The 144,179-nt window shown below is 40.9% G+C and overlaps 6 protein-coding genes across 9 annotated transcripts; 2 read left to right on the top strand and 4 right to left on the bottom strand.

Annotated features, from left to right (window-relative positions):
- Positions 1-8,029: 8,029 nt before the first annotated feature.
- fscn2a (fascin actin-bundling protein 2a, retinal) lies at positions 8,030-15,047 on the top strand. The gene is made up of 5 exons (XM_010738597.3): positions 8,030-9,078; positions 11,666-11,822; positions 11,914-12,035; positions 12,154-12,321; positions 12,427-15,047. Exons 1-5 carry the CDS (start codon positions 8,256-8,258, stop codon positions 12,630-12,632), a joined length of 1,476 nt encoding a protein of 491 aa, XP_010736899.1. The 5' UTR covers positions 8,030-8,255; the 3' UTR covers positions 12,633-15,047.
- Positions 15,048-22,210: 7,163 nt separating this feature from the next.
- On the top strand, positions 22,211-32,363 carry LOC104925064 (transmembrane protein 235). The gene is made up of 4 exons (XM_010738598.3): positions 22,211-22,735; positions 25,109-25,186; positions 25,667-25,804; positions 30,315-32,363. Exons 1-4 carry the CDS (start codon positions 22,561-22,563, stop codon positions 30,557-30,559), a joined length of 636 nt encoding a protein of 211 aa, XP_010736900.2. The 5' UTR covers positions 22,211-22,560; the 3' UTR covers positions 30,560-32,363.
- Positions 32,364-63,918: 31,555 nt separating this feature from the next.
- socs3a (suppressor of cytokine signaling 3a) lies at positions 63,919-66,499 on the bottom strand. The gene is made up of 2 exons (XM_010738599.3): positions 66,299-66,499; positions 63,919-65,740 (listed from the first exon to the last, which is right to left on the bottom strand). Exon 2 carries the CDS (start codon positions 65,609-65,611, stop codon positions 64,994-64,996), a length of 618 nt encoding a protein of 205 aa, XP_010736901.1. The 5' UTR covers positions 65,612-65,740; positions 66,299-66,499; the 3' UTR covers positions 63,919-64,993.
- An 11,893-nt stretch (positions 66,500-78,392) lies between these two features.
- On the bottom strand, positions 78,393-117,669 carry cyth1a (cytohesin 1a). 4 transcript variants are annotated; one of them, XM_010738603.3, is made up of 13 exons: positions 117,357-117,669; positions 91,236-91,318; positions 89,236-89,300; positions 88,086-88,152; positions 87,884-88,002; positions 86,473-86,553; positions 86,168-86,280; positions 85,343-85,491; positions 85,143-85,255; positions 81,620-81,698; positions 81,470-81,538; positions 81,048-81,202; positions 78,393-80,486 (listed from the first exon to the last, which is right to left on the bottom strand). In XM_010738603.3, the coding sequence occupies exons 1-13, from the start codon at positions 117,373-117,375 to the stop codon at positions 80,408-80,410; spliced, it is 1,191 nt and encodes a 396-aa protein (XP_010736905.1). In that variant the 5' UTR covers positions 117,376-117,669; the 3' UTR covers positions 78,393-80,407. The 4 variants fall into 4 exon arrangements, with proteins under 4 accessions (XP_010736905.1, XP_010736903.1, XP_010736904.1 ...); XM_010738601.3 differs by lacking the exon at positions 117,357-117,669 and adding an exon at positions 111,691-112,071 and having other exon boundaries at positions 81,620-81,696; positions 85,144-85,255; XM_010738602.3 differs by lacking the exon at positions 117,357-117,669 and adding an exon at positions 102,755-103,026.
- Positions 117,670-118,559: 890 nt separating this feature from the next.
- usp36 (ubiquitin specific peptidase 36) lies at positions 118,560-134,877 on the bottom strand. The gene is made up of 20 exons (XM_010738604.3): positions 134,749-134,877; positions 131,269-131,534; positions 130,943-131,164; positions 130,005-130,115; positions 127,866-127,968; positions 127,704-127,771; positions 126,408-126,478; positions 126,230-126,312; positions 126,017-126,128; positions 125,778-125,918; positions 125,240-125,340; positions 125,019-125,157; positions 124,563-124,925; positions 124,127-124,351; positions 123,564-123,688; positions 122,789-123,472; positions 121,596-121,813; positions 121,156-121,344; positions 120,952-121,067; positions 118,560-120,859 (listed from the first exon to the last, which is right to left on the bottom strand). The coding sequence occupies exons 2-20, from the start codon at positions 131,519-131,521 to the stop codon at positions 120,728-120,730; spliced, it is 3,456 nt and encodes a 1,151-aa protein (XP_010736906.2). The 5' UTR covers positions 131,522-131,534; positions 134,749-134,877; the 3' UTR covers positions 118,560-120,727.
- Positions 134,878-135,662: 785 nt separating this feature from the next.
- LOC104925068 (metalloproteinase inhibitor 2) lies at positions 135,663-143,307 on the bottom strand. Its single transcript, XM_010738605.3, has 5 exons — positions 142,944-143,307; positions 137,673-137,773; positions 137,475-137,580; positions 137,248-137,372; positions 135,663-137,130 (listed from the first exon to the last, which is right to left on the bottom strand). The coding sequence occupies exons 1-5, from the start codon at positions 143,071-143,073 to the stop codon at positions 136,933-136,935; spliced, it is 660 nt and encodes a 219-aa protein (XP_010736907.1). The 5' UTR covers positions 143,074-143,307; the 3' UTR covers positions 135,663-136,932.
- Between the last annotated feature and the right edge of the window lie 872 nt (positions 143,308-144,179).

The following is a 144,179-nucleotide window of genomic DNA, read 5'->3' as shown; positions in this document are numbered from 1 at the left end:
TCTGACATCACAGCTGGACAAATAACATGGGCACACCTGACAAAACAGTCGTGAGATGGATTAAATATCCGATGACTTATAGCTTTGTCAAAACAAGAGTACGAGTTTACAGCCACAGATTTGTCAGGCTGTACGTACACACAGCGGCGTTTTGAACTAAGCACCAGCATGCTTACATGATTACAGTGACACTGCTTACACGCAGGCATAATGTTATGCAGGTATAACTAAGACTTCATCACCACTTCAGGTCCGACGTCAGTGACCCACTTTAACTTACATTTACTATACATTGATCGTAAACTAGGGGCAGCACAGTGAAGGTTGTGAAGGTTGCTGGTTGGATCCATAGCTGGGGGCCTTTCTTCCCACAGTCCAACATATGCACTTAATAGGTGAATTGGTGACTCTAAATTGTCCGTAGACGTGAATGTGAGTGTGTATGGTTGTTTGTCTCGATGTGCCCTGTGATGAGTTGGTGACTTGTCCAGGGTGTACCCCACCTCTCGCCCAAAGTCGGCTGGGATAGGCTCCAGCCCCACAGTGACCCTGATGAGGATAAGCGGTTACAGAATGGTGGATGGATGGATGGATGGATGATCGTAAGCTAGCAGAACTAAACAGTCTTAGTTGATACCACTGTATCAATGTAAAATAATAGGGTGGGAACAAAGCACAAAACAAAGAACTGAGTGACTTAAGTAATACCAGTAATAACAAGAGAGCTAGAAACACAATCTTGTTTCCCTATAACACACATACATCCACACACTAATAAAACAGATATCCGCATATGAAAGCAGAACCTGTGGGCAAGAGATTAGTAACTTGGCACTGGAAGCATTGTTATAGCATAGCTAATCAAACTGCAAAGGATATTTTACAGATGACACCAGAAACCCTGAAACATTGGCCATTTCCCCCAAAGAAGACTCGTCAAGGAAATGATTAAATGATTAAATGATTAAATGTATGCAAACTTTAGCATACAACCTCATTCCTCTCAAATATACATTTAGAAAACAAGTTATGATATTTAAGACCTCAAAAACTGGCATTTAATCACCTTAACTGTCACTAAATTGATTCTTTTAATAACCTTTAATACCTAAGTCCCAGCGGACACCCTGTAGCGCACAGTACATGTGATTAGTTTTGTTAAAAAACCTGATGATGGCATTATAGAAGAAGTCAGAGGATCACTAAAAGTATTACAATTCATTCCGATGTGTCAATTTTCAGGGCAAATTCATCTAGTGTCACTAGAAAACCACAAATGCCAGCCTGTAGGCACTAGCAAGGGCTTGCATGTTCACACACATGGAAGGGAAATACTGTACCACACAAACATTTGTTTGCAGTAATCATTTCTGTAACAACTGAAAATCTCAGCCAACCTACTGTTTTGAACCCTAACATAAACCTCCAGCCTGGGCCCCATTAACCCATCTAGGAATGATAGCTAAATTGTCCGCTTGCTCTCAGAGGCCAGCCAGGATGTAATCAAAAACAGACGGAATAATCAACAAAAATGCTCTCTATTCCGGTAAGGATGTCTCCCAAAAGCACATGAATTACATTGAAGCAGGCACTGGGACTGTGAATGATGTTGGGCTACCGGCATCAGCCAAGTCACTGTCTCCCAATGCCAAGTGAGAGGATGCCAGGCACTTCCTGCTGTAAACAATCTACCCACAGACGGAGAAAGAGGGGAGGAAACCTCTGAATGAGAAACAACAGGAGACGTAGAGAAAACCCAGTTGCTCAATGAAAATTTCTCCAGTGAACAAATGTGCTCAATTTGTCAAACAAGCTACCGTAGTCTGTTTGAGGGGAATGTGCATGTGTTTGTGTGTGTGTGTGTGTGCTAGGACAAATGGCATCTCTCTGTGTAGATGAACACATAGCAAGTGCTCAGGGCTTATGGAGACAGACGTTGGATATACAGCTTGGCTGAGTTCGCGCTACATAATAAGGGCTCCCTCTCCTTTCTTCATCATTGTCTCTCCTCCCACACATTGTCCCCTCTAGTCCAACTGATGGTTCCAAACTGCTGTCTTTCTAGCCAGTTTCATTACCTAACAGCGCCAATATTGACCTTACGTGATGAGTAGCAATCATAGCACTGACTTTGATTCCTATTTGTCATTTTCTGACGTGATGAACAGGTGATAATTTTGTTTTATTTATTTTTTTAAATAAGGTTTTGCACTCTTTTTGGATCATTCTTTTCTTACCACCTGGCTACTATACAGATTTTGATTGTACACTAAACAAACATGCTCCTCTGACCCTCTTAAAGGAACCTGGGACTAACCCAGAGCTTTCAAATCAGCACGGGAGGGGTATAGTGTATAGACTGTATCACCAGCACACAGCATTTATGCACTTGTGTGTAAATCACTCTCTTTTACAGTCTCTGCGTGTGGGAATGCAGTAAAAAGTGAGGGAGGAGAAATGCAGTGCGACGTATGTCTGGCCCTTTCAGAGTGGCAGAGCTTGTATATAAACCTCTGAGTGAGCAGACCAACATGTGGAGACGCTGAAACACATGTGTTTGCACATAAATTACCACATATGCATGCATATGCACGCACAGGCAGAAACAAAAAACACACACACACACAAGGACAGTGAGTATTAGCTACGCATGCAAGCTCACATTCACCTAGACATTAGCTCACACACACACAAACAAGCACATTTTGTACAGACAGACGCACATACCTGTCACTGTAATTCACATGATCATTCTCTTTATATGAAAGAGACAGGGAATTGTCAGGATGGCAGAAGCTGAGGCCTCATATTAGCCTTGCTGTCAGAGCCAGTGAGCAAAGGATGACATTAACATGAGCACTCCTGTCCCTTAAAGCTCACCCCGTCTGCATCAAAACAAGAGCCCAGACTGAGCACGGATGTGTCCACCAGCCTGCAGTTTAATCAATGAGAAACTGCTTTTATTGCTTACCTATTTACAGGCTGCTTTCCTTGAGAGTTGAAGTATCTTTGTCAATAATGTATTGCACTGACAGCGATGTAACCTCCAATGAAGTTATACTACCTTCTCTCTCTGCATGACCAGTTCTCTGTCTTCACTGCATGGAAAATGAGGAGAGGGGGTGGTTTAACAAGTTTGGCTCACTCTAAAAACAAATGACAGCCTACAAAACAAATGTGGCATTACAACTGCGTATTAAAAGGCTTGACATTTACCAAGGCTCATTTATATGGCTGCCCATACTTAGCTCATTGGCAGCCACCATTACACTGGGTAGAGCAGGAGTGAGAAGGCCGGGGCTGGGATGGGTTGGGGCTGGGCAAACACAGTGGGGTGAGCCGTTAACGGCCTGTGGGAGGATCATCCTGTAGATGAATGAACACCTGGATTAATGGGGTCAGTGAGCACCAAGCTGCTGAGAAAGGAGAATCCCAGCCAAGGCAGCCATTTTACATTTTACTTTTACTGCACGTCTCATGGACTGTTTTCCTCTGCTGGTTTTAGAGGGGGCAGCAGGAGGGTCCCACGGGGGCACAAGAGAGCAAAGAAAGGACATTTGTTGGACCTGTGTACTGTATATAGGACATGAGCAGTGGGGGTGCTAGTTATACAGTTATAATTTTATGAGCTATTTCAAGGACGCGACACCATAAGAGAAACTGTAAAAGGTTTATGCTGATGAACAATGTTTTAATGTTAAAGGAAATGTTAACGTATTCGTCAGGAACTGAGCTCACCTAAATGTGTAATTGTTTTTTGATTATAATTCATTGTAAAGAGTTGTACCGTCTTTACATCCATACATTTTTTTGGGGGGGGGTAACTACAGTGCCATTTTCTGATTACTTAAAACATTCGCATTTGTTGTCGGTTGGGCTTAATTTACTATTGACAACCTTGACTCTTCCCTGAAAGTACTTTACATTGCACGCTAACAAATGGGGAGGGTGCTGGCCCTTTAAATGGAGCTCTGAGTGCTTGGCAGGCTAATAGATGCAGTCTAAAGGTGCTAGCGGATGGCAACCTGAAAAATGGTCTTATCTGAAAAGGTCCAGGACAGTTATAAATGAAATAATCGCGCTCTGCACATTAATCCATGTTCATGCCCTAGGGGGAGACCTCAGCTCACCATTTGATCTGTGTGTGAGTGCATGTATACTGTATGCACACGTGCGTGTACGTGCATGTCTCTGTGTGTATTTGCAAGTAACCAATCCCTTTCACTCACCACTCGCCCCGTCAATCATCTTCTTTTAGAGCTAACAGCAAAGGTTTTTATTATTCTTTCTGATTTGCTTTTTAACCAGGAACTCCAGCAGGAGATATGGCACAGGGAAACAGAGGGAGGAGTGGGGAATAGCGGAAAAAGGGGGGAAAAAATACAAAGACAGAAAGACAACTAAGACAGGCAGAGAGGGAATTAAAGACATTTAAGTCACAATATCCAATTTGGCATGACTGCTGGACCACCACAGTTTAAATGACGTACAGTTATTGCTCATAGGGTTCCTGGAGTGCCACGCAACCCAGACTTGCAAGGGAGTCGGGGCATCTCAAGGACAGAAGAAAGACTGTGTCCTCATTTGTTTAATATTATTTCCACCCTCAGAGACTTGTGGCCTATCAGTACATCCTCTCAACACTTTTGTTTTGTCTTTGCAAGACGAAGCAGGAATGGGCAGCTGATTAAAGAGCTTAACAGCTATTCATTGCTTCACACCTGCAACATATAAAAATGTTTATATTTTTCTATTCATTCATGTAACACTTTCCATCCGTATCATTCTATTTGTGACAGCTGAACAACTGACACAAATGTTTTTCGCAGTGCCACAAGTCATCGTTGTCTTTTATCTCAAATATTGACAATATGACACAAAGAATAATGTGTAAAAAGTTCCAATAGTATTCATATTTTTCACAGATCTAATAGTCTATCATTTCTTAATAAGCAAAACTGCTCAGGTGACTTTACCGTGTAAAACTACATGGATTGGTTGACTGAGACCAGGAATCCAGGAATAGAAGAAGAATTTCTTCTTCTATTCCTGCATTCCTGTTTTGTTTATTAAATAATGATAGACTATTAGAACTGTGAAAAATATGAATAGTATTCTCTCCTATACAGCTCCAGAAATCAATTTGCTGCACAGTGTGATAAACGTATTCATCTTTTGCTTTGTGTTCAACCAGCCAAGCAACTCCTTTCTATTAGAAAGATTGAGAAAATGAGTGACACGCTTCTCATGAAATATTTCTCATCTCACAACATAACCCAGCGACAACACAGGAATCCAAATCTGTGAGAGAGACAAAACAGAGTTACAATTTATAGTCAGCATTGCCATCTACTGGACATGAATCAATGGTACCAACCTTTGGACGCACAGAATAGCAAAGTTAACTGAGTGCAGGGCCGTGTCCCAAAATAAATAATTTGGTGTTACATTTGGTATCCAAAAACAAATATCATTCACATACCGACTTATAATGTGTCGGTACTACTTAATTACAGTATTGATTGTGATCTCACTAGAGCCTTGTATGTTTCAATCTTCTCTGCTAAACAAAATTCTCATGAGTCGCTTTGTCAAATTAGCACTGCACTCACATGAAGGTAGGGGACTTAGACTACAATACAGTACAATCAATACAATACACTGAAACTTTTATGTGTCTTTACAAAGACTGTATTCTAAAAACTTCCATTATACAACTCAAATAGTGTCATTTATTAGACTCTGTCATCATGGCCATATCCATCCTTCCAAATTCCGGCAAACTGCCATGTTGTCATATGTTTTAAAGTTACACAATTATCAATACCTTGATGCTCATATGTCACTATTGGAATGAACAAAGTTTTATACATAGGTACATAAATGGGTGAATTTACGATCCGCACAACTGAACTACTCTGAAATTGCATTGCAAATCTCTTTCACTTAGACTTCTATAGTATAGTAATACTTCATCTACGTGTAATGGTAAACCACTATTGTGCAGTGGTACAAGGCAATGCTGCCACCCAGTGAGCACAGAGTGAAAACACATGAGTAAAAAATAAAGATAATGTATACTGAAGGTTTTTGTTTTGGCTTTTTAATCATACAATTCAACACAAATAAGAGCAGACCAATAAATGTTTTATAAAGTTTGAAGAATGAGATTCTGATCAGATTCTTGGTGCAGAACAAAATTACTGTTACTGATGACTTACTGTTAGTTAGGTTTTTGTTTGAACAGTTATTTTAAAATAACAATTGAGAGTCAACTGATTTTCAGTTGAATAAGAGTCCTAGAAAACAGATTATAAGTGCAGTATGAGGGCCCTTTATAGTCAGCATTATAATTACACCAACTTTGCAATGAAGTTTATGCAGTAATGGGGAGTGTAACTATCTACACTATCTACATCTTCTGTGTCAGCGTGCACCCAATAATGCTTCCACTGAAGGTTTGTTGAAAGGTCCAGGTTACTTACGCCCAACATTTTTTGTAACTTTCCTAAACAGAAAATCCTGAATCAATACCTGAACCCATTCGACCATCTGACAAACAGTCCTGATGACACACACTGACAGCTTAAAACACCTAGACTGGCTGTCAACAGAAGGAGCCAATGTATTCAAGGCTCCTTCCAAATATCGGAGCTCCAAACCCTGTACGATGGTGAAATCTAACCCAAAAATGATACTGCACTTTAGTTACTATTCACACAGCAATGTCCTACATATGGTTGTGCTCCACAAACAGCTTCTTTTTGGCTTTGGGCTAATACCAACCTTTGTCCTTAGCTTACCATTAGAGCGTTAACCCCCTTTGGTGGTCTGGGATCACTATGCTAATCACTCTTAACTGTCAAGGCTAATAGATGGAAGAACTTGCCTTTAAAGATTATCAAGTAGGGAATAATACCCTGAGGATTTTGCTTCGTGCTATAGTTCGACACACTTTTGTGGTTTTTGGTATTTGCAATATGTTCTTCTTGGCAATACCTTCAATATCCCCAGGAAACTTTGTGAACAAGGGTGGTAATGCTCTTACAAAGGTTGATCCTAGCATGCACTGTGACAAAGGTCATGTGACATGGAGTCACGTCATCTATTTACAATTGACTGACAGAACAATAAAGGTGTGTCTGGAAGGATTAGAAAGAATAAGGTTAAAAATCAACAAAGGCGAAAGTGAAGGAAAGGCAAATGGACAATGCTTGCACATTCAAATGTGCGACATTCAAATTCCTTTTTGCTTAAGCTCACAGAAGTCAAAAATTTAAATATGCCTGAAGACTTGAAGCACACGGCATGCTGCTATACAGCTCCTCTGGATCTGCATGTGGCAAACTGGGGTAATAACTTTCAGAAAGAAACCTGTTTGTTACCTTGGGACTAAAGACTATGCTTCTAAATCAGTTAACCATATACATTAATCCTGGTCCAAAGCAATGTGAAAGGGGCTCTTTGTGAGTACATTTTGAATTTTTACATCAAGCAGAATGGTTATTCATGGATAGGAAATCTTATTCAAAATCTGTTTATATTTACACAAAGTGAACCAACTAATCTTAGACAAAATCTGATTCAAAAAGGAAGTCAAAAGAGAAGGAGAAGCAGTGGGGAGCAAACCAAAAGCACCTTTACTCTCTGGACAGTTTCCAATTAGGCTGTGGCTCACCAGGAGATCAAAGCTGGGATAATCCAAGGGCTGCACGGTGTGGCTACTAGTATATGGACCTAAATATGAGCCTAACAACCAAAAGGAAGTCAGGTTGACAAATGAGTGTGTCAGTGTGAGTTACAGGGAAGGAAGACAAGGCTGTAGAACAAAAGGAAGAGATAAGAGTAAAGGGAAGATATGGAAGAGATAGAGAATGAATCTGCACTGAGTGTGCTCCTAGTGAAGGAGAGGGAGGAGGGGAGGTTTGTGGTTGGTGCACTGTTAAGTGACGTCAGCGGCTTGTTGGATTGAGGTGCTGTGTCCTGCTGATTTTAATCCTAACTCATTAAGGAACAGAGAGCAAGTGCCTGTGCTAACCCTCTGGGGAAAGAGAGAAAGTGACAGGAGAAGGAAGCAAAACTACACAATCTATCAAGGGAGATCAGTGGAGCTAATTCACGGCTTGAGAGAAAGAAGAGGGGAGAAATCATTTTATTTTTGCTTTTCAGTCTCATGCCTGCTTTCCCTCATTACCCTTTCCCTTGTTTGTCCTAAACCTCTTTACTTGCAATCTTTACGTGTTGCCTGTTCAAGCATGCCCCCAAACGGAATTAGTAGGGCCCTGAAGCTGCAGTTTGGCCTCATAAACTATGAGAACCGCTACCTGACGGCTGAGGCATTCGGTTTCAAGGTGAACGCTTCAGGCATCAGCATGAAGAAGAAACAAATCTGGACCTTAGAGCATGACGAGCAAGATGGCCAGGTAGTGTTTCTTCGCAGCCACCTGGGACGCTACCTGGCCTCCGACAAAGATGGGAAGATTACATGTGGGGCAGAGAAGCCTGACCCTGAATGCCGTTTCCTTATTGTGCCGCAATCTGATGGTCGCTGGGCACTGCAATCGGAGCCTTACCTGCGTTACTTTGGAGGCTCGGCTGACTACCTGTCCTGTTTTGCCCAAGCCATTGGGGAACAGGAACTGTGGGCCGTCCATTTGGCTTTGCACCCACAGGCCAGCCTGCTCAGTGTGGCACGTAAGCGCTATGCTCATCTGTCTGCTTCAGATGGAGAGATCTCAGTGGACAGCAACATTCCTTGGGGAGTGGACTCCCTGGTCACCTTGGTATACCTGGACGGCAAGTACAGCCTGAAGACCTGTGACAGCCGTTTCCTTAGCAATGATGGCAAACTGGTGAAGGAGAACAGCAATGCTACTAGCTTTACATTGGAGCTGAAATCTGGCAAGCTGGCTTTTAAAGACTGTGATGGGAAATATCTGACCCCAATGGGTCCCACAGGGACACTGAAATCTGGCCGATGCTCCAAGCCTGGCAAAGATGAGCTGTTTGATCTTGAGGAGAGTCATCCACAAGTAGTTTTTCAAGCTGCCAATAAAAGATTTGTCTCGGTCAAGCAAGGTAATCAGTCTGTGATGCAGTCTTGACAAAAAAAGCATATTTTTTGTGTAATCACATCTCTTTCTTCTGTAATGGTAAACAAGCGAGGATTTGATATTTACAAAACTGAATAGTTACATACAGAAAAAGTTGCACAATCTAGTATTAAGCATTGAGGAACTTTGAAATGAAAATGACTTTTATTATGAAAAGTTATAGAAGCTTGAATCTATTCAAACTGAGGCAAAAGATATGTACAATAATGTAATATAATAAGAGTACTAGAGTACTAGAGTGAGCTAGAACTACTCTCCATGCTGTGTTCACTCTTACAGAACGAAGAAATTATGAATATATATATATATTATTTTTAATGTATCACTTTTGATAAAATGACAGCAGTTCTCTCCACTATGATTTTGCAATCATTATAGAGCTGCTCTAAGTCTTTGTGCTCTTTACCACAGCTAGCATGTGAGAACATTTTCAGAACCTTTAATAGGCAGTGCACTTTATTTTTTAGAAACAGAGTCTACAACCGTTTTCAAATGACTCTTTGCTAACTTTGCAGTAAGATAAATGTGTTTTTTACTTACTAGGTTTAGGTACTGAGGTTTGCTAAGAGCATGGGCCTGTGCAAAATATCTAACAGAGCACAGTACAGTACATAGTGTGCCTTTTGACAAAAAAGCTGATGTGTATAATTTATCAGCTAAGAGAAAGCACTGCCTTTCCTGTCTACATGCTGGATCCAGAATGGTTGACAGCCATACTGTGGTGGTAATTGTGGTAATGGGCTTTGTCACCTCCAATGTGTGTCCATTGAAGATTAAGCAGCGTGCAAATGACTCTTGGGCAGATCTGTGCCCCAAGGGTGTCAATTACCATCAATGGACTTTAAGCCCTGCAGCTACTCACTCTTTACTGACATCCATCGAGTTACGTCTTCCAAATTATGTGGATCTATAGTTGGCCAATGTGGCAATGAGTTGTCAGCAAAAAAGAGCTATAGACAGACCTTGCAAGACAGATCAGTTACAAGGTCTCTTGTCAGCCTGTGTGATGCGATCTGATCAGCCCATATAATTATTATAAGTCAACCATGTGAGAGGACAGGGGAGCAAATTGTGTTCTTTTGCAGCTTTTAAATCTTTACAACTGAATTAAAACAACTCCTTGCTCCCCTTTATGTAGGACATCTCTGATATGGTTGTAAACTAGCGGTACAATACACAGGCAATATAGCATATAGCATAGCATATTTTAGGAATCAGGTTCTCAAACTTTAAACTGCAGTCATTATTTTGCCTATGCATGAATAAAATGCTGCGGTAAAAGGTCACCATTAGGACAACATTTCAACAACCAGGTACTCTGTGCTCGTAATGTAGGGCAAATAATTTTTAACTGTAGTGTATGGCCTTGTGGCAGTTCCACGTTTTTTAAGGAACAAGGCACTGAAAGCTGCTTAGTGGGCCCTGCAGCGCAGATTTGCATTTCACCACTCAGGGAATTAAAGCAAGCGAATGAACATGAAGGGTGGAGGGGTGACTCTGGGGGATTAGGGTTGTAACAGGCTTAAGAGAAAGGTTGAAGGATATTTCCGTGGCATCTAATTTGAAGTACAGCACACATACTTAAGTTGTGTGTCTGTGTATTCTCCACCACCTTACACACCAGACAGTTAATACATGTGGATTAAGTAACACTAGAATGGCTAAAAAAAAAGTTTTAGAGAACTGGACACTGATTAACTAGAAAGATTTTAGTGTGGATTTTATTCTGTGTAGGTTTCACCTTAAGTTACACAATTGTTTTTGCATGCAAAACAGATTACACGAGTTGATTACATAAAATTTGTTTAAAGTCACGTAGTGTAGGATGTACTTTCTGGCCTCATGCTCCCTTCCAAGCATGGAGCAAAACATACGACACAGGTTCTAATAATGACATGTTTTCATGGTGGGAAAAAGGGCAAAAGATCCAATCCTGTGGTATAGTTCACTTGTCCAATCCAACCTGACCAAAACTTCTGGGGTGAGTGGTTTATAATAAATAAAGTTCAAATAGAGTAATCAAAGGCACAATTATACAGTTAAAACTAGTTATTAGTGATTCATTGTATCATTCTTTTTACTCACAGTTATCATTTGTCTACGTTAATCACTTTTTAATTAAATACTGAATCGTGAAGCACTGTTTCAATATTATCCATCCAATTAGCAGCATGAGTGGTATAAATAGGTACAGTTGTGCTTAATGACAGCTGTTCTATTGCTTTTTAAGAACCTTGCCAATGCGACATAATCTGTGAAAAAAGAATGCATTTGCATAGTGTGTCTTTGTGCGTACAGTTTTTTTTTTTTTTTTTTTTTTATCCGGCCCTTGCCCCCTTTATGAGGAGACAAAAACCTTGGATGAGTCATTGTATTATGTGGTGCACAGAGAAGGCATTGATGTAATTAAATGTTGGATTGCTATTATGCATAGAAGTCTCCTTGACAATGCCTGGGAGAGCAAATGGCATTCAAGAGGATGTAACATTGTAATCCATAATTTCTATTGCACAACAGCACAAATATCAAAGCTATTCTTCCCTTGTAACCAGGAGTCAGTATTTCAGCCAATCAGGATGTGGAGACAGACATGGAGACATTTCAGATGGAGATTGATAAGGAGAGCAAAAAGTCTATGTTCAGGACCAATGGCGGATCCTACTGGACTCTAGTGACACATGGAGAGATCCAATCCACTGCCACAGAAGTGTAAGTAGCTCTTCTTGAATTTCATTGATGTGTTCGCATACCTCTTACTCGAGCCTCTCTGCCCGTCTACGTCTTTTTTATCTTTTCCCAGAGAGGTCAATACAATGTTTGACATTGAGTGGCGAGGACAGAGGGTGGCACTCAAAGCAAGTAATGGAAAGTATGTGTGCACAAAGAAGAATGGGCAGCTCTCAGCAGTCAGCGATACAGTGGGTAAGTGCTTTCAGGCAAGCCACTTAAGATTCAGTGATTGTTTGAAAATGCCACCACAGGTTCAGCTGTTTCTTTGCCCTATGCATAACAGATAAACTGCATTTGTCCTTCATTGCAGGTGATGATGAATTATTCCTGATGAAACTCATCAACCGCCCTATGCTGATTCTTAGTGGAGAGAATGGATTTGTGTGTCACCATAAAAACTCCAACACTCTTAATGCAAATCGATCTGTCTATGACATTTTCTCATTGATCTTCAACGATGGCGCCTACAATGTGAAAAGTCAGTGTTTTCATGCGTGTACAACATGCTAAATATCTGAATAACAATTAATATATCTGCAGCCTGTGAATGGCTAAAACATAATCCACTGATATCTTTCTGTAGGCGTGAATGGAAAGTTCTGGTACGTCTCGAGCAGTGGCCTAGTGTGCTCAGATGGAGAGAAGCCAGAGGACTTTTTCCTTGAGTTCCCGGAACATGGACGCATCGCCATCAAGTGCTCCAGTGGCAAGTACCTTCGTGGTGACCAGGGAGGTACGCTTATGGGTGATGGTACAACTGTTGATGCATCTGCTCTTTGGGAGTACTGATCCCTTTTAATCAGGGCCCTCAAAGAGGGAACAAGAAGGTGGGGTGCAGCACCTGTTTCTATCAGCTCAAATGATGCGGACTGCCCGGGTAACATTTATCCTGCCTGTTTTTATACTAGCTGCAAGGTGCCCGATGTTTTATTTTGTTTTTTCTAATTGGGAAGAAGTGAACGCTTGAGGACGATACGCGTGGGTTTTCTTGTAAATGTTAAATGTTTTGTCTTTTAAATGACAATGCCAACAGCAAACAACACATACTGGTTGAAAATGTGTAATTTCACAAATACAGATTAAGACACTGGATGTCCCAATTCTTTCAGACACACTTTGTTCAATATAGCTACAGTACCATATATGTTTGAGTGCCACCACATTGATCAGTCACTGAACAGAGAAACAAATAAAGGCAGTATTCAGACCAAATCAGGCGATGTGTGTGGGGTGGACTGCTAGGGGTGTGTTTATTTGTGCTGAATGTAATGATTATGAAAAAATCAGGGAAAAAATCAGCACTCCCTCATTCTTCTTCTTCACGTCTTCCTTCTGTCACTATTTTGCAGCATGAGGCAGACTCAGAAGTAGAAGCTGGGTACATGAAATAAACTAAGAACACAACAGGAACTATATCATAGTTTAGACAATGCCATCACATTCATATTAGTGATATCTCAGGTTGCTGTCGCTGTTTTCTTTTTAACACCCCGTGCAGCCTACACCAATACAGCCAAAACACAATACCGCCGTTCAAATGAATGGAAAAACCTGTGTTTTCATTGCAGTGCTGGTTTGGTCTGAATTGGGACTGTGAAAGGGTGTTGCTGCCTTTGACACATTTGTCTGTTTGGCCTATTTAGAAAGCATGGCAACAAATGAACACTTACTTCTTCTGTTGCTGCTAAATTCCACTACCTCTGATAAGATGTCTGCCAATTTATCTCACTGGCAAAACTGATACGAATCTGGCAGTGAAAGACACATTAGTCACGAACAACAATCACACTGCAAATCAATCAATCACTGCATCCTTTGGTTTACTTAACATCTGTTACTTCTGTCAACAACCCCCACCACATTTGTTTACAGCTTTTAAATGATTTCAATACTTGGACATGTTCTAAGAGAACAATTTGATCACTCTAAGCACCAACACAATGCACCATTGTCTTCAAAGACATGATTTGCTGGTGCCAATGGTGTTTTCATTTATCTTAATGGACCATTTACGGCTTCCATAAAAGCACAATATGAAGCAAATGAAGTGGACTGGAGTAAATAGACTGTACTGTCTGAGGAGCCTCTGCAATGCTGAGCAATACACATCTAGAGAGTACCTAATTCAGCATAAGTGCATACATCTCTTACTATAGTTGTGTAACACATATACAATTACAGAGATCTGTCATATTCAGGAACAACACATCAGTAGAAATGTCATATATCCATATCAGGGACAAGCAAGAAACCAAAGGGGCACCACATTTGAAGCATTTATACATAAATGTTTTGCCTAGGGGCCTTAAACCATACTGCACTCTATATCCTGTTGTACCCATTTCTCATATTCAGAGTTGGGTGGTAAAATTATAAGAAAGCTCAATAGGCTATTACAACCATGTTGTCCTATAAAAATGTGAATTCAAATCTTAATATGATGCTGGTTTCTTGTACATTTGCCAACAGTCGGATGAGAGGATGCCACAAATTTTATTTGTGAAATGAATGCTATGTGCCCAGCTGTTGTTAGTCAAACCCAGCTACAATGTGTCAGCAAACTTCTCCTTTAGACAGCTTTGGAGTTGTTGGAAAACATGTTACAGCGCTGGGTTATCTGCCTTCTCTCTGCTGCCAGAACATCCCACTGTAACTAAATCTTCTCATCTAACTTTGGATGTTGGATGTGATAGCAAACAACTGTATTTCCCAAAATGCTGGAGTTTTCCTCTAGGTAACTCACCCAACACTGCTTTGTAAAATGTGAACAGTAGCTTCTAGTATACCCTTAGGCAGCACACCTCTTTTAAAGGGGAACTTTGTATTGACGACAGACTCTTGACACCCATCAAATCGCTAAGGGCACAAGCTGCCCAGAATTTATTGGTCCAAATGTTGGTGTGCAGCACAGAGGACAACCTGAACCTGTATACAATGTATCCTGTAGATTTTTGAAAGTTATTTCCCAGAATGAAATAAAATCTGCAGTAGTTCAAGTATGATGTCTAAACCAATGGTTTTGTGATGTGTGCAATTCACAATAAATAGAAACATGTTAGAAAACAAGGTCTAAAAGGCTTGGTCACCTATGCATCCTGTATCCGCTCTATAGAGAGCCTCCAGGAATATTTTAGTATGTATTCTAATCTAAATATAGATGTTTCACTATCTTTGTTTTCTTTTTTTGAAAATGTTGATAACAATAAAAACCTGACAATGTCTTTGTTGACTTTTGGACTTGAGAATTCTTATTATTATTTATTATTATGTGTGTACGGTACAGGGGGTTGGCCAATGATTGTTAGTATCCACGAGCAAGATACTGGAAAGTATACTTAATTCGTATCATGTATTATTTGTTATCAGTGACTGTCAGAAGACAGCAAGCACCCATGACTCAAAAGTCCACTTATATAGCAGACATTTTGAAAAAGACGTATGCAATCAACACTGACTTCATTCAGCTGTACAAGTAAGCCATAATACAAAAAACAACAACATGTTTTTATGCACGATAAACAAAAACATAAACCTAATGAAATGGAACAAAGTAGAATGAAGATAGATGTAATCTGCAAGTGATCATGAAGGATGTGATTATTAATCAGATCTGTATTTATCTACGAGGGCACTGCAAATAAATCTAAAATCTATATATTTTGATCAAGTTTTCTACATGGTTTCCCACTAGTTGAGCTTTGGCTGATGCTCTCTTAATTAAGTCATCACACATTATTTCACATACCTAACTTTACGAAAGTGTGACAGTACGGCAGCACCCTAAAACTGAAGCATCAACAACATTCATGGCATTCAAGGCGGCAGTAGCTCAGTCCATAGGGTCCTCAGTCCACTTGGCTTGGGAACCAGAGGGTGGCCGGTTCAAGTCCCACATGGACCAAAATATGGAAGGTGGACTGGTAGCTGGAGAGGTGCCAGTTCACCTCCTGGGCACTGCCGAGGTGCCCTTGAGCAAGGCAGTGACACCCCCCCCCCCAACTGCTCGCTGGCCGCTGGTCTGGCTGGCTGCCCATCACTCCACCATCTCTCTCCACGTTTGCTTGTCTATGCCGTTGTACTGCATGTGTGTGTGTCCGGGTTAAAATGCATGTAAAATGAAAAAATAATTTCCCCATTGAGGGATTAATAAAGTATATCTTCTTCTTCATGTTACCACCTGTGTTTTTCCAACTGTGTGTGAAAGGGGTCTATAATAATATAGATAGGGACTAGCTGTACTGTATGGCAGCAGATGACATATTTAAAATATAAGCCTTTTTCCCATGGTGCAAATGTTGACATTGTAAGAAAAGCTGTGTAATTAATAACTGATGCTAGCATTAGGGTCCTGATATACTGCAAGCTGGCTCACTAGGGGACATAAATGAAACCAAGGTAGAGTAGTTACACTTCTACACTTGCCAATGGTTGAAACCAAAATGCTCAAATGTGCATTTCTCAGCTATTTGGTTGGAACACAGTCCAACCACATCAGCATTCACCCATAAATAAAAGGCAGAGAGGAGTCTCTGATCTCTGTGGTATTATTAAGATGAATTTCCCATTCATCACACTGGGTGGCAGTGTGTACCTCTCTTAGTTTATTCTCTGCTACAGTAATAGTCAGTGACAAGGGCTGTGAAAGGAGTGAATCCAGCTGTAATCACGACAAGCACAAACACCTGTTAGCAATCCACCACAACGAAATCAATTTCCCCGACATGTGTTAACGCTTTCGGCATCTTTAAGTTTTCAACTCGAGCTGGCATCAGCTGTCACTTGCAGAACACAATACTTATGTGTACTTAAAAAAATCAAGACATGATTTCACAGCGTCAGTCTTTCAGTTTCCTTTAGAGTTTCATAGTGTTTCAAAGTATTTATCCACAACAAAGTGTAGCATTTCAGTTGTGTCTCCCACACACATTCACATACACACAGTAAACTTTTCTCAAGCCCAACGCCTGCTCTTATTTAATTATAGAAATATACAGACAAAATTTACTTTGAGAATCACAGCCCATAAATGCTCCTCCACTAATCCTGATAATTGCACAGTACTCACTGAAGTGGAGAAGTAATGGATTAACTTGCCTCCAATTGTAACTTCTCAAGAGAATGAGAACGCCAAAGATTTTACCATTTGCAAACGAGGTCTAAAATATCTCTGAAACTAAATGAAATGTTTTCATTTCAAGTAACCAAGTAACAAACTTTTCAAGTAACAAACTTTTCTAACCCAAGTTTCGTCCTCTCTCTGTTTGTGTTTGAACCAGAAAACTAGAACACTGGTGAGGATAGATGGCTAGAAGTCAATATCCATTACTTGCCCTGTTTTCCTCCTTTGTGTGCTGAACTGCAACACTGACTACTGTTGCCTGCAGCCAGTGTTGTTCTGGACAAACAATGCTAAAATAAGTTATTCTTTCTAGGCTGTCAGAGGCATAACTGAGAATTTTTGATTAGATCCTGCGAGGAGGTTATCTCAACATCGAGAAAGAAATCCATAAATTCTGATTCATTTTGGATTAAAGGCAAGGGAGCAAGGGTTTGTTTTAAACAGATGGGCGAGACACTCTAAGCTTTTATGCAAATTATGTTGGCATGATTTAAGTTCAGCCAACTCTTTGGATCCAGTTAAACACACAGAACAAAGAAATGTGCACATTTCACAGACTTGTTTAATGTACAGACAGGAACTGGACAGATTTTCATGTTCAAAGAAAGAGTGAAAGAGTAGTAACAACAATTAAGGTCAGCAGCCTTCTTGTTAAAACAATGTAGATTTGACTTAATCTTAACAGTGCTCCGCCAATTTAGAATTGCATCAAATTCATGATAGGCAGTTTAAACATTTTCAAAAAAGGGTGATTTTTATTCCATGCATTCCTTGTCAAAACCTGCCGTCTACATAACCAACAATGCAACTCAACCGCCATCAGCTCAGTTTGATATTCAGGTGTGTTGTAGTCTTCAAACAACACTTTCAATGAATGTGCTTGTATTTAACTGCAGTATTTCTATTTTCTGCTACTTTATACCTCTACTCCACTACATTTCAGAGGCAAATATTATATTAATAAAATATAATCAATAAATTAAATGGGCTATTCTACATAATGAAGTGAAGACTGACTGTTTTTTCATACCTACTCTTAATGACTTCCACCCCCAAAATCAACTCCTTATAGGGGCTTTTAATTACATTTTGAATGCTTGACTTTTAATTAAGAGTATTTCTACTCTGAGTAAGGGGTACACCACTGGAGATTACCATATCAATCTGTAAATTTGTAAATAGATTTGACCCAATAACAAGATAGTCTGTAGCAACCTTCTGCAAAACAACCTTTATAAAATCATGTCATCAAATGTCAGATTGGTTTTAAACCAAATTATTAAACAACAAACCACACCTTCACCCTTCAGATATCCCTGGTCTCCATCTGTTAGATATTGCTGGCCAAATATAAAGAAGTAATACAACAACAGCTGTATTTTACTACCATAACTGGGCTTGGCACTGGATCTAAAAAAGGATCAAGGTCATGATTTTCCAGATATCTCAGTGAAATACAAATAGGGTTCAAATAGCTCTGTTGAGATTGAACAAACACATCGCATAACTTGAGCTGTGATCATAACCACACGACCACACGATGTGACGCCTACCGTTGGGTTCAAATCCATAATAAAACCAATTTCACAATATGGTAGTTTTGTGTTGGGACACTGACAAAACAAAACAAGGCTATTTAAAATGGGATTAACACCCAAACTGAAATTGGTAAGAACACACAGTACTCAGAGTCCACTGAAACACAACACACATCCAACGCAGTCCTGAAATAGACCAATTTTTACTTTTAATTAGAATCCAAGAAAGAGCAATAAAATTAAATGAACACCTTAAACCCAATGAGCCCAGCTCCTACCATTACACAGTTACGCAAAGAGGAAAACAAAGACAAGTCCTCTCAGTGGGCTGCTCACGAGGATCAACTCATTGATGCACGGCCTCAACAGAGACCTCACCAACCAAATTAAAAAAAGTTAAAGCTAACCCTGAGGTGTATTTTCTGGGCATTGTGAGCAAAGACATGAATGACCGCAACCTAGCGATTGAGACTGGTGGACAAAGATAAACCCCGTAACCCAGGATTCGTTCTTCCAACGAGAAAAGAAACAGACAGCGACTCGGTGACAGAGTGACAGATGGTTTCCTGTGTAAGCAGAGGTAGCTGAACGAGAGAAAGAGCTAGTTCTGTTATCAGAACTGAGGAAAGGTTAACTTGTGACTTCCCCTTTTCCTACCTTGTGATGCTCAGTTGGTTCATCATGCTGCTCAAACATCTTTATGCAATCTTCCACAGTTTGGATACAATGAGGCTGAGGCAATTCCTTCTTTGTTCTTCTAATAAATCTGCAAAAACAGAACAGATTTAGTTATCTACAAAATGATTCAGAACAGGAATCTAATGTGTCATGTTAACAATGCTTCACTGATCCAATGTTAGCTGTCGGAAAAGGGCACATAATATAGATAGATATATATGTCTGTGTCTATATAGCTATCTATATATATATGAGCTGACATTATAAGCTGCCATGCCTCCAATCTGTATGTCACAGGGAGGTCTCCTTTATAAAGACATCATTTGTTTGTCTTTATGAAGACATAGTTAATTTGTTTATGTGCTCTGCACTAAACACATAATTGTCACCGGTTCTATTTTAATGCACTTATTTATTGAGACCTACTCGATAATACCAGCAAAAAACCTCATGCATGCATGCATATGCTATAGCATGTAGTATATGTGCATTTGCAACTGCTGCTGTGACTGAGCACTATCACTAACTGACTTATTTTACACTTGAAAACAAAAATAAAGTTATCTTTCTTATATTTCATGTCGGCCATATTCTGTAAATAGAAGCCACCTAAATCTTACATACCAGATCTTTAACAAACCTGCATGCGTTTGCATCAACTGGTGAAAATACTCGGTAGACTGTAACTGAGCCATAGCAACTGTGAAACCTCAGACCATGTCATCGCTGTTTTCCATCTAATATGAAAGAATTTGCATATTAACACAGGATTACAGGTCCAGGCTACTTTTGTACAAATGTTTAATTGAATTATTCATGCTTATTCTTGAATGCAAGATATAATCTGAGCAGTAGACTCTGTAATATGTAACAGATGCTGAGGATCAAATATAATCAGTTTGATCATTAATTACTTCGGCTGTTAAACTGAGCTAAAATCAAAGTCATCTGTTCTCCTACAAATAAAAACATGTCATTCTTGAAATTGTGCAAAAGCCTGGGATAATGAATACTGCAATATTTCAATTAAACATATGTTGATTGTAAAATAGAAATAACTGTGAGACATCTCTGTCAGTTAAATGATAATCAGGAGCAATTATGTTACATGGATATTGTTTCAATGAAAATAAAGTGTTTTTATTTCTCAACAGATGTCTATATATATATATAACCATTAAGAGCTGACATTATTCTGATAAAAGGTGGTCCACTCAATAACCATGAAGGACGCTTCCAAAGATTGCATCTCCGTGCCACAGGGAGGTCACCCTTATGAAGACATGATTAATTTGTCTATGTGCTCTGCACTCAACACATGAATGTAACTGAGTCTATGTCAATGCACATGTCTGTTTACTGGGTACTGATGTACCCCTGTCATACATGTCGCAGTGAATGCATTTGAGCCGACAGAACTGGAAAGCAATTCAACTACAAGGAAATCCTATACTTGGCAAATCCATCTTTCCTTCCTCTTGACGTCTTATGAGAATGTATAAAATGAGGCTTTTTATGAAAACAGCCTCAATCATGCCATGGCAGAAGACATTCTACATCTGCGCACCTATTTCTGTTGGATAAAATAAACTGCATGGAAAAAGAGTTTGGTTATACTCTGGGATGGCTGTCAAGGCTTTAACGTTGTCGTTCCCATGTGAGCTGTCTACAACAGCTTACTTTATTTTTGATGCAGAGTACACAAAATTAAGAATTTGAAGAGATTTTGTCAAAGCATAGATGTGCTTTTGAGCAATGGGTCTGTGAATCTGGTTGTGAATTTTAAAAAGACAGCCAGCATGTACTCTTCCAGCAGTAACACAGCTGCCCTTTTCAAACACAGCAAGTAGGCTACGTTTTGTCCCTGACTGTGCAGAGCGAATATTTTCAGGAATAATCCTGCAATGTCCAGTTGTCAGCTGGACAACTTTATATCTGAGCTTTAATATTTCATATCCATTCTTCTTTCCAGTTTTTAAAGAAACTTTTTGACTTTCCATGTCAGTACTAATCAGAGGGTGGTGGAATTTCAAAAACAGCTTGTCTTTTTTAATCTTACACACGTGAAAATGAATTACTCCCACAAGGGTGACGCACTGACCTTGAATTTCAAAAGGGCAATATATGTTGAAATCCTCCTCCTGTCTGAACACTGATAATGCAGAAAGCATGGTGAAAGCCTGCTGCAGCCTGCAAGAGAAACTTGATATATTGTATAACCATAAAGCTACACTGCAATGGCTTCAAAATGTCCTGGACTACTGGGCAAGTAGTCAAAGTCGAGACCTCAGTGACAGGAATTGAAAATTGCTTTTCACTCATGGCCCCCATGGCAGAAATAATAATGGGGAGAAAAATGTATTGTCAAAATGTGGATTCAAAGCCAGACAGTCTCCAGACTGTAACAGTAGCCACAGGTGCTTCTATTACATACTGTTTTTAAAGAGGTGAATGCTTAAGCTATGTTGTTCTAGAATTGTACTATTTGTGGAGATTCAATTACATTTTTAAGACTCAAACTGACCAAAAAACAAAAACAAAACACCTACCTCAGAGACTGATGCTAAAATTATCTTGCTAACTACTTATGGCTCCTCATGTATCAGCAAAGTGCAAAGTTAGCCTTAAATCTTGATTTTTATAAAGGCAGTCTGGTTATTTCACCACATTTTGACGGCATTACTGGTATATTGGTAGATATTGTCAATATTGGTAATATTGGTAGATGGTAATTGGTAATATTATATTATATAATATTGGCAATTGGTAATATTGGTAATATTGGTAGATGGGTGGGGTACACTTTAAAATACACCATAAATGTGGTCACAGTTGCTGTTGAAAATAGGCTACAGTTTGGATAGATATGGGCTTTTCTGCATAATAATAATAATATTAATATTAATAATAATAATAAATAGCACGCACCTTCTCATCTTATGTCCTCTTTGGGTTTTATTTTGGAATTCGGCAGCGGAAGTGTGGCAATTTATTGCCCCCAACTTGACTGTGGATCACTCCAGGAGCGCCGCTGCCCCTGAAAGCCACAGTTACCGTACGTGACGGTGTGCTACAAGCAGCGGCTGCTGAGAAAGACGCACCTCTCTTCTCTTCTTATCTTTATTTTGTTCCTTTTAAAGTAAACTGGAAACAATTACTGGATTTTTCAGGGGGTTTTTTTTCTCAGTTTCTATCTTAAATTACATTTTAGGACCGTGGTAGCCATGGAGAAGCATGACTTTACAAGGATGGATCCAGCTGGAGAGATTTTACGCACCGCGCCTTTTGGAGCGTCGATGCAAATTACAGTGTAGAAAAACATTTTTAAAAAAAACTTCACAGAATATTATTGTAAGTGCGCTCTGCGTGTGCACTGTACATAATGATGAGGTACGGAGTGGTGGTCCTTACTGCTGGGTTTACAGGTTTGCTCAGTTTTAGCCTCCTCGCTGTGGCTATTGGGACTGATTACTGGTACATCATCGATGTGAATAAATCCAACCACACTGGTTCAGAGGACCTGAGTTCACATTCTGGACTGTGGAGAATTAATGAAGGTATGTCAGTTCTACTTAAGTCTGCACATTGTAGTGTGTAGTTTGCATGAGATTATATTCGGAGGGTCTTTATGACTAAGTATGGTGTGTGTGAGAGAGGGAGAAGGAGAGAGAGAGAGAGAGAGAGAGAGAGAGAGAGAGAGAGAGAGAGAGAGATGTAATCAAATCGCACGCAGCCTTTATTTTTTCCATAACAACTTTTGCGCTGCTTTTCACCGTCGGGTAATTTTAAGAAGCATATGTCACCTGTGCGTAAAATGCATTAAAGGTCCAATCCTAAGCCTTATTATTATTTTTAAATGAACTTATCTTTGTAATTCTGGAATCAGGCATGTTTCTGACCCATGCAAACACTAGGACTGCTCGTAATGTTGCCCAGAAGGAGAAAAAAAAGCAAAATTTCAGCTGTGAGTGTGATGCTGCGAAGATTTGTCTTCATGGATCATGTCTGATGTTGCTGCGTTACCGTGTTTATTACCAGCAGTGGTTATTGTCAGGAGCTATATTTGCCTTGATTTACTACTGGAGTAAGACAGCTTGCAGTAAATCAGTTTTGTGACACTAGGGTGACATGTCAGTGCTTTTATCTCAGAAATAAATGAGGCCATATGATGAATTATTTATTCCCCAATAAGATTTTACTTTTCATTAAATAAGTAATAAACTACACAGGGATAACATCTATATTAGATTAGATATATCACCTTTTTTCCCGCTTTCTTTTAAGTAATAACTGCAGCAAATGTAACCCCCTCACATTTGTATCAGCCGCCTCCAGTACACCAGGAGACCAGAAAGGTGCTTAAGGATATTTTTCGACACAGCTGCAATATCCGTTTGATTGCTGCACAGCTTGGAGGTCACAGAGGTGTCCAATTTGTTCCTGTTGGTGCATGTATAGTTTACGCAGTAAATGCTAAAAAATGAAATAACATGTTGTTGTGAAGCTCTTCCTGCAGTTTTCACCTGTGATGTGGATCATGCACTGACACAAAGTCTTGGTGCAAGCCTGCCATACAAGCTCTACAGTCTGAGTTCATTATTTTTATTTACAGAAAAGGAGTCAAACCCTAAGAAAAACAAGAGCCTTTATGCTGATGAAGCAGTCATATGTTATGTCATATGTATGTTGTCAGTGCTTCAGTTTTGAAATGAATCCTGGTCTTGTAGCTTCTGCTTCCTTTATTTTCCATTTGAAATGTGACAAACTGTGTTAACCCTGCGTCTTATCTATTTGATACCTTTCTCTTCTCCCCCTCTCCAGTGGCTCTTTTCTTGTCTCATTTGTCTGCCGCACTCTTCATTCTCATCTGTTCTCTTCTCCTCCTCTCCTGTCCTGGTCGTAATAAGGAAGCACTCAGCAATATGCCCACCAAAATCTACATCTTATTGATGTTATAAAGACCATTAACACATGTTATTTATCAATTCATTTTATTTGAGAACCACTGACCTAGACTAGTTAGGAGCTTGTAGGTTAGGCAGTGGTTCTCAAACTGGGGGGGGGGCAGGACCCCATTTGGAGCTATGAAGCCACTGCAGAAGGGATGTGCATGACCAGGGGGAAAATATGGAGTGAAGCTAAGTCACCATTGACCAAATGTGCTTCACTGAACACTTTTTTTTTGTTTGAAAAAGCTTCTTATATCCATGTCCTTCAAATTTTGCCTTAGTGAATTAACTGGCTATGTACAACCAGAAACCAACAATGGCAAGCTCTGCAACCATCGTGTGCTCTCTTTCTCTCTTTTGCTTTGTGCCAAGTAATGTGAAGCAGATCCAAATTGTCCAGAGGTACTCGAGTTCAGAGGTTCACTGTAATGATGTGAGTCTATCAAAGCGTGCCGGTACACTGGTGAACTTGTGGACACCGAGCGGATCTGAGTCAGTGAGCTCAGCCAGAGCAGATGAAATTAAGCTTTTGTCTACAGCAAAACAGACAGCATGTGAATAGGTAGTGATCAAAGGGTACGTTTCTGAAAGGTAGGTACTGCATTGTCATCAGACGGGATGCAATTACAAACGGGAAAAAAAAGCAGAAAGGAGGGGGGCATTCGCAGACCTAAAGGAGACCTAAAAAGTGAAATTAGCAATGGATCATGATTAAGAGGCCAAAAGAGGGTTAGAATCAGTCTGCTGCTTAAATGAGGACCCAAAGTATACCTGATCAGAATGACAGATGAATAGACCATGGACTATTTTTTATTTTATTTTTATTTTTGGTTTGGTATTTTAGAAATCGAACACATCTTACCAGCATATCACATCAGCATATAAACTGACACTGTTTGGTATCCAGTGACAATTTTGCACAGTCCCACAGCTCTGTCCACACGTCCTGTCATGTGTGACCTTTTCCTTTGACATTTTCAGGAGCAAACAGAAGCTCAGTCATCCCATCTTTCACAGCAAATATGTCCAGCCTGTCAGAAGCAGAACGACATCTTCTCGGTGAGTGCTGGTTTTGTTTTGTATCAGCTGACACAGGAGGTGATAATGACGTGAATTTAAACTAGTAAGTCAGCTGCGGAAGAAATTACATTCACAAGCAACAGTTTGTTCTCAGGAAATCTATGATCCAGGAGACATACAAATAATAATAAACAAGCTCGAACATTTTGGAAAGGATAATGTGTTTTCTGCAACAGTCCTTGTTTATCCATTAAATACAGCAATAGATTGTCCACTGTGACAGAAGCTATCTTAAGCAAGTTTCAACACGATGCAAGTTGATTTTCATACCTTACTGACAATGGGAATGAAAACCAATAGCTCCCTGGATGGCAGAAATCAATCTGAAAATCTTAACTGCTCTTGCAAATGGTTGCACTCAGCAGGTATAAATCCAGCTGACTTGTTACAGTGCATTTAAATCACTAAGCGCAGTAACCATCGTGTGTTTGTGTGTCCATATGTGGGTTGTGTCTGCAGGCTTGCACAAGGTGGTGGTCATCATGTTGCCCCTCAGCCTCGTCCTACTGGTGTTTGGTTGGATCTTTGGACTTGTCAGTTCGTTAGCCAGCAGTCCCAAATTGTTGGCTGGATCAGCTTCCTATTTTCTCTTCTGCAGTAAGTCCACACAGTTTTGATAATTAACAAATACACATTCTTTACACATATGCTGGTGTGAAGCGAATCTTTTGCTCGGTTATGCCAGTGTGCAAGATACACAGCGCAAGAACAAATGTGTGGGCGGCACAACACACATGCACGTATATACAATAGGTATATTGTGTGCGTGTGGTGCACTCTGTGCCTACTGATTCACACCTGTCTTGAGGCAGACTAGGGGCCAGTGAGAAAACCAATGTAAATGTTTTATCATGCAGGAAAAGATTTTTTAATTTCTCTGCGTGGAGACTTAAAATCCCATTTGATGTAATTAAGTTGAGTTAGGTAATGATCTTTTCACTCACATTGTTGTAGGAGTGGGTGGAGGTTGGGATTTTATAAAGAAATAAGGAGAAACACTTTTAAACCGTTGTGAGCAGACTGTGCAAGACTTCAGTCTCTGCATTTAAACTCTTTCTGAGTAGGCACTAAATGACTCTCATATGCTAGATCACAGTTGTGACACTACAATGCAGAATGGTGTGAATGAAACTAATCTGAGGTAATGATTTGCTGATGATGTTTTTTCGCTGGCACTTCCCAGTCAGATTTGCATAAAATAAATCATGATTGCAAGCTCCTGATGTGCCTGACCATGATTTTAGGCACAAAACAGACATACTCACTGTGAAGATGGACATAATTAACAGTATTGATCACAGCATGTGGAATGATTGCTTATCATGATGGAGTGGCACAAAATTGCAGAAGAGCTTCTCCTTGATTGAAACATCCAGTCAAACTTCTCCCTGAAATCATCCGCAGAGTCTTTCTTACATCATTGTAGGTTTCAGAGAGCATAGAATATGAGCAGAATTTAATTTGCTTTTTGTAGAAATTGAGTGTGATAAAATAGACCTGTTAAACACAACACAGTCCCAATAATCTTGGACTTTTCAATCAACAGTCAAATCATAAACAGCCATCCTCCTAAAATGTAATTATGATCTCATAATGGTGCACAGCCCTGATATTTGATCCACTGAATGGTAATTTCCAACCATCTCATGTGAAGAGCGTTTTGAATGCTCAGAAATATAAACTGAATATTTAACAGCAGTAGTCGGCTTTTGGTATTGCCACTCTGATTTGTGGATGGAGGGAGGAATGGGTAAGGAATAAGGAATACTTCTCTGAAAATGCATAATTATGCAGTCTCAACTGCCTGTGGACCAGTAATTATGACAAAATCTGCACTTCCTCTGTGGTGAGTGTTAATTCTATAATGATCATTGCTCCCTGAAGGCATGTTAAGTGAAGATATGCAAATATACATTTTTGAGTGAGCTAAAATTGCAAGAGCCGTCTTACATGTTCCTGTTTGTAACATGGGGCGTTTATCCTGTGCTTCACGGGCTGCTTTAAAAGAAATTGGGAAATAAATTAAGAGTATACCTACTTCTGCAGGCATGACTACACCGTCGCCCCTACGGTAGATAAAACATGATAGAGTGCCCTCTAGGGTGCCCTCCTAGTAGACAAAATGTGATGAAGTGCACTAATGTGTGACGTGAAAACATGATATAGGCTGCCTAACATGCTAGAAAATGAACTGTATTTAATAGTTATACTTGCTGAGTCACGTAACACGCCAAACTGTTTCACCATAAATGTATCTTGACTTTCTGTGCCGCACCTTGTGCAGCTAGTGCTCTTCTTTTTTTTCTTTCACACCTTTCCTTCAGACGACAGAGTCTGCCACTGTCCAGTGGAATAGTAGTTTAAAGATAAAACCATGTAACATCCTCTTCTGCGACACTGGAGAGTCATCTTTGAGCAGAAATGCTTTAGATTTGGCTCATGCAGTAAGGAGACCTGATCCGCTGGTTCCTTAAATTACATTTTAAGGAAACCCTTTCATCAGCAGGGTTAGTAGATTGCTTTTCTCGTTCACCATGATGGGTTCAAACTGTTGACCAGTCACAATAATACAATACAAAAAAAATAGAACATCTATCAAAGAATACATTTCATTGGGTGTGAAACTCAGAGGGAATGAGTCTGAATCTCATTTTGGCTCAGGTTGAGGGTGAATGCATGAATGTGGCACCGAAATGGAAGGTATTATTATATACTTTATCATCTCTGCTGACAGGCTCAGCCTCCCATGTCACACAGAAAGGACAGCAAAATTCATGCTTTGTGCCAAATGTCCTGTCCAGATCTCTACATCAAAAGACCTGCAAGGTCTTCCACTTTCAAAAAACCACCCTGGTTTTAGGTAAGCAGAAAATTGGTAATGGATTTTTTCCACCTATCCAATACATTAGCAACCTATTTCTGAGTCTGAGATGTTTGAGAGTTAGTAGTTGAACACCCAAACACAGGTTTTTATGTTGAGCTACAGTATGTGTCGGTAAGTGTTTGAAGTCCCACTCTGAACACACATCACGTACTGCAGTCCTGATGAATCTGTCTCTTCGGACTTTGGACAGGCCTTTGGGAATATGAGATCTGGAAAAAACTGACTGTGTGAGTCACAGCTCAGACATCACATAAAGTGCAAAAATATAAAAGTCATACTGTACACATGGGACTACACTTACAAAATTGATGTAGACTAAAACTAAAGGTGAAATCTTGCCCTTGTGGGACATCTAATCATCTGCACACCTGAATGCAAGACAGACTGGATTGTATCATACAAAACTAAAATCACATTATGTAGTACAAAAAAATGTAATATGTCTACGTCTAGTACTTTGGTTTCTTTTCAGATGATTGATTATGTTTCAGCCATGATTGCAATTGTGATTCAAAACTAGAGAGAGAGAGAGAGAGAGAGAGAGAGGCTAGGGCATTGTCTGAACGTGTTTCAAGATTGCAGCTCTAACAGAGAATGATAATGGGCCAAATTTAGTTGGACCTTTGCTGTACTAAACACCGTATTGCCTTTGACAGATTTTCTTGTTTGCCTGATGTTATCTGAGCATTAGGAGATAAACTCAGTCGGGGAGGGGCAAGATTGTGGGTAATTTTCTACATTAAGCAGGACTGCAAGGGTGACAAAATCATCAAAGGTCAGAAGGTCGTATTATGTAATTATATGAGATGAGTCCAATTATTACTGTAATTTAATAATAATAGTCCACATGAAAATGGTTTATTGATCACTGGAAACAATGAAATGGCCTAGCTGAAAGAAAAAGAGAAAGTGACGTGCAGTAGCCAAGGCAATAACCTCCTCTTGAACGTCAAAGCAGACAATAGTTGACTTTAGGAAGAAGCTGTGTTTTCGACATCACAACCATGAGAAAGGCTAGGATGTTTCACCTCAAATGCTAAAACAATTTTCAGGTATCCTGTCCTGTACACCTGCAACACTGATAGCATCCTGACAGGGAAGATCACTGTCTGCTACGGGAACAGCACTGAACAAAACCACAAAGCGTGCACGCTGCAAAGAGTGGTTGGCTCAGCTGGTAGTGTTATCGTGCCCAAGACGCTGCAGAAATAAGGCTAGGAGAATCTTTAAGGATCCCAACCAACTGGATAACGTATTTTCTCCCTACTGTGATCAAGAAGAAGAGTCTAGATACACGAGGCTAATGCTAAAAGGTTAAATGATCTTCTACAATACATTTCACTGTAACTCGTCTTTTGATATGTGAATAAATTGAATCCCGTTCAGTGGAAGGAAAGTCTGTAGAAACCGCTGTTCGTCACATTTGTACTTACCTTTCTTTCTTTCTTTCTTTCTTTCTTTTTTCCTTTCTTTCTTTCTTTCTTTCTTTCTTTCTTTCTTTCTTTCTTTCTTTCTTTCTTTCTTTCTTTCTTTCTTCTCTATTCTGTTGTGCCTGCATACAAATTAAACACACGGTTTGATAGACAAGCCAACAGGTGGAATTCATAATGATCAGTTATTAGCAGAGGTTAATTACAGCACACGGTCGCGCGGTGTGTGCAGTGGTTCTATCTTGCATGTTGTTGCTGAAGGTCAGTCTGAAATGTGCATGGAGTGGAGTGGCGCTATGTGATATTTAAAGGACCCACTTGTGCGGTAATACTTATTCCAGATGTATCATTTATTTGTTTGGGTAGAGAATAAAAAGGAAAGAAAAACAGTAGAACTGTCATACCTACATCACAGGTTCCTCTTGTGGAGACGGGTAGTAGATGATCTGATTAAACTTAGAAGCACCTTGCTGGAATAATTTGGACTGAAGTGCGAAAAATGTTTTTCTTGAAATTGCTTTAAATCTTTAATGCTTTAAAATTATACTAACTGTTTCTCATTATTTGGTGTAGAGATCTTTATTATCTAATGCCATCCATTGACTTTCACACACAATTATGTTGGGAAAGGATTATTTGCTAATTCATGCATAATCACTTTAATGACCTCATTATCATCATTGTGGTGATTATGACAGGTAGGTCTCATCTAATTAGTCAAGATGGATCATTTTCCACATTCTAGATACAAAATGAATTGTTTCATCATCCGTCTGTTTCTGTGCACCATCAGGTCTTTTTACCCTGACTGGGGTCAGCATCTACATCAAATATTCTAACCAGGCCATGGAGGAGTTCGAACGGATCGTGTCTCCAGAGAACTTCCCCAACGTGGATGTTTCCTTTGGCTGGTCCTTAGCTGCAGCTTGGCTGTCCTACAGCCTGGAGGTGGCCACTGGTCTACTGCTCATGCTAGCTGCCAGAATAACTCAGATGAAAGGACACTACGACTCTGGTGTAGCCATCGCCATATTGTAGATTGATATTTATTTATTTTTGAAGTTCTGCATCTTCAAAGAGTATTTTAATATCATTAAGCAGGTTGAAAGCCAAGAAAACAACATGTAGATGCAAGCTGGGTTTATATAACTGTAAGCACACACACACAGATGTTGTGACACTGAACATTTTCATTGTTTTCTCTGGCTAGTTGTGACCCTTACCTTTCATCCTATCAGTATTATTTTCTACCCATTGTTCCAATCCACAATGAGGTCAGTGGCCACACAAACAGGAAAAGAGGCCTCTCAGTGTAATTACTGCATGATTTTTCTTTCTTTGTATGTTTGTTGAAGTGTTTTTGAGTAATTTCAGCTTTGTGCTAACATCATACGTGTATATCTAATCTCCATTGCAGTATGTACACAGTTCTGTAAAAGTCTGTTGTGAGATGTATCTTGACATGTCTGTACCTTACAGAAACAGCTTTATCTATAAACCTAAACGCAATATGAACACACACACTATATGAGCACCCATATGTCATACTGTATTTAAATATGGTTCATATTAGTGCTTCATGGTTTTCATTCAAGTGAAAACATTGCTGATTCTGCAGAAGAATACCACTCGGCAACGGAGCCACCGAGACTCTAGCACACGGTCACAACTGGTACTGTATATATTTGACAGCTGCTGCATTGTTAATCAATGCGCATTTCACAGCGCTTGAAAAGCATTTAGCATCTGCTTGATGTAGAAGTTAAGACAATTATTGCTGCTGAGTATTGTGACTTTTAGAGAAACATAGAAAACGTTACTTGGTGCCTCCTGTTTTAAAACCTTATCCCTGTCCCCAACCTAATACATTAATCATGGAAACAGGGCTGAAGATAAGTTTGCAAGATAAGTGCGCTCTGGGGGATTCTGCAAGCTGCTTTCAGCATCAAAGAATACGTCCATGTGTTGTTGCCTGCTTTGCAGTAGTTAGCAGCTAGATATTGTAATGTTCTGTCTGTGCTATCCATTTCTAGAAATGAGACTTCTCTGCATATTGTAAACAAAAAAAGCACTGTGAAAATACAACATTTAGCACTTTGCAATGCTGTAAAATGTATTGTGTTGTTCCTTTTTCAATGCTGTAACAAACCTTGCTTCCGCTCATGTAGTGGAACTTTTCTTAATTAATTGTGACAGCAATGAAACATCAATCGAGCTGTAACGTGAATGCTGTAACGACAACAAAAAAAGACATTTGTCAAATGGTTTCAGGTGTCAGTGACAGACTCTGTAATCAAATGCCCTGAAGTTTTCTGTGTTGTGAGACAATATACAGTAACATCATCTAAAACATCATGATTATTTGTTAATTCATGCATTGTGTATTTGTTTTGCGTATTCTAATATAATTCTGAGCCAATAAGGGTTGCAGTTAGCAGAATACCTAGCCACTATGCCTTGAGATGAATCAGTACCGCCTGCCTCTGAATGTAAATGAAGCACAGCAGGAGTCAGGCCTGACAGAAAACCAATTGGGTCAAGACAGCCTAAAAATAATTCAGAAATGTCTGACCAATATGTTTTTACACTCTATGGCGGTTACATTAATTCAAAATATATGTGCACATTGACATTCAATCAAAAAGTGCGCTCATAGTACTCATTCATTGTTCAGTTCTATATTTTTTGTGGGTAATATGCTTTAAAAAGTAGGGATGTGTCTATAAAATAGGTGAAGAAGATGATACTGTGGCAGTGTGAACATGGCAGGCTCCAAAGCATCCAAAATGTTTTTTAAATGTTTTATTAATTAAAAAAACAACAACAAAAAAGAACAGTTAAAAGGGAAACATGTTTAAAATGGTGAGAAATATGGAAAATACAAAAAAAAAAAAAAAAAAAAAAACTCCACAGAGTATTCATTAAATAAACATCTCTTACATCCAGGCTTTGCCCTGATTGTTATTAATATGAGTCTACACACACACACACACACACACACACACACATTACACAAGTGTAATGCAGGATAATAATAGTTTTTCCTCATAACTGAATGTAGTACTCAAAATATAAGTGAGAATATGACTATGAGCAGCAATACAAGTGTTTGGAGTAAAGTACACATGTTTATCCACTGAGAAGTTTTGATGATGGTGGATGATGACATTTGCAGTGATGGGACTGCTTCCCATATTGTGTGTTCACTGACAACCTTGTCACAGCCGATATGATCTGCAGCATATGACATGAGTGTTTCCTGACAGTTTTACAGGAACGTTTACCTACCAATAAACTGACACCATTCAACCGTCTTGTATTGTGAAAGCATGTGTGTATTGTGAGCATCAGCAGTAAATACAGCAGCACATGAAATCTCAATTCAGAATATTTCTTTGAAGGTTTAAAACATCTTGTCACATATAAGGAAGAGTGCATCAATCAAACCTGTACAGAGAAGGCAAAATGTGCAGTGGTGGCCAAATGAATTGACTGAAATTGTCCAGATACTTTCATGTATTTTGTTTTCATTTAACAAAAGCACAGAGAATGTTTTTTATTGATACATAAAAAGGTTTATAGGAGGTACAGAGATGCACTTCAGCCTAATAGCGTTGTAAGTGGAATTTTAGACCCAAAGATGTAGACCTTGACTAGGCACACTTCTAAATTCCCCCCGCTCAGCACTGTAAAGGGAAAAGCTGTGCTCATTGCAGAAATAGACACTATAGCATTTAAAGGTTTCCCTTAATGTGATTTGCTACGTCACATTAATGTGCCAGTGAATCAAAATCCAAAGCATGAAACATTGTGTCCACTCAGCTGTTTGTTTGGCTGCTTCCTGCCCAGGATTCCTGTCAGATGGTATAGAGAGCAGAGAGCTATAAAGGAGACACCAAAGAACAGGGACTCCATCTTGCAGCCCCCCCCCTTTTATATATTAGGCCGGCTGAAATCCCATTAAACTTTTATGGAACATAATAATTCAATCCACTCTGGCACAAGAACACAAAAGTTGGTGCTAAGCCATTACTCTTGGTTTGTGCCCTTGTCCATGACAGAGTGCAGTAATTTTCACTTTCGGACAACCTCTAGGCTCTTGGTGTTAAGAATTTATTGAAGAAACACAAGCTATCAGACATACTTTCCTTGCTCAAATCCTTTCCTTGAGCAGCTGTTACTTAAAAGTCACAAACATGTAATAACTCAAACACATTTATAAATTACCTGTCTTGTTTGGCAAGATGGACTTCATGACCAAGAAAGGGGCATTTTTAACTTTCTGTGATCCAAAGCTTAATTGGGCTGTTGATGCCTCCGTGTGACACATTATGAATCATTTTTAGGTGGATTGTGTTCAGCTCAACAAAACTCTACAGGCAATATGTAGTAGCTTATTCTCTCTCTTTGTTGCCATAACACAATATACTGCATATCCTTACTTGCAGCGTTTGAGCTCATAGTTAAGTGGACCCCAATGTGTTCATATGTCTATAATATGACCATATAACATTCACAGTGAAATGATAATAGACAGAAAGAAATTCATTCCCACAGGGAAGTCAGTTATATTCTAAAGCGATTATATCAATGATGAAAATGTTGGTGTAGGCCGTGGAACATAAACATAAACTAAACAGCTTCCTTGCCTGGTTTACTGTAATAAACAAGGTTGTTGTACCCAAGTGTAAACCTACTGTAACGTCACCATGTGGTTTTGATGCTTGCAGTTTGTTATTATGATAGTCGGCGTCTTGTTTTGTGGAGCCAGAAAAAAAACATATTTGAACAAGAGCAACAAGTGACGTGCTGCAAGTTGGGCTGCGCTTGGTTTTTTGTGTTATAGCTAAACAGTGAACTAAAATATGTTTTTTGAACATTTGATCAGCACTGCCTAGTTCTGGACAGACTCACTCCCACGCACTAAAGCACAGCCTGCACTATCGTCTCTTTTACTCTGAATTGGACAATAATAATGAAAATAATAATAGAATAATAATCATTCTGCATGGAAGAAGCGATTGTGACCATAAACTCAAAGAAACTGTTTTTTTTTAAAAGCTTAATAAGATCTGATATTGAGGGTGTCTGGTGTTATGAGAATTTTTAAAGAAGAACCCTTGAATAAGGAGGACTGGATTCAAAGTATCAAAGTTTAAGTTGAATTTATTATTCTTGTACAAGAAGGAGCGTTTAACAGCAACACACAAAAGGGGTTACAGAGAAAAGTCTCCCTGAGAAGATCTGTCAGCTGGTTCTTATATAATTTTCTCAAAATCGGCTGTCTCGGACATCTTCCCACTAACAATCCTTTTTTTTGGTTTTCCGCTTAGTAATGAACATTATGTTTCTTGTCCAAAATGACACTTCCCTTAACCTGTCTCTCTTGTCCTTTAACTATTTTTCAATTATCTCTCCCCGCCACCTCCAGCAAACATGTGCCATATAAAGGAAGTACACGAGATATGCAAAAGACAGAAAACACACACACTCTCTATATGAGTTAAAACATCTGAACGCCAGTAACATCTGGTTTGGGAACCTCTTTTTGCAAATGATGTCGTGTTAGCTTCGTCGGGATGAGAGTCTGAGGCCGTTCGTTCTCTGCCAGAAAACGGTGGAATGCTCCCGCTGGGTTGGGAGCGAGTTGTTGCTCCAAGCAAATTAGTTCAAGTACTGCGTTTGCAGTACTGTGGCAATGTACCACCACAGACCACTGTGGGGAAGTGGGAGCTGATTCCATCTACGTTCCAACCCTCACCTCTGTCTACTAATCATATACTGTCACTCTTGTCAGTGGTTAGTTAGTTTTCACCCCTGTCGAGTCATCAATTGATTGCTTTCTTTCAGCTGGTCTATCATCAGAATGAAAAAGCCAGTCACTAAAACGTTATAGAAAATATAAATGAATTAATGATTATGTCGCTGCCTCAAGGGCAGCAATATTTCATACTGAATTTCACATTGCTGAGAAAGATTGTTGCCCTCGGGGAGAACCATGTTGTATTGATCAACTGTCTCTACAATGTCAGTGACGCAACGACAAAGATCATTCCTACGACGTGTAAAATTTTGGGCTCTACACGATTTCATGTTTCACCAGCGACATTGTTAATTGTGCTGAAGTCACATCAACACCTCCCGTCAACACTTTGAATAGAGTAAATCACACCTGAGATTACACATTATTAAAAACTGCTATCATAGTTGTAAAGGCAGGTCATTACATCTGTGACAATGTTTTTTTATTATTATTTTTTTTTTCATTTCACATAGATATTGAGCTGCTACGATTTATTACATTCAGGGGTCTCACTCAGAGTGTGAGGGAAATATTGTTTTGGATGTCTAACACTGAACCATGACTGTTCTTTGATATACACCCTGCAGTTCTTACATGAAAGGATCTTAATAATCGCAGCACACTGTGCAGTATGCTTTGGTGGAAATGATTGAAAAAATAACTGACCCCTGAGAACTGAAGAACAGCTACTGTACAGCTTTCAGATCTTGAAGCACACCCATTTAGGTACCCAGCATATTTCTAAAATGTATGCCCTATATTCTTTTCTTTTCACACTTTCTCCTGCCAGGGCAAGAGTCCTGATGATTCATTCTCCAACACTTTAATCTCCTCTTTCTGATTCAGACCATCTTTCCTCCCAGTTGTGGTAGCCGGTTAAATCTCTAACCTTCTTTGACACTTCACCACATCACATTTCTTCATTCGCGCTCCGCAATTGAGGGGCGTGTTGAGTTGATGTCTCAGGATTGAGTGGTCTCATAAACCGAGTATGGACTCAATCCCCGGAGGAACGTGAATAAGATGTGTTTTCTCTTACCTGCGAACCACTTGAAAAGTTAATTAGACCTGTCCTTTGCTCGGTGAGCACCGATAATAATGGGGTTATTTTAGAAATTGAAGGTGCCAAAGGTCTCATTGTCGTCTGTTTCCTGCAATGAAAATGTAGGCCATTCAGGTAAGTGATGATATGGAAGGAAGAGCTCACACTGGGACAAATGTGTTAATCATGTGACACAGTGACACTCAAATACACACAAACATAACTGAGAAGAACGACTTGATACGTATAGAATGATTTGGAATTGACTCTTAAATATGAGGACTTGAGTCTTAAAAGGAGAGACTTGATCTGGTTTCCCCAGTAAAATCTAAAGCAATAAAAATTACATAATGTCAAGCGGGTCTTATATATGTAGTCCTGCCGGAATAACTCTGTATTTCATTACCAGGCCTAGATTAAAATCACTGAATGGAATAAATCAAAGTGCTTAATATATTTTTTTATTCCCTTTATATTCAGAAAGATTTAAGCAATGTCTCACAGCAGAATACAGCACACATGTATCTGTTGAGAGTGATTTATTTTCAAATCATTAAAAGTTATTATTGATGCTGTTACAGTCACATTGTGCACAAAAGAAGAACAGAAATAGTGTTTTGTCTGTAAATTTATACTTCCAAAAGGTGTCTAATTCATTTTTTATATTTAAATTTGCTCCTTGCGCTTGTAGATACTGTTGAAATATTCATAACCAGTGTTAGCTGAGCGTATATGCCTTTTTTTTTGTGAGTGTCTAAATAAAGATACCCATGAATAGATACTTTTCATGGCACACATTTGTGGCAAACCCTTATACAGAATAATGTCCATGCAGTAATGACGTGTTAAGTTCTGTTGCAATCCACTTGAAAAGACTAAAAGATGCTCTGACAGCTTTGAAAGGTTCAAGGCTGAAATGCTGCATATAAATTCCTTTATCATCATTGTAAATGCAGACATATGTGTAAGATTCTTTGCGCATGCGCAGTACCAAGCTACATAGAAGGAATTAAATACAAAATTAAATACAAAATGCAAACATTTTATTGCAGCACAGGTAGCTTCTTTTTATTATTGACATAAACATACAGTATAGGGGTATGTTGCGTCATTGCATATGGTGGTGGCTCTGCAAAGACGGAGCTATAGACAGCTTCAAGAGATGGCAGCTGGCTCCAGTGACTCTCTGGGCACACTTGATAACCTGCTGCAGAGCTTGTCTCTCTGTGGCAGTACAACTGGTGCATCATATTGAGAAGTAGTACATGAGGATGCATTTGACTTCATTTGCTTCAGAGGCAGATGGTGACAATCAGACACTCAGGTCCGGTTTACTGTCAACTGTTGATGTATCTTCTTTACCATTGCAATGGTATTAGCAGTCCACAAAACATTGCCAGGAACCTGACACTCTTCCCATCATGTATCCAGTGATGAAGAGTAGAGTGAAACCATCACCACCTTTCCTGAAGTTGACAATGTGCTCTTTGGTCTTACTGGTGTTGAGAGATAAGTTTTTATCCGTGCGCTGGACCTCTGACTGATCATTGTCTGAGACCATCCCTATCACTGTGGTATTGTCCGTATATTTAACAATGGTGTTTAAATTGTGGACCAGAAGACAATTGTAGGGGAGGGGGCTGAGAGCGCAGCCCTGAGGAGCACTAATGCTCCAATGCTGAGAATAGTCGGTCAGGAAGTCTACGATCCAGGTATTGATTGAGGCCAGATCCTGGAGCTTTGAGACCAGTTTGATGGGGACAATTGCACTGAATGCTGCACTGTGGTCAAAGAACAGGATTCATGTGTTTAAGTGCTTGGGATAGGTTAGAGTGGTGTCAAGGGCTGGTGGTGGCTGAAATTATGGTTTTTATGTGTCTGTCTCTCAAAGCACTTCATGGCTAGGTAAGTGCGACTAGACAGATGTCATTGAGTCCGAAAGTTTTAGAAGTGGAACAATGGTGGCAGTCTTGAGGTGCTTGGGGACAACAGCCTGTGACAGAGACAATGTAGGTAAATACCTGTGCTAGTTTGGTAACACAACCTTTCACCACTTATCCTAGAATTTGGTTAGGGCCAGCTCCTTTCCTGGAGTTCACGCTGAAGAATACCCGTCTTACGTCACATGTCTGTAACTTGAATTGGTCTGGTGCATGACTGTAATGGTCATCATCCCGAGACTTAAATGACTTGCATCCTGACTGGCAATTTGCTGATGAAGACTTGTGACGTGACTTGGATTGGAAAGTTTTAAAAGCAGCAGACAAAAGAAGTATAACAAAACATTTTCATCTCCGTTCTTTCAGGTGAGACACAAAAGAACAACAAAGCTACCCTGGTGGGTTTTTGGAAATCTGTAGACAGCAAGTGGAGACAGACACATCAAAACAGAAGGGGAGTGAAAGGACATAGGGACACAGGGTGCATAATGCAGATGGCTTTATTTTTTCCTTCACCTTTGTCACCCACTCTTTTCCACATGCTCTGTCTTACTGGATTTATTTCAGTGGACAATGACAAATTGTTTCCACCAAAGCTAAATGTATTCTTAGCTCCACTTTGCAGCTTCCTTCAGAGGGCTACCAAATTGCCAACTACCTCAGTTAATGTGAAGCTAATATGGTGAAATGAAGCCAACAAATAATGCAAAGAGGGCATGAAGTAAATTGTCAGTGAGGAACAGGCTTCATGCTGCTGCCTGGAAATAGCATGCAGGGTGGCTGCAGCAGCTGGAGTGGCGTCATGCCTTCCAGAGACATGGTAACCCAATAAGCTATGGCACACATGGCCTCTAATTTGATCCAACACCACCTGAATCTTTATATTCTCTACCTAAGCTTATCTAAACCTATGAAAGAAAATGTTTTTTTTTTCTTCTATTGGTCTGTGTGGGAAAATTCTTGGAAGCTACTGAAATAAACAACAATGATAGTAGTCGATGTTGAGATTAAACCAGTGGAAGGGATGCTGTGAAAGATAAAACAAGCTTAAAAAGCAAATAAAATTCTACCCTTTGCGTACATAGTAGAGCCATACAGGCACATATAGTCTTCTATCTACTTCTAGTCTTCTAGTATTATTGGTTAAATGACAACATATTTTTCTTAAATCCTTATACAGTATTTGTCATTTATTTATTTGGATCTCCATTTGCTAGCACAAGTGCATCGCATGAATTTTATGTGATTATGTAACCAAACGTAAAAATCTAACTTTGTTGAAATAATATTATCTACATATAAATACTGCAAACAGGCTCTTGTTTACACATTCTGTAGATACAGTGGATTCGCAACCAAATAAAGTCCAACAAATCTAAGTCCAGTTTTCATTTGTTTTTGTTTTGTTTTTTGCTCTCCACCAGGTCCTGAGGGAAATATCCAACTGTTCATTAGCTAAATGCTCTAGTACATTTCCACCAAACTTTGTCTGTGGTCTGTTGCTGGGCAGGAAGTGTACAGAGCATTTCAGCAAAAAAAAAAAAAAAAACAGCAGCTGCTTGCCTGTCATGTCTTGCAACAACTGATAATGGTGGTGAGACTCAATTTAAACAGTATAGCTGTGGGAAATAACATTAATCTGAAAGATGCTAAAATGGTCCACAGTGATAGAGTTATGGTGATTTGCAACCTTTCACCTTTCACCTTCCACACTTCGCAGCAGCTCTGAAATGAACATGCCTTTACCCTCCCCCATTGTACTGTAATTCAGTTACTCTCAGTCCTTAATATCTCCGTTCGATTTGGTGATGGTGTCAGAGAAATCAGTCATTAACGTTCATCCTCTAGAGACAACGAATGTTTAATGTATTTCACATGAATCCATCCAATAATATATCACTCAGGACCAAAGTCGTGGACCAGCAGTCACGAGGCTGTCATGGCTTAAAAGGGAAATGGAAGACCAAATCGCTTCAACATTGTGTATAAATGAAGTATCACATCCGTCCAAAAGAGTCTGATATTTTTGACCCCTTGTTCTTATTTGTTTATTGGTTATTATTTGTTTTAATACTTTATTACTTTTTTTTGTTTAAGTCTCACAAAATTCTGTTCGTTGTTATCTATTTTTATCTTCTTTCTGTCTGTTTTAATCTCAGTGAAGGACTTTGGGTTGCATGTTTGTTCGTAAAGGTGCTCTATAAATAAAGTCGAGTTGAATTGATAACCAAACCCATTAACAATTAACACAATGGTAAAAGTGGCCTAATGGTTTCTTTGTGATAAACAGAAACAGCTTAGCCGAGCTTTATCACAAACTCATTATGCATGCAGCGCGCCTTTAGGCAAGTAATTAATCATCAAGATGAACACACAATGTAAGTAACAGTCACATTGATCCAACACCTCCTCTGGACTGGTGTTGAGGTGGCATTGCATAATCCACTAGGTGTCAGCATTCGCCCATTCTCTACACATCACCCTGCACTGTCTGGTCTTAAAATGAGAGCTCTGATCACCAAAATACACATCTTCATTGTGCTGTCACACACTAGCGGTGCAACTGACTGACTTTCATTTCAGAGATCAGGACGTTGCCACCATTTACAGTAAATTACAGTTAAAGTACAAACTGCAGTTACAGTAAGTTGGATTCATTCAGCCTCTAAGGTTGTCCAAAAAAACAAAAATAAAACTCATACAGTACTAAGCATACTAAATGTGAGCAGTCACATTAAAGGAATGGTTATGTTGCTGGGAAGCCTTAATTAAATTTACAGGAGAAGTGTCCATGGCCCTGCTGCTCAAAGTACACACTGTATAGTGTTGTTAAGGCATCTTTTTATGTCTGCCACACAATCTCTAAATTACTCCTAGTTGGCAGGAGGTGACACACGTGTCATGTAAGGAAATCCAGAGGGCATCATGCTTCCAGTAAGGCACAACAGGGTGTGTGTCTTGGCAGTGTTCCTCCTATTCTCTTCTATTACAGCCAGGTCCTGTGCCCTATCCTGTGATGCCTGCAATTGTTTTGTTTTCTTTTATGGTTTCCTCCTGTAAAATCTACACGAGCACTTCTTATCTTTGAATGAGACGTCTTGCAACTTCTCTAAGTTGTGCATGTGCATTCGGGAAACAAAGTCTCTGCAAAGGCCAAACAAATGCAGAGGCTTTTCAACTGTTTACCAGCTGGTCCGACCCCCCCGTATGCTACTTATTTTGAAATTGTTGTTTGAATTGTTTTCTTGCACTCAGATGACCCTTAAGTCATTTTCTCTTCCTGAGAATTACCATGGAATCGGTCACTGACATGTATCACAAAAACAATCTATTGTTTTAAAGGTTGCAGAGGCTTTTTGGCAAAAAAAAAAAAAAAAAGTTAAAGTTGACTGGGGGCTTTACTGTGGAGGTTGTCGACGCCCATGCTCCGTAGGATGAAAATTCCTTTGTTTAGTGTCTGGTATGCCTTTTTGACCCGTTTCTGATCTCTTCATGTGGATGCAGAACAAAGGCCCACATTATGCTCTTTTATTCTGTGTGTGTCTGTGTGTGTTTGTGTGTTTCAAAGCTGCTCTGAGTCATATACTTATATGGTAAACAAACAAACAATCATGCAGTGTTTCGAGGGATAGAATTCGTTTCCATTTATACAACTAACATCTGCTGACTGCTATGTCCCAAATCTAGGCCCAGCGGCTCAGTTGAGCTCAGCTGAGATGTATGTGTTCATTCCCGTAGACATGTGTCTGCTGCCAAATCGTACTGCTGTGGGATTGGTCACTATGTACCCTTTACCATCTTTATCCACTAGGAATGTGAGCTCCCTCCCCCTGTGATTTAACAAAGGGGCCCTAAACACCTCATCGTACACCGCACTGCTGGCCCCTGGTTGGTTGAAGCAAAAGTCAAGCCAAGATGGGAAGGGCTAACATGAGCTCATTCTTGCTGTCTCTGCCAACCCTTCTGCCCTCCACACACCCGACCTCTATGCACCCCCAGCCCCCTCCTTCCCTCTGTAGCCACAATCTTGCAACGAAAACAGACAGGAGCTTGGAATTGGATTAGAATATGTGGTCTTTATTTAAATGCGCTCCATACTGCAGCCAGGTGTTTGAGTTTTTTTTTTTTTTTTTCATCCTGTTTCCACACATCTGTCCAAAATTTCTCCCTGCTCTTATTGTATTTTTTTTTCTCCCTCGTTCCCTCTCTATCTCCCACTTCTAGGAAAAAGAGTAAATGTGACCTGGATTGTACACTCTCTTTGTCTGTGGAGCAATATTTCTTGGAAATGAAACATCACAACAACCATATGGGGGTCACAACAAAGACATAAGAATAGAGATTCTGTTTGAATGCGGTGTGACCTGTTTCCAAACTTCTGACAGTTTCAAGTTTATTGGTTTAATAAATACTACCAATCCCTCACTGACTCACACATTTAATCCAGCCAATGAGCTCAGATACAGACGCATGCTCCCACATTAAGTTAGAAGTTAATGATCAACCACCGGACTTTCCTTTATTCCCCATAATAGGGTAGGAACTTCTCAACTGGTATTGCAGTTTGGACACCAGATCTGATGATTTCGTCTGGTTACTTACTAGGAAAGAGGAAACAGTTGAACAAATCATGTTTATTGTGTCACTAAAAAAATTCCATGTCAGTGTTAGACTCATTAGGCAGGTGGCCATGAGTCAGCTGATATTATGTAAACTGCTGCCACGACTTTACAGTCTGATTTCCAATTAAACGGAAGTGAGGCTGATGTAAATTCCATTTAAGGTTGGTTTTTCTTAAGAAGACTTTGCACAAGGTTAGATTGTTTTTTTTTAAACACGTTACATATTAACTGTTGTTAGCTCAGTTAGCTGTGCAGCCAATTAAGTGGTCCTCTTAGGTGACTGAGCTTCCTAGTAAACATAAGCAGGACCACACACAGCCTCCAATACTGATGGCGGTAAGTTTGACCCCAGAGAATACAGTACCTAGGTGATTTACAGCAACTGACTCCAGGGACGACAAAGACACGGCAGGTACAGGCTAGGATAGGAGAGGCCTGAAGCGGAAGAGTACTGAGATGGTGGTGGAGCATCATAGAGGCAGCAAGGGCGTGTGGGGCCAGAATATCTTCACATCTAACTTGATGGCTTGATTCCACCAGGCGCAGCTCTGTGACGTCATGGCCGCGACTCTGTTCTGGTCCACATGGCTTCATGCCCCACCAGGAGTGTTTTAGCAGGAGAGCGGATTATGTATATCAGATTATCACCTCTTAAAGTAGAAGGTGGTATTATGAGACAGGAGAGGCTGAGGCTAACTCTAGCAGACGTCTAAGCAACCCAATGTAAGACATCTTTCACAAAAACCATTTGGGTTTGAATGTTTTAAACATCTCTTTGATACTTTAGGCACATTTAGCTGGAAATACTGCTGTACTTTTTCTTATAATGGAGGATTTTCCGAGGTATTATTATTAATACCAGTTTGCTTAAGTAAATTCAGAACACTTGATCTCCTACTGCTTGAAATACATATATTGTATGTTTGTGTGTAAATGGACCAAAAAAAGACAAATTCTAAGCGTAATTCTCTTAACCCTAAAACTACAGCCACGTCATACACTGTCAAAAGCAATTTCTCTTGAATACAGTTATAACCTGACCACACACTCACACACTAAAATTTCCATTTTACTTTCCTCCCACACAATGTGGAAAATGTGTGCCCTTTGATCACCATTCGAAGTGATGCAGTCAGGCTTTGATCAGTGTACTATATCTTTGACAGTAATATTTCACCAACGTGCCTGAAGAGTATTCGTGTGTATCCTGTGAAGTACTCAGGTGAGTGTGTGCTGTAAGACTCCCACCACTCTTTCTGCCAGTTCACACAGTCTCGCATGTCTGTGCCTCAAGGGGGGATTTTCATAACCAGTTATCTAATATCCAGAGGTACCTGTACAACCCATGACAGACTTACAGACATACTAGTACTAGTAGAAATATTTTACTACTGTATGTTGCCTTTTAAAGCCAAAGTGTAACAAATATACTACCTATGTTTCCACTCTCTCTGAAGAGAGACTACTCCGTGCTTCAGCATAAAACTCTTCTTGAAACTTTTGAGGCCTGCCAGTGAAACACATTTTTAAACACAATTCTCCTTCCTGATGGAGCTGCCATCCTGAAATAAAGTAGTTTGATCTATAAACCCAGTGCATCATTTGATGGGAACTTTACTGCTATTTTCAGCTCTCGGAGAGAGGGGATAAACCTGAATATCAACGTGAAAGAGAGAGTGAGGATGAGTGGGTTAGTGAGGTGATTAAAAATGGAAGTGTTTCTCTCTGGTCTCCCTGCTGTCATTTGATCCACTCGTGCAGCCGTCTGCACACACTATGGCATTACCTCAGACCGGAGGAGCTTGGGTTTCTCACAGTGGACCATTCATTGTGCAACAACAGCAGCTATTTCACCATCACCATCCTCAGCACCCCCAGATAATGATTCAAAAATGTGCTGGAAGAGTATTTACTGTATCTTGACACAGTCATTTTTATCTGAATGATATGGGACCTTTCTTAATAAGAAAATCTCCCAAGGTACTGGCATGACTTTAGTTATTTTAACTGGATCTGCTTTTTTACTTTTACTACCATGTAACGTCTGCAAATCAACTTACACACTTAAAACAAAGAGTATTATTCTTATATAAATGTCGCATTGTAATGCAGGAGATGTTGCTTGCATTCTGTGCTGAAGTCAACAGAGCTGAAAACTTGTGTAAACAGTGGATCCTGAAAAAGTCAAATCAATTTTGCACACCCCTGGTAAAAAACAAAACCTGAATGATTTGATAACTGGACGACTGATTTACCGTCTGACACACAAGACTGGAGATTTTCTCTACACTGAGCCAAACGTGGGCTCCTGCCTGCCTGCCAGCTGTGTGCGTGTGTCTGCTTGTGTGCATGCATTTTTCTGTATAGACATGTGTATGCATGATTATCTCTCTCGTTTGTTTGACCGTAACTGCTCAGATGACTCAGTGGAGGCAGCAGGGTGAGAACAGGGCTTTTGGCTGGCGTCACTGCCAATCTGCTCTGGTCAGGGTCAAGCAGCATGACAAGGTATGGTCCTTATACCCTGTCATGCTGCCTGATCGCTGGGAGCTATTTGCTCAGCGAATAAGGGGGCCACGTGTCATGTCACCTGGTTGCCTTAGTAACAGTGTGGTCAGCTTTTTCCTGTAAAGAGTGGAATAACAGATCCATATCCTGCATTACAAACAGCCCCAGAGGGTTTGGCTGAGACAAACTACTCTCTTTTCATGTGCTAGCGTTCAGCCAGTTTTTCTTCTTTGTCTGTTTTCACAGTTTGTCTGCCTCTCAGGTTTTCCTGCTTCTTTTATTCTCCTTTTGGTATTTCTCCTAAGCAAGGTGATTTCCATAAAGAGTACTCCGCTTGTCATCCAGACAGCTGGCTTCACTCCAAGAATCACTTTGACCTTTCGAGGGTAACTCTTTTTAAAAGAAGAGAAACACACTCTCACGTGTACTATAAAAATTCACATTATTATTAATGTTTGTGACTTTTAAAGCACACACAAGTCTTATCCAGTACACTGCTAATGAACTTCCTTCTTGCAAAATCTATGTTTATCCTGTTATGTTATTTGCCAATGAAGTAATGCTTTGTCAGCTCAGGCAAATGAACTTCAAAGGAACTGATAATAGCTGTGACTTCTCAGTAACAAGCAGATAAAAAAAAAAAAAAGAACTGAAGTAAGCAGACCGTACCACTTCACTGTAAGTTCCACAGAAAATGTGTGTTGTCATTTTAAGCTGCATGCATATAGTGTTTGCATACACAGTATTTTAGGTTTACTCAAACCAAGTTGCACAGTGTTTTTGATTGGATGAAGCTGTGTTGACATTTAATATTTATGTGAAATCAAATGTGTTGCCAGAAACTGACAAATTAGTGTTTGTAACAAATTAGCAGCACGCCATTACAAGAGAAATTCCTCATGATCGCCGCATAATTCGCAGCAGATGCTTTTGTATATTCTGCCATGCCTGCGTCTGACCTCATACTCCAAGCTAATGGAAAATCTTATGATTTAGTTTAAGACCCTATCCCACATGTACCTTAAACAAAAATGTTAAGGCCTGCTGTCTGTGTGTGGATAATGTGGACACAGGAGCCAGAGTTGCTCCCGATTGCGAGACACTAATGCAGTTTCATCAAACATGTGTCATTCTATGCCTTCATTTCCCTTATTTCGCAAGTCTCATAACTTTTGGGAATGTTTATGTCATAAGGGGATGCGCTTAGCGCGTAACAGAGCAGAAGCCACTGTTTTACTGAGAATTGTCCTCATATGTGAGGGTTTTTTTGGGGGGTGGGGAAATATGCTATCTGAAACAAATATTTACTTCATTGCTCCCACATGCTAGTTTGATTTAGGACAAATCTGGATTCAAACCAAGAACATTTTAACTGTATTTCACTGTTTCTCAGCATGCGGCCACACCTGTGGATTAAATTCAAGTCAAAACACCTCAAAGTGTATGAATCAAAGGACAGGTTTGTGTTACGAGCACAGGCAGATCGCCCGTTGTTCTGCTTCAGCACAGAGAGGCTACCAGATGTGCTGTTCAATACAATACATTTATAACTGGAACGTGTTTATGCGGAGACAAGATGAAAGCACGCTGATCTTCAATCACCTCCAATTTGTTAAACATTTACATGTTCTACTCCCCTTGTACATACTCCATTAAACAAGCAGCTGCTCAGTCTGTCCTTGGGTCACAGTACAGTGAAGTTGATCAGTAGGTGACTTTATGAGAGACAACACAAGAAAGTGTGACAGGAAATTCACTTTTTCCTCCTCTAAAACTACCAGTTCATAGTCTGACATTAGTGTGTATGACAGTAAGTATAAATTACCACTAATGTATTATCCTGCGCATTGAACCAGATGAAAATGGAGAGATATCTACAGTGGGATTCAAGATTCAAATATCAAAACTAATGAATGACAGGAAATACTGAACACAGGAGCTTACATGTGATGTGCAGTGGAGTGTAATGAGCCATTTCCATGTGTCATATCTGAATTACCGGAATAAATGGTCATTTGAATGGAGCCTGTGTTATTTGGCTTCCAAATAAGGCTATCCATTTGATTTCCAGGAAGTCTGGATCATGGAAAGCAATATGCTAAAACCATTTTTAAGTTCTCCAAATATGAAAGGTTTAAGTTCAGTCTTGCCCCAACACTTTTTACATGCCATTACATCAATCTCTTTTTTTTTTCTTTTTCTTTTTTTTCTCTCTCTCTCTTTTTCGTGAGAAGCATGTGCTTTTGTGATGTTGCAAGTCTGTTGTTTATGGGAAGCTTATGATTTCTGGTTACCTAAAGTGTTAAGAAAAAAGAACTCTCTTAGTTTTGCAACAGGCTTTTCCAGGAAGCAGGGAGAAGACTTCTTTGACATGGTTCACCTGGTTCAGATTAACATGAAGATATGAGGTTGACATCTTTGATGTCCAAAGCCTCAAATGTTTCACTCTCACTGAGAGTTTTTATCTTAGCTGCATCTCATGTGTTTTTTTTTTTTGTTCTTTCGCTTCCCTTACCACATTCATACACATACACACCGGAAGAAGTAGCATACTTGAGAAAAACTGGGCCAGACATGGTGAAATGAGTGCATCTGCTGTCTATCTTTAAATAAAACATCATTTCAAGCTCAGGTTGACATGCTCTCACTATCCTACTTGCTTTAAACTCCTTGAACACATCATCATCAGTGTTCTAATAACATCTCTTATATGTTACCGCATTTGTTTAGTGATCTAATCACTCATGGAAAGAATCACAAAAATCTCAAATTAGTTAAGCACTTGAGTGCGAGGGGGCTTCTTGTGCGTCAGAACTCAAAATACCACAGTGAAGTTTTGATATCTTACAGGAACTGAGAGTACTCAACCTCACTTTGCCCAACCAACAACACAGTAATGGAGTCAGTTTATCTGACTATACCTTTATCTGACTAAACATGACACTTGTACATTTGTGGTAAAGACGCGTAGTTTAGAGGAAACCAATCATCTGGCAGGAGTGGGCTGTTCTTGGTGTTGAAACACGGGGGTCCCAGCGGTGTCACTTCCTATCACTGGGTAAAAAAAAGAGGGGGCAGGGGTTTTTGCTCTCTCGGCCTGATGTCACTCACCATAAAAGAGACATAGAAACACGGGGGAGGATCCCCTCTCTTTCAGCGCTGATGTTTTATTAGAAGTAGCCACATGTTAGTTTACAACAAGGGATTAAACTAAAAGCTCCTGTTGGTGCATACACACATAAATTCAGGATAAATGATTCAGATAGTAGCAGATTCCTGATTCATTTGTTCTTTCCCAATACTTATTATTAAGGGAGTGGGGCGAGGCAGCTTTGTAACAGACTTATTGGTTGTAACTAATGCACAACCAGTAATTCATGCTGACTGTGGTATCTTTTATGGGAAGTCAGGGTAAGGTTTTTGACTAAATGCAGCTTGTGAGCAGTTTGGGATGTGAAGTGACTTTGTTGCCACTTCCAATCACACATGTGTCAATATCCTGCATGAGTTTTAGAGTAAAGCGAAACTGCAGCAGGGAGAAACGGAGCACATTGAGTTGGGGCAGAAAGTTGGGCCTGCAATGCCCACACATAGATGGCGTAAGTTTTGAGAACGTGAATGGATTTAAAAAAAAAAAAAAAAAAAAAGACAACCAGCAGGAGGAGTGTTTTGCATAAATGTGGTCACATTTGCTTAAGGCGCACAGGTTATGAACAACATCTGAAGGGTTTCCTGATACGCCACAGGATGAGTCACACTTCTCAGAGGCCACAATCAATTCCTTGAATTATTACTAAGAGAGCAACCCCCCTCCCTCCCTCCTCCTCTCCTCTCTCTTCTCCTCCCATTCTTCTATTTATGGAAGTCATTTTCTCATTCATGTGCAGAGTGTCGTACAGGCTGCTTTGATAGCGGCTGACCCATTGAGTTTCACAGAAAGGTTCGTAGTATCAGTAAACAAGGGCAGGTGTGTACTTTTTTGTGACTTGTATCATGATGTTTCATCGATTCACCTAAAAGATTATGACTAAAACAAAACTTCTTCTTCTTTTACTTCCCCCTACGCTTTTCCAACAAACTAGAGTTGATTTAGAAAGTGTTGCTCATGGGGTCTAACAGACCACAGTATATCTACCCAAATACTGTCCTCAGATACAGTTTCAGGGTAATTGAATAATTCCATTTTATGCAACTTTATACCTCTACTCCACTCCATTCAACATACTGGACTCCATGGAAGATGACCCATGGCATCTGTAAATATAAAATGCTCAACCATTTTTATTGTCAGGTGATGTTTCACCAATAAAAACACAGTTATGCATATTATATTCCACCTCTGACACATTCTTTGAATGGAGCCCTATACATTTTACACATAGGACCTTTAATGCGTCAATAATTATGATACAATAATATACACATCTTATTTTGACTTCATGTATATTTTTACGTTGTGGTACCGCCCTGATAGTGCTTGTTCCAGTTGACTAGTTCACTTAGCAACAAGCTCCTATGAATTATGATGTCAGATTAAAGTAAGATACTATCACAAGGAAACACCCTGCTCCTTGGAAAAACATTGATAAACGCAAGACTTGATTATTTCATAAGAAAGCATCAACAGCATGACAGATACCATATTTACCAAATTCTTCAGAATTCAAGTGTTGCACAGCAGGTTCGTATTAAAACAATCGTCCATTTCCACTTAATTACTGCCACAGTGACACTGACTGACCATTGCGGAATATTTTTGGAACTCATTTCAAAGTAAATGACTCACTTCCTCCATCTCTGCCCATGGTTTCAAGATGTTACAAAATGTAACTTCACATACGCACAGATGCAATATACTGTATGTGCATGCATCACTGATAATGAACTTCCCAGTAAGCTAAGAGTTCACAGCTGCCCCGCCTGCAGCTGTCTTTGTATCGTATCTTTTAACACCTGTACAATTAGTAACACTCACTATTTCATATTTAATACGCACAGAGTTATTTCAACACTTCCTCTGGTAGCCTATGTAAATGATGCAAGTGCATTTCTAGTTAGAGGTATTTTGCAAGTGTGTACTGTACATTTTAGCATCTTTGTGCCGGGATGTACTGCAAATACACTGTGTAGCAATGTTTTGTTTGTTTGTTTGTTTCCTGTTTTGACCAGTCTTGCATTCATTACATTAGTTCCAGTCTTTCTGTAGTTCCACTTCCTACTTGGATATTCATCACAGCCAAGGTCAAAACATAAGAGACCATGAGTGACTCAGAACATTTTGTTATGAGGGTCATAGAGCTCACATTTGGGAATAAAGATGAACTAACATGAAACATTTTTTGAGATAACATTTATCCAGGCAGGATGTGTGTCTGTGTGTGTGCGTGTTTCAAACTAAGTACCAGTTAAAAGGGGGCAAACCATGTGCCCCAGTTTGGAAAAAAGCTGCTGACATTTGGGCTGGTAGTTCAGTTAGGGTTTGTCTACAGGAAATGAATGTAAGTCCATGTCGTGTGAGTGTGTGTGTGAGTGTGCAGATGATGGGAATAGTGATCCATCCCTGTTTACAGTCACAGTGTGTACTTTATGACTCAATCTGCAGGAATGGTGTCTAATAATCGCTTTTATTCTTTCAAAAGGTTTTATGAGATATCTCGATGCGCTGTTTAAGACTTTTCCCTCAGACATGGATGAATGCTCACACGACCAAGTATAGTCACATTAGAAGCCTTGTTAATAGTGTCCCCAGGGAGCTGTTTATGAAACATACCTCACACACTCGATCCACACTTGTGTTGTGTTGGCTGGCTCCCTGCAAGCTGATGGATGTTATTGTGGTAAATACACAGCTGAGAAGTGGTTCTGTTTGTCTTAGAAACAGGAAGACTAGGCTCCTTGACGTGACATATTAGTGAATCAGCTGGAACAACCACCAACACCCAAACACAAACCAGTGGCAAGATAGGGAACACTGGTGTCTTATCATTAAAAAGTTACCTAAACTGCCATGGCAAACAAACACAGAAAATGGTTGCTGCACTGAAAAATGTTATGTAAAAAAAGAAAGAGATAAAGAGGGAGAGACGTTGTATTGAATCCAAGTTTCCACCTCTTCTAAATCTCCATATATTAAACATGTGAGTCAGCTCAGTGAAAATGAGTCTGCCTGCGTGTACCCTGTCCTCTACTGACCTGTGAGCTCATTTTTCTGAAGTGTGTGTTTACTTACGATCAGAGCCATGGGAATGGTATTCAGGAGTTTAAATATTCAAAAACGTACTTTTTAAGTTCAGTCTGTACTTTTGCCATGTAGGACCTTTCTGCTTCCAGCCTAATTCAAATGCGATTATTACCGAGAGGAGAGTTCACCTGATCAGAGTTCATCTGATCTTTCCTCTGTTAATGTACATCACACAACTTAAAATACATGCGCATATTCTTAGCCCTCCCTCTGTTCAGAAACACACCTCATTCCTATATGTTTACTTTAATATGAGGCCCACTTTCCCCTCCAGAACAGGCCAAATTCTTGGAAGCTTACACCCAACAAGAGCACAGTCATGCTGCAAATATCTCATTCCACCTCAGCTGTTAGGTCCGTGCTGTACTGGTAGCTTGTGCAGCCTTTGGAGAAAAATAAGAGCAAGCGATTATTTGTAAAACGATCACTTGATGAGAGTCGGTTAATCTCACGATGAGACCTGCACCTGGGTAGATTTAATATTACATTATACAGTCACGTTTAAACAAGGCTCGGTTGTTAATATAGCCAATGGCATAAAAGCATACCCTGCCCTATTACATTTACACACTGAACCTGCGCTGACACCTGACAAGATTAATGCTGGATTCTGTGTTATGTTCATGTCTAGCTGAGCGTTTCCATTAGCATGTTTCAACAAAAATGAAAACTGCTGTGGGTTTCTTTTACTCATCAATCCCTCAGTGAAAAGCCAATCTTGTGCACATGAATGTTTTTATTACCAGAAACCCTTTTTTTTTTTTTTATCGCTTGCAAAAACCCTTTTCTCACATCATATAAGTGCCACAAAAAAGTGCCACAGACTGGGTGTTTGTAGTGGCTACCACCATTGCCACAGTAGTGTGCAAAAATCCCATTTACTTGAAGCAGCACCCAGGCATCAGTGTTCAAAGCGGCTTAAATCAAGCACCTCCTTGTAAAGTTTAATTGGAAACTGAACTTCTTCACCCTGCCGGCATGCTTCACACTGAATTAACATGCAGCACATGCACTATAGTCTGTACTTTTACTTCATGTAATCAGAACATATTCCCTGTGGTGCTTCTAAATTATTTTGCTATCAATCTCTACTTCAGCTGCACTTATAATAAACGACAGATGAAACTCCCTTCTCACGTATGCACAGAGAGAAAAGTACATACATGCTAGTTTCTGAAGTGAAACTTCTTATGATGTTAAAATTTGTATGACTGAATACATTTTTATGGCAATAGAAAGCAGCATTTATAGTTGTGGATTTTCCCATCAAGAAAAAGGCAAAAATACTAAAAAGTTCTATTTCCTCTTCACGCCAGTTAGCCCATAATAGTGGCCTTTATTATCGTGGCAGTGACATTTGAGGTTGAGGTTTGTTGTGTTGTGAGAGTCAGCGTGCGGCGGGACATGTTTTGGAGTTGGTGGGTGGGCTGCCTGAAGCCTGCTGGGACACACTGAGCAGTGTACAGTATCGGATTGTTCCCCTTCTCGCTGTGCTGCGTTTCCATGGAAGTGGCAGGAGCTGTTTCTGGAGCACTCTCCATGCCATGCGGTTTCCTGTGACGTGAGAGATCTGAGTGTCTACAGCGGACATCTCCATGGCAGCTGCTTGTTTTTCCTGGGACATCTTTCTTGTCCTGACAGGAATTTTTAACTGAGAATAGAGTATATACAGGGGTCTGCCTATACCCCTCAGCCTTCCTTAGTCTTGTTTTGAATTCTCCAAAAAGTATTAGAAACACAACACCAGTACATTGTTTTTTCTTGTCTCTTTTGATATAAAACCAGGGGGGTTTATCGGTGGATGGTTCTGTGTAACCAAAGTAAGACACCAAGCTTTGAGAGTTTTTCTGGAGTTTTGAGTAAAAAATCACTGTGACTAATTTTCACCATTCCCTCGACATTTTCTGCAGAAAGTCCCACAAATGTGTACAGGCCCATAATCAGGAAAAACTCTTGAGTTGCATAACATCATCTATAAAAATATTTTGGAGAGAAGTGATAAACACAATTTAGTGCAGAAACGTAAATCAAAAGTATTAACGTTGAGCCACTTATCATTTCTTAATATATTCTGGCTCTACAGTCCAGCATTGCTCAATAAGTACACACAGGCAAGAGCTGGGAAGGATTTCTCTTTAAAACGGATGCCCTGTGTGACCCGCAACATCCATTGTTGCTTATAATGGAATGCAACTTCCTCTCTGTTTCCACATTTTGTTTTGTTAGGTTTTCTTTCTTATGCATGTGAACTGGAGGCACGATTGTACAACATGTCCATGATATTGCACGTGAACATAGATGGCACACACAGTAATCACAGCCGTGCATTTATGTTATTTTTCTCGCCTGCTTTCATGAGCTTTTAAACTCTCATATTAAACAATGGCCACTAAAAATTCCCAATTCTGATTGGTTGGGAGATTATATTTATAATTACTGGGAAGTATAAACAGAGGTCTGTGACACAGATGTTTGTTTCCAGTTCTACATTAATGCTTCAATATTGAACTGAAGGTGAAGAGTGAGGCTGAGATCCCGACGCTCTGCCAGGTCAGATAGGTCACTCCAGCAGGTTCTGTGTCTGTCCTGGGGTCACCTACCAGTTGGTAGTTTGAAGTTTATTTGTACAAATATACAAATAACTCACTTTTTTATTTGTGTAAATAATAAAATAAATGGGATAGGAATGGAATGGAATAAAAACAAAGGGATAAAATACAATAATATAAGAAACTGCACAGGTGGATGGTGTGTAAACCGAATCCATCTAACATTTGAAATAAATAAAGAAAGAGAGTTATGCTTGCCACAAAAAACAAATATTTGTGGTACGTAGTTCTTTTTTTTCTGCAAGTCATCCAGTAATTGGCTGCTCGCTTTGCTGACACACCATCCCAGCTCACCTTGAGTGTATTCAGGGTCATTTCTGGTCACCTGATGACCTTTGTTACAGGAAAGATCTGTTCACTTTACCTGACTGAGCTCTCTGGTTTCAGCTTTTTGTTCTCTTATCATAAAGTTCAGCCCCAAAGCACATGTGCTCATACTGTGTCAATACTACGTAGAAGTCATGCACACATACTGACAAGTCCTCTCTTTGTGTCTCCCTTTCACACACATGCACACAGGCACACAGGCACACACACACACACACACATACACAGCTGTCATTGTATACTAAGTAAGTGGCTTGATGTATTGAATGGCTCAACTGTGTGTCAAATGATTAGACGGTTTCCAGTAAAGCTCCTGCTGCTGGCTTACGATCCACACATGATCCGAAAATGTGGCTTTGGGTTATTATTTTTTTATTTATAATGATTGAATCCCAGTGTTTGGTCACACATCTTCACATTGATTTCCAACCCCACACGTTGGACAATCAGAAAAATCTGTCCGCTGATTTGTGGAACAAAAGGAAAAATAAAAAGATTAAAAAACGTTGGCATTTTTGAGACTGGGCGCCCCTGTTTCAGAGATGAAATACAGCTGTACATGTGTATTTATTTTGATTATATTACTCATGATTAAAACATAGCGACTCTGCACTTTGCCAGCACATCCAAACATCAGGCAGGTGCAACAACAGCCAGCTAATATTACTCCTGCAGCCTTCTATTTAATGACTTAAAGTCGGTTCCAGATTTACTCTTGTCTGGTGGCCTTTTGCTCAGACATGCTCCCATTTTCTCTTTTTAACTTTCTCCGTCAACCTCACCTTCACCTCTGCCATTATGTTGAGCTGTGGCTGCTAAACCCAGTTACATTGCCTGCTCACCCGGGTCCAGTCCTGGCACAATATTAGCTCGGTTTTCCATCAGCATTCCCCTGTGTCCCAAGCCTAAAAATCTCCTCTTCCCGGCAGTTCAAACCTCCTGTGCTTCCAGTGTAAACACCAACACTCTCCCAGTGCTCTGAGCTCTCAGTCTGGGCAGTGTAATTAACTGAATAGCTAACAGCAGCTATAGTTCATAGTATAGCATCCAGGAAGGGACATCTGGGAAAACCAGAAAAGTTGCTTGTGGGAGATTGTACCTGAAGACACCCATCTCTCTTTACTGACACCCACAGCTTATTGCTTAGGTTGTTAACAGGTCAGATAGTTTTAACAGGAATACTCAGCTGAAGATCATTCCTGTTTTATTGCTTACAGGGAATTATCATATAAATTGTACTTAACGAGAACCTGATAATAAAGAGGTGAAGTGCTCTTCAGTGTAAAATGTATTCCCAGACATAAGACTCAGTGCCATCACTTTATGACATGCCATATACAGAGATAATGTTTACTATGTACCATCAGTGCTTGGAGCGTGTAATTATTGAGTTCACTCATATTATCATTTTTAGCATGAACATGATGGCATTCTGCCAGATGGTTTCCAGGCATTGACTCATCCCCTGCTCTTTGGAAAACGCTTTGTTTGCTGATAAAACATCTCAACAGCTGGCAGACTGAATCAGAAAGGTAAAAAACAACATATTGCTATCTATCTATCTATCTATCTATCTATCTATCTATCTATCTATTTGTTCAAGGTTTGCCTTCAGAAAGAATTTGACTACTTTTTATGGTTGGTGGATTGGTTTGGTTTGATGGTTCAGCGAATCACCTGCCAAGTATTTATGAAAATCCCCAAATGGTTTCCAATTATGACTGCACAGATAGTTCTGAGTAACAAACAAGTTTGTAATCATACAAGTCAGCTATCCGGCTACAACAAAACATGTTAGTGGGTTAAGTTCATTGTTGGTTTTGTTCTTTTCATGGGATTTCACAATGAGAACTATTATTCCCAATAGTGACAATGATATGTTCGGTGTACATATCATCTTTTGTTTGCACTCTAGTGTACTATGCGTTGCGTAATGAATGACGCTGTTCTATGGAATGGCAAGAACGTGCAAGTCTGCATGTCATACGTACCTATTACATGCAACAGAGAAATAAAGGGGAACTGAATTTATCTGTTAATCTATTACATGCCTTAACAGCGTCTAGCTCAGTAGAAATTTCTGAAGAACTACAAGTCACGCCCAGTGTGGTTATTGTGTCTGCCAGCTGTTACTTTCTGTTTGATACGATGCAGACAGCTGTGGGAGGTATTCTCCGAGTGGGAGGGGTGGGTGGTGTAGACAGTTATTGCCTGTGTGTGTGTGTGTGTGTGTGTTTTATTTTTATTTTTTGATGAGTAACTTTATTGAAGGTGTTAAAAAAATATAAATCCTTGGAGTATTAGTGAGCATTTTATATTTGTATGTCTGTATGCACAGCTTCTGCCAACGTGGGCAGAAATGTTGTCACTCACTGAATAAAGAACACAAAACTAAAACGTCTCTCTTCAAACATTATAAAAGTACTGTTAAGTCCCATTTGTGGACAATGTGAGCAGCAGTATGTAACACACAGTACAGATCTATACAAAAAGTCTGCATTATTTGGTTCCCATGGCGACGACTTGCACAATGAATGAGCAGAGTACTAGCGTAAGCATGCCACATTCACCAATTACATCACAGGACAACCCAGAATGAACTTCCTGACGTGACAGAGACACACCCTGTTCCAATAAAAGACAGTGTGTACAGGACAAAAGGTGACTCACAACAAAGCATAAATCATTTTTTGGAACACACTGTTTAATCCCTTTGTCAACAAACACTGCTGCCAGATAAAAAACAAAAACAAAACAAAAAACACATGCGAATTAAAAGAAAATGTTAATAATGTAGAAGTTTTATAATTCAAGAGGCTGGTATTCTTGCAACACAGTATTGCTGTTTTTTCCATTTTATGAATGTACAATCACCAAAGATGGTGAACAAATGTTTATTGTTTGACGTGTTTTCCACTCAGATAAGATGATCAGGAAGTCAGGGTGTCACCAGAACGGTGCAGAGCAACAAGCTCCTTAAAGATTTTGCACACTATCTGTTCTGTGTTACTTGATGACTGATTACATTTTTCCTCCAGCTAGTAATACACTGTCGTGTATGGACGCCCTGTGTTGTAACCAATGTAGGCTGTGTTTGCGCTTTGTATTGAAGTATCATGGGCAATAAACATCTACCAGAAGTACGTCATTTCATACCAGGCCTGTCTACTATACCAGGCAGCTTTTTGCATCGGTGACTCAGAGGGTGTTTCCCGGCAGCACGGGAGGGATTTCTCTTCAGCTGACATTGTTTACATTTAGTACATGCTTCACAATTACAAGCACTCCTCACCGAAACTGTAAGTTGGTTTCAGAAAATGCAGAAAAGAAAGAAAAACTATCGGTGATTTACCTGAACTAGCAATATTTCAGTAACTTCATGACTTCTATTAAATGAAAGCAAAGCAGACGGCCTTATCTGACTGCACACCACTCACCATTGCACCTGTGCACTAACATACATCTATAATGTGCTGAATCTATCACCTGCCAGCTATTGTTAGCACCCTGTGTAGGTGTTTGGAGCCACACTATGACACGGCCTAATTGAAGTGTGACTCAAAGTAGCATTTTTACTACAAATGTGACAAATTGTGTAACACAGATTAAATTACCAAGAAAATGTGAATATTTCAAAGAGGCCTGTAGGCACTGTGAATGACTGGTTTCCAGTAAAACTGTAGGCCGGTTTTCAGACTACAGTAGGAGCTATAGTAGGAGTAACGCTGAAATGACTCAAAGAATTGATTCCATCCTCAACTGACAACGTGTGTAAAATCACAAAAATAAAAATATATGATATGCTGTACATGTGCACTAAGTGGCTAGTTCATTAGGTACATCTGTAAAATCTAATTTCACCTTTACGCAAATAACAATGCTCCCTTTTTTTTTAACTACATGTTTATTACTGAGGTCGAACTGGGCTGAATTATATTGAGAGGTGTTTCTAATGTTGTGGCCACTGCATGAGGGGGGAAGATTATTAGAAACAGGCCAGTTAAACACCACCACTAACTACAACCTTACTAATAAAGTTTGAGCATAATGACCTGCCTGAGTTGTCCAATGACTTACATGGTTAGGGTTTAGGGGTTAAGGCTAATACAGTAGCCAGGGTATCACATGCAGTTCATACAGTGCATCTGCAGCCATGGTTACTAATAAGCTATAATCCAAAGTTTATTCATATAAAGACACAGGTGGAAAGTTGGCCTAGTGGAAATAAACTTTTTGCACAATCCTAATATTATTTTAACTTTTGTGTATTGCTTCCTTGTAATCCGGCATCTGTTAAATACACTAGAGGCTAAAATAACCAAGGTTACTTTGAGAACTGCCAGAAGTGCTCATGCACAACCCCGTCTAATTTTGTAGCATTCCGTCATTTTCTTTTTTTCTTCTCATCCCTGCTTGGAAACCCTCGGCCTGAGGCAAAGCAGAGCAGGAATATAACACAGAGACCTGTGGCAGATGATTCCATTGCTTACAATGCTGTGAAGATGGAAGTGTAGATTTATAGTATTGTAGCCAAGCAGCAGAGAAGAGCACAGGGGAGTGGAGAGCTAACAGTAAATCTGGAGGCCTGGAAGAGGAACAGGAGGAGTGTGCCCGTAGAAGAGTCTCAGTGGGTGGGACTTGCGGGCTCATGGTGACTCATTGCTGTTCCCTGGTTGGCTCTGATATCTGGCATCTGGAGCTCATTGACAATGAGTCCATGGCAACCAGCAGTTGTGGAATTGTAAACACACTGAGGGACTGGAAAGACGAGCGGGAATCAGGCTTTCGCTGTTTCTCCAAATGCGGCTGTCAGCTCGCTGTTTACGCACGTGCAGAGGTCAAGGGGAGCAAATGAGGTGAAATGACCAGATGCAGAATTGAGATAAAGGCTTTCCCCCATGGCGACCTTTAAGAGTACCTTCATGAACACAGCCTGATAATAAATGCTTACAGTATTTTACTTTAATGCACATTGCGCACTTTTGCTATTACTTTTTGATAAGGAAAACCTCTGAGAGTAATATTAGAGATGATTACCTAAAAACCCCCAAAATAATATGTCCTACTTCACATGCAATGCAGCAAAGTGTGCAAAAATTAGCTGAGTAAAGTTCCTTGCAGAACTATAATTTTAAACTTCGTCAGTAGTTCCTCCCTTCCTGGAACTGCCAGTAACCCCATATTCACTGAGTTTACTGTACTTACTGTATTTTTTACTTCACTAGATTTGTCAGTGACAGTTTGACAGTTTTAGATCACAACTTTTCATACCCTTCCTGACCAGTAAAAGGTAAGTATCTCCAGCTTAACCAGAGATTTAAAAATAGGTGGGGAAAATTCTCCTACTTCTTAAGATAAATGAACTATTTAAAAACCTATTTGCATTAGCTGGAAAACACATCATTAAAAAGCTGAAAGCACGGCAGCTTTTCACATGATAAGTCGTCTTTTCCAGAGAAAAGTGGTTCCCTAAGGACAGCATTGACGTATTGCTGTAGATTAAACCAACGGACAACTTGCTTGGAACTTGCATAGTTTGGCCACATTGTTTAATTTACATCTTCCAACTTTGACCTAAAGCAAACGAACCAGAATAAGAGATTTCACCTGCATGTGTGCAGCCTCTGGTTCTTTTCCCTTCAATTTAGTTTTCTAATACGCTGAATGACTCAACTTCAACTATTATGGGGCATGCTGCAAAACATCACGGAAGCAGTTGTCAAATATAAATTATTCAAAATAAACTCAACAGTTTCTGGCTCAGCACTGCAAAAAAAAAAAAAAAAATGTTGTCTGTGTATTACATTAGAATATATCAACATTTTAAAAAACAAGCATAACTGAATTAGAGCCTACACTACTTGTTCAACTTGTGGGTCTGATTACATGTTTGTGATGTGTTGATCATTCGTCATTCTAAAGTGTTTCACTTCTGCAGAACTTTACACTCCAACAGACTGTGACGTCAAACTGGAAATACTAAAGTCCACAAAATCTTATGTACAACTATGAAGCCTACGTGAATGGATTTTCCTGGCCAATATTTCCATCATATATAACAATAATAATAATAAACAATAGGTCAGTCTCTAAAACTGTCTCATTGTTATACAGTCCAGGTTTCATTTCCCAACCGTTGTGTTGTGTCCAAAAATGGAAAAAGTCAGGCCAATTTTGTGATAAGATTAGTGACAGATTAAAGGAGTTATTAAAGCACAGTTAATCAAAAGCACTGTCTGTGTTCAGATGACACTGACCAGTAGGATTATAAATAGTGATAAGAAACAAGTTACACAAAAAGAAGAAGAAATTTTTTAACAAATGACATAAACCATGAAAACTGACATAAACCATTCTCTATTTTAAGCAATACCAAAACATTAAAACATAAGCTCATGTGTCATACTTATAGTCTATTATTATTAGTAGTAGTTATAATAAACAGTAACAGTTTTAAAATAAGTTTTATGTTGAGAAAATGGAAAGGCTCTCTGGCCTAAATCTTACCCTTCCACTTTTATCAGTTCTCTGTTTTGTGTCAACTGTGCAACAGGTTTGAGTACAGCTGCGGGTGACACCCGGGTACTTCCTCAGAAGAACCCTATGTGGGAGCTATAATGGTTTTGGTTTGCAATAGTTGCCTTAGATGCTGTGTGACTGGCTGTGGGTGTAGCTACAATGACACGTTTATGGTTTATATAAGGAGCTCTCTGATTCTTTTAGCACTTGTTCTCTGGAATCACATGACAGGGCACTACCAGAGAATTTCTGTTGAGCACCACAGCCGAGCACGATTCATTAACTGTGTGTGTATATAGCTGTATAAAACATCCAGGCTATAATACATGGACATCTTTTGCGAGTCCCCATTTATTTGCACTTCTTTCACTTGTGTTTTGTGTATACACAGAGCTCAGGTTTACAGGGAAAGGAGGGTAATATGATAAGGGTTTAATTTAAGCTCTCTGCACATATTTGGTATCATCACAGGCGAAGGGTGGATTCGACTGGACTTCCTGCTTCATCCTGCACCCGCCTTATTAAAATGAATTCAGCAAGAAAAGTGATTCAGAGTGTTTCACAAATCCTGTAATTATTTAATTCTAAGTAGACAAAGGATTTTTACAGGCTTATTAGTGGAAAAGGCATGAATCACATGTTAAAAGAAGCCTCTGAATGTGCAGATTAAAAGAACAATGTTGGTATGATACTCAGACATTAGTGAAAAGAAGAAAAAAAAGACAGCACACACAGCACAAATCACCTCAGAGACCCTTTATCTCTCTCTGAGCCCCATTGGCCGAGTGAGGAAACAGTAAAGTGCTGTGGAAGCAGGTAGAGCTGAAGCTTGTTCCCGTAATTATGTTGGATGTGGAGGTTATTGCAGATTCCCGTTCATCCATCATTTTAGCAGTTTGCAATAAATGTGCATGTGCTCCAGGCTCTCTTAATGTTATGTACAGTGCAAACATGGGAAAAATGTGTTTTCACAGAAGTTGTAATGATTACACTACATCTGGGATAATCAGTCACTGTGGAAATCATACTCATTGGGTTTTGTTCAAATTTGTTTCAACAAATATATTTTTTTCTTTTCTAACTCCCTTAAATCCCAAAATGTCTTTGCTACAATTGGTGATATACACAAATAGCATATAATAAGTCAACAAATTAATGTTTTCTGTGTTATATGAGGTCTGCATGGACAAATATATATTCAATTTTTGCCAAAATGTTGACGTTAGGACCTATCACAGTCAACCTCCCCTATCTTCAAAGTCGGCCTTCATTGTGATCTTACACTCCTGTAAAGTGACTGCAACTTGACACTGTGACACTATCCTATCTTACCGCAGACAGACAGACAGACAGACAGACAGACAGACAGACAAGTGTCTACAGGACACACAGACTCAAAAGGTGTCACGCCATCACAACAGGTGAAAATGTACTACAGTATGTTATGCTACATAATGACTGCAGAGAGGTCAAACTCCCCATGTGACCTCTTGTGAACACTTAAGACCAACAAAAATCCAAACTGACTATTTTTGGATTCGGGGATGTCGTGAAATCACACTTACAGAAAATGTGAAAATCCATTATAATTAATCATGTTTTATAGAAGTGATGTGTAAATTTCTTTTGGGTAGAGTCCCTAGGCTCTAAAAGCGCAACATTAGGATTTAATAAATTAGCAAATGAAATGTTTTCTTTTTAGATAACATTTGACAAAGAAAGGCCTGGGAAGCACAAACATGCAGATAAAAACCAGGAAGCTTTTATTTTCATTTTTTTTATATAAAGGAAGGGGGCCATGGAGCACAGGATGTGTTGATCTAAAAATAATCCCAGCAATAATTTAGACTGCAGAAGAAAGCTGATTCAATTCAGCAGGCTGGAGGGGGAATTGACTTGTATATGTCTGCTGCTGCTACTCTGCTTTAAATACAGTCCTGTGGTATTCTGTGGTATTTTATTTTGTGGTACTTTCTGTACGCCGAGTCAGACTGCGTGGGTGCAGGTGAAGAGGCAGCATGTCAGACCTACTGTTGTTAAATTTAAGGGCATGTTGCAGAATGTTGGCAGCTCTCAGCTTGATTACTGGATAAAGTAAGATGAGGTATGCAATGAATATACCTAGTTTCTGAACTTTGTATTGACATACTGAAGTGTTGACATATGAATTTTCTTTTTTACCTGAATGCATGTTTGTGTACAGGGCGGGGGACAGTTCTGAGAATCTGTGTACTTGCCATTCATGTTATAAGCAAACTGCTGTATCATTATGTTTGTGCATGTGAGAGCGTGTTGGGTCACGCCACAAGCTCCAAAGAATCCAGTGAGTCACAATAGAACAAAAGGTTCTTCAGAAGACAGGATTGCTAATTTACCCTTCTGGTGTATTTTGTCTGAAGCAGCTGCTTTTTGACGGAGGAAGAAGTTATCAGCTCAGAGAGAATGACACATTATTTTTCTCTGTTCTAGGAAACTAATCTTTAAAATAGAAACTTCAAAGCTCTTGATGAATTGATAAGGTTTTGATGATATGGTTGAGTTTAGTGTATCTCTAAAAGAGCTGTGATTACCTATCTGGGTTTGAGGCAGAAGGTGATTTAAGAGGAAATCATGAAAAACTGTGAACTCGTCACCCAAACTCTGTGACCAAATGCAATGTTAAGCAAACTTAAAGATCCATGTGTGTTGTAATGCGATGTTTTACTATTAGTCATAAAAACCCCAAAACTCCGCCTGTGGAAATAAAGTTTCAGTCATCATCAAACAAATCAAACACTGAGATCTCATTTCATAGAAAAATAGTGCTATTTTATTATAAATTAATGAAATGTCACCATCCAAATATAAATAAGTGCAAAGTTGTATCAGTCTGCCCGCTTCGTCAAACTTCTCAAATATCTTCAAGCATCCGTAGCCAGTGGTTGGCTGGCAAAAAGTACATCTTTATAAAAGACAGCAGATTTCACCTTCACTCATGTAAACTCATGAAAATAAGATACATTTGGACACTTCTCCTTATCAGGAAAAGACAGATACCATTATTTAATACATTCATTTGGAAGCAATGGTGATCCTGTCTGTGCCACAAAAACTACCACATCTTTTGGTGCGTATTTTCTCACCACTGAAGCCTTATAAAAATGTGACTATTCTCTCAAGTAAGATCTGCTAGGTTTCAGTCATGTTTGTGTGCCAACAAACTGTTGTCTAGTTCAGGCAAGTTTGGCATAAACCCTTCTTCTAAACAAAACATCAGGAACATGTCTTCTTTTAACATTTTCTGGTCTCTAATAAGATTCAGATTTTCTTTTTCTTTTTTTTAAAGTTGAGCCATTTTCCCATCATGGCTGGTACAAAACATGCACCCAGAAGGCCATCAGTGTCCACTCATTTGTACTCTAAGTTTCCATTGTCTGTGAATTTCCAGCGTACACTTGGTCAGAGATCCCAGGATGCTGGTTGGATGCATCATCCAAGGAAGCTGATGTGTGTGTGCTCGACAGCCTCGCAGCACATTGGTTAGCAGCAGAGGGAACCTGTGTGTCATCAGACTGTAGACAGCTGACTACAGTTTTCAGTAAGTTGTACGTCATCAGCAGAGGTTATCGCTCTTTCACACCACTAGATTACAGCAGTGCCCTCTTTGTGGATCAGTCCCTAATCCAGTGCCTCTTCTTGGACCTTAGGAGGCCCACTTTGCTGTGAGAACACATCCTGTCAGTACACATAACTCTCTTTCTCTGCTTTATAGTAACTCCTCAGACACAGTGCATGTCGTCGAATGTAGCTGTACTGAAACCACCCGGTTTCTTTCCAACACTCTCAAGTCTTTGCCCGTTCAAGAGCATCAGTCCAACACCTCTAGATAGGGGCATCATACTCCTGAAGGAACTCCTTAAGAGGATGAGGAAGTTGGTCTCTGCTAGAAGAAATGTCCAAATGTCCATTGACTGTTTTCCTGCACAAGTGCTGCAAGGTGGATAAGCTGCAGGAGAGAGGTTTGATGAGCTCCAGTGGGATCTTCTCCCCTCCAGAGTAAATGTAGTAGATACTCCCACTGCGAGAGTTCCCTTTGCTCTGAGACATGTAGTAATGGACCAGCTTGAGGACGCAGTCAAAGTGGGGAACAGACTGAATGTTCTTAGGGTCTGTTTGCAGAAAAAAAGAGGATGTGTCACATTGGATGCGCAGGTTCTTGGTGCCAGATGCCGTCTTGACACTGAGGGCAAACAGGTGCCGTTTGTCGGAGCTGTCCCTGATCAGGAACGTGCCAGTGGCTTCAGCTGCCAGCATGGCGTTGGCCTCCTTCCCTGTGATGGCGCCCCAGTAGAAGCCACTTTCCTGGAGCTTGTGGAGCGTCCCGAGGACCATCTGGTACTGCGTCTTGGAGGTGAAAGTCTTGTAACGGTGAGGCAGCCGCATGTTGGAGTCCAAGAGGCTGCTGCTCATTGCGTTGTCAAACTTGCTGTGAGTTACCATGGCGCTGTGCCCGCTCTCTAGGCAGCCTGGGGGAGCACTGGGCACCACACAGACAAGGAAAGAAGAGATGGTGATGAAACTGAGGTTCAAAGGGTTGTTGAGGAAGTCGGTCTGTCTGGAAATGAACACCTGGAGAGATAAGAGAGAAGAGTTTGAGCTCATGATACATTGAAATACAAATTTAAACTTGACATACAATAACAACTAAGATCTGTTTAATCCATTTTGAAGTCTAATGTAATTCTCTTCAACTCTTGCCGCTCTACTGGAAACTATTTTTCCAGATGTGGAGGCCCTGTACATCATGTCTTTAAACATCTCTGGTGATGATTGGGAAATTGTCCCAGAGCCCCATGACTTTTTAATCATCTAAAAAACTCTTTGACTCCTCTCCTCTATTTGAGATGAGTTGTGGTTTCAACAGAACGTTTAACTAAAAATGCTTCCATTTAACTTCCAGCCATTTCGGGGAAACTTTTTATGTAATCAGCCCTCGGGACTCACCACTGCGGCCAGTTCCAGTAAGGACATCGTAATCCTGATTGCGCAATTTACACACATAACCGGATTCACTAACCCTCATTTAAACACATTGATCTATTTTTTAAAATCCTGCTTATACATAAATAATAAGTATTGTAATGAATAAATAAAAAAAAAGAAAAGAAAGAAAAGACAGATCCTCACCTTTAAATGTTCCTCCAAACTCGCTCGTTTTGAAAAAAATAAATCCAAGTAGACAAAAGTTCAAAAGTCACCCAGCAGTTTGTCTGTCTGTTTCTTTGGCAACAAACTTCAGACTTGTTAAACACTTTTTGTGTCTGTGTGTTTGCAGCCTGTGAGCTGCCCGTGGAGAGCTGTGTGAGTTACTAACGGAGCAGGAGGAGCAGAGCTTATAAGAACTAGGCTGACTCCGCCTCCTCTTTCCAGTAAAGCCTCTCTCTCTCTGGTAGTTTGACAGGAAGCATGTATTTATTTATTTTTTTTAAAGGATTCCTGCTATGAGAAGTGCCCTCCCCCCCGCTGTTCCTCCAAAATGAAGTTAAGGAGGAGTTCCAAGCAGTACTTATGTACCTTTGGTAACAAACCTCTATTTACTGTTTTTAAAAACATTTGATGATAGAACATGATAATCAAATCTATATTATCTGATCAATGTTTTTTTTTTTCCTGTTTTTTTTTTTTTTTTCTGCATCAGTTCCGCATTAGTGTGAGGTAATGATTCACTGTGTGCTGTCGGTTTCTGAGAAATTCACAGTAATGGCAGCTCATATGCTCAACACCAGTTCCACATATAGAGGGCGACAACGCAGATTTTGGGGAACTTAACAGTAAACTTAGACTTTGTTTCCCAAAAGCAACAGCTGGTAACCATGGGCAACGGGTTATTATTTATTACTAACGGTCATAATTTTATATCAGTCTTTCCCTGCAGTGTTAATTAACATATGATTATTCTTAAGCGCCTTATTAAAACCGGGTCAGTCCCTCTCTTAGTATTAAATATGCCAATGTGTGCTTGATATTAGTTTATGTTACTTATTGTGTCCAACTGCATACCACCTGGCACACATATGCTCAAAAGACACCAAACATATTGTTCTAATTAAAACAGTAGAAACTTTATTTCCCAGCCCAAACTGTGAATGTGAATAAAATATGCCACCAAAAGTGTATAAACACCCAATAAACTATAAACTATACTATAACAAATACTGTTATGTATTTATAAGCAGATATGAGTTCATTTGTCAACCTTAGTGGAGGCTGGTGTAGCTACAAACAATATAGTAAAACACACTTGTAATGATAGCTTCCTAGGACGAGTTTTAATTGTGGCCAAATGTTGCGTTAATAAACACTTAAAATGTCATATCTGCTTACAACTACACTATAACGCGTTATAAACATGTGTTTAATAATTACATAGTGAGTGTAATCACCTTACAAAAAAGAGATTTTTACTAAAAAAGTACAGATAGAAGTTAAAAAGTTTTTAAAAAGTAGTATTAATGGATAGTTTTTTTTTTGGCACAGTTCACCATTTCTGAATCTGGAGCCGTTCAACAGTCCTCCTGACCTGAACCCTAAGTCTTATTTTTCTCATTCCTTTTTTAATAATTTGCATAGTAGCATGAGGCTGGTTGAGGAAGTGTGACTTCAGATCATCATGTTAAAGAAAGATCAATCTTTAGCAACATGCCTGTGACTGATAGTGTGGTCATATCATCCACATCAGCTTCCTCCCTGCTGACTCAACTATGAGCACTAGCCTAAGGTGGTTACTGTACTATAGACTGACTCCAGGCGGTGGTGTCATGTCAAGCTTTGCCTCCCTTCAAGTAAGTCATTCATTTTACTCATCAGCAGACAGATGTCAGTAACAACCTGAACGTTAGATGCGCTGACGTTTCTCAGCACAGGCCGGTTCAGTTCCCAGAAAAACGTATTCAGATTAAAATACAGACATACATTTCTTTGTTTTGGTGTTCGTTTAACCAAACCTCCGCTGGGAACTGGACACAGGGAGGGGCTTGGCTGAAAAACGAACTGACGCCAAAGAGCCTGATGAGTTTTGGTAAAAGCCAGCTGTGTCCACAGAGGTGAGTCAGGTGTTGTCTGATTCAGACCACCAGCAGGATACAGGGCGAGGGGGGAGGAGGGATCACTGGGATAGCCTCGTAACACTCCACTTGTTTCCAGAAAATCTACTGTCATCATCATGAGGCATGTATTTAGCATCCAGAGTCTCCCCGGGGACAATGATGATAGTCAATGGAGAGGAAAAGACGCAGAAAGTTGGCTGACGCTGGGAGGGAGAAACCCCCACATTGTGTTTTAACTTACCAGGTCTCCATGGAAACCACTATGCACATCATTAGTCTACAGCATGCTGACTTGGCTTTTTATCATGTTTACTGTAATTTCCTAAGTCAATTAATCCTTTGATAGAGTAGAATAGAAGTGCAGCAAGGAAGAACCTGTAAGTGCCCCCAGACGTCAAGGCTTGTAAAGAAAAAAAACACACGAAATAAACAAAACCACACGGTGCTTACTTAAGGTCAACCCTCAGATGGTCGGTCAGTCGAGGCGGCTGATGAACCAAGTGACCTGAAGCTAAGAAAGCTTTCTACTCTGTTGCTGTAGCACACGCTGCAGGACTCCAGCCAAGCCTCTGAGGATCCTGGTGTGAGGTTTGGCAAATGACAAATTTGGCTCTGTAGGCTATGCACGTCTGTGAGTGTGTGTTTTTTATCTCCAGTAGGTTTACAGAATCTAAATAGAAAACCCAAAACCTCCCTTTTTCCATGTTTTCTTGTGTTTCTAAATGGGTATCCAGGCTCAGCAGAATTAGCCTCCCAAACGTGACACTGAAAGGGATTTCAGTTCACAAGCAATGTCGATGAATTCATCCCTAATTTAGTGGATGAGACAAACCCTTGCACGATAGCTTGTTGGTCTAAACCACTGTTTAGTGGAAAAGGCAGCTGTTTAGGTTTTCCCACACTGACTCAGAAATCTACTCTAGCTCATGGTTCCCGTAAACCCGCTGGATACGAGGGGGAAAAAAGCGGCCCTCTCGACAGGAAAGACGGGTGAAAGGTAGCAAAATGTTATTCGACAAAATATTTTGGAGCAGCTGGGTCGAGCAGAATTTCAATGAACAGGGAGATCTTTTAAAAGCTCTGCATGTTTTGCTAGTTCGATGAAATTATTTGTGGCATTGGCAATTACAATGGAGCCGCGTATTGTTTGTACAGCTGAATACAGTGAGCCCTGAATTCAGGTTAAGTCAACAACATAGGCAAATGCCGTGTATTGAATGAGGGATTGAGTTTAAAATCTAAAAATTCAACTTACTGGAGCCTTGTAGGCGTGTGAGATGTAAACTGTGTGATTCAAATCCAGTAAGTTGCTGTGGAACTGTGACTGATATGCTGGAAGGTTCCTGGTAAATCAGTATATCTAATTCCTGTTAACGCTGTTTCGTTATCATGTACAGTAGCTTCACTTCCAGCCTCTACCTGTATCCCTTACTTTAATGTCACTTTGTTTCCAACTATGTAGCATTTCCTTTTCTCTGTGGTATTACTGTAAAACTTCCTTGTTGGTTGAGCAAGGCCACTTCTGTGTTATTACCAGTCATCCAGTAATAATTTCCTGGTAACCGTCTCTCTTTCACTCGCTCTTGTCTGTTCTTGCTGTCAATGTCGTTCTTTGTGTGATTCTTTGAGTTAAGTGTCATGTGTGACCACCACAGTTGAGAATGAAGTACAAAGCCACAAGAACTGTTTTTTTCACAATTCATTTTTTAAAAAGTAGTCACAAACTTGAATGTCCTTCTTTGGCACTGATGTTTGTGTTTTGAGTTAACTACCCATGTGGAATGTAGGGTGACGGCAGCAATCTACAAAAGAACATTTTGTTCAGGAGAATCAGAGATCCTTGTCTTCACACTGATTACGCAACACTTTCATAGAGCATTACTGTAAATTTACAGGGAAGAACAAAGTATTATTACTGTGTTCTTCCCTGTAAATTAGTATTATTATTTGTTTTAGCCTTTAGAGTTAAGGGAACTGTGAGCACTGCAAAAAGCAAAATAAAATATAATTACAAGAAAAAACTTGAAAGGAAAATAAATAATTGATATGAAACCTCACACAAAATCAGACTTTGCGTTTATTTCTATGAGTTAATTCACCAGCAGAAAAGAGAGATCTTACTTATGTTATATATCATTGCAAAGTACTAAAAGTGCACTCTACTGTCTGCAGGGCTGATAAAAACGTCTCCACCCTTATGCACAAAACAGGGAAGATTCTTTTTATCCATTAGGAGACAACTTCAAAACAGAATGTTGGTACTTCTGTAAAGGAATGAATGTTGGCGGTAAACATGCTGGGTATTTGCTGCTTCATGCAAGTCTATTTTTAGCTGAGTGTGACTGTCACAGCTGCCTTCTGGGAAGAGCTCTAAAAGCAGAACACAAAGCTATTAACTTGTACCTTTCACACCCTCAAAATTATATACAAGGATATATACAATGTACAATGCCAAACGATCTTGTTAAGTGTGTGATCTTTTTACCATATGCTTCATGCAACCTTTTGATATTAATTCTTATTTTCCATCTAATGCATTGCTCAAAAAAGTAGCAACAGCGCAAGATAAAGTATAGACAATACAGACACAAAGTGTTTAAAAACCTACTCGTGCAGAAGGATTTCTATCCGTCTTATATTATTATATCATCGGATCATTATTATTAATGTATGTACTGATATATAAGCAGCACTTTATTGTTGTAGCTCGAGGGGAAGCTCATTTTAAGTATTTAACGTAGTGTTTGTGTGATTTAAACTGTATGTTGTAAGCTGATTGTATGTTTAGAGTGAAATATTATTCTGGAAAAGTAATGGTACTTGAAATGAAATGTGGTGAGTAAAGTGTCAAAAAAATAAAAATAAAAATGAAATACTCTAAGGAAGTAAAGTTCAGTATTGAAGTAAATGTTTTTTCCACCACTGTCATAAATTATTAACCTTTAAAAATGTGTCTATCTATGTCACAACAGCTGTGATGCCTTTTTTTTTTAACACTATCCTATCAGGTTGCCAAGAATGAATAAATCATTTGATTCCTGATTTCATGACGTACTTTCTGGCTTTGTTTGACGTTATCCCCTGCCAGCAAATGACCAGCAAACTTTGCAACTCCAGGCACTCCTCCAATATTTACATAGCACCCATTGACGGGGACAGTGCCAATGCTGCTATTCAAGGTTAACAAAACGGAAAGGAGGGGGGGGGGCTTTAACTGTGACAACAGGAGATCTGTGATAAACTTTTTTTTTCTTCGCTTTAATTTTCCTGGCATAAACCACTGAAACAATACAAGTGCTGTTGAGTGCTGTTGTGGATAAGTTACGAGGGGAAGAGCACATGGGTTGGTTGCCAACCTTTCAGCTATGTGACAGTAAGCTGGAAGCTTCAGCTGGGGCTATTATTGAGACAGATATCGCAAGACTAAATTCTGAAAGACCAGTACTGGAATTTCAAAACCCCTTTCTTTCCAAATCACATATTACTGACACAATGTGGCAGTGACTATTTTGACATGTAGTGCTTGTGTAAATGAATACAGGAAATGCACACAGAGAACGTGTGAATCTGTCAGTTTAACTGCTCAGTCACGGTGTTGAGGAAGAAGTTAAAGAAAGAAGTGAATGTCACAAACGTCATCAGTGCCCGGCATCCAGTGTGTCATTATTTTCCACCACTAGCTGCATTGCACCAGATGTGGTTGCTTAGCACATGGCACCTTAACATTTACTGGAAAGTTGAAGTTCAAACGTGTGATATTGTAGCGTGTATGTCAGCTGATCCGCATCACATTCTTCACTCTCATGCCACACGAGTCTCTAAAAATTATGAAATAAGCTTTTTAATTGTTGACTTTGGGAGAAATTGTTTCACGTTTTTGGGAAATAAGCGTTTTCGCTTTCTTGCCGAGAATTCAATGAGAATACCACACGCATGCCTGTCCGGGAAATATGTAGCTGGTTAGCGCGATGACGGGAAACACTAGGAAACAGTAAACCTGGCTCTGTCCAAAAGTAACCTCCCAACCCCTCTACAGCTTACTAATGAACACAATTCGTATTGTTTGTCTAATCGTTACAGAAAATAAAGTAAAAACAAACAGTAAAACAGCTACTGTTGTTGTTGCTACCATTGGACAGAGCTAGGCTAGCAGTTTCCCACTGTTTCCACTCTCTGCTGCTAAGCTAAGCTAAGCTAAATAGCTGATATTAATATTTACTGTGCGACCATGAGAGTGGTACCAATTTTCTCATGTAACTCTCAAGAAAGCGAATACAGAATGTTCCCCAAAAGGTTCAACTCCTCTCTTCATATATTTAACAGCGTATGAGTCATGTGCAAACAAGAGGAAAAAGTAATTAACACCCTGAAGGAAACCATCACGTGCAGCCTTACAATCTGCACCTCTTTGATCTCTGCATTTTCCGGCTGAAATAAGTATGTGAGGTCATACCACCATGATGGTACGAGCCGCATCTGGAGAATACACATTTGCCACGTCCACCTCCCTTCCCCCCAAAAATGGCCAGTGTCCAGATCATGATCAACTGCTGCCTCAAACAGTCAGATTGCATCATGGCAGATAATATGATTGATCTGATGCTGGCTGCCTATCTCGGCCCGCCTGCCGCTGCCGCCACCATCCGTTTATCAGTATCAAATGCTTGGAGACAAAGGGAGCCAGTGACATAATCGGGATCTTCAAAATGGACTTTGATTCCCACAAATCCCAGGAATAGCTGGCTGATGTCATTGGGTAGATGGTAATAAATCTGTCTACACTATAATAGCAGGTTGGCTGGGAGATGCTGTTAACTGAGAACACCTTGTTTAAATGTGCTCAAGCAAAACTACGTATAACTTACATCAGAACTGTCTGTGCACAGTGCACCATCGTGCATGTGCACAAATACAACATGCACATGCAAATGCCATTACAATAATTATCCGCCACGTTCGTGAACACATGCAAACACAGACACGTACACTTCCTCTAGAACACAGTCGTAGTAACTTGATCCCGAGCTGTGCCAGTAAGTCTGACATTTCCGGATGGATAGTGTGTAGCTACGTGCAATGTCCACACACCAGTTTTGTGGTTACGGTTCAGATAAGAGTGAGGATAGAGGTCTGTGATATGTGCCAGGCAGAGGACAGGGACATTTCAGTGGGATTTACCTGGAAGATGTCCCGTAATTCTAGAGGAGCAAGATTGCAAATTTTCCCTTAATGATAAGTTTTCCCCTCATACCCCACATTGTCTAACAGGCTTGACTCAGTCACAGATGTTTGAGCATGCTACTCAGGATGCATCAGTCACCCAGAGGGAAGCTTTGATCCAAGCTATTCCCTCAATCAGTAAATGACTCCATATGTGTGTATGACTCGGCCTTCGATGACCTTGCACGAAATGTCTTCATGGCAGACACAATGAAGTCATATCAGGGGACTATAAACTGACTACGAGTCATTAGGAACCTTGAATAGAGCCTATTGTTCCTGGTGCAGGTGTGTTCCTGTTCAGAGTTCTGCTAGAGTGAGTTACAGGAGCACTCTTTCATCTGCTCAGCAATCATCTGTTTCCTGCCTTTTTGATAGGCTCAAATAAAATCGCAGCTGCATCAATGAATATGCACTTCTTCTTCTTCTTCGTCTTCTTCTTTCACAGCACATTCATTATTTCTCTCTTGGCCTTTTCAGTGTAGACGTGAAACTCCTACACTTTAGTGTAGGTTTGTGGTTTGTGACCTCTGCAAACATCAACTCAGTGACCCCTGAGAGGCCTAACAGAGGGAGTTCCAGTCTCCATGACTCCTCCTGCATATTTCAGATATGTATTCTGATTGCACGCTTCACATGCAGGAGCTCAATGGGATCTTTTTTTTTTTTTTTTACTCCGACCATTAAATGCAGCAGGTTTTCATTTTCTTCCCAAGGCATTAATCACAATAATAATAATGGTAATAAAGTGCTGCAGTAAGCTTGTCCTGAATCAGAAAGGAGCACCGCAGGCGTCTCTCTCTATATATCCAAGGAATTTCCTTTTGTCCCCTTGTAGCTGGGCACTCCCTGTAGACAGGAAATTCTTCTGGAGGTGTTCCAAACCACGACCCTGCTATTCCGTCTTTTTCCCGGTTGTTAGCCAGAAATCTTGGAATTGTTGTACAGTCTGTACCACCCTTACGACCTGTATGTAAACAAACAATCTGCCTGTTCCAGAAATCTCTCCAGCTTATACAGCTTCCAGCAGTTCCCATCTGAGATTCCTGCAATGTTCTCGTGCCTGTAATTATTAAGCTGCAATCAACATGAGATAGTACAACATGACGCTCCATTAAGGCATGAGATAAATCGTAACAACCCAACGGAGAAAAAAAAAGTGCTTCTTTTCACACCGCATTAGAACAACTACAGTTTCCCAGAATGAGAGCCACCCACAGTTCAATGAATGTGCAGAAAAATCCCACAATACCATTTTCCCGCTGGGACAAACAACCTTCTGTCTTGTTCACACAGTTATTCTGAAGGCCCTGCATCAGCAAGTTCACTACCAAAAATATTGTACACATGGAAAAGAAAAAAAGAAAAAAAAAGTTGATTCTTCTTTTCCAGTAAATCTAATTGATGTGGCACTCAGACAGCGTCTATCTCACAACTCGATTCTTATTCAGTCAAATCCAATACCTTGAACTGATTACATTCAGGAACAAATACTTAGATTTAAAGTTAAGGTGGCTGCATCACTTCTCAGTTGTAATCCAAGAATGCCAGTAACTGCAGTCAGTTTACCGTCTCTCTGTTGGATCATTAAAGTACCTTTTATTACCGACACATGAGTGTTTATTGTTTATGGCTGGATCATAAATCCCAACATACTCCTGTTTCTGTCAAGCACTGAACCTAGAACCTGTTTGTTTACCCTTTATTTGTTTCTTTCCAACACGTATTTAGGTCACTATGTCACCTGCAAACTGGACCCCCAGATAACCATTTTATCAGGATGAACTGCAGCAGTTATGGAAAGTACCCTTGGCTAAGAGCTTTTAGGAAAATTGTGAAGACAGATTATGTATGTCTCATTTCAAACACAGTCCTAAAGTTCACTAAAAAGTGAACGTGCAAACAGCCGCACCATTTTAATGTTTAGATATTATTATATTATTATAGATTCTCTTCTGCTCCAGTTAGTTTTAATTCGATCTTTTGCAGGATTTTGTATTGTGGGCAATTTTCTTTCACAAATGCATGTTTGTGGGGAAATACTCCCAAAAAATACTGAATCCGTAAATCATATATTCCATATCCCGGCAGTTTTTTACTCTCTGCACACAAAAGGAGACAAACTTTTTACTGCTTTTCACTATCACCGCTCTCAACAAACACTAATACTATAAAGCAACTGCATTTTTATATGAGTGTGTCAGAGAGAGTGTGTGTGTGTGTGAGAGAGAGAGATATAAGTAGAGAGATAGTGGAAGGAGGTGGGTGGGGGGAAGACTTTGTAGTGGTTGTTTTATAACTCCCTTTCTCAGAAATCCTGCCCTGAGGATAAATGCAGCGTCCCTCAGCAGAGCACAAGATTCCTGAAGTGATCTGAGCAGGATTTATTCTTCCGGTAAAGCAACAATACATGTCAACACAGCACCTGAAGTGTATATGCACCTTAAACGCAGTATCTCGAAAGATTTTTGAGCATGAGCACCTGGCTCCAGCCTGTCTGTGTGCGATGTTTTTTTTTTTCTATTTTTGCATAAACAGGATGGAAGTGTTACAGGAGGTCTGATGGAATGCTGCCTTCCGTAGCTCTTATTTCTGTTTTTGTCAAAGAACAGTGATGATTTCAATGATTGACGGCTTGCTTCAAAGAATGTCGCAAAACTGAATACCAAGAAACCTGTTGAAGATAATTCTATCCAGCTGTGAGCTGGTTAGCGAGAAAATGCCCACCAGGCTGTGTTGCATTTATGTCTGCACGCCTGTCTGTGTGTAACATTCTTCTGCCTGCATGAGCCTGTACGAGAAAGGGCCCTTCTCATGCCAGTTGAGGTCAGGTCCGGACACCGTGGGGTGCACCCTTCTCCCACCGCGGTGGGCTGAGAGGCAGGGGGAGGCCTCCAGCGCTTCTGGGAAACAGTCTGGGCCTAATTGAAGCCCGACTGGTCTCACATGTCTCCACTTACTGGAGGAGACGGAGGATCCCGCTGCCTGGCCTATGAGAGCTGCTGTAGATCCAGGCCTTTCCCACTTCATCAGCATAACCACAGAGAAGTGAATTCAGCAAGCGGGGCCTGACATGACAGCATGACTGAGTGGTGTGGTCTGCTGTGTTTCAGTGCAGTGAGGTCAGGTAGTGAGCTGTGTCACTTCATATTGTGTGTTTTTCAGGAGAATATTTGACCTTGATAAAGCAGTCTGGGTACAGATTGTTCTAAGGACCTCCTGTGCAGTACGTGCACCCTGCTCTATTGTTCCCTCTTAATTCATTTTGAGTGAGGAGTGATGAAACCTCCCCTCCTACTGTACGGCGTATCACGTTCCCCCTTCTCACACACACACACATAAACCTCAACCTCACAGAAAAGATGTACGAGCACATCCACGCTGCAGCGAGAAATACGGGCAGTGAAGAACAGTGCAAACAAAGTGAAAAACAAAGACTTCCCTGCCGCTGCTGCTGCTGCTGCTGCACCACCACCACACATTCTCAAACTTTTTTTCTTCTCTTGCTGTGGCAATGTGCCTCTCATTTCCCATCAGTCAGGGTCACCTCCTTGGCCCTGCTCTGTAATTCTCAAAAACGTCATTATCATCCTGTTTTACAGGACTGATGCAAAATGTTGTTTGACTGCAGTTGTGCAAAGAAAAAAATGATTACGGGCAATTTAACCGTCCTCTTTTCCCCTTGAACAAAGCTCTGTTCATATAATATTAGAACGCATAGATGCAAAGCAGGAATCTTGTTTTGCAAACGTCTTGCTATTATGTATTTTCAGTGCACATCTGGAACAAGTTGTTTCATAAATTGTACCCATGTTCCCCCAAACAAACTGCTGCAGGCTATGTCCCAGGAGAAATATCATAGAAATAAGCATGTATTCATTTAGCCTTGAATTTCAGTATAATTTGGTTTAGGGAGAAAAAACACAAACAGATTTGAATCTTTCTTAGATTAAAAGGCTTTTCAAAGTAATTCTCCCTGATGTTTTTTGCCTGTTGCTGCTCAGATAAACACATCTCAACCTGATTACATTATACAGAAGCCTTTAATCCCTAAAAACAGAACTTTTCTAGGTCTTACTTTATCTACTAGCTGCTCAGCATGAAGTTAGATCGAGCAGTGCTCAAAAACAGCATTCAAGTCAAAACACAGGAGGCTTTTTTGGCAACGCAATTCCATTCCTCATCCATACAGTAATATTGAAACAAGGGTTGCGTATAAATCAGGGAGGTATTTACTCCTTTCCATGGTAGTACTGCAGGATGAGTCACAAATCTGAACAAGGTGAAATTTAGGTTATTTTCGTTTGTAACTCCTAATATGAGTGAAGCTCAGCAGGCATTAACAGAAACCCAAAGATGCGCACACACTCTGTATTTTAGTCTTCATGCTGATAACTACAAACGTGCCCCTGCTGTTTCCTGCATGCCCGTTCCATTGAGAAAAAGTCATTTCTATTGATTGCTTTTCCAGGCATCATTTAATATGATACATATTCACTTGTAAATATCGACCTTTCCCTGCTGCCCCGACGTTTGTGCCATAAATACTTTAAAAGCAAGCTTGTGAAAAGATATGAAATGTTATGAAGCTGTAAATAAAGTCTGGATTTAAACAGTAACGGGAGGGTTTTTTTTTATAGAGGGTAACTGTGGTTGGAGTAATGAAAACTTGGAAAGTTGTGTGCTTAAAAAGGGAATGATTCAATTTCAAGGCTACCCTCAAGTGGAAGCAGTATTCTGGACATACAGCAGGTTGGCCTAACTTAACCCATAATTTAATTAGTGCTTGATTTGGCAAGGCTGTAATTCAGCTGAAATTAATCAGCAACATCAAATGCTTGTTTAACTTCCTCGCTCGGAGCAGTGTGCTTCACCAGTCCTTCTCACATGCTGCCACCTGCTGGCTTTGTTTTACTACTGTAACGTGCGCTTGTGTAAAAAGATATTCACAGCCATTATTGTGACAGGATCGGCTTTATTTCAGCTTGATTAAATGGTAATGATAGAAACCTCAAATCAAACATTATTGAACTGAATAACAAAAGAAAATGGCACAACTAATAAGAAACAAAAAAAAAATGAAGACAAAATACCCACTATACATTTAAGTATGTACAACTTTGATAAATAAACCAATACTGTCTAGAATTCGGATTGTTTTGCATTTTCCCTAGCATTAGTGAGCAGAGAGGAAGAGAACCAGGAAACTGAACAGGCAGGGAGTTTGGATAATGTCCAGCAGGCACAGATGAATAGAAGACTGTAGACAAGAGTAGAAAAGACAACCGCTTGATGCACAACTCGGACTGCGTTTGCAAAACTGTACCTCAACACAGTTTTTGCTATTTGACAACATGTCACTGCCTCAGCGGGACCAATCAGCCGTCCTGCCCCTCCATCTTTTGCTTCACCGCAGTACATTCCTCATACACTAGTAGCTTTGTTTCACATCACACTTTGGATCCTGAGACGCGGGACAACCCATTCTTTTCCAGGTATAGCTTTGATGAACCACACATTTATTTGTGCCACTTTAAAGCCTCTATAACAATATGTCATATATTATGTCTTATACATAAACAACCTGAAGCACACAGTATTGTACAATGATAAAAGGAGGATGGTCTGACGACTGAAAATGACTTTTTGTTTTACCGTTTAAGAGGTAACCCTTTACAAAGACAAAATGTTAAAGTCAGGAAATAAAGATTAAATGTTATTTGACTGGGAAAAGAAATCTCTGTGAATTACTGTCGCTAACCAGCAGCTTGTCTCATCACATTTCATCTAGAGCGCCAGGCACTGTGCAGCAGTAAAAGTAGCTAACAGTTAAATTGCTTTTTGTATGATACAGCAATAGAAAGTGGTTTGTGGTGGTGAGAGCAAAGAGAAAAACGAATGGGAAGAGAAAATTGAAAAAAAAAAGAAAAAAGGAGGCCACCAGATCTAATTTTCAGACAACTTGGGAGCTCAAAAACAAGCCCAGGGTGATAAAACACACGTCCCTTTACGAAGACGCCAATCTCCAGGATGCATCTCCGGGACCTTCAGGAAATGAACAGTGAGACCCTGTCCAGACAAGCAGACACCCTCATGTGCAGCAGTACGGCTACCCAAGCTGCAGCTTCACATTTACAAAGAAAAAAAAAACAGTTCAGTCTGGGGCCCAGATGAGGCTTTCATTCCTCACATGGCTGTCATGCTGTGAACGAGATCCACGTTGTTGTCGACGTGGATGATTCAGAACATCGTAACAATCTCCTGAGTGGCAACTTTTCTTTTTTTTTTTTCTAAACCAAAGTTTTCTTTTTTCTATAAAATTACTAACAGTTGGCAAGTTAGACCCTCACACCCACCCACCCCTGCAGTTTTTTTTTTCCTCTACAAAAGCAAATAAACAAAACAAAACAAAACAAAAAAAAGACTTGAGGAAACGACAGTAGAAGCTGTAAAAAAATAGACACAAATTGCCCGAACATATTAAAGCACATCAGAAAAGATCTTCACTTTTCTTTCAGAACATTTTGGTTGAGTTTAAACAATGTGTGCTACAGGGGGTGCATGAGTGTATGCATGTTGTATATGGGAATTGTGTTTTTTAATTTTTTTTTTATTTAAAGCATCTTCAGAGGGAATTTTGCCGAGTTACACACAGCAAGATTTCCCGTTCGGCCTCATAGACAGAGAGCACATACAAAGCTGAGAGAGAAAGAGAGACATTCAGACAGGAGGTTAGAGGAGGCTTTGACCCTGACTCTTATCTAGAAATCCCAGCATGCTTCCTGTTTTTTCTGGCCTGTAGAGTCCCAAAGCCAGAGCTAGTATGTATTCTAGAGAAATCCCCTGGAGAGATCTGAAGCAGACCTCAACTGTGGCCTCTGCACCGGCCCAGGCGGGGCAAGCAGATACCCCAGACCCCCCCACCCCCCCACTGCTCTGTCAAGTGCAACGTCGGTAGCGAAGAGCAGCTCTACTGCCTCTTCATGGACGACACCTTCTTCTTCCTGGTTGCCAGCATCTCGTAAAAGGGGTCCCTGCTGATGGCGGCTCTGTGGGAACAGGCGCAGGGGGAAAATGTCAGTGAAAGAAGGATAATGGCATAAATGCGCCGTTTTGCTGCAATCACACGGCATGGTGCATGGTACATTTGCATGTAAGTGGGGCTCATTTTTCCATTTTTCTTTCAAACACTTGTGTGTACGTGATGAAAGTCAAATTGTAAAAGACTGCAAAAATAACATTTGCAACGCCGACCATGAGGTTTAACTATTTCATGTTATTTTGAGAGGCTATGCGCATAGTATGACTTAATCTGAGAATATTATCTCTGATCTGATCATAGAAAAAGACGGAGAATCAGCACGTTTAGTAATCCACTGATCTCTACATCCATCGATACATAGTGTGCGGTACTTAACATGGAGCCTTTTTTCCAAAATATAAACAAAGGAATAAAAGAGCGCAGCCACTGACGGCATGAAACTTACAGTTTACATTCCCCAGATAAAGAACATTTGAAAAGACCTGACCTACAGCGGTGAGCCTCACATCATACAGATATGATAGTGTGTCATAATACGCCTTTAAGAAGTGAGGGAATAAACATTTACTTGATGCTGTTCATCCATTCGTCCTTTTCCTCAGCAGTGGGTGCAGAGATACGGTAGAAGGTGTGGTTGCCCTCCACGACGCGACCGTCAGCCTCGGTCTTACACGCTTTGATCACCTGGTCTTTGTTGTCAGGAATGAAAAGTTCAAAGCAGTTCTGCAGAAGTGAAGTAGATGGAGGTTAGATACAAAACACTTGTTTAAAAACTGTATTTATTAAAAACACTATACACTTTAGGCGCTGTGCTGTTCCACATGTGTACACCGTCATCTTTTAAATCTAGTTAATCCTCAAATGTCAAAGCTGTGGATCTAATGAAATAATCCAAGTCAATTTTCTAAGTGGACAGCACTGGAAAGAGTCCTAAAATGTAGTTTGTCGGGTGTAATCATAGAATGAACCAGCAGAGGGAGCTGTACTTACAGGCTTCTTATCCTCCACCTCCTTGATGCTCAGGTTCTCCAGTGGGATGATTCCTCTTGGCTCTTTGTCCTGGACAAGTGCAGAAAATGTAAATGACAGAGCGCTGCGCAGGAGGTCTTCTTCACTGCGAGAAACTTAAGCTGTACTCACTGTGGTGTACTCAAAGTAGTACAGACAGTTGTCTGTGAGGATGAACCACCTCCTCTTCCAGGTTTTAACTCGTCCCCCTGTGGAGCAAAACAGCCAGCGTCAGACAGGCTCAGCAAGGGCGAGAAGGGGAGAGAGAGACGAGCGCCGAGTGGAGCAGCAGACAGGCAGACAGATGTATGGGCAGACAGACAGATGACGGCTCCAGAGGACTCCTTTTACCCAGAAGACCCCGCTAATCACCCTGATCCACCATCGCACCATGCGCTCACCATCACCACAGTTGCATAGCCTTCATCTTTCTGGTTTGAACTTTATGAACATTATTTTTACTTGTTGATTTCAGGACTTTCAGCTATTTTCACACCTCACTGAACTTAATCAACTACCACCCAAATGAAGTTACTCGAGGACAGTCATAAACGTGGAAAGCACTCTAATGACTCTGAAGTAAACAGTGACTGAGGATTAAGTTCTCACTCACACCCAGTGGGGGCTCTCTGGTTAACTCTGCGTTCACTCATCTGTTGCTGATCTCTGACCTCCTTTTGTCACCCATACTTCCTGTGAGGGGAAACCTGATCACAGTAGCAGATGGCAGTCTTGCTATGGGAGGATGGGATGCCAACAAACTGAGGGGGCAGGAAGCGCAGTGCCTAGAGCTATGCGTGGCCTCTATACAGGCATCTCAGACTTGAATTTCCTGTGTTGGCTTCGTTAAGTACCTTTTCGGTCGTATCTGAGCAGTGTCCAGTGAGTGGGGGGGGGGCTTTCTTTCTAAACATGACATAAAGACTTAAGCCTTGTCTAGACTTTGCTATCCCACCACCGATGTTAGTAAAAAGCTGCATGGTGAAACCCATGTACCAGGATAGAGGAGGCTTTGAAGATGTTACAGACATGTAGAACACACTTGTAAATTTCATATAACAGCATTGGCACTGTATATGATCTCCCATCATATCACACCATGATAGGTCAAACACGTCAGTCTATGCTTGTTATCATCTACAGACGCCATCGACACGCCTCACTCGACAGGAAGAGATGGAGAGCCCCTCGCCACATCTTGACTCGTCAGCGTGTTTGCGACAAAAAAAAAAGAGAAAAAAAAGCAGACAAACAGAAAACACAGACGCGATGGCAGAATCACACGGCTGACAGCCAGAGACTTGATTGGGTTGGGCTGAAGGGGTTGTGACTGGTTTTCATGGTCATGTCAGATCCTGTCACGCCAAGAAAGACAGAGATATGACCTCCTCCTTGTGCAAGAATGTCTGGGACGAGGCGGGACGTCCCAGAAGATTGTTGCAGATTGGTGCGCGGATGGTGCTGGGCCGGAGTGGAGCTGAGTGGAGGGAGGCACCCATGCAAGACGGGACTGTGGGAGGCTGGGCAAGTAGAGGTCAAGAGGGAACAGGTTTGTCTGTAAGTCATGTCCAGTTGTTATGACTCCTTTGGAAATTTGAATTAAAGCTATATTTATATGTGGGCTCTTATTTTGTAATTAATAGGAAACACAGTCTAACTACTGACCATGTGCACTTAAGTATATATTAAGCAAGCATGAATCATTTGAACCATGCCTGAATCCCTTTAAGCACACTCTTCTGCCCACGCTTCTCTCCCACAGTTTGGTCCAGTCCAGTCCAGCACCACACGGGGCCGCAGCCACACTGTTACCCTTCAGATCCATTTACAGCATAAGATAAAGAGAGGAGAGCCACATTGTTCAAAAGGTGCAGTATTCCCCTTTCCATGCAACCAGAGTGCAAAAAAACAAACAAACAAAAAAACAATTAGCCAATGGGTAAAATGAGTTCATGATCAATTTAAGTCAAGGAAAAGTCCTTTGTTGTTCTTGATGTATGGAAGAAAGGGATAATGCAGCTTCCAAAATAAACAGAGATCAAAGAGAGTGACCACCACAGCAAACAGAGAAAAGAGGGTCAAACTGCTCAGTAGAGTGGTCACGAAGCATCAGCTCCCCGAGCCGAGCCCGCGGGACGGCAAATTGAAGCCCGCAAACCACCCACAGAGATAAAAGAGTGTGGACAAGCCACTGGCTCAATGAGAGACTGAACAGACAAACATCTGAAGTTCAAATGAGTCAATGGAGAGACAAAAAATTTAAATCTATAAAACTACAGACAAAAAAAAAAAATTAAAATTAAAAACCCTGTGTGAACGTATAAAAATGAGGAAGAGAACAAAAAGCATGGCGGACCACCAAAAGCACCTGAGAGCTGAGAGATGGACTAGCATTTGGGAAGAGCAGATGTACATACCTCCTGAGGAAAGACAACAGCCAAAATCATGGGAACAAACAAACAAACGAAGAGGAAAAGAAAACAAAAAAAATCAAATTAAATGATAAGGAATTATTGCACCACAGTCCTGTTAATCTGCTTCCAGGGAGGCGTTGATGCACTGCTTTACAGCTTTTGTTTTTCATTTCAGGAGATTTTCTAATGAGGGTCAACAGATTTCACACGTCTGCTGTTCGTATAGCAGTCCACAAGGGGGAGATCTACTGTAAAGCATTACATTAAAATATCGCCTCCACATTCTGTTACATCCAGTAATTTACCTTCCACCTGGATTGTTTTACTCAAATCTGCCAATTCAGAGTAATTGGAGAGAGAGAGAGAGGAATTCCTTTACTCCCTTGGTGTAATCGGTTGCAAAGATTCACAGTGTAAAGATTCAATTTCACTTACGTACATTCATGCTTTTTTTTTATTTTACTTTTTTATTAAATTCATTGTGAATCTGTACAACAGAAAGAGACCTCAGAGGAAACAGGATGAAGAGCTCAGGTGGTCCGGGTTTCTGTGCTACTCTGCTCGTTTGTGACCAGTAAAAGTACCAGCTGACATCCTGTGGAACACTTGTTATGATACAGATGTGTGTGTGTGCATGTGTTCAAAGTCATAAATTAGCAAAAAGGTCAAGACAAGACACCCTTTATTTTTTATAAAGTTCTCAGGCCTGCTCGGAGTTTTCATAATGGTATTAACTTTAAAATCTCCAATAAGATTTTCCCAGAGGATCAAAAAAAAAAAAAACATTGATCAAGACATGAAATACCATCTAAAATCAAACATTTCTAAATTTTATGTACGTACAGTATGTGTTTTATAGCTGGTAACTTGATTTACCAGCTATAAAACTCCATATTAGTGCATGTCAGTGTATGAATATGACCTGTCTTCAATAATTTAAAAAGGCCTCTACGTATGGTGGTCTGATCTCAAGACCACATTCATAATACATTAAAGCAGGCAGAGATGTCTTCAGATGTCTCGGGGTCGAGTGTGTATGCAGCTATGGAGAAATGCTCACACACACTCACACATGTATATACTGTACACACACAGGTTATAAACCTTGGGAAGGGGGGTTATCACTTATCGGCCTTGTACCGCGATAAACACATAACATGAAATCTATCAGCACCGCCACGCTGATGAGAGTCCATGTGCCCAAATCTAAAACTGTGTGCGTGTATTTACAGTGTCACTCACCCAGTTTTAGCAGCCAGCCTTCTCTGTCTGGGTTGAAGAAAGTGTGTGTGAGGTCGTTGCCGTCATCCTCTGGGATTTTGAAAGGCTCGTTCTTGATGCTCTCGTACAGATTCTACAGCAAAGACAGTTAACCGTGAATACAGAGCCTGCTGGACACAGAGGAAGAATCACTCACGACGAGTTTTAAAGCCGCACTGACCCTGAGCAGGTCTTCAGGTAAGTCTCCTCCATCGTTGATCCCTCTGTTCATGGAGATGAATCGCTCCACGGTAGGCTTGTCCTTCACATTCGGGTTGTGAAGGCTGGTGTTTAGCATGATGATGGCAAATGACAGGATGTAACAGGTGTCTGTAACACACACGAGTGATAACACCATAAGAGAGGAAGGAGCTTAATGAGATGGCACAAAACTCTCTTGCTGTTTACCATAAAGCGTGTGTTTAATGTAGTATTTAAACATAAATCTAAATTAGCTGAGCTGAAAGGACTGCACTTAAGGGACCGCCGTCAGAGAGGAACAGATAGGCGAAGCTTCGTTAGCGAGTAGAGTGGGTGGGAGTGAAAGGCTGCGCGTGGGCAGCTAAGTATGCATGTGTGTTTCAGGACGTGCCCTCTAATGTGCGTGTGTTCATCGTGGCCAGCACACGGCTGACGCGGCAGCACTTTATCTGGCCCGTTAGGCTGTTGAGAAGTCCCATGCATTATTCACATCCATCTGCATCTATGTTAGAGGCAATCGCCTGTCTGCTATGGGCATTATTTCCCAAAAGCCAGACAAGTCTTTCGTGACACTGTTGACCTCAGCAGACTTTGTGTCTGCTAAATAAAGCAGTTAGATACGAGGTCCACTGACATGCTATTAGATCTCAGTGTAAGATGGAAAATTAAGTAATTCAGAAAGACAAAAGTTTATTCCTTTAAAAATTAAAAATGAGTTATTATTGTTCTGATTAGGAATTTAAATTGAGTTTTTGTTCTTTGTTTCACTGATATCTGGCTTTGCTGTATGGCATGATGGTGCTACCTGTGGACTGGAAAACGCCTGGGTTGCATTGGCAGTAGCGCTGAGCGAAGGCCTCCATCATGCGGTCGATCTTCTGAGCTTCTCCCGGTAACCGAAAACTCCACAGGAACTGTCTGTTAGGGGGACACAGATCAGTTGTCAAGCAACAAACTCATAAAAACTCAAGACTCTAAAACTAAAGAGCTCCTTTGAAAAGGCACAAGACTGAAATTAACAGCTGCATCTTTATATTATGAGGATCTAGTCAAGAGTTTGAGTATGTAGCAAACCTGAGGATGCATGTTCCAAGAGATATGCGGTCTTACCTTAGGGCCTGAACCAGGTTGAGGTCTGTGAACTCATGAAGCTCCACGAAGGCATGGAGGACTTGGATATTGAATTCATCTCTACAGAAGACAAAATAAAATGACAGAAGTGTTTTCTTACTGGTAAGTTCTACTCTGCATAACAAAGACAAATTAAATATACTTTTTGGGCTGCAGTTAACTACTTATTTTAATTTTCTTTGAATGGAAAGAAGTGTTTTTGAAACGAATTCCTAGTTTGGTCAAAAACCCAAAAGATATTTGATTTCTTATTACATAAGACAAAGAAAAGCAGCAAACCCTTCCTATGACAGGCTGGAACCAGGAAATGTTTGGCATATTTGCTTGAAAATTATTCCACTGGTACTCCTTACAATTCAGCGGAGCTCTCCTATAACATCGGATGTACAAGGGATTTAATTAAAAATCAATTCCAAAGAACCAGAGATACGATCTCCTTTATTACATGCAAGTCAAAACCTGGCACCTTCATGACCAACAATGCAGCTCAACTGCAAATCGTTTTCGGTACTGATCTAAAAAAAAAAAATAAAAATCAGTACCTACAATCAAATCTAAAAATTGAAAGTTTTAGGCAAAGACTAAACTATGCTTATAAACTAAAGGTTGGCTCATTGCAGCTGAAGAGTAGACCCCATCAGAAACATGTCTCCTCGGGGTGGGATACACTGCATACTGCCACCTTCCTCCTCTCGCTTATTCATCATCTAATCTTGATCATGACATCATTCGCGACCTTCATGCCCTTCAGAGTAAATGATCTGCCCTGTGGGCTCATGGGAAGCCTCTATGGGAGCTCTCATGGACTGAGTCATATCCAGTCCCAGTGGACGAGTGACCAATCGTATCCAGAGGTCCCCACGCTGCTTCGGCCCCTCCTTCCAGAATCAGAAACATTTGGAGAGCTTGATAACAATCACACGGAGAGCATTCATCAACAGCCTGGTTCGATCTCCAGACCACACCCTAACTGTAACACTGTCTGCCCTATAGTTCTTGAACATGCATACCATACATCAGGCCCATTACCACTTCCTGTATTATTTGTTCACTTTCACAGTGATGGTCTGAAGGATGGCTCAAACATTCCCGGAGTTGTGAGTCTCTCGATTACGTTACTTATGAATGAGTAAGATAATCAAACACAGATGGAGGCTGTTGAGTAACGGACATCATCTCGAGAGGATGATCTAAATGTGGGAGCAATAAACTGTGTTTGGGAATAGATGGGCGTGTGCCGGACCAAGAGGAAACACAGCAAGACGGAAAATATGCTATTGCTATTTGATGTATTTATCAACCACATGGATGGATGGATGGGTGCTAGAAAGCATGAGAAAGAAAACGCTTAGACAGAAGAAAAAGCAATGAGTCAAGTCTTCATCCTGACCTCTCCCCGAGGTAATCTCCAATGGCTGTTTTGTTGAGGCCCTCGCCCTTGTAGAGGAATTGAGCAATATCATCGCTGGTATTCTTCAGCAAGTCATTCTCAATCAGGAACTGGATCCCCTAAGAAAGACACAGGGCCCCGGGTTACACCCACGTTGGACAAATCACATTTCTGAACGATCTCAACAGTTACTTCCACTTACCTTTTTGGGGTCCATGTTGAATTTCTTTCGGCCCATGGCCACCTGTTTATTCCTCTGCATATTTTTCCTGGAACATCAGAGCATGGGCTGTTGTTAGTTGTCAGAAAATGGTTTAAAAAAATGCCACTCACCATTTCCCAAACTAGATAATGCCTACAAATTGTCTGTTTAATCCGAAATATAAATAAATATACTGAATTCACTATCACAGATGACTATGGAAACCAGAAAACATTTATCTTTGAGAAGCTAGAATGATTCATTCTTGCTTGATAACAACTTAATCATCACTCTATCGTGTAAACATTTAAATTTTTGACTCATAAAGTCACACCACACACGAATCCAACAAAAAAACGTACGTGCAAATGTATTCACTTAATTTCCTGAAAGTATCTTTCCCATTGACATTTTCCATTTGTTTGGCAGGGGTCAGCCTTTCCTCCCCCTCAACTGTCATGACAAAGTGTTGATGAAGCGTTTAACATCATGCATATGGGAATGTCTCATTTCTCAGGCCTTGAGTTATTCAGGGGTCAAAGTGCGCTCCAAGTGTCCGCCATTACCATGGTTACATCTCCATCCCCAGCCGGTGAGAGGTCACCACTTCTTCCCACTGATTCACTCACACCAGCATTCCTTCGGCTTTTGTCTGGCCAAAGTCCGACACTCAACTGAACAGTAGCTCTGCGCGGAACACAGCGCAGCCTTTCTTGGACTTTTTTTCAACAAATGGATCTCAGGAAACTTTGATCACAAGAAGGTGCTGTAACCCTTAATGGGTTTCAGATCCAGGAGTGCTTCAGGACTATTTGGTAGCTGATGGGATCCCTATTCACTTGAGTAGACCAAACCTGAGCGCTCTCTCCCTTGGGACCCTTCTATTGTCTGCTTCTGGACATACACTCACTGCATTATTCAATGAGGCCTCCCATCATGGGGGCGTGCCTGATAAAACATTTAAACTGCCTTAAAAGCAAGGCCAATTTGGGGGCGTGTGTGTGGTGTGATGGGATGGGTCCAGCTTCGCCATCAAACATGAATAATTGACAGCTTCATTTGCTAAGTTAATAGAACGCAAGTGGCAAGTCAATTTAGGCAAAAACAGCGAGGGTGTTGGGGTAGGTCAAGTCAGGTCCCTTTTTCTTACCTCTCCTCAGTGGAACCCAGGTTCTCGATCTCACTTGTCACTTCTGCTATCTCATCCTTCAGCCGCTGCAGAAAGGATAGAAATGTTCACGTTAATGAGGAAGGGTGTGCCCAACACAAACAACATGCAAAGCATTTGTGTAGAAACACTCGAGGGCTGTATTAAACAGTGCTGAGGGAAAAGCACAGTCTGAATCACCTCTGTTTAGTCTGTAAGCCAGGTGGCCTTTTATCACGTACAGTAAATACTTGCATCAGAGCCATCAGCTCAACAAAGAGAGACACAATCGACTCTCCTCTGTTCTCTTTCACTAAAAACTGATAATAACCTTTTATAATCAGCAAATTTGTTTTTGTGTGTGTGTCCTGCCTAAACAATCCTCTGATTCTCAATGTGATTAGGCGGAGAACAGTCGGGGATAACCTCAATACAAATGGAGTAAGAAAGAGTCAAAGTAGATTATATTTTGTGTGCCGTTTTAGTGATTAATGGCCTTTGAGGCAGATTTAGTCGATCGAGCCAGGCCTGCTGGTGCCAGACTGGCGCAGTAAGGGCACTGCAGAGGGAAGAGGATGGAGAGGGTGATGTCAGCTTGATGAAAGTGTGGAATAATAGACTGTAGTCCTGTACACAGTCAGAAGGGCCTCACCACTTTAAGTAAAGGTTGCAATCATGGCGTCTGTTCATTCATATCCAGCTGTAGTGTTACTGTATCGTTTTTTTATGGCAAATACCATCTCACCATAAGCCTCGCCACAAAGGGAACATCTGTCTTTTCAAGGCCTGCGCAATCACAACACATTCCTCACATGCTTGCCTCCACAAACAAAGGCTGTGCTCATACAGGAAAAAGTGGGTTGATTGTCGTGTGTAGGTTGGAGAGGGGACCAGCAGAGGAGGGTGTGGGAGGAGGGAGAGGGGTCAGTGTGCAGACCACAGAGGAGGTGAGGAGGAGAGAAGAGCATGGGGGCAAGCAGGAGTGGATAGACATGGGGGGGAGGGGCAGCAATGGCGGCCCAGGCTCATAAAAGAGAGGTTGTTGGATCACGCCTCCGATGTTTGTCTGTCAGGGCTGGCGGAAGTTGCCCACTGGGACATCTTGAGGGCAACTCTCTGTCAGGGCGTGATGGTCTGTCACCCCTGTGTGTCGTTTGCTTGCGGAGCTGGTTACTGAGTGACAGATCTGACCTGAGCAGCCAGGGTTGATTATCAGCTGTGCTCTAGGGTCAAGGCAACAGCCCAGAAAATTATCATGGGACATGAATCAAACAAACCACTTTAGGGAAATTCAGCTGAGCTGATTTGAATCTGTGCAAATCAGAGAGTACATGAGGGATATTCAACTGGCCGCATGAGCTCATTCCTCATAAGAGCATAATCCTGTTTTATCTGTATGCGGGACCATTTGCTTGTCTTGTTTTTATATCTACGTGACATTAAACTGCGCATTTTAATAAAAAACACCCAATTAGATGACTTGTGTCCATAAATGGCGGTCTACAGAGTAAACGGTTAACCAATAAATAAAAATGGTTTGCTAAGGAAGAGAGCACTTGGCAGGAAATTCCTCGCATTCCACTTAGGGTCAAATGTTTTAAGGTCTCCTTGGAGAAGAGAAATGTGTACAACTGGATAGACGGTAAAGGTTTCATCAAAAAGCTGAGGAGTTGCAGTTGTGGACGTGAGCCATATGCCTGACCCTCCTGCCTGTTGAGCATCTAAATCTCAAGCCTGTTCATTTTAAAGGGTGGATCACTTCAATATTTCATCATGATTATGAAGTTGAACTGGATCTAAAGCAGCATAGTTACATTAAAGCTTTTACAGCCAAAGTCACAGCACCCAAAAATGTGATGCAGAAGACTTACTCCAAAAGAAGTGAGAAGTATAGTAAATGCTAAAGCTGGACATTTTCTGCAGTCACACATAGTACGTGTCTGTTTTTGTATACTGTACATATGAAAATTACAACAGTCTGCATATCCCCTTTCCAGTATTACCTGAATGTCCTCCAGCAGCTCTTGCTTGCGCCGGCGGATATTCTCTAGCTCCTGCTGCTCCTCTGGAGTGAGGTCGTCCGGCACTGGGGAGAGATGCGAGAGAGAATGAAGAGTTAGGACAGAGGTGTCCAACATATAATGCACCTTTGTCATTTTCTATGCAGATTTATCCCCTGAGGTTTCTCTCTGTGCACAAAAATAACATCACACTATAATTTTCCTCCTTATCAGAAAGTGATAGAATGCCACAGCGAGACAAGTAGAGTACGCCGTAAAAAACATTCAGTGACAACCATGAGCTGATAGCAGGAAAGGGGGACGGATCAGACAGTAAAACACCCTCGCCAATAGAAAAATTAAGCGCACCTTGAAGTGGATCTAACTCTTGTGTGTAATGTGCCTGACTAAATGAAACGGCTCAGGTCAGGCCGAGGAGCATCGGTGCCAGATTGGCACAAATGTGACAGGTCTCAAAGCGCTGGCAGTCCGCCTGTCACTCACACTATAGGCTGTTATAATTAGTCTGTGCCAAGGACTAAGCGAGCAGTGTGTCCTGAATGATTGTGTTTGTGTGGCTGCGTGTGCCCAATCCCTACCTGCACTCCAAGCATAAAAAAGGGACACCACGAGTATCAGCACTCTAATAATAACAGCAGTTCAAGAACAATCCTAGTTTCACCGAGCTGGAAGAATTTTCGCTACAGTCCGTTTTTATTTCAGTCTCTGTTTGAAGGCCAAGTTATTTTTGCATTAGAACTATTTGTTATTTACCTAACTGGTAAGTTCATTTTGAAAGGATGCAGATTTGGTCCTTTCCCATGATCGCAAACACTTGTTTACACTTGCTGAAGAAATAAATGCGTGATCCAACTTGCAACAACAAAGATTAGTGAATTTAAAACAATGTTGTTCTCAGGGTAGGTACTCAAAAAAATAATAATAGTACCTTTCTGCTTTTATTATATAATACAGCAGGTCAAACAATAATAATGTGTGTGAATGACCTCAGTACATTTCTTCTGTTATTTCTGTATTTTGAAAATGCTTTTATTTTGAAGGAGCACTAAGCGTACATAGAACAGATGTTTAAAACGTGAAAACAAATAATTTAACTCCAGTCAAGAGTGGCACAAGGTATGTTTATTGTGGATATGTGTCAAGTAATTTGAAGTTAACACTTTGCCAACTTTATAAGCTAATGTATTCATTTCTTTAATGGGTAATTCTGTAGATGATATGAAACCCCATGAAGATGCTGAGTGACAGAGATGATCTTGAGCAACTCATAATAGAGTCGCTCAAGATCATCTCTGACAAGCCCCCTCCTGTGACCTCTCTCCTCCTCCTCCTCTTACTACCGCAGCAGCAGAGTTCAAAAGGTTAAAAGGGGATAGAGCCTAAGGCCGGCATGGTGGATCTCTGCAAGCGGTTAACAAGGTAATGGTTAAAGAGTGGTGGAAGCTGAGGACAAAAGGTCTCTTATTCCACCAATGACCTGGAAAGGTAATGTCCATTTTCCTTCAAATCGGCCCCACATAATCCTCAGATACAGCAGAGGTAAAACTCATGAGTAAATGCGAGTGGCTAAGCGGCGTACGCAGTGTACCTGCAGTAAAAAGGTCGGTGAAATGAAGGTTACAAAAGCTCAACTTTGGCACGGTGACAGCAATCAATGAAAAGCAGGGACGAGGCCAGCTTCGTTGTGTTGTTGAGACACACACACACGAACAAACATACACAGCTTCACGATCAGCTTCTTCAATTAAAGAATTAATCCAAATGTAAAAGACATCCTATAGAGAAAATACAGTCTGCATAATGGAGAGCACTTATTTTAATAACAAAAAGGTAATGCTACCTTCTTGCGGCAAATAGCCATGACATTCACTGGAATGTCTGCTAATATTTAACGCGGGGATAATAGACAATGGAAGTCCAAGACAAGAGTCTTATAGCGGCCCGTTAAGGAGCTCCAAAACAAAGCCACGCTGTTCCCGTCTTGTTTTCAGACAGCCGGGGGAGCGCGGCGGTCCACTCGAGGTTGACCTTTCACACATCATACCTCACAGCCTACAGTATTCGCTTGGCAAACCAGCCAAATCCATCCCAAATGTTCAACGTATCCATGGAAACCACGGTAACCTCTGCACGACTGTTCTCACTCGCGGAGGGAGCTGACGACAAAGTACAGTCGCACAACCTCTCTTTGTTTTGTTCGGATATTTCCCGCCAGAGCAGCTCACACTGAGGAAGAAATATATGTTTTGATACAGAGGCATGATGAGCCGATTTCCCGATCGACTGGCCCGAGTTAATGTCACGTTGAGTAAACCCAAAGCAGGTTGTGTGTTTCACAGCGACAAGAGGACGAGATTAAAAAAGCAGGACGTCCCTTCCACTTTCTGGAAATATGATGTCAGGTTGGGCGGTTGGCGGACGTTGAAGGGAACCACGCCACACAAAACAGGACAGCGGGACCAAACACAACACCACCGCAGCATTCCTGGCTCAGAGGAGGACCACAAAGTGAAGGACTGACAGGAGAGAAAAATTACAGAAGAACTATAATTTAACACAGAGGAGGAGACAGAGGGAGCGGAGGAACGTGATCATCTGTCTGAGCCCATCGGCAGGACAGATGCGTGATGACACAGAGGTCCTGTTATTAAAAAAGGGAAGGCTTTTTGACCAAAAGCGCCACCCTGCCACCACCCAACCGGTCAATCAGGGGGCACATGTCACCGTTTTCCTGACTCCTCCCAAAAGAATCAAACCACATCAGGGAAGGGAAAGGCCCCACCCATGCATGTGCCAGAGATGGGCACCAAGTGGGTGTTATTTCCCAGAACACAGCAGGTACAGGGAGAACCCATCCACTTAAATAAAAAAACGCTGACAGCTGCTTGTTTCTCTTCCGTATGGGAGCTCTGCTTGGCTGTCATTCAGTAAATCTACACTGGTAAGGCCAATGAAAAGAGGCTGTCATCAGAAACAAACAGGAAATGAGAAAGACAGAAGAAGACAGGGCAAACAAGGTGAACAGAGAGCGAGGGAGGGAGAGTACCTTTTTCTGTGCAAGAAACACAAACGATACTTGGATATCATCTCTTACTGAAGCGGCGTGTTCACATTTACTACTCCTCATATGCCCCCATCTATATTGAATTTCAGGAAAGCCGGTATATCCGTGATTTCCACAGGCTGAAACAAAAACACGGGCCGCCCTCATCTTTACTCCTTCAGGGACTCGAGCTGCTTGGAAAACAGGTCATTCAGCAGAATCACATGCACACGGAGGCGTGCGCACAGACCCGGGTGCAGTCACATGCACTCGCTTACACCCACACATTGACGGGCCGGGACCCGACACAGTGAGTCCCCCCTTACTGTGCCTGGCACTGCATCACAATCTGCAACTTGTTTTCTGTTTCAACTACCAACACCATCTGACCGGGACTATCCAGACTGTCATAATTCAGACTGAATCCATTACGTCACTACGAATGTGTCTATTCAGTTTCAATTTAAGAGATTTTTAACCAAAGTCAGTATCAGACACTAAGATATGAAAGGAATATAGTAATACATGAAGTAATTTACTGGATTGAATAAATAAATCTCTGGGACCGAGGTGCCACAACGTAATTTGGAAAGGTGCGATTGGAAACAGTATAATCTTTTTAATCTCCTCATTACTACCGAGTGCTGTTTACCCTAAATTTCTGACTCAAAACACCCAATACGCTCCCTTTGAGTATAATCACGGTGCCCACTCTTAAACTGGTGCATCCCTCCTTCAACACTCTGTACAAACTCTTGTGGAACTTTTGTGCCTTATACCTTTTTTTTTTAAACTCACCTCAATGCTTCATCCGAGCCCTACATCTTCATTTAACATCAATATTTTGGCATGTGTGTTCTAAAAAAGAGTCTGTCTGCAGAGTTCCTACATAGGCGAAGCAGTTTTTTTTTTTTTTTTTAAAGAGAGGGCTGGGTCAGTGGAGAACGCCGGGGAGGTGACATCAAGGGAGAAGATGCCAATTATAGCTCCCTCTCCCACATCGACGGAGCCCACTAATACACATCCTGATTGCCATCCTGGCATAAGAGGCAGACGTCTCATTTCCACCCAGATCACTTGAAGAACTCTCCTTGGAAAATAAGGAAATTAGAATTCTGAGTGCTTGTAGGATCTCTCGGACCCCCTCCTCCCTCCTCCCTGCAGATGTGACCCAATTTTAATTTAGGGAGCTCCTCTAAGCGCAAAAGGACTCCCAAAAAACAAGAGAAAAAAAAAAAACTTATTAACTAAATAAGCTCCTTACCCCCGGCTGCCCCGGGACGCTGTAACCTGTTTTAAGGTGGAATTTATGCTAAATTAAGGAATCTGGGTGTATCGCAGTAGCAGGTGGGAGACATCAATGAATTTACGCCACCACGCTGCCTATGATCTGCTGACTGAGGGAATATGCAAAGAGATACACATCCATTTCTGCAGCCACGTGGCCATACATGATTACATTTTGACGAATCGAGGCAAATGATTGACACTGGAGGCAGAAAGGTCTTTCATCTGTTTACAGCTTTCCTCCATATATTTGCAGAAGAAACAGCCTCCATTTGGTCCATACACACTTTCCATTAGGCTTGATTACCCTCTTCTTCTTCCTCCATCATCTCGCCTTTCATCTCAGTACACCTCCCCCCCTCCCCTTTTTGTTTCCAAGCCCATCATATCTCCAAAATGCAACCAAGATCATCAATTTTCTCCAGCCTTTCAACCCCCTCCCCCCTGTTCCTTTAGGCTGTTGTTGCAGCCTTTGTCCTTACATTACATAGTTTCCTTTAAACTTGCTAGAAATTAACCCTCCACCCTCATCGTCCCTGCTGGCACCAATCAATTGACCCTCAGCCTAAACCAATGAGAAGGCCAGTGATAACAAGAAGCAGTCTACTTCATGATTAGGTTTAATGCATTCAGCACGAAACACACACATACAAAGCAATCGATTACACGAGCTGGGATTGGCAAAAGCACACACATAGAAGTACGCTGATGTCTATTAAAAAGGCTCTAAGCCTTCTGCTGTTCGCTGCTAGAATAAGGAGAGGTGATTTAAAACGTGAACATCTCATGGGCTGATCTTTGATCTGAGACTGAATCTCATTACCGTAAATCCCAAGGGGACTCTCCCTCATATATTTTTGAAAGCACACACACACACACACACACACACACACACACACACACACACACACCTTCTGAACCACACAGCTTGTAACAAAGCCGAGCAGGGGCTGTGAAGGAATGCCAGTCTTTAATTTGGGCACAGACCCCAAAGAACTTGTTCAACTCTGACCTCCAGGTCCATAACTGCCTCACGCAAGAACAGATTACAAAAACGGACCACCGGTTATGGATCAAAAAGCCACAGAGCATCCAACCTGACCCGGCCTGAGGGTAGGAGGAGGCGAAGGCGGACTAACAGAGGAGAGATAACCGGAGAAGGAGCCCTGTGTTTGGCTAGGGAGGCGTGGGACGGCAAATGGCAGGAGAACACAGAGACAGTGGGAAGAGCGGTGGGACGATCACAGCTCTCCCTTTGTGTCTGCAAGTGGCCTCTCAGGACATTCCTCAACAGGGCCCAGGCACAGGGACTGACAGCCTAAGCATCCTTGGCTTTACTTGTTGGTCATCCCAGCTCACTGAAACCATCTTTTATGCCATTAAGTTCCTGTGGTCCTAAAAGCTTTAGCCTCTGGAGGATTGCTCAGACACACCTCACCCCCACTGACAGCACCACACTGCCCAGTCATTGGCCTACTGCACTGGTACTCAATCATCTCAAGTGTCAGTCAGTGGAGCTCCATTCACCGGCCTGAATCACAACAAACCAGTCTGGAGAATGACAGGACAGCCCAGCAGAGTCAAATCAGCAGGACTTCTTACCCTCGTGGACAGCCGAAGTGATTTAATCTTCAGTCCAGCGTGACCAGGGTTGAACAGAGAGTCAACGAAAACTGATCAAAGTCCCACATAACAGCAAGTACCAGAGACGACGAGCCACACAAACAACACAAGATCAATTTAATAAACACACGAGTGCTAACCTGCGCAAGAAGTCGTCCAAAAGTCTTGGGTTTTTCTGTCTTCCTCTTTACCGAGAGCCTCCTCTTCTTTTTCTACTCCACCTTATCTCTCCTCCTCGATTCAAACAAATAATGACCCAGCAGTCCTTTTCTTCTGTCACCTCGTGTGGCTTAACGTGGGTGAGCTGGACGTCCACATGGCGTGAAGTGGGAGAAAGAAGGAGCCTGCTCCTCCTCCAGTCAGGGAGAGAGAGATACTGCCGGGTTTTCTCAGCTGTACAGCGAAGCTATCAGCTCCCAGCATGCTCACGGCACACTGACACAGTCCATTTGAGGAAGGAGCCTTACTCACTACCTCACTCCCTCCTCTCCCTCCCTTTCTCTCTACTCCCTCTCTCTCTATTTTGCTGTCACTAGCATTAACATGAAGGCTCCACCCAGTGGTCATTGCCTTCTCTACCTTCTCCTTTTTCCACACACAAACACAGACAGAGCTGGGCAATATGAGAAACAATATAAAGACCTTTCTTTCAGGTGTGGTTACAGCAATAAGCTCGTCATTTTCCGATCATGTTCTCAAGTATTTGAAGATTATTTGGGATATTTTAACTGATTTGTTCTTTAAGTCATCAATTAAGAAAAATATGGATACAATTCACTTAAACAAATACTGATCTGAGCCCAAATGACATTACGGTGAATACCTGATACATAAAAAGTACTGAACTTGATGGTGGATGGTGTGTTCACTCTTCTTTGGACATATCCGGACAAACGGACACGAGTCATAAACTCCAGCTACAGCTGTTTTTATGCGTCAGCACGTTGAGCCAGGTCTCCTCTCTTTTCTGATAGTCATGCGACCAGTCACACCATCATTATCACCTCCAGTTGAACAAACACAGTCTGTGCTGAAGACAATTGTGTTTTTTTTTTCCCAAGTGCATTATCCTAATGCTAATGGGGCATGCCAAAAGACTGCACAAGATTCCCAGCATTCCTCCCCGTCGCGTCCCGGGTGAAGCGGGCGTGTGTTTTTTATTTTTACTGGATGAGTGTACACTTGCCCCAGGTGTACGCACAGCACAGAGCAGACGTTAGTGCATCTTTATGAGTCAACCTGGAGCCCTCTGCTGTCCTACAGTGACAGAGCTTCCCGTGACTCGTGTCAATATGGGATCCATGTGTTAGAAGGGTTATAGTTCGTTCTGACCTGGCGTTGACAAGCGGTGATTCATATCCTGCGCTCAAAGGAGATCCACCTGTCGAGAATAAGTCTTAAAGAAGAAGAGACTGATCTCGGAAGCACAAAAAAAAAAGATGTTGGGCCCACGTTTAATAATAATGCAATAAGAAATACTTATACTTAATACTGAAGCAGAGGAGCCTTTTTCTCAAGAGACAGACCGGTGACAGGAACTACTCTTTACTTTGTCCTTATGACTATTAGTATCACTATTACCCTTTAAAAACACCCTACAGATCCAGATGAACCTTTTTTTTTCTCTCTGGGTTACATCAAGTTTTTTCTGGGAAGTGTCGGTCATAAAGAGTCAACGTAACAAGTGTTTCATAAGAAAACATAGAAAAATGAAAAAGACTTCTTTCATAATCTTGTGACCCATTCGATTTATCTAGAGGGCCTTTTTGAGGGTCCCTTCCCTACAATTAAACCGCCCCATGTTTTTGGATTTCTTGTGTGTCCAACAACAAAAACAACCTAATCGCTAAAAAGGAAATGTCCCTGCCACTGCCCCGAGCGAACATCAACATCCCCGAAACAGTTCACAGTCAGTCTGCCGGCTGTTGTGAAGGAATGCTGGGAGCAGGAGGAGGATGTGACTGGGTGGGAACTGAAGCTGGAGAACGTATAGCTAGGGCTCACAACCGTACACACAGCTCGGGTGTAAAGCAAACATGAGGACGACTCCAGCATAAACATCCACGCACACGTAACAATACATCGTTATGAACACAAAAGATCGGCTTTTCTTAAATAATCTTCGTTCTGTTTTATTGGCATTTATCAACATTAATTGTTTTGAAAGGCCAATGTGGAGGCTTCTCAGTGTTTTCCCTCAAAAGCGGAAGTGCTATTTCTACCCACAATGCATGCCTTTGTCCCCTGATGCCGTTGGCCTTGATTCTTATCGGAGCTGTCCCACTATCAACATCCTCTCTCGCAAGTAAAACACACACACGTTTAGAAAACACATGATGGGGAAAAGCTGAATGAGCCACCAATAGTTGTTTCTTCTCCTCTCTCTCTCTCTGAGATTATTTCTGTGTTGCTTTTTCTGGAGCAAAGTGGCATAGAAACTCGAGCCCACGCACAAACTGCGGGATGTCGTTTTATGTCGAGTGTGTTGTCAAACTCTCTGCTTCCTGTTTGTGAGACGTTTCAGGGGAGGAGTGAAAGCTGTGGCTAAAAAAAAAAAACAAAAAAACACCCATCCGGTGGGAAAGGCAACGAAATGGCCATTCTTCCTTCTTCCCTAACTCTAATCCTTCAGCTCTGTAACAACATGATGGCATGCGTGCTCGACTGTGATCTGAGTAGCGCACAAAAGCCGATATGATTCGAACAAAGCAGCTATACAACTCTGCGTGCTTTGTTTACCTCTTTGACAGCGTGTCTATGGGGCCAGATCTTTCTCTGTGCATTCTTTGTATAGAAATAGTTAATACCCTAAACGTTGATTTGTAAAAAACAAGACATCTCAGGAGTGAAGCATGTAATGTAGGACTGTAGCCTGAGCACATTATACACAAGTTTGGTTTGGTGAGTTTGGTAGGCAAATCACCACACTCCTTTCAAAAATACTCTCACTATGGGAGTTCCTGCCGGGTGCCATTTTAAACGTCTGGGCGCCCGATCGACAGCACTGATCACAGAGTTTCGTCCCGCATAAGGAACATGACTCCAGGCGTGTCGAAACCTGAAAGACACTCACATCAGTGCTGGTAGAGAAGAGAGAAAAATGCAAATGATTCTGCTGCAAAAAAACACAAATGTGTGTGAGAGACAGATATGTAAACGATGACTAAAATAAAGCCTGGGAGCTAAATGCCCAGCACCCTCAATATCTACATCATCCCCTCACACACACAATAGAGAATAGAGTTTAGGACTGGTTGATCTATTCGTGGAACAGCGTCTATGCAAATCAGCTGTAACTGTCAACTGTCTATTAACATTTAATCTGTCGATTATTTTTAGGATTATTTGATTAAATGTAAGCACCCACAGTTTTGTCCTGTCAATCAATTGTCATGGCTAAAAGTTTAGACTCTGAGAAAGCTGTATGATTGTGGCTGCTCCATACTTTGAGAGAGAAACATGTTTCGTACTTCTTCGTGGCTTAAGGCGGACGCAGGTTACAGACGTTTTGAAATCCTGACTGATTTTGAAATGGGGTTGCATCACACACACACACACACACACACACACACACACGATGACAGATGCTCTTCTTTAGTCTCAAACGTGCACATGCACACAGAGACAATGGCACATGTCACACGCTATGGGATATTAAGTTTATCGTGCCAAGAAGGGGGCAACGCACCACTTCACATGATTTCATGAAGAAGCAGACAAACTAAACGGAGACTGCTGTGGTACAACTTGCTGCAGTAATGCTTCGCACTGAGAAAAAAACAACAACAAATGACAAATAACACAGGTTGACTGGATTCTTCAGAGAAGACCTGGAGGTCTAAGACTCTCTCGTTTCCACTTGGAAAGCACTGACTTCTTATATCGAGCATGTTTGATTTCATCGGGTCGGCAAACAAAACTCAACTAGGATCTTTTTCTTTTTATTATTTACTGGCAGCTTCTGCTTTCATTGTTAATGATTCATAAAATCTGTGGGCTGGGAGGGCATGAGCTTTTTTTTTTTTTGCAGCTTCTAAATGGCAGAAAAGGTTTGAGAAGTAAATCTTAGTGTGGCTGCAGGCTGCAGTGCTTAAAATGCTGTCAATGAGGGTAGACAGCCCATTTATTGTACTACTGGTTTCATTGACTGGTGATACCAACCTGAAAAATGTCAGCAATGCAGCCTGCTGAGTGTTGCTGAGCTACCAAACATGACAGCACCCCATCTGCACTGTATAGCTGCATTATAGGCGCTACGTAGAATGAACACTGGCCTGAGTGGAAAGGAAAGCTGCAACCGATGCAGAAAAAATAATGGCTAAAAATATGATTATAGAGGAGAGGATGACGATTATCAAACCACCGGGCATTAGTGCCAGGCAGGGCACATTGTTCTGGACGGCCCATTAGAGCTCTCAGCGCCGCTCATTAGGGAACCATTAGTGACAACTACTTTAACTTCCCAGACCACCCAACTCTAAGTGGCAGAGACAAATGGACTCGAAAGAGAATCTGGACTGTTCCCATCGCTCATCCCTTTAAAAAACACAACAAAAAAACAATGCAGCCAGACTCAGAAAAGAGAAAAGAGTGTGCAAGCGGCGTATAACGGGATCAGTCAGATGTTCGACTGGTCTCTAACACGATTAATTGTGACGCAAGTCAGGGGGTGCTAATTAATGCTGCCGGCCTAAATCGAGCCATAGAGATGAACAACAAAAGCTTTCCAAGTCAACTTCAAAAGGCTGCTTACGTCTATAGTAACCCCCTCTGTGGTTGTAATAAAAAATAAAAGCATCACAAGCGTCTTTTAATAGTTGCAAATGGGGCCTTTCAGTGTGGATAACAGTGATTTTAAACCTATACAAAAGCAGGAGTAATACAGAAAACTCAATACAGTGTGTGTTGCTTGCATGCTGACCCCGGGCTCTCACACCTGTTGCTGCAAGCGCTGACACTGAGGTTGTTTTGTGTGATGCAAAAAAGCCGGGCCAGACCATGAATGTGCTATTAAAGTATCTGTAACGTTACATGTGGCTTCACAATAACAACCCACAGTGCTAAAAAATTTAAAATCCACAAAAGGTGTTTATTTGTGTTTGATGTTCCACATTCAATTATGGTAAATTTGACAATAAGTAAACACTTAATACAAACTTTAACCTATAGGAGCTGTTGTTTTTTATTTATTAATTGATATTAAATGACTATATTTATGTTTTTCATGTTTTTAGGTGTCTCTTTTTTTGGTTAAATAATAAAATAAAACATGCCCCGTGTTGACTCACACTCAGACACAACAGTGTTGGCACAAATGGCAGTAAACACTGTAAACAAGGCCACAGACACATGCACAAATGGCAGTAAACACTGTAAACAAGGCCACAGACACATTCATTTGGTTTCCTGACATTTACTTTTTTAAATTTTTAAAAAAACAACCCACAAACGACAAAACTCATAGTTTCAGATTGCTGGTGAACCTCTCATGAACGTGTTTTCATCTTATAAAGGAAGAAAAACTTCTTTTCTCGACTGTTTCACTCACCTACGCCGTCTTCGGATTTTAACACCATGCTGTCTCCGCCCGGCTGCTCCGACTTTCAGAAAGTTTCAAGCGGTGTCCGAGAGGGAAAACTTCGACCAGATACTAGTATCGATAAATATATCGACCTTTTTTTTCCGATTTGTGCCGAGTTAACAGAATCCACTTGGGACTGGTTTGTTCGGTAAGTGGAGGCTCGCTGTGTCGACAGCTCAGGGAGTGGTTTGAAGACACGGAGGACTTTAACCAGCCAATGCTTCCTGCGCGCGAGCCTCTGTCAGGCGCTTACAGGAGAATCCACGAGCTTCCGCTCGTGATTTTCAGAATAAAACTCAAAAATGGCAGGCAAACCCTTTAATGTTACCCTACATGTGCAAACTCTCTTTTTCTTTTTTTTTTTTTTTGACAATGTGAAGATGCCCAAGGGCCAAAACTAACATTTGAAAAATTTTTAAAAAATAACCATAAAAGTTACATATAAATACACTGTTCTATAACAATTATCCTTTTTTGTAGTCTCCTGTACATGTCTGTTTCTGTTTTGTTTCTGTAACGCTGATGTTCTACCCTAGTACTTGTCTAGCAAATCTGCACATTCTTAAACCTGCACACTATACTCTAGTACTTTTTGTAAATATGTACACTTGTGTTTCCCTCCTTGGTTTCTATTTTTCGCTGCTGTAATAAGTGAATTTCCCCGTTGTGGGATCAATAAAGTATTATCTTATCTTATCTTATCTTTTTTTTTTTAATGACAATGTCACCCAATCTAAATTCTGCCTTTCTTTCACATCTGGAGTCAGATAACACAAAACAAATTTTATGGAATACGTTAAACTTGCATGAAGCTGATATAGATCTTAACCTCGTGTTCATTTTAAACTAAGAACTTTGAAAGTCGGTGTTAATCTACATACTGAACATTTAAATCGAACAGGAGAATAGCAACTACACAATGAGTTGGATAACAGGATGTGCAGCACTGTGTCATGAGTTCAACTCTGTATGTGTTTCTATATAAAGATTTAAACAACCCTGAATTCCTTTTTATTGCATTAAATGCCAAGTAAAGTTATAGCAAATACACTGCATTAACACCAGCCTCCTTGGCAAATTTTACCCCAGTTTACTGCAAGGATAATTTAATATTAGCCTACTTTAGAAGACTCTTATTTTGAAAGCATATCCGGTTTAAGCCTACTATCGCTGCTCAATTGACATTTTTTTCAGGCTGAAGGTGCAGCAAACGTGCCAGATGACGCGTTTTGCCGCCTGTGCGTTTCCACCCTGTTGCCTTGGGCGCTCTTACACACACACACACACACACAATACTGTTGTTAGGACCGGGTTGAGTGGGGGCAGGGTGAGTGTGATTGACACACACAGATACATACAGCACTTCACTGCTGCTGATCTTGCGCTTGGTTGCGGCGCTTAATTCACCCACATCCGCAGAGAGCAGTTTTACCTCGGAAACTTATGTAAACCATTTTTTTTTTTTTAGAAAATATCAACAACACCTGTCTGTGGCAGAAAGTGTAGTGTGTGTGTGCACGCACTAGACTTTCAGACACCTGTTGAATATTCAAATAAAGAAAATCACAGTACAGAAGTTTGATATCAGTACAAAAACTCATTAAAACTAGTGTTTTGTACAATTTTCTTGAAAAGCCACAGCAGTTTTTTTTTATCACAGGTGTTAAAATGTTTAAAGGGCTCAGTTAAAAAGCTGCTTGTCAGTGTGTGTGATGACTTCAACAAGACTACAGGGATGGTGAAGCCGGTTCTACCAAATCCCAGTGAGCAACTGTGCAACGTGTCTGATCTAGAGACGAGCAATAAAAGTCTCATCTTTTTCTGATTTATCATTTTAATGTTTCATCCTGGCCCCACAACAGACAGTATATTCATATTTTACGCTTCCTGTGATCAAAAGGTGCATCTGATGGGGGTCTCTTTGTTGTAGCACATGGGAGACATTTCTTGGCTGCATATTTCAGGGGAAACTGTTGGAGAGAGCGGAGCCAGCTTTCAATCCCCTTATTAAAAAGTGAATAAATCAGCCTGCTGTTTGTATAGCACCTGCTCGACTGCGTTGCTGTCAGATGGGAAAGGGCCGAGCCTGTCCCTGCCTGTTGATGAGCACATGAAGGCCTCGAGGAATGCTGCGCTCGCAGCCAATTGGAGAGGCCACGAGAAAAAACACCTCCTCTCTGTTTTTCTTTTCACCTCTCCAATCCCAATCTGATGTGCAAGAATGTGCAAAAGTCTGGCTGCATTTTAATTGTGTTGAGTAATGCAGGAATCAAGAGCAAATACTGGGATTCACTCCACCACAGGGAGTATCATGATGACATGAGCCCACTCTTGAAAGGCACTAGTCTGTACAGCCACTTCATTAAGGGGCTCTTCTTCAAGCTGTGGCCCATGAATGCCTCAGTTGTGTCGCTCAAACTCAACAATGTAGCCTGTGTGAAGTGAACTCTGTTCACACAAAGTTTCAATTCATTGTTACGAGTCCATCCACTCCCCCCCTCCGAGTACTGCTGTTAATCTGCGCTAAAGAACCCAGAACAAGCAAAGCCAGAGAACCGTTTGACTTTTAAATGAAAAGATGATGTTGATACCAACACACTGTTGTCGTCTGCAACTTCCTGATCTACACAAAGATGTGGTGAAATCCTTGAATTAATGCGACGTCAGTGTAGTGTGTTTATGCAAACATTAAATCAGCGTCATACTACGCTATGAAGTGTAAAAGAGGCTTTTGTTGTTGCATGTTAAAAGACATGAAGCTGATTTGAAAGTGAGATGGAGAAATTCCTTTAAAAGAATAAAGTTTTCTTCTGCTTCTGCCTCTCTGTTGTTTGGATTTATAAAGTTTTGGTTCGTGTTTTTTTTTTTCAGTTTGACAGTTTAAGGTAATTCTATACAAAAATACCGTGAGCCGTGGCCTCAAGGATCACAAAAACATGCATCAACACCTTTCTGACACATAAACAAGTTTCACAAAGGTATTTTCCACAGGGATATGAGACTGGATCGGATAATAATAAGAGATGAGACTATTATTTTGCCATTTCTGTGTTATTATTTCTTGTATTGTCACTCAAGGACACAAATCTGCTCTTTCTGCTCGAAAAGAGTGATACTTTAGTTTAAAAAACAACAACAGCAACAAAAAAACAACAACAACACAAGCTCCTTTTGACAACTTTCCAGCTGTATGTGAGCTCTCTTTAAGCAGTAAAATAAATCTGCATAAGCTGAAAGTGGCTCCACTAACACCTGGAGAACATTTTAATCTCACAAAAGCCTCAGTCATATTATGAAATAGCTGTTGTTCGTTCTTAGTGCACTATGTCAATCCTTGGATTACAGTGTTGTTGTGAGTGACCGAGCCAAGACATCCTGGTTCTCATGTTTGAAAGGTACCTCCCATCGAAACCCTATGTGTCCTATGTTCTCTCCTTGTTCCCTCCATATTGACTTTTAGTGTTTAGTGTGAGATAACCTCTCCCAGATAGTCTCTTGATAGTGTTATCATCCATATAACCATAAGAATGCAGTGACATTGCTTTAAGTTAGAGTAAATCTATGTGTTTACAGTAAATGGTCTGAATTAGAAAACTGCACTATGTGAGAACAACAATTTCCTACAAGAAGAGATGCCAAGAGTGCCCCCTGTTGTTTATCTGTAGTAATTACAGTTTTACCTGCAAAAAAGAGATTCATGAAGGCATATAACCTAGTTTCATAAATGATACCCAGACACATACATCACTATAATATAAATGAGCCATAAGCGGGAGACATTATTACACAATAACCCACATATACCTCATATTTCTTAATAGTCAGTCGTTAGGTAGCTGCAGGATGTTTTTCTCTCTGCCTCTTTAACTCACAAAAACAATAACTCCTCCTATTTTCTCAGGTTAGTTTCTGCACGGCTGCTCCAAAAGCAAGTAAACAGCCGGGCATAAACAACGAGAAATGATTACTACACGTATGGATGGCAGACATTCCTTGGCTGTGAGTTTGACTGCTCCGTGCGTGACTCATGGCACACGCTGATTTTGTAACTTTCCTTTTAAAAAGGTGCAGTCAGAGGTAATGAGACCTCTGGATGAATCCATTCCATAATTTTCCAGGTGGGGGGGGAGTTCAGACTTGAACGATAAATTACTGACATGAGTCATATGATGAATACGATTATGTAGCTCTTGTGTGACTTTTCTTACGTGGTTGTGAAGAGAAGAAAATACCCTGTAGGTGGCCACTTACTTTCCAGTTGCAAACATAAAGCTCTATTTTTTATATTTAACATGCTTTAACAGCAAGACTTTTCCTTTTCCTTTCCCTTCCCTCGGCCCACAGCAGAACTCATCCATACATATACTGCTGTCAGAAGCTGTGACTTCACAAATCAGTTTTAGGAAGACGGTGTGAAATGCAGAGAGCTCCTGATGAAGCAGGACAGCTGTCTGGAAGTCACTCTTCCTCAGGCTAGACCTGAAGCATTCTGCACTGCATACATTTCTTCAGCTGACATAGTCAGCCCAACTATCGCTGTCTTGGTAGACTACAGATGGACAAAGCATTTCTTCGTCTGTATTTAATTATGCATACGTCTTCGGGAATGGAGAAACTAAACCACCTGCTGTTCATAGATGGGTTGTGTCTGCAGGCGTGAAAGCTTGATGAGGCCAGCATGCACATTTACAGTACAACAATAAGACTTACAGTGTGTTAAAAATGTCAGAGATAGCCAAAAACGCACAACCGAAAACATTTCCATGTTCATCAACAACCATTACACCCACCCTGATCATTTCATGCTACTATAGCAAGATAAAAACCAAGAACTCAGAGAAAAACAAACCCGCCCACACCACCAGAAAGATCTTATTTTGCTAAAAGAGCTGTGAGGAGTTCATCTGCCTCTGTGTGGATTCCCACACACTCCTCTTTGAAGCAGCTCCCTGGCAGTCTGTCTCATTCAACACCCAAAAACACATCAAGCTGTGTATTGCCAGTAGAAAACAGCTCTGTACATGTGAAATGAGTCTAATGAGATTTGAACGTTATGATCTTCTTTCTTGGAAGTGTGCCCAGGATCTTACCGAACAATCAGGCCTTATACTCAATGTACAGAGATCTCTGTGCGTCAATATCAACATAAAAAGTCTGAAGTTTGCATCCCATAAGCCAGTAGTTACCCTGAGAAGGGTTGCAAGGAAAATCTGAGGGATCTTGAGATGTGAACTAAACTATCTGAGGATGGGAAATCACTCTATGCTCACATCTGACATGCATTGTGCAAGTAGATTTCATTTAAAAGCTACATTATGTAACTTTTCTACTAAAAAATAACAGCTTCAGTGTCATTTTGATCTAAGACTGACTTCTAATCAGGTGAATATTGCTTCTGTTATTCCCACTCTGTGCATTGTACACCTGTTCTTGCACTGACTTTGGTGATTCGGGTACAATCACCTGTGAGAAGTGCATAACGATTTACAACACTAATTCACACAATTAAGTCACTGATTTTGTTAAAACTGGCTAATATTTGAATATTTTTTGGGAGAAAATGTCATGTTAATGAAAATGGTTGTCCCTCTGATGTCTTTCAAATCATCTCTCAGAGTTGAGAGAGTTTTACAGAGTTACAAAGCTGTGAAATGCTGTTAGATAGTTAGCTCAGTTAAGCTGGACTGCCCGGTTTCGCAACTCAGAGCGCCAGGGGAGTGTTGGTGGTTACACTGGCAGAACAGAACAGAAGTTTTGGACCACTGGGAGAAGTAGTTTTTCAGGCTGAGGCTGGACTAAGCTCAGACGAAAGGAGACAGCTAGTGAGCAAGAGGCCAGCAAGCAAGCGAAAATCTTGTACTGGCTTTTAGTAATGGGCAAGGTAAAATAAACTGCTGCAAGACGGCCACAGAGCTTGGCTTCTTGCTGTTGGGCTAGTAACATTACCTGGCTTATGTTGCACTCGTTTTGCATTTGGCTGTGGAAGCAAAGTCACCCATTAACAAGTTTGTGATTATAGTACTGTAATCATAACAAACGTACGTGTAGAGCCCATATTTATAACAGCGCAGCGGTATATAAGTGAATCGCACAAACTGCCAAATCGAAACAAATACCAAGACTTACATAATCCTCAGATGAACAGTCTGTTGCTATAGCAACCCAACAATTCTATAGCAGATCCCACCATGTTCAATCTACCACTTTGTCAGCTTTGTGACTCAGCAAAGGCGCCTTTATCTAGAGCGTTACTATTTTATTATAGATGTTTTAGAAGAATTTCATCTTTCTATGCTCAGTGTCAGGCGTGTCCAAGTAAATACTGAATTACTTTTCTTTTTTACTTTTACTGTGACCTTTCACTGGTTATACTTGAATTAATTAATTTTACAGAATGTCTCTAATGAATCAAGTATCCTTGTTATTCTTCTAAACTACAGCACTTGGTGGAATTTCACTAGTGTTGTTGTCAAATTTCACAGTTTCAAAACGGCAGTTTGCTTTCACCACCCGTTACTGGAAGTGTATTTAACTTCCTATGTAGCCGTGCATCTACATGCATAACAAGTGGTGGTAGAAGATAGGAAGAGAATTGTAGCTATACATTATACAGATAATAAAATATGGAAATATTAATGTTTGGGCCCAATTAGACTCCAAAGAGTTCAAACTTCTTGTCAGAAGTCCATTAATTTAAAATTCAGATTTGGGTTTATTGGATTTCATCTGTTTACATAGAGCGTATGAACATCACTTGTATTTGACAGCTGACACCCAAGACAAGGATTATTATTAATATTAAGACAAGTCGTTTAGTATTGAGGTAACAAAACAATATTAGTAACAACAATATTTTTTTGAGCAGTCAACGACAACAAGGACATCCAGGACCCCACCAATAACATTAGGGTTAACGGGTCACAAGCCAAAAAAGGCTGGCACCCATTATTGTTAGCACCATTACCCACTATCACCCCTGCACCATCCCCTCCTTTACAACAAGCTGATTTGGCAAATATTCTCGAACACTGGCTGCTGCTGACCGGCTTGTTTATGCTCCCAAGCAGATCACTTTGTCCTCAACTGCACCCTGGAGCCCACACAAGTAGTTTCCATGTCAGAAAACCAAGTCAAAGCCCGGGCACACCTGCCGACCCTCATAACTGTGCTGATATTAATCAGCTGAATTACTATCACATCCGTGATACGCTGCATATTATCAGTCCCAGGCCTGTCGTGTGGATTAACTGGACATGTTGCACTCAGAGTGACTGTGAATGTGAAGCTCACACTAACGTGTACGGTCAGAAAGGGCACTGAGATGACACTGTACATGTGCTAAATTGATTTAGATGACTGAGAGAACACATAAAGACGTTGTGAAGTCAGACATCAGCGTATGAGGTCAGGCAGCTTTTTTTTAAACTTCTCACTCATGTTTGTGCTTGGCTCTTTTTTTCAACCTGTCAACGAGCATCTTGCTATATTTTAAGGTATGATTTAATAGTTCTGCTGATACAGTGTGAACTTGCTGGACAAGCATGAGTCACACATGAATCACTTGCATGATTCACGGTCAAATACAGAAACACCAACACACACACACAACACCACCCAATCTCTTCTCGAATGTAATGGCTGCTATCGCATTTTCTTTCTTTATTTTTTTTTTACAGTTTAAGCAAAAAAAAAAAATCTGACACTTGCAGGCGGTTGAGAGCTGAAATGAAACCTTTGGGAATACATTGCTTTCAGCCTACAAACTGAACCGGAGGCTGAATATTGAAACTGCAAACTGGTGTTATAACAAGAACTTTTTCTTCAATTCTGCCCAACATGTCAAATCCATTTTTTAGTTTGCTTGACAAAAATCTGTCAAAACCCTCCTGCTGCCAAGCTCTTGACACCAGAACAAACCACATTACTTCCCTTTGAATATCCAAAACGAATAAAGTCCCTTCTTTTCACGCAGGTCCGTGATGCTGATTCAGGTGTTTTGAAATCACTGAGACAGCACCGCTTCCCCTTGCTACACACTCAGTCAGCTGATTCACAGCCGCTTTAGTCATGTCAACAGTGCTTTAAACAGCGCGAACGTGCACACCACCCCTGTGCTTTAGTGTAATTCAGTTGCAAACCTAACCCCACACGACAGATCACAAACACATCAGCTCCATCATAGTTCAGATCTTGCTATTACTACAGTGTGAAAGGACAAATATAGGAACATGGTGACAGATGGTGAGTATACAAAAAAAAAAAAAAAAGCTTCTAAAGAGGCCAACGTCTCAGCCAGCTCTACTTCTGCCTTCTCCTCCATCTGTAATTAAACTGGGAAAGCACAGAGAGTTTGTTTATCCAGGTTTAGGAGGAGATCTCTGGCAAACACAACCCCGTCGTCATCCTTGTTATCAAAAGGATACAGCAACTACTAACAGGGACAAGGAGAGATGTTCTGGTGTACAGCCAAGCAGGGTTGGAACAGAGACATGAACATGTCAGTGCGTGGCTGTGTTTTCACCTGAGGTTTCAATTAGTTTGGCAGTGGATGTATGCAAGACCTGCTGGAGATTGGATCTGCTCAGTAAGTAATAACATTATCTTGTGCACTCTCTCTCTTTCTCTCGGGATGTGTGTGCACAGCACAGAGGTTTAAGTTGTGCTTAATGAGAGAGCCCTCCTTGGCCACGAGAAGTCATCCCTCTATTTCTGTCCAACTGTTATCATTATCTGGTGGAGCCATGTGTTTGTGCACACACATACACATATACACATAGTCAACAGGTCTACCAAAAGTCATTCAAAAGTAATGGTGTATTTAAGTTCAATGATAGCACATGCCAAAAAAAGACAGCTGCCATACCACAATGATGCATTATTAGGGCCTGCAGCTGTGACTTTACCTGGAGTTTCTTGGGGTGAGTTCACAGCTGGACACAAGAACGTCTGAAGGCTGGACACGCAAAGTTCACTCACGGTCCCCATGGTTTTAATGTAATATGTCTATTTATGAGTGAAGGTATGTCTCCGTTAGTTAGTTAGTTAGTTAGTTAGTGGCTGCTCCCTCCTGATGGATTCAGATCGAGATTGGAGGAAAGAGGGAAGCTGCGAAGGGCCAGACTCCCCGCTGTGGCTGCTGAGAGTCACTCCGAGCTCCCGTCCATGGAGAGGCTCCCAGCTGTAAGGTCCTGTACTTCACCTAATCCCACTGACTGGATGAATCCTCCGCCCCGCCGGCCAACCGCTCACGCTCACCTACTTTCTCTTCCCTCTAGATTTGAATGTGCAACTTGCTAGGAAGCTGATATCACTTCTGCTTTCTCCCTGTTCCCCTTTTGTGCTGGTGTCTCAGCCTCCCTCTATCCTCCTCTGCTCTCTCTCCTTTTCTCTCTTTCTCTCTCTCTCTCTCTCTTTCTGACTCTCTCTCTCTCCCACTTGCACTCTCTTGCTACTAACATACTAATTCAAGTGGATATTATTAGACTTAACAAATTGCACGCACAAATGTAAAAGTCAGGCTATATTTTGAAGCTGTAATTGTCTTGTCAACACTAAAATGTAAAAAAATTAATTAGAGGAACAATTAGGGAGAAAGTTTCGCTATGCGTTAGAATTACGGTGAACTATCAGCAGCACGTCGCTCTGTTTTGCGCGCTGTTTGAGTTCCATCTCTACCCTCTGCTTAGCTTCTAGTCACTCATCATTTTTGGCTTCAAAAGCCGTGTAACATAAAAAAAATCAAGATTTCATTGTTGCTTGGCAACGGGGGTAGAAGAAATTATTTGCTCCTGGGCAAAACACTGTGAGCCATTTGTTTTGATTAGATTATTTTCACACCTATTTGAGGTTTATTCACCACAACACAATCACACTTTGTTCGTACATACACACATTCATAACTAAATAGAGTAGTCCAGCTGTACCACAGATGATGATCAATGACATTTGATTATGTTTTGGATTTTCACTTCCTCTTGTTGAGGAAAGCGGAAATGTGTACCTCCACTCTGCCACTCTAAATTAGCCTGCTTGTCACTCACAAAAAGTGTCTCTCACTCCTTAACAACAGCCTCTCTCATTCGGTGTCAGTCATTAATTAATTTTTCAACTCTACCCTCTCCGTCAATCTGCCATCAAGGCCGGTGTGTCAACCACTCGGGCTTGCGGGGGCAATTACCGGAGGTGGATGTGGCACATACTGCATTTCTACAGTTTGCATGGCTATGACATCACCTCTGATCCAACAATAATCATCCCGGGTTCATCGCCAGAGGGCCGAGTGCCTCGAAGTGACCCCTTCATGAACTGCAAAGTCAGTCGTGACCACTTTAAAATGCAGCAGCTGCACATCACCCAGAGGAGCAGCTCTGTCATGGGAGGAACAGCCGCACAGCACACCGTGAAGTCAGCACAAATGTTTCTCTTCTCTTTTTTAGTATGCATATTCCTCTCGGCTCCACGTTACCTCTCTGAATCAGAGTGTGTTGTCAGCAACTTCCAGAGCACCTGCAGGGAGGATAAACAAGTGGATAGATAGATAGATAGATAGATAGATAGATAGATAGATAGATGCAATTCCTCGAATGGCCACTTGAGGCTGGCTACAGACCATGTTAATCTCCATAAAGGCCCATGGCAAAATGTCCAACTTCACAGTAGAAATAAACGTGTTTATAGCCTGGCACAAAAAAACAGGAGCACCCAGGCATCATTTAGCCCGCCTCTGGTCCACTGATCATCCACAGCTCTGCCGATTTTTAGATTAGCTGGGAGGCGGGGGAGGCAGGACCGGTTGAGAAGCGATGGCAGCCAGAACCCTAAGCTTCAAAATGGCTCTTCAGACGTCACACTATACGCTATCCATTCTTTATACCGTCAGCGATTATACATAGAAAACTGTAAGTGCTTGCACACAGTTTCAGTTCATTATGCTTAATAATCCCTCATCAGGCTTCGCAGGTTGTCCTAAACATTCAGAGAGTGCCAATTGCACCAGCGTCTTGGATCAGCCTGGACCTCATGTAGCACCATGGAGCAAGTTTTTAATGTGTTAGTCTCTGTTTTCTTTATGTCATGCATGAACAAGATGGTTTGAAACTAACCCTCTGATCTACAGGTGGTGGTAAAGAGCAAAAATCTGCAGCATCACACCAGCAAACATGGGGAAAAAGAAGAAGACCCCTGAGAAGTAAACAATGCAGGAAATCGGCTTTGCAAATGTTTTATGATGAAAAAGAAATGCATTCAGCATATTTGTTAGACCATAAGAAGCGCACTGTAGTGAGTAACACTATATATAAACATTGTCTACAAGAAAACTCAAGGGTAGTTCACATAAATACCAGTAAACAATGATCAGTTACACAGTGGATATTGCAATTAGAGATTTGGATGATTCTTTGATCCCGCAGAGAGCTTATGTTAGTCTGGAGGTCAAAAACCATCCAAACCTGTGCTAAATTGTTCAGTTTGGATTAAAACACAACATAAACATTCACACACATGCTCAGTTCAGCGAACTGTGAAGAGTCACCAGTCATGGCATGGAACAAAGAAACTGCAGGAGAAACATTTTTCTCTCTGCTTGAACTAAAAGTGTAAATAAACTTTATAAAAACTGACTGAAAGCCACTATAATGTATTACTATTAGAGCAGTAATCCTTTATAAGACCCTGCAACCTCAACCTCAAAAGTTATTAATTGAAAAAATAAAACTTCCCTGTGGCATTCAATACACATTAAAAATATTTGATCCAGCTACATTCAAATGATTAAATGCCACATTGAAATGATTAAATGCGGCCTTGCATCAAGAGGCAAACTTCTGAGATTTCCTTCACACAGTGCTGCGTCCTGGCCTTGAACTGGACCCAAAATAACACTCTTACTACTTGAGCTGTTATGCATACATGCCACCAGGTGGACATACAGCAGTACAACACCTTTATTCTTAGTTCACCAAAACAGGCCAGAAGAAGGCACACCAAGTGAAATTTACCACACGTCATATTCAGATTTAATTCTTCTATGAAATATGCGCAGGCTGGAGCACTTGTGTGCAAATATTACAAGCAGCTGCCTCAGGAGACGAGGTGATGAAAATCACTTTGTGTTCAAACAGTCAGTCAGGTAGGCTGACAAGTCTCCTGTGCGATCAAAGAGTTCCCCCCCCCACTCTGACCTTAAACCTACAGAACGCTTGCTGATCTGTGTTGGTGAAACTCCTACATAGTACATATCAGTGACTAACAACTGGCTTGGGTGGGAGCAGAACAAGCACCTCTGCTGGTACAACTCCACTGAATACTCACCAGAATAAAGCTTAACGGGCTAAATATAGCTTGAATAACATCTTCCTAATAGTAAGTTGCTGCACCATAGCCCACATTTCTCACAAAGCCTGCCTTTGTGTGCTTCTTGTTATCTACTTCTCTTTGTGACTGGGGTAGATTTTTATTTTATAATTATTTTTAGATTCTTACATGGTTAAGTAAAGGTGTCAGACGTCAACTTTCATCTCTTTTATTTCATAATGAATATGTCAGCGTGAGTCCACTGAGATTTTGCTGCTGCTGCTTTGACAGTTTTTCCTCTGAGCTTGCTTTCAGCATAAGAGGGGCTTATGTTCTGGAGTAAACCTGTTTTATCGCAAGAGCAGAGGAATAGCATAGAGTAAAAAAAAAACAAAAAACATTACAGCCCTGCAGAAGAAACTATATTTCCGTAAATCACACAGTTAAGAGGAGGGGTCAAAATAAGAGAAGACACCCATAACCACAGCAACCACACATACCTGGCGCTATAGTGCACCACACCTAGAAAGCAGGCACACCGTTTCCTTTGTGTGCACAAAGTTTCATTATGCAAAAGAAAACTGAGCTGCACTGACAGGTAGATGGCAAAAGAGCACGGAAAGAAAAGAAAAAAAGAGAAGCTGCAGCTTTTGAAGTGAGTCTTGAAACAGAGCAGCACCCAATGAATCCCAAGATAGCTGGTTTAGGGCACAGCACCTATAGCAACATCACAGGAACAGAGTGCAAAAACACAGTATGGTAATACTGTCATAAATTCTAGAAGGTGACGCAACATATGTGTCGGCAAAATATGCAGATTATCCTTAGATGCACTCCAAGTCTCCACACGCATATAAAAGTCTTTGTTGCATAAGTCTGGTCTACATCAATAATAAAACAGAGGTAAGACTCACTCGCACAGGGGTGCCAAAACAAAGATGTGAGAGTCAAGTCTCGACAATGGATGAATTACTTTCTTTCCTCTCTCCTTCTCAGACTTCAATTATGCTGAACAGTCACGGCGCTCAGGGACAGAAGAGATGATAGGACTTATACTTACTCATTCACATCCACAAGCCGCTGATTTGACTGAGGAGGTGTCAGAGTGTTATTTGAATGTGTCGGGAGCTCAAGAGCGTCCCCCTGCTCTTATGCTTGACAGTTTAGCACATAATTACATAATCGTTGACTGAGTCTTCAGCTGAATTGCAAATGGTGACAAATACATATGATTATCCATCTTGGGAGCAAACATGCTGTATGAGTTGTCCAGAAGTCACTACTAGACCATGTGTGCCATGTATTTAATATGTCAAAAACTCAATCAAGAGGCGAATACTTTAGATCCGTAAGAGGAAAAATAAAGTACAGTATGAGAGTGCAAAATCTCAAAGCTGTTTTTCCGACTTAGATTCAATTTTAACTTTTTTTTTTTTTTTTTAATCTCTCATATGTGACTCACAGACGCCCTCCCTTCTTTTAACAGAGCATCAGTTGATATCTTGCAATGAGGCCATTGCTGGTGGATCTATTTTGAGATGCATTAAGCTCACAGAAAAACTAAAACTGCTAAATAATTGAGATGAAGCCTCTATCATAGCCTAAAGTGAGCCATCAGCTAACTCATCACAGCCTGACATCAGGGATGGCTCATCCCATACATTATATAGACTGAAGTTCCTGTAAGGATGTTTCTTAGCAATGATCCTGTTTTTTTAATATATATATATAAAACAGCATTTTGTGAAACTGTGTCATCTTAAAAGCCCCTGCACCTCCGACGAGCTGGTATGAATAAATCAGTTTGTATCTTAATTCCCACAAGAACATGAACTTTTTACTGCATTTAGTCTTGTGTGTAAATATGTGGATTTCTACAATGTTCGCCATGCTGTCATAGCTGCAGTGAGATGCTTAATAATTCATCATTTAAAATCCCTTTTGGCTGTGAATACTACAGAGGCCACCTGTTTTTAAGCTGGTTTATAAAAAAAAAAAAACCCAACAGTGCACTTCCCTTTCCTGTCCATGCACTAAAATAAACATGATGAATGAGTGATGAGCTCCTTTATGACTTTACAAAATTACAATCAGTCATGCTGTCATTAAAAACTCCCACCAATCAGTCAGACTGGCAGCAGTATGAAGATCTATGTTTAGTATCATCTGTCATTTCTGTACTCTTGGTACGAGCACCAATGCTGAGGCATACACTCATGGTGCAGTTAGGCTCGGATGCCAAACAGTGTCTGTAAGAGTGAGGATGAAGACAAACCGTAATGCTCCCCCTCCATCCTGGTGGTCCTGATGCTGCTGCAGGCGTCACTAACCCGGGGATGTCTCTCGCCAAGCGCCCGCAGCAATCCGGATACCTTCGTCCTCTCCTTTCCGGTGTCTTCTCCGCTCTGCCTTCGCTCACTTCCCTCCCACCCCCAGCTTTTTCAACTTGATGGCAGGTTCTCCAAATATTGCAAGCTCACCCTTAAGGTGGCACTTTTCAGCTTTGTTGTCGTTTTGTTTTTGCCCTGCCTTCCCACTAACCCTTCAGGAAAAAGCGTCTGTACGCGTGTGTGTGTGTCGGTGTTGGGCAGGCTGGTGATACGCGTCCAGAGAAGCCGGTGCACATGCTGGCCCCTCCCATCCCAGATGTGATGTCACACTCTAACTTATTATTTAACCAACAACTTTGATGAATGCAGGTGTGATTCATGTGCAGAAAACATGACACACGTATTACAATTATGGAAAAAAAGGGTTAAAGGTGGGGAAACTTATTACACAAACAAAAAAGGTAAGAAAAGTTAGATTTTTAAAAAAAATAATTTTAATTATGCATAGTTTTAAGCCTTAATATAATTATAAGGAAACTGTTTTTGTACTAGGCCGTACGGGTGAAGTTGGACAGTTTAATATGGGAGCTAATGGAGACTGATAAATTCTGTAGCCAGCTTCAAGTGGACATTTAAGGAAGTGCAGTTATTGGCACCAAGGGTTGCCGCTTGGCTCAAACTCGCTACAGAGCTCCATAAAACCAGGAGCTGCAGATGAATTTAATTCTCTGTAGGTGTATCATAATGAATGCTGCCATTATAAACTTCTATTTATAGTAGCTTTAAAGTTTGAGGACAGCAATCTGTTGCACGTCCAGCGAAGGTCACAATAGGTGTTTGGCCTTGGCTTTGAAAACATCACGTAATCAAATGTGGCCAGAAGTGGAAGAAGCTTTAATATCTCAACCTATTAATGGCCAGAAGTGGAAGAAGCTTTAATATCTCAACCTATTAACCTATTTCTATTTTGTGAATACACCTACCAATAAATTAAAGTATAATATAATAATAATGCATTTTACCCCCGCCGAATGACACCAACAATTGCGCCTCAGTTGATCATTCTCGTTAGATTTTGATGCTGCATTACTGTGAAATATTAGGACGTTCATTCATGGCAGTACAAAGACAGAAAAATACACAGCGAGCTCACAAAAGTCACAACTTTATTGCACCTTTATAGTTAACTATAGTGTGGCAAGAGACACTTTCATTATGAAAGCTCTCTGCCATGGTCAGAAAAGGTGGTGCGAAATATAGAACCATCAATGCAAACATGTTGACCGTCCATTCACACTGGTAAAAGTTCCTCTGTGTCAGTTTGAGAGTCACACCCTATATGTTGATTTCACAGCTGACGAACACATCCTATGATAATTAGGCTGTCGTAGCCTCTCTTGTACTGTACACACTACAGTGACATAGGGAAGGTCTTGCATGAGAAACAGACAACTCTCATACACAAATGAACTCACACATTTGCAGATTAATTCTCGTGTTAACATCCACCAACTGATCCAAGTATTAGTAGCACATTAAAGATCTGTCTTTTCTTCTTTAAATTATATATTTATAACATTAAATCCTATACTTTTTATAGCCAATTCAAGGCAACATCTCTAGAATGAAAAGAAATGCATGGGCAGATCTTTACAGCGTTGGAGGGAAATGGGTAGCACAAGATGGACTGTACAGTCTTCTACATTGGCAAAGCGTTTTGTTATAACGTTAGTTTCTCTACGCATCTGTGCCTGGATTGGTGCGAGATGATCCCATGGTTTCCACACCTGAAATACTTTGTATAAAACAGTTTCTACAGGATGTACAGGATGCAAAATGGTGGTCCAGGGAAAGGAACTACTCTGATATGAAACGGGAGCATCTGATCAGAGACAAAAATGGAATACAGGATGTCTGGGTTCCTGAGTCTCAGCCCAGTTTCTACGTGACCAGCATGACCGTCAGAAAATTGCATAGAGATATAAGATGTAAGGGGAAAATAAAACATTAGCATGTGGCAGTCCCATTCTAACACAGTGCCTGAAGTATAAAATGTAACCCTTTTATTTCAGTACATTGGTAAAACAACAGTTTGTGGCGAGAGTTTGTTACAGAGAATGGAAAAGGTCAAATCTCCAGACTGTGAACTTCTGAACGCTGAACTGACGAGATGAGCTACATCGTTAAATAGCTGCACAGTAGAAAACAACAGCTCCCATCCCATTCTGGTTTCTTCAACAACTCCAACCTCTACAAATGCACATTGCCCTGTGAGCTGTCAGAAAACAATACCGCCCAGGTAAACACACAGACATGGTGAAGCTTATAGCATCCGATCTGTTGTTTTGTCCACAGTTCATACAAATCAGCAGAGCATTCTTTTGTGGTGCAAAATGCATCAACATTGAATCTGAAACTGAATCTGTTAAGGAACAAAAAAGGGAAAACAACCAAGAGAGCAGATCTAAAAATAAAATTCATCATAGTAAATTTTTTTTAAACCAGTTCAGACATGCATGTAATTTTTTTTTTAAAAAGGGTGGCTATTTTAAACCTTCATTTCACCAACAATATGCAGGCAAAATTTGGTCCTTTAAAAAAAAAAAAGAGCCACGTGGCACAGACACTGCAGCAAAATAAAATGATGGTGGATACAGGTATAAAATAAGAAAATCATACAGAAATCTAAAATAATATGTTTTAATGAATAAACACATTTGGATCTTTGTAATTTGGTATAGCATAATTTCAAGAGAGGAAAAAAAAAGGTCACTTTTTTTTTTTAAATATTCAACTTACTGAGCCCTTATGTCTGCAAAAGTATGCTCTGAGATTGTGTACAATTTCAATCAATACAGGACAGCCAAAGTGTTGCAGGTGTCATTGTTGGCCTGCCCTTCTCAAATACGCTACACTGTATCCGATTTCATAGTAGCGTCATTGTTGGGAGAACAACCGAGGCTTAAAAAGGATGCCAACATGCAGTAATTTAATAAAGAGTTTGTGTTAAACGCTGCATGCATAGAAACTGTGTTATTTGGATTAAAAGGGGATATGAGTGAGTCAAATCCCGCAGGCCAGTGTTACTAAAGCCTGATGACAATTCATGTTTCCAACTGAAATTGAAGGGGCTGTCAGTGCAGCCTCTGCTGCTTTTGGCTCATTTCTCAGGAATTTGAGTCTTAAACTTATCAAAAAAAAAAACAAAGATTTAAAAAATAAAAAGTGAAAAAAAAAAAAAAAAAAGGTACAGAAGTTTGGTATACAGTATTGTCTTGATTTCTAGTCAGCATGACCTCAACAGCAATCTGGACTCTCAGCGACGAACTCCAAAAACTCTCTTCCCTCCGGGCGTCACAGACCACTTATTGCGCCTGTCCTGGATCTTCTGGAAGATGTTGCTGCCACTTCTCCACTTCTCTTTTTTATAGTTTTTCATTTTCTTTACCTGTTCAATCATACAAAAAACAGACGGAGTTGAAGAAGACTGTGACCACAGGCCTTGAGACGAGCAGACCTAAAGAAATGCGTTCTCCTCACCTTTCCCCTGTCGAATTCTTCATCCCACTCGTCGATCACAGTGTCACACTTGGCATGGCGGGCATCTTCGATAGCATCTCTACTAACAGCAGAGACCTCGCCTTCCCAACTGAGGACTAGATAAGACAGACAAACTCTATAAGATCTCATATATAAAACATCTTTTGCTTTTGGTTCAGAGTTACAGAGCTCTCAGGGTCTCACCGTTGGCTCCGTAGGCCTTATCGGTGGCGTTCCTGAGCAGCTCCTCTACAACCCCGCTCGTCTTTTTCCCGTCCCATGCAACGGGAGCAGCTTGAGGCGGGGTCTGTCCTGACGCACTGTCACCAGCCGCTGGCGCCTGGCTGCGTTTGTAGCCGTCCCTTACTTGGCTGTCCCACACTACCACGGTGGCTGGATTTGAAAGAAACAGAACAATTAAATCTGGCATTCTCAAAACATAACCTCTTTAATAACTGTGAAACATCTGGTCATTTAAATCAAAGGCTGAGAGGCTTTAGTGGTGCAGTGACTTTGAGTAAATGACTTTAATCAATACAAGTGCTATTGTACGTTCTCGTGTTGGCATGGAAACAGGATCGTTTCTTCATTTCCCACTGCAGTTCTGACTGTATGAATGCATGTTCAGGTCCACGCACACGTACCTGTGCCTTGTTTACTTATTTTGCCGTTCTCGGTGGCGTTCTTTTTGGAAGGGGGCTCCACTGCTCCAGGCTCGTCGTTCTGCCCATCTGAGCATCGCCTGCTCTCCTCCCACAGTTTCACCTCTTCTTTTAGCCTCTTCTTCCTTTTTAATTTCTTTTTCAACAGTATCAACTCTCCTGTGTCATTCTGAACAACTGTGGCTTTCATTTCAGAAGCGCTGTTGGGGGGTGGGGAAAGAGGAAGTTAGAGCAAGGTTAACGTCACGCTTAGGTAATTTCAAAACCAAGACTACAGCACCTGCTGCTTTGCATGCTTTTGGCCTTATCTTTCCAAAGTTTAGCTGTTTAAATATTTTGAGAAAAAGATGCATGATGGCACCTACATAAACAAAAATGGGAAAAGTACAGGTAGAGAAATGTTCACACTTGACTGCATTGTGGGAGTGTCAGACATTAGCGCAGTTCAATGTTAGAGCTAGCCGGTTGCTATAGAAACAAAGGTATGTCCCCTTTCGTCAGCACGTTTTGAACAAAAATTAAAAATTGCAACTAGTTATCGTTGAATTTAAACAATTCTCTAGGTCCATTTTCCCAAATCTGAGAACACGCCTCCTTTCTTTGTTTTATGTTTTTGTAAACTGCGTATCTTTTGCAACATTTTCAAATTGCTTGGACAAAACAAGCAAATTTAAGACTGCACCTTAAGGAAACTGTCAGACCATTTTTTCTTTTTTTTAGACCGATTATAGTTGATGCATTCTAACATGGCATGGATCTCTTTCTTTCCTTCCTTCTTTTGTTAAATACTTCACATGCATTTTGCAGATCTTCAGATTTTCCAACAACACCATTTCAGATCACAATGAGCATCTAAATACTTTCACATCTAGATTTGATGATAATAATCTTTGCACATTTCGCTAAATGATCTTAACAGATGGTAAGAAATTTCCACCTTGCTTCATTAAGTCTTTCCAAAGTTGAGTTATGAGTCATGATGCCGTGTAGAAAGGTACTCATTTCTTTAGTTAGTCACATAAGCACAGGTCAATTATAGAGCCATCTGGTTGTTATAGAAACAAAGTTATGTCCCTCTTTGTCCAAATTACTTCAGGCAGAATTTTCTTTAACAGAAATGAAGAATACTGCAGAAGCCAAAAATACTTGTAATTGAATTGTAAACTTCAACCCACCTTTCTGATGCAGAGCATGCTGAAGTCGTGTCCTGCAGAGCCAGTTTCTTTTTCTTCTTCTTCTTTTTCAACTTCACCGAGTCCCTTCCCTGTTCTTTCTGATCGGACTCGCACTGCGTCGAGGTTGCGACGGCTAACGGAGGCTTTTGCTTAGACTGTTCTGTATCTGGTTTCGATGTGAGACTCCACATGCCACCCTGACACCAATCCTCCTCCTGGTTCGATGTGTCTAGATGAGATGGGACGCAGTCCCTCTCCTTCACTTTCTCTCCGTCCTCGTTCTCCCTCTTTCGCTTTTTCTTTTTCTTCTTCCTCTTCTTCTCGCTAGCTGATTCCGCGAGGTCGACTGGTGTTGCTGTAGCTGGAGAAGTGACTGGCTCTGTGTCGCCCTCCACCTCAGAATGCCGCCGCTTCTTTTTCTTCTTCTTCTTCTTCTGGTTGACATTTGCAGCCAGAGGGCTGTTGAGGTCTGGTTCCTGGAACAAAGAGCTGAGGTTGTTGGAAGACTTGGGGCTCTTTGGGCCGGCACTGTGAAGCCCGTTGGTTTTAAGAGGAAGGCTGGCGTTTGGTTTTTGCAGTGTGGAGAGAAGGGACTGTTTCTGAGGGCTCTGCTGTTTGAAGGATCCACTTGAGTGGGCAAAAGGCTGCGATGACTGGACTTTAGGTGAATGGAATGGACCAGCTCTGGGAAAAGATCGAGAAAGAACATGTGGATTAACTCGTCTATTTTCATTACTCGAGCATGCCTTGCGTGGTATGTGGTCCGGGGTCATACCTGTGAGTGTGAGTGGGTGAGGCAAAGGTGAGGGGGTTAAGTTGATTGTGATGCGTGGGGTCCCTGGACAGCTGGCGTGGCAAAGGGGGCAGAGCATCAATGCTGCTCGGACTCCGGTTGCGAGCCTGCAGTTATCGACATAAATAAAAACTTGGTGGTCTAAAGAAAATAGCCATGAATGTGACAAAAATAAGGAAGAGGAAGATTTAAAAAAAGGGATGGCAGGAAAAGATGGAGGGAGGAAAACAAAGAGGAAAGGGTATGGCAGAGAAGAATTAGAAATGGTTAGAAAAAAAGGACAAACTAAAGGAAAAGAAGACAAACTCTAAACAAGTGCTATCGTGTGGTTGATTAGACAGGGACACTGGAGATATAGCACATTACATACAGCAGAAAATAAACTAGAAAAGTAGAGTTTACTTTACCTTCATAAAACTACTTATTGAAATCAATGGTCAAATTTGGGATAGCAGTGTGGAGTGAGGCAACAGGAAACCAAGGTATCATGAGCTTTCACTAAGACAGGAGGTGGTGCTGCTGCTGTGGATGGGAATGAAGTTCACCTTCTTGGCCGACAGGGCCAGTTTCTTGGCAGGTGGAGGTGACATGGCGCTGGTGGCTTCTGATGTGATGTTGTTGAGGGCCGGGGGTTTTATTTTCGTCGTCTTCTGCTCCTCTGTGCTCTGAGAACGCTCCACACTCTTGGCTGGAGACGCCAGGCCATTAGAGCCTTTCCGTGGGGTGGAGGGAGTCTCTCCTACTGGCGCACTTTTGGGACCGACGGAGTCCTGGCCGAAAAACAAAAGGCAATTAGAGGTTGTGGTTACGCTTCTGTGCATCCACACTTGGGCTCAAACAGCAGTTATGCATCTCCTTAAACAAAAATTAGGATAATAGTCGCTGCACATTGGTCTATTTTGGACCAGTCAGCTGATGAAAATGTGTTCCCTTAACTTTGAGGTCAGATTTGTGTTTGCCTGTCTCATTTTCAAATATTACCTTTGAGTCAGTGGTGTCGGCAGAGGAAGAGTCAGACAAAGACTTAATTGAGGTAGATGCTGCCATGCCTCTGCCCTCGCCACCTTGCTTTTTATCTCCCTCCGTCCTGCCAACCCCATTGTTGGAAGGGGTCGGAGTGCTGCTGCGGGACTGCGCTTGGCTTTGGGGAGAGGGCTTCTTCAGCTTCTTGAAAGGTTCCTCGATAACTGTGGGCCCACCTGGCAGCTTCGGCGGGCCATTGGAGGATGACGTCCAGTTGGAAAGTCTGGGCTGTGGCTGAGAGCTCACACCGTTCCTGGAAATGGGCAGGCCCAAACCACCGTCCATGGACTGGATCTTACGCAGTTGTGCAGGCTCAAGTTTCTGGAAAGTAGAGTGTTTGAGTTAAAAAAAAAAAAAAAAGAGGCAAACTTTCAGTCCATATTAAGTCCACATGACTGTGATCTTGTCTCGTACCTTTGTGACCTGTGGGGAGGAGAGGGGCCCGTTCAGATTGGCTCTTTTTATCTGTTCAGACGACGCACTGTTCTTCCCAGGATGCAACATTCCCTGCTTGGTGGTCTGTCCATCTGCGTTCTTCTTTGTTTCAGGGATCCTTCAATACACAAATAAAGTCTCTGGTTTATTGAATTACATATTCAGGGAAGAACAGACAAGTCCTTTTTTTGATCTCTTACCTCAGGTAGAAAAGCACATAAGCCTGCTGGTTCAAGACCACTTTGATGTTACTCGAGTGCACCATTGAATCATTCATTTGGTACCACTGTCCGTTGCTTGCCTAAGAGGAAAGAAGGAAACGATAACATTTGTAAATGAAGGATGTTAACTCCAACCTCATATTAACTGGCTTTAATATGTATTCAAATGAACCTTTATCTAAATTCAACAAAATAACAGACAGAACATCATCTCTGTGGGTAATGTTGCACATTAATAGCAAGGACTACTTTATAGCAAAACTGGGTTTACAGCAGGGCTCTTCAAAGTCAGAGGCCGCAGGCTTCATTTCACTACTGCTTGGTTTACTTCCTTAGCCCAATTCCTGGCTGCCTGTGGGATCATGATTATGTTATTTGATCCCATAGAAAGGCAACAACTGAGACAAGATAGGACATTTTTTATGTATTTGGTCTAAAGTTGTATCAAACAGTAATATTACCCTAAGGTGTTTTATTAGTTTCTGAAAAAAAGATGATGTGCATCTGCTTGTCTTACCTTGACATAGCAGTAGTAGTGGCCAGCGTGACAACTGTAGCCAGAGTGCACCAGAACAGCATAGAGGCCGTACATAACAGGATCGCCTGAGCTCTGAGACATGTAGGGTCGGATGTTCAGGAATTCTGGGTAACCGACATCCTGAAAAAAAAAAGTATGACAGAAATATAAAGATCACAGAGAACAGACACGGACAGCACTTTTAAAAACAGCAGATAGTGTGAGAATGCTTCGTTAACCTTTGTTATTTTTCCTCCGCTGAAGTTTGCGAACCTCTTCAGCGAAAGGGTCAGTACATTAGATGTTCGATGGACTGTGAAGCGCTTGGTTGCTGGCACTTTCTTTTTGCACCTGACGGGGAAAAAAAACAAAAAACAGAAGGAGGCATGATACGTCATCTAAAAAGGATCTCTAATATGAATAAAAAATAAAGATGTTAGACAAACACTCACTTAGCACACATGTAGGCATTCTCTCCACTTAGTATGTCTGGTTTAACAAACAGTTCCAGGGCTCGCACAATGTTTGCTGCTTGCTAACGGAGAGAAACAAGAAATATCTATATTAAAATATTTCCACAGAAATAAATAAGTAAAAAAAAAAAATCTAAAGAGATCTTGTGTGACGTACCCGAATCTCCACAGCAATGTCCAGATACGGGTCGTATGTGTCTGACACACTTTTACAAATAGAGCATTTCACTGAAAGACAAGATTAAAAAACAAATCTGACTCTTCTGAGAAAAATACAATCTGCTCGTGTGAAAGGCTGATCAGTGATTACTGGAATATTTCACACCGTCCTCGGTTACACTTCCTGTAAACAGAAGACTATCAAGAGCCTCAAACAACTAACCAACGCGCAGATCAAACATTAAGGGAAAACACCTTTACCTTCAGCACTGTCAATATTTCCATCTAAGATATCAGCGTCGTTAGGCACAAACCTGACACTTTACAAGATGAAAAGATCCTGATGAAAGTTACGGTATAGCTGCCTGAAATCGTTGCATCTTACAAATGCATAACTGCAGCATGCAAACTACTGATTTCTAGAAGTACAGAAACGTGCTGCTTTAAGAATACTTTGATTTAAAATGAGAAATACAACAGACTTAACTCTGGAACACACATTTAGTCCATCTACGCAACGTGTAATGTGATTTCTAGACATTTAAGAATGAATGAAATCTCACTTTGCTCTGTCAGTGCATTACATAGAATGTTAAGCATCAGAAAAACTAAAGTGAGCAGCAAAAATTTGGTTTGGCGGCATACAGACTTTAGAATAACCTCTTATAGTTATTTCTATGAAGCATTAATATCACAATTTTCAAAAGATACAGATGTGCAGTATGCCACATCCTTGTTTTGCGTTGAGATAAAAAATATTCAGGACCACGAAAGCTATTCATTGTGAATATGTACACATACATTTAAATACAGATGGAAGTTACAACCAGGCTCACACTCGTTTTAATAGAAACAGAAGCAAGAAGGTGTTAACTACTACACTCCACTAGTGTAAGTCTAACCAGCTCGAGTGTCATTGTCATTTTAAACCACCAACCACTACAAAAGGTAAAAATGAAAGATAGAAATCGTGAAACAAACTGTGCAACAGGACTTCATCCTTGTGTGTGGTACAAAGGCTACATCAGGAAACAGCAGAGGGTGGAAATTGTGCTATATTCAACAGCCAAAAACGGCCTACTACTTTGTTTTTGCATGTGTGAACACAAAGAGTAAAGAGTTTATAGAATAAACTATGTTAAGTTGTTTTGGATGCATACTGTTGACTCTGGAATTACTACGCTCTGTCGGATAATGTTTCAGTAATATAAATAACCAAATTTCTTGACACTGCACAGCTCCAGAGGCATTTTTTCTTCCTACGTTACTTGTCTGTGAATAAATGAAAAAGTACCTCTTGACCTGAGGTAACCTCCAAAGATCTGGTGAACCAGCGTTGTGGCCTGGGTCTGTCTGTCAAGCCTGCAAAAAGCAAGCAAACAAAGAAAAATATAATTAAAACAATACTCGTTAAATGTATTCATTTCACTTTTAAGAGACAACAATGAAGCCTTACTTAGGGTAGCCATTGAGACAGGCTTTCTGCATGGCATCAATGGTGTACCGCAGAAACTCATGTGCGTCCTCCTGGCTTCCGAAGCGAAAATGTCTGGCAATTTCTGCGGGACACAAAAGTGCATGTTTGCTAATTAATAATGTCCAACCCTGAGAAAATGAAGTGCTTTAAGGCAATTATTATTTTAGCTGCACCACTTACTGAAACAACGAAGGCTGCTTAATGAAAACGTGGCCATGTGTGTACATCCCTGGTTAATATGTCACAGACAAACTTTGAGTTTGGGCTATTTTTTTAAAAAAATATCTGGCTGTGCTCGTGCATCAAGTGTCGAGCATAAGCAAGCAGCAGTAGTGGACAGCTTTTTGGCATGGCGAGGAGAACGCTGGTCTCTGAAGCCTTTCTTCGATTCTCTCTCTTCACAACCATCATTAATAAACAGTGAATAATGATTTTTACATTTGTTTGGATTGAACATTAGCCAGTTGGCTATTTGAAACACTGTTCTTCAGTTTCTGTCAAGTTACTTAACATCAAAGAGACGTAGGCTGAAAATCTTTATTTACTTATATACTGCTGGACGTTTGGTATTAATATTTATAGACATGATCGTGAGTAGTGAGGCCTATGATAAATTTTATGTCTCAGTAGTGTATGTGTGTGTCAGAGGGAGCTTGAAGTGATACTGGCGTCAGCATCGGGCTGTGATCGGAGTGAGAAATTGCAGACTCTGTCAGACTGGGGACCTGGAGATCTAGTGCTAAGAGTTTTTGGCCCGTGTAGGGTCTCTATTAACAATCCTTTGTTCTGCCAAGATTTATATTCTCTAAAAATATGTTTCTACAAAACACCAGAGAAGAGGCTCGGTAACAGAAAATAATTCACAAGCTGACAACTTCATGTCAGACTTTGAAGTTGCTAAACAAACAAGTGTTCTTCAGACAATTATATCAACGAGACAGCTTTAAAAAAAAAAAAACACATTCATATTATTATAGTAGCAGGTCATAATGTAAGTTGAACTATTGAAGATATTTCTGTCTGGTGATTACACACACACACCAGTGAAGAGGGTTTATGTAATAGGTTGTAAAGGTTAAAGACACTTTCATGGGTACTTACAGCTATTCTCTATGGTTAGTACCTCGTGTATCTCAGACACACAGTTCAACAGCGACCTAATAAAAAGCTTACAGTCACTTAGTGATTCCAGTAGACTGACGACTCATTTCAAAGTCTCACATTAGAGATAATGTAGCTCTGAAACCATTTGACTCTGCTGTTATTTCCTAATGGAAAAGGGGAAAGCATGAGCTGGTACAATTATGATGCGGTCATCGCCACATTCCCGGCACAGCGTCGCTGTACAACAATGAGTCACCCCCGAGTGGGGAAAGAGGAATAAGACACCATTATTCTAATGACCTGTTTAGGGCGTCTTCTTACAACAACATCTTGAAGGTATGAAATCTGTAGGGGCGTGCAATTGGGTGGTTGTGGTTTTATTTTGTTTGCCCTTAGCTGTGAGATCTGGAAGGGTGGGGGCCAATTCAGGATCAGATGGAGGAGGCTTTAAAAGGGGGAGACTATAAAACATGTACAGTACTAGTCTAGACTGAAACGAAGGGGAAAAAGGCAGACTGTAAATTTTTTGTGCTAAAGCTGCTCCTCTCAGCCTGCAGTCACAAGGAGACAGAGAGGGCATCGGGGAAGGAGGAAGGGGGGGTGACTGAAAAAGAGGCGCAGGAGGTGGAGACATGATTGCAGCAGCATATGAGGAAGAAGCAGGCAGGTAAGGGAGGGAGGGGACTGGAGGGGGTGGGGGGGTGGAGGGAGGGGCTCCTGTGAGACTACAGCACAGTTGCCTCACCATGTCAAGGTGCAACTCACACCTCATCTCTTGCTCTCTACATGGTGCTCATTCACAGCCTGCAGTCTCACCGCTCCACTTTCGGACTGCAGTTACTGGCTGTTGTCACATGGGACACAGTGACCAGTGTTGCGTCATCGTGCCTTCTGGCAGTAAATCAACCAGGAAAAAAAAAAAATTAAAAAAATCAGGTGTCTGTGACTCCTGACACAACCTACATTTAAACCTAGTGAGGACAAACAGTGTCGAGGGAAGCTGGCGGGTCTTACTTTTCAGGTCTCTGATGAAGGAGACAGGCTTGATGGCGTTGCCCGTGTTGGCAAAGGCTTGGATGATATGGTTCTGCATTATACAGATCATACAAAAGCCTGACTGGTGACCTGAAACACAGACGGCAACAACAAAGAGAATGTGAGTGAGTCACTAAAATGCCCATCACAGCACAACAGTGATCTGTCTCTGGTGTGGCTCCTTCATACAGTAAGTTAAGAACCTCAAATTAAACACAGAATTAAAAATACCTAACACATTGCTTGTGTCATTAAGCTTTTCCTAAGAATTATTAGGACATTTGCTGGTGTTTAAAAGTCAGTTATTAATAAATTTAAAGGACGATGACGACTCTGACCAGCAGCGTACTCTGCTTTTCTCCCCATTTATCGCTTCACTTCCTCACCTGAAGCATACTCTGAGCTGTGCCTGCAGCAAGAGCTCCTAATTTACTGTAAACTCTGGTGAAGAGAGTCTCGTTGCAGCAGAAAACAAACCTGGGTGAAAATCAGTTCAAACAGATCTGCTTCTTTTAAAAAATAAATAAAGAAAGAAAGAAAAGAAATCCTGGTAGGTTTCCAGTGAGAACTGGTAAAAACCCAAAATGTGACAAAGTTTATAGTGTTTAGTTTGTGAATAACAATGCTACACTTGTAACACAAATTAAATTAAAACTGTAACTCCTTCAGAGTCTGAAGAAAACTGGCCGACAGAGGCAGTTGCCTTTGTTTTTCTTCCTCAGCTGCTTTGGCTTACATTCCACGCTGACATTCAGCCACATGTGTTTGCACACAAGGTAACAGTAGCTAACGGGGCTGCAGTCACTTCCATAACTTGAGACTATGTGGGTGCGTGTCGTGTTAGGATAAATATAAGTGAATGAGAGCGTAAATTCTACAAGTCTGGCAGCGTTTAATAGCTCGATCCAAGTACTCACAGGCACGGCTGTGCTCCTTTGAGAGTAAGTAGTTGGCAAGTGGTGGGGTGTAGGTGAGACACTGCACTGTGGAGTTGAGGAAGCAGGTGTTCCCCAGGTTGTGGAGACCGGCTCCCACCCTGTACACACGCTCCCATTTAAGGGTAAGCTTGTTCCCTGGAAACAGCATCTTCTGCGGGGCGGGGATCCCATCGCTCTGGCCCCCAACGACGTTCTCTGAGACTGAGAGAGAGGAGTGCAGTCAATTTTGTGACATTATCAGGACAGTAACATATACAAGATATGGATGCTGAGCAAAAAAAATTCAGTTCAATTTGAGAGCTCACCTTGCCTCTTTATTTGGACAGGCTCTGGGGCCTTCTGGCTTGTAGCGCCCTCATTCCTGGGATTGAGGATCACATATTTGTTCTTCAAGCTGTCCAGCTGATAGGAGAAACCCTTGCTGGCAGGCTCGAATTCTATCTTCTGCAAGAGGACCTTCTTAGCAGAAGAGGCCAACAGTTTGTTGAGGTCGCCCTCATCACCCGTCTCCTTTCGACCAGGTTTTAATGCCTCCTTGAGTTTATCCACTATCGGCATTGTTGGAACATCACTGCAGAGAAAATTGGAGTGTCAGCGTCATGAATTGTTCACTTCGTTAGGCTGACAAGTAGCCGCAGAAAACAAACTTACTAGGTCTACTCCTTCTTTGAGAACACCTCATTTCACGGCCAGCGTGTTGGAACTTGAACCTTGTGGGCACGGCAGTGTTTAACAGCTATCTGAGCTGAACATTTGATCACAGAAATATATTTTCTCTCTCAGATAATCAAAGTAGTGCTCAATAGCGCCCCTGTACCTCCCTGGGACATATATCCTGATGCGGCTCCACAAGAGATAAAAAGGACTGAGTGTATCTGAGGTGCCAGCTGGGACTTGGCAGCTGTCCCCACAGTTATGCAAGACGCTGGTGACATAGGGTGGAGAGGGGGGTGTGTGTACAGTATGAGACAGGAGAGGAGGAGCAATTAGAGTGCATGAGGTGTAAACAGCTGCCAGGTCATTCTTAAAAATGTGTTTTGCCTGCATCAATGTTTTTATTATGTTCCAGCAGCTGCTTCCTCTGTGAAGCTGCTTATTGTAAAATGTTTTCATCTGTAGCTACCAGCGATTTGAGAGATGTAGATGACAAATGTTGCCCGGGAAACAATGACAACATTTACATTGGCTGTCTGCTGCCCCTTTAAATACAGTGTAGCTGAGTGCACTGAAAGACCCGTTTCAGTGTAGATAACAGCGTGTGCACATTTTCACAATGACCATCTGCCACAGTCAGTCGAGTGAATGACTTCTGACGCGCTGTCTTCTACAAAAAAGGCGGCAGGCGGGCAAAACGTGCGAGCGTGTGAACCAATCATTTGGTCTTCAATTTCTCTCAATTTACCCGCGGTGTAACCGTGGCGGCCCCCTCCACCTCCACCCCCGCGACCACAACAAACCCTTCGTTGCTCATCAGAGTGTGGGCAGTGACGTCACGAGGAGGGAAGGAGAGCTGAACATGCATTGTATGCACAAGGGCACGCTGACCTTCACGTGTGGCTGATACTGATAGAACTGAAGAACGACGGAGCCCACAGGGACGCCGCTAACTGCAGTGATGCAACTGCGAGACCGGGCTGCGACGTTGATACCCTGGACCACAGTGTGCCACACACATATTATTACATCATGATAATTAGTAACTTCATTTGTACATGGCGCACAGAAACGTTGTGATGTTTATGTTTGTGTTTGTAACTCAATCTGTTCATTTAAGGGATGTTAGAGCGTGTTTTAATATCCATGCATGGACAGTATGGTATGCTCTTGTAGTGTGACTGGCTGAGGATAACTGTGACCTCCAGCTTACATAACATACAGTATAAAAGAACATCTGGTAGCTTGTAGCTGTTAGACGGTGAGTGAACTTTCTTATCTTGGCACTGACTGCTGTCCATGCATCAACGCAACAATCAAAGAGGACGTCACATCGCCTTATGCCCGGAAAATACAAAATGTTAATTAGGTTTCCCCGTGTTCTACGGCTGAACTAGTTCAAGTGACGGCTGTGTGAAAGTACGGACGTCTCAATATGAAACATAAGAACAAGGCACTTTGATGTTTTGTGATGATTTACACCGGTTATGAACAACTATAACCAAGCACGCCTCATTGTTTGGAGGTAATCCTCACACTGACATAGCTTAGATACATTAAAAAAGGAGTTGCTGATATTTTCTTCAACTTATAAAAGAGACATCAAATAATACAATCGCAGCAAAAAAGTGCAATTTTTGAAGGTGTGTAATGAAGCGTTTATAACTCGTATTAGGACCTGAATTGTTACGAAATGTTAATTTTTGATGGAGCTTGATGGAGCTTTTTGGTCAAAATGTATTTCGTCTTAACGCAGCATCGCGTGTCTGTGTTCCTGATGCATCGACTTCAGATCGATCAAACTAGTTACCACCACACTGAAGAGGAAAAAAGTGGCTAAACCCTTTATGACCTGCCACAGAACAAGCCCGCCAGAGCATATCTTTACATTTATACATGCTGTGGGGAGCATTTTTAATATGCTTTACATCAATACAACCCTTCCCCAAAATTTTAATAATATGTATGGACTTACTAATGTAATAAATTGCTAAAAAAAAGTGCAAAAAAATAAAATAAATTATAAACACATACTTTTCTAAACACAGAAATGTTATAGCTGTGTGCCCTGAAAGTGTAAAAAGGAAATAAACAGAAAATAAAGTCATAAACTAAACCATTGCAGATGTTTAAAGATAATAAACTACAGCTGGTTAGACATGTTTGGCATATTCTGCTATTTTACAGACAAACAAGTTAATAAAGTTAAATGAATGTAAATGTTAGTCGCAGGCCTAATACTGGATGTGAACTGTAGGACGATGACTTCAAGGGCTTCTAATAATAATACTGTAATCACGACTTTGTCAACAAAGTGACCCATGTGAATGTTAATGCCCAGATTTTCTAGATACATCACATCCCACCATCTAAATATAGAGCAACACTGTTAATATATTAAAAACTTTTTCATTTAATCAACTTCATTATGTTTTTTTTGGGGGGGCACAGACAGTAACCCAAAAAAAGCTGATGTTATTCATGCTTTATAAAAACAAATAAGCACTTTGAATCACATGTGGAGTAAAAAAAAAAAAGTGCCAGCGTTGGATTTTACAGGGAGCACCTGAAGGCAGCACAGCCATTGCTGTCACTTGTATATAAAAATAATGATAAAACATCTCTCTGCGTGGTTATCGCTTCATTACACAGATAAGTTATCTGCCTGCTTTCACTGATTTTCGGTGTATTTATCGTTTCCCCAGCTCCGGTCAGCCTCTGTGCACCGAGCCGGAGCAGACCGAGGGCCAGTCATCATGGCTCAAAATGCTAACAGCTAACGTGATTGTCGACCTGCACGGTCTCAAGTTTGAAGACAAATACGTCGCCATTACTTCGACATTAAACCTTTCAACGCGTGGATAATTCAGTGTATATGTATATATATAGTCTCTGCTGTCCGCTGCGTCGCTTTCTGTCCCTTTTTACGCTGTCCAAATTAGCCAGCGAGCTAACTTTAACGTGGCGAGAGATCCAGTGCTGCAATGTGGGTTAGCATCCGAGCTAACCCATCCTCACCGCCACATCCTGCCTGTTTGTTCAACACCACCGCCGCCATCACCTTGGAAACACACGCGAACACAACCTAGTGTGTCCAAAGAAACAAAACAAAAAGCCGTCTGTCCGCTCACCTTTCGTCCAAGCGTCCAAAATCGTTGACAGTACGCGGGTCTGCTTCCTCAGCTGTAGCTTCTGGGTCTGGTATTTTCGCCCATGCTGCATTATCAGAGGGCGGGCGACAAGGATGACTGACAGGGATCAAAGGCCAATCAGAGAACAGGTCACGCCGTGAGCCGAAAGGTTCAGCCAATCAGCGCTCAAGCTGACTGTAGCGCTGTCTGTGTGTGTGTGGGAGAGAGAGAGAGAGAGACACACGTGACTTCCAGCCAAGCGCTGTTTACCATTGATGCAATAGGCGCGATACATGTTAATTAATGTGTTTTTATTTTAATGTAACCTCAAAGAGAAGCCGACACATCCTCTGCTGTGAATGTCAGGCTGCCATCACATGAAAATTAAATCTCTGCCTGTAACTAAATATTGTGAAATGTCAGATTTCATCCATATTAGGTAACCCCTCCTATGCAGACATATAACTGCTATACTGCTACTATAAACTAGTATGTGAATGTGCAGTGTCAATGTTATATCCTGTGATTATTTCAAATACTGATAATTGCACATTTGTGCACATGGACATACTCGTGAAGGAATGTCACATGTTGCCTCCACTAGGCGGCAGCAGATTGTTGTTGTATTGATACTGTAAATCTGAAGAAACTAAATATCAGACAGGATACTTTTACAGTTTTATCATGCTGTTTCCTGCTGTGTGCCTTTCTTCCAATTAAAGTGAAGTCTAGATTAATAGTTATGTTTCTGCTCCAGTCATTAAAGTGACTTGGCCCGGCGTTTATCATTAGCAGACGATGCATCCTTTGGGGATACTCTTGGCTATTTTCAAGTGATTTAAATCTGCATATTTCAATAGGCTGAAAACTCTAATCAGGCTGCACACGCGTTAAAAATAACACAGTGCAAAGCATTAAAACACGGTTTGGCATTTAATATAATAGTCAAATGTACAGTATTGTTTCAGTTGGACATGCATGCAAAATCATCTCAAACGTCTCATGTGAAACCAGCACAAGACATCATAACTGACTACAGGTTCAAATGAAGAATCTTTTTACACTTTCATATTAATTATTAAAGTCACATGACATTTGTTCAACACTTTTTTTATGATCATATCAAAGCCTTTAATGCACATAAAAACAAAAAAACAAAATGTGTGTGTTCTGCTTACACTCTTAAAATATTTGGTCTTCTCTTTATACAATACCAATGGTGTCGTTTTGTGATTAAAAAAAAGTATCAAAATGTGGGCTTTTTTTCCTCAATAGAATATGCTGAATCATATAACCTCCTTAAATAAAATATGCTCTTACACTAAAGCATTACAAAGAGAAGAGCTGTAATATAAAAAAATACAAAATACAAAATGGAGGATTCAATCCTCTTTTTCAGCCATTTTTTTTTCCATAAGAGACAACATGACTGCTGTGAAAATTGTGTTCAAAGTGCATTCTTGTCTATTCAGGATTATTTAAAGCAAAAGCACTGATTTTGCTTCCTCGTATACAAAAAAAAAAAAAAAAAAAAAAAAAAAAAAAAAAAGTATAAAAGCAGGTTTGCCACACCAAAAAAACCCAAAAAGGACAGAGGGGGGAAAGTTTTGCATACTCGGCACAAAAAAAAAAAAGAATCTGAAGCAGGACGGGCAAGAGGTTGTGATAGCTCTGCTGTCACAAATCAGGGTGCCGATTGCCAGCTTAATGTTATTTATGAACACAGATTCACAGAATTCTTACACTTTGAGTTATAGGTGCGTATGTGTTGCATTACAGAATTATAATTCACTCTAAAGAATGCCTTTGGTTAAAAAAAAAAAGTTAGAAACGAATAGCGCAAGAACAAAAAGAAACTGCTATGAACAGTAATACTGAATTGTGATGATCGTCCCTTTATTTCAGCTGAGGGAGAAGTGGTTTATGAGGAAGTGCTTTGGAATTAAGTGTCTGAAAGTGCTGAATTCATAAGACTGTTGATTAAAAAACAAAACATAATGAGTCCTGCAAATAAAAAAAAATGTAGCAATTTCACTTTTTTTCAACCTCACCACAGAGCACACGCCGCGTGGCTCTCTTAATAAAAACAAAAACAAAATAACAATTTGACTTTTTGTGTTTTTAGTATTTATGTCTTAGTATATCTCAACTGCAGACATCCTCAGACTGTTGGACAGTGGAGAGTTAAGGGTCTTCGATGTCCAGGAAATCCTTTTTGGGCGGTGCTGACCCTCTGTACCAGGCACAAGAGTCATCACTTCTCTTGATACAAGCAAAGTGTTTGGCCTGCTCTCCGATGACCATCTTCTCGATCACCCAGTCGGTCCACAGGCACTCCTTTGGGCTGCTGATCATGCAGGGGATGGAGGTACAGCGAGTGATCTGAGAACCAGAAAAAAAACATAACAGACCAAGATCAGGAAAGGGCAATGCATCTTTTCAGATTATTTTAGTTTGTGGTAATTCTATTTTTCACTACTGAATATCCTGCAGATTTACCTTGCAATCACAGCCCATTTCATAGCGCTGAGTCAGGCCTTTCTTCTGGGTGGCACTCGTGGCCTCCCAGGGCTCAATGAAGTCACACAGTGTGACATGCATCGTCCCGTCAGTCTCAAGTTTGCCTGTGGTGGAAGGAGAGCGCATTAGATGCAGTGATATGACATGAAAGCTGATGTGAAGAAGTACCAAGACATAACATTTGTTATATTTTAGGAAGCATATACCTGTGACAAGATACTCCTTGCCGCTTGTCTCCAGAGTCACCCCACACACTGCAGAGGAGGGAGCAGTGTAGATGGCGTCAATATCCTGGTTGGGACCTTTGAACATCTGAGTTCAAAACAGAGAAAAAAAATATTCAGATTTATGTTGGAATTATGTTTATACCCCATTATTAAAATGATAGCTTTGTCCTTACATACCTTGATTTGTTTGATGTCATACTTGATCCGTTTGATGGGGTTTCCATAGATGTCATTGCCAACGGCGACCTCATGCTCTCCGACTAACTTTGCCCTGATAACTGGAAAGAAACAACAACAAAAAAAACCCCACGTTTGATGATCACTGTATTTCCAGACAAAGCGAAAACACTATTGTCATGTTAAAACTGCACTAGATGTAGGTCTGTCTGCATCTGATCTGAGCCCTGCCTATGTTTGGCATGCTGGAGTTGGCCACAACACATTGCTGTGGCTTGGATCTGAGGAGTTTGCATGTGCCAGGTGCTGGGAAGACAGAGGCACATGAGTGTTTCATCAGCTGCAATCAGAGGGAAAAGGGAAGGGAGGAATGTGTGCTGCCTGCTCCACAGGCTCCTGGGCCGAAACAGGAGGAAGCTAGTCAGCAAATCTTTGAAAAGCTGAACTAGAATGCTCCCCTCGCCCCCAAGGCCTCTCTGCCGGCCTGCCTCGCTGTCTGGATAGAGGTGCTGACATGCAAATCAACCTCTCTTTCGCGTGCAGCCTTTCCCCCTCCTTCTTTCTCTCTCTTTCTCGCTTGCGCTCTGAAGTCACAGCTTCCAGATTCAGAATGGGTTTGGACGAGGGGGGGAAAAAAATATAACAGTTCAAGTGGAAAAATATTATCAGAGCCATACGGATGAGCCTCTGAGCTCGAATACTGAGTATTCAACAAAAAAAAATATGACTCACTGGTTTCACAAACACTGCTTCTGTCACGTGAATCAAATCGCTGAGGCGCAGCGTTGCACTGATCATATACCAGCTGTAACTAAATACCTGTGGATTACGGGTATCACTGCTGCACATTCACATGACTACTGCGCTGAGAAAAAAAAAGGTTTACAAAATCGCATTCAAAAATCAAGCTTTTTTTAAGTGGAGGAGACCAGCAACAGAGCTAATGTTAACCAGATGTTCACTCTGAAGTCCCAGTTCAATCCTTGCTTTCCCAAGGTGGCAGCTACTGACTTCCTCAGACCGTCACTAGCCTGCTTTGTTACCAAATAAGATCAAGCCTTTTCATTCGCTTTTTATATGAAGGTATGAAGCTGCGAGCCATATGTGCCCTAATTCGATGACAATAGAGGCTTAGAGAACATCTCCTTTTAAGGGTCTAAAGAGTCGACCCTTGAAAGAAAAAAAAAATAGAAAGAAAAAACGGGGGGGAAAAAGGAGAACGTGTGCGCAGATGGAGAGAGTGATGGGAGTGTTGAGGATGGTTGCATTCTCCGAGAAGAGGGAACAAACAGGAACAGAGTCCTGTGTGTGAAGGGAGGAGACAACCTTTCAAAGCAGTACTGCTACAAACATACCAGTTGACAGAGAGAAAGGACACAGAGAGCACAACAGAGAGGGGAGGAAGATTTCGTTTGCAGCCAGGAAAATGTTCAAAATACCAAGTTGTGCAAGCTATGTGCTTTTTTTTTTTCTGCAGAGCCGCCGCGAAGCAGCAGATATGCTGACAAACCATTTAAAAAGTGACAAACTACAGCAGAGAGAGGATCATAAACTCCTTCAAAACACACTGAAACACACAGAGAAACTCTCAAACTTCTCCGGCTACAAAGTGGATTAGTGGTAATCCCCTTCGCCTGACGTGCAGAATCACACGCAGATGATTTCTGCTTCTTCTCCTTCTTATTCTCTAGTGTAAAGTAGGGCAGGTGAAAATATGCACAGTATGCAAAAAACAAACAAAACAAACAACAACAAAAAACAAGGTGGTTTTAAAAACAGCTTTGCGTGGGTTATGAGATGCTCTTCAAGTTGCATTTGACATTCTAAAATAATGAATTATAAGAAGAAATTAATTCAAGCTGTTAATAGTTAACTAGCAAAAATAATAAAATAATAATAAAATCCAAAACAAGCTCTTTATTTGCCATGCCCTTTTGCACTAAAGCACTAATAACAATACTGTACTGATAAACAGTGCATGTCTTATTCCCACAGGACGTGATGGCGTTTACTGGAAGAGGCTGACCATGCCCTTTAAAAATCCTAAGTTTAAGAAAACTGGCTATTAAAGGAACCATCTCATTTTCTAGTTACTCAAACAATAAACGCATCATTTTGTATGTAGTATTGTGGTCATGGTGAGCTTTAAAAAACAAAAGAGAAAAAGAGAAGAAAGCAAATGCATGTCATGTAATTGCAGGGCCTGTACATCCATTTTGCTCTCTGAGAAGCCACAAAGTGGTCAACCTTTGGACAATTAAAGCTAAAGTACAAATTCAAACTGACTCCTCACAGCTGATCCTCTCCAACAAGATACATGGATCTGATCCATCGTTATTAATTGGTTTATGCCACGCCGTTAAAACCTTCCATCAGTGTCAAAAAGTTTTTCTGGCACCTCATTTAATAATATTTGATGATTACACCTGATGATGCTTGTATGTTCACATGGAGTATTTAAAAAAGGTGTGTTTCTCTGTATAAAATTAAAAAGAAACCTACCAGATCGATGTATTATAACTGCCAGTACTTGAGAGAGCATGCACACATTCAATCTGCTTTTAATGTCAGCTCTGTTTATACAGCTTGCAGCGTGGGGCTGTGTTTATACCGGAAGTCAGGTTAAAGACAGCTTTCTTTCAGGATGACTCACTCTCCTTCTTTACTAAACTCTCTATATTCACTAAGAATTGTAAAATAAACTCCAAATACATAATGAGCACAACATATGACTGCCCAGCATTCCTCAGCCTCAGCCAAAGGCTCAAGGGATGGATTTCAATTTATGAGGAAAGTTTTTTTTTTTTTTTGTTGCCGTTCCAGATGAGCGGAGCTACATGTTTACAACTATAGCTGACGTGGTATTTTGTTTCTGTTTACTAGAACGGAGGGAGAAATAAGCCAGACTAATAGTCTACTTTACTTCTATTCCTCACATCTATCTTCCACAACCTACCTTCCACAAACAAAATGCTACATTAAATACAACGCATCATCCTTAAAACTGATGTTGCAAGAGGCCCGGTGACAACTTAAGTTTCCAAGCTGCTCCCTGTTCTCGGGAAATTGAGTTTCACTTCAGACGCTAAAACTGAAGTTTGCAAGCTCCTGTTCTTGAGTAATTTTCCGTAGGCTCCAGACACTCTAACTGACTCTACGTCTGTGCACCCTAAGTAATACTTTCACTTCAGTAAACTGTCTGACGCTAAGTAGGGGTTCCTCAAGGCACTGTCTTACTGTGCTGTTAACATGTGGGAATAGCATGTACATTATTTTCTACATATTAATATTTCATTTAATCCAAATAATTTAGATTTATTACAAAAGTGGCAATGACCTACAATTCAAAGGAAACGAAAATAAAGATGACTCAACTAAACTAAGGGGAAAGGCTATAGAGTAAAGGCAGAGCTATCAGTGGTAGATAATGACATTCATTTTGAACGTCTCATCACCACCCATTCATTTTCTATGCAGCAGCTTCACATGCCAGTAACACTGCAAATTAACACATTTTCTCTCTGAACATTTGAAAAGAGCTTTGCAAAGTTCCCAAACTTGCAAACCGCATGAACTCTTTCAACGTGCGATATTCTTCTTGAACTACTGTTACTCCCAGAAATGATTTGGAACAGTTATGGAGGGAGGATCCAGGACGTTTCGGCTGTCAAGGCTCCTTGACAAAATGGTGGTTTTAGTTAGTAGGAGGGTCTATCCATGGTGCTGAAGCAGGACTAAATGGGGTGGGGGGGTGGATTACGGTCATGTTAGGACCTGAGCTTAGAGAGACTGTGATGAAATGAATCAGTCTGGGAACTTGGATGACTATCAACACCTTAAGTCAAGGTTTAAAACAACAACCTCCACCTGGCCAAATAACTGAAAGGCTGCAATTATTAGCTCATCTTCATACCGAGGAGTGAAACGGAAAAAAATTACAAAACGGCAGAAAAAATGCAAAAAGTAACGTCAGCTTCATGTTAAAATGATTAGAAACTGTTTAATTGTGTCAAAATAAAAGAAAGTTGTATTTAATCTTTAGTGTATATATCATATATCATCAAGTCTAGGTTACATTATAAAGGTAAACATATTAGAACAATTGACTTTCTGTCATTTTTAAGATTATTATTATTAGTGGTAGTAGAAGTAGCAGTGGCCTGTGATACCCTTTACCCTTTCATACTGTAGTATTTGTAACTAGAGCCAAATTAAAGTCCACATTATGTAATAGATTTCCTTAACTCTAAGTGGCTTACATTAGCTCACTAGCTGTATTTGAGAAGTGTAAGCTTTCAAATTATGTTAAAAAAAAAAGAAAAAAAAAGGTTAAAAGCAACTGTTGGAAAAAAAAATAAAAAATTAGACTTCCCTTTACAGTAAGCTCTCCAGCAGGATAATGTGGTTTCTTCACCCTTCCAGAGCCATGGAATCCAATGGTAAAGAGAAACCTTTGAATAAGTCAACTTCTGTATACATACCACACACTCTGCCAGCTCACAACCGAGAAAAAAGGCCCTCAGCAAACCCCAATTTAAATAGCTGCACAAGCCGGTCACTGTTGAGACTCTCGTTAGCTTAAGGCCCTATGTTGACTGCAGCAACAAGCAGTGGTTTGTAATAGGTAAAATGAGAGGGCAACTATCTGCATGGCCTTTGAGAAAGAGTCAATTAAATTGCCAGTTAGTAGTCATTAAGGAAGTGCACCATAAACCTCTCAACCACGGTGTTGAGCATGGTATGATTTTTTTTCTTTATTTATTTATTTTTTGGATGATTCTTTGCATTACTACTATGTTGTTTTCTTGTGAAACAAACACTACACAAATGATAGTTGAAGAGGTATGAAGAAGTCTAATAGTCTCATGGATAACAGGCAGTGATGTGGCAAAAATACTTGTTGCTTGGATGCCTGGGTATGAAAGGAAAAGTTGTACTTGCAATCTTGTAAAAACATATCTTATATTGTCTGCCCGTATAAAACTGCAGGGCAAAAACAAAACAGAAAGTACAGAAAGTATATTTGTGTCACTATCTAGACTCAAGAATATGAACAGATGATTAGAGGGAAAGAGAAAAAAGAGAGAGAGGAGAGGAGAGGAGGGAAGTGGAAAGAAAGATTGAGAGACAAAAAAAATTCCATCCTCCTCCCCCTGTAATTGTAAACATAAGAGTTGGGCAAGATTTCACTCTCAGCATTTACACTTTACTCGATCACATATGCAAACAAACAACTTTTATATAATCATTTCAGTGAGTGAGTCAACTTACCGACGTCTGAGTTGCAAAACGCCTGCTGAGGATGCGCTGGGGAGCAGCTGCAGGCTTCGGCTATTTCTTCCACTCGCCAAAGAAACAGGATGGCCAGAGTGACAAAACAACTGTTCGCCGTCCAAGTCATCTTAGAAAACTTCTCTGTTGGATCTAAAGAGGTGCGTGTGGGAGGGGAGAAATGTGAAGGAAGGGAGCTGAGCAGTCCTAAAGCAAGCCGTCTAAAGGAAATGAACCCGATCAATGTCCTCCGCTTCAACAGATGACCCGCTTGTCAGAGTAAGAGATGCACAATGCGAGAGGGAGAGTTCATTCCTGACTGCACTCAGGCACAGAGACTCCTACAAAATCTGTTTTCCGCTACAGTCAGGAGCAGTTTTTATTACCGCAGCCAGACTCCTCCCCCCGCTGTGGTCTCAGCCAGTGAGCGCAGAAACAGGCACATCTCATCTGTGGAGGTCAGGGGCTCCCAAAGTTTCACCAGTAGTCCCCCGTCACCTTCTGTCAAAGTTACGCAATTAACAATGAGGTGACACATGTTAAGTCACCAGCAACGCATGCAAGTTTTTTTTTTCTTCTTCTTCTTTTCAATAAACCATAACCTCAATTTTAAACCTTCACATTTCTTCATCTTAAATCCCCCTCCCAGAGTAACAGAATTAAACTGTCCAATTAAGTTTATTTATAAAGAATTAACATCCAAACAACAAAAAGGAAACAATGCTTAATAATGCCCTGTCATTATGTTGGAGGAATTTAATCATCTCACTATCTTTGTGAGTATATTTGGGTGTCACCAAATCATCAGACAACAATTTCCAGCATTAAAAGAAAATTACCTTATTAGTCCTGTATTGGGAGCATAAATGTGGGTCCCTTTAATGAATGGAAAACTGTTACACATTTAGATTTTATTTGGAAAGCTTGGCTTGATTATGGAGCCAAAGGAAAGGTCAGGGGGTCACTACAATCAATATGATTTACATTAATTCTGGAAGCCACTGTGGATTTAAAGGAATATATGGACATTTCAAGAGAATGTGCTTATTTGTTTTCCTGCAGAAAAGATTAGAAGATTAAAACAATGTACCTGAACAGTTAGCTTAGCTTCTCCATGGTCTAACTCTGTACAAAGGTAACAAAATATGCCAACCAGCACCTCTAAAGCTCACTATCTTGTTTATTTCAAATCAATGTAAAAATGACAACAGAGTTAGGACCAAACCTGCCACTGAT

The sequence above is a fragment of the Larimichthys crocea genome, chromosome XII, assembly GCF_000972845.2.
Source record: "Larimichthys crocea isolate SSNF chromosome XII, L_crocea_2.0, whole genome shotgun sequence".
NCBI classification, from domain to species: domain Eukaryota; kingdom Metazoa; phylum Chordata; class Actinopteri; family Sciaenidae; genus Larimichthys; species Larimichthys crocea.
The sequence above is the reverse complement of the archived record's forward strand: the minus strand, read 5'-3'. Positions and strand labels throughout refer to the sequence as shown.

What these genes read in the sequence shown, in the direction of transcription:
- fscn2a (XM_010738597.3), top strand. Translation starts at nt 8,256, where the DNA reads ATGCCCCCAAACGGAATTAGTAGGGCCCTGAAGCTGCAGTTTGGCCTC. An exon ending in ATTTGTCTCGGTCAAGCAAG is followed by an intron (nt 9,079 to 11,665) that starts GTAATCAGTCTG and finishes CCTTGTAACCAG; the next exon opens with GAGTCAGTATTTCAGCCAAT. An exon ending in TGGCGCCTACAATGTGAAAA is followed by an intron (nt 12,322 to 12,426) that starts GTCAGTGTTTTC and finishes ATCTTTCTGTAG; the next exon opens with GCGTGAATGGAAAGTTCTGG.
- LOC104925064 (XM_010738598.3), top strand. Translation starts at nt 22,561, where the DNA reads ATGATGAGGTACGGAGTGGTGGTCCTTACTGCTGGGTTTACAGGTTTG. An exon ending in AGCAGAACGACATCTTCTCG is followed by an intron (nt 25,187 to 25,666) that starts GTGAGTGCTGGT and finishes TTGTGTCTGCAG; the next exon opens with GCTTGCACAAGGTGGTGGTC. An exon ending in TTCCTATTTTCTCTTCTGCA is followed by an intron (nt 25,805 to 30,314) that starts GTAAGTCCACAC and finishes GTGCACCATCAG; the next exon opens with GTCTTTTTACCCTGACTGGG.
- socs3a (XM_010738599.3), bottom strand. Translation starts at nt 65,611, where the DNA reads ATGGTAACTCACAGCAAGTTTGACAACGCAATGAGCAGCAGCCTCTTG.
- cyth1a (XM_010738601.3), bottom strand. Translation starts at nt 111,772, where the DNA reads ATGGGGACCGTGAGTGAACTTTGCGTGTCCAGCCTTCAGACGTTCTTG. An exon ending in AACCTGGTTCAGGCCCTAAG is followed by an intron (nt 86,281 to 86,472) that starts GTAAGACCGCAT and finishes TCCCCCTAACAG; the next exon opens with ACAGTTCCTGTGGAGTTTTC. An exon ending in AGGCGTTTTCCAGTCCACAG is followed by an intron (nt 85,492 to 86,167) that starts GTAGCACCATCA and finishes TGTGTGTTACAG; the next exon opens with ACACCTGTTACATCCTGTCA.
- usp36 (XM_010738604.3), bottom strand. Translation starts at nt 131,521, where the DNA reads ATGCCGATAGTGGATAAACTCAAGGAGGCATTAAAACCTGGTCGAAAG. An exon ending in GCGGAGGAAAAATAACAAAG is followed by an intron (nt 125,919 to 126,016) that starts GTTAACGAAGCA and finishes TTTTTTTTTCAG; the next exon opens with GATGTCGGTTACCCAGAATT. An exon ending in TAAGGCCTACGGAGCCAACG is followed by an intron (nt 121,068 to 121,155) that starts GTGAGACCCTGA and finishes TGTCTTATCTAG; the next exon opens with TCCTCAGTTGGGAAGGCGAG.
- LOC104925068 (XM_010738605.3), bottom strand. Translation starts at nt 143,073, where the DNA reads ATGACTTGGACGGCGAACAGTTGTTTTGTCACTCTGGCCATCCTGTTT. An exon ending in GTTTTGCAACTCAGACGTCG is followed by an intron (nt 137,774 to 142,943) that starts GTAAGTTGACTC and finishes GTTTCTTTCCAG; the next exon opens with TTATCAGGGCAAAGTTAGTC. An exon ending in ATGACATCAAACAAATCAAG is followed by an intron (nt 137,581 to 137,672) that starts GTATGTAAGGAC and finishes TTTTGAACTCAG; the next exon opens with ATGTTCAAAGGTCCCAACCA.